Genomic DNA, 140,752 nt, shown 5'->3' with positions numbered 1-140,752 from the left:
CAAGAGACCTGGAGAGGGACACTTCTAAACATTCTATTGGTGGCTGTTTGTGGGATGTTTTTAGATGCTTTCAGACTGTGAAAGTACAATTAATGATGCACTAGAATCACGATAAGTTAAACTAACTTAATGGACTTGCTCGAATAGTCCCAGCTGTGATGTTATAACACCACCAAGATACTATATGTGCAATATGTAGTTATAATAGGTTATGACACCACCAAGGTACTGTACTTGCAATATTTAGTTTATAATAGGTTATATCACCACCAAAATTCTGTACTTGCAATATGTAGTTATAATAGGTTATAACATCACCAAGATACAGTACTTGAAATATGTAGTTATAATATGTTATAACAACACCAAGATACTTTACTTATATGTCTGCATCTTGCCTATCTGCTGGTCCGCGTGATCCTCTCCATTCCACTTAGTGGGCAACTGGTAGCAGGGGCACGGGAAGAGGCTTAGCCAGGGGAGGAGGCAGGGGCTGGAGCCTGGTCTGGTCTGCTCCCCCAGGGGGAGGTGCTTTGCCAGGTATGGTCTGAGCATCGCTCTAGGCAGCAGAGAAACCACCCAGTAGATTGGCTCCTCATTCACCACATCATGGAAACTTTGCAGGTACTGACGAATGGCTGGAGAGGTCTGGATGGAGGACAGGTTCTGTAGGGAGAAGATTTATTAGTGGCTTGCTTTTAAAATGCTATAGGATTGTATTGGATTCATGCTAATGCTAACTAACCTCATCATCACACTGGTCTAGCGACGTGCTAATAAAATGCCATAGATTTGTATTGGATGGATGCTAATGCTAACAAATCTTAATTCTAATAAAAATTTTGTTTAATTTAACTATTTAAATTATTTAATATTTGTTAGTTTTCTTATTGCTATTTGTTGTTTTAAAGGTAAATACAAATATATTGTGTTCTGGTGCCTCAAGACAGTTTTTTACCAGGTGTTGTGACTGTCTTACCAGGCGCTGTGGAACTTGGTTCTGGTACTCCTTTAGGGAATCTTGGTAGAGCTGATGTGTTCCCTGAAGAAACAGCTTGATGTCTTCCGGGCCCTGCATTGTTCTGATCAGATCCTGGCTCACACACACACACACAGATCTAACCATCTATACATGTAGAGACAACCAACACAGTGAGTTTGAGAACCCCCATCAGATCCTGTAGCAGGTTGGACAGCAGAGCTGAAGGCAGGAGATGGAAGTAAGTGGAAACAATGAAAGCCAACACACCGGCAGACTGAAAAGAGTAAAATAATTAGAAAGAATATTTTAGGTGTTTCCTTCCTGAACTTCAGCTAAATAAATAAACCTGAACTATGTCAGAATATTTGTGAAGAAACAAACTGACTCAGTGCCCTTCGCCCCTCAGCTGTTCAAATTTAACACATTTTAGAGCAGCGAGGGAAACTGTGCACCTTCTCCAGAGTCTTGGCAAATGTGTTGCTAAAACCGCTGCAGTGTCGCTGAAGGCCACTAGGTGCCATAAAAAACTCTAGCAAACATAAATTTACGTGGAAAATGGGTCCAACGAATGTGACTGATTAAAACAGCATGCCAACAGGACGTCTATTTCTTTTGTAGTATACCCATTAACCTTTGATGCAGTAGCCAATATAAAATAAGTAACTCAATTAATTTGTATGTTTTTTTACAAATATACAAAAGAAAAAATACAACTACAGAAATGCAGCCGAACAAACCAAACAATCCCTACAACTCATGTGTGGGTGTGTAGTTAAACTGTACCTCCAGCATGGAAATGACTCTGGTCAGATATAGCGCCTCCTGGTGGCAGAAATCAATGTAGCTCTTCGGAGGCAGACGTCTGGAATACATTCCCCTGAGGAAGGCAGAGTAGAGGGTCTCCTGTGCTACTCTCTCACCGCTTTCCCAGAGGAGGTCATACACACTCAAACCTGCAGCCAACTCTGGGGAGGTGGAACAGAGATGGCAGGTTTAGAGAGGAAATCGGGTGAAAAGATCAGAGATGCGTTCCCATTATGATATCTGTTGAATGATAAGTGGCAGTTGTCTTTTCAACACGCTGACAGACCGCAGAAGTAGGGAATTCTTTTGTCTTCAATAAATGTTGTCAAGGCCCATTGTCGCAAATATTTCTTCACTTGCCACTAGTGTTTATATTGGACCAATTACTATCATCTGTTTCTTTAAGCAGCACATAACTGACATTAATGCAGCATTTTAAGTAACATAAGAATGAATGTGAATGTGACAATACAACAGTGTGTGCTCAATCGATGTGTGTTTGTTTGCTTTGAAGTATGCCACTAAAATTCAACACTGTTGTTGTCTGCTCCTTGGAGTTTCAGGCTGGGTGTTTTGTAAAAGCACTTTGTGGCAACTGCTGATGTAAAAATGACTTCATAAATACATTTGATTGATTGATCTAGAAATAGTATCAGAATGTTTTGTGTTCAAGTGTGCCTCAGAGTAGAAGGAAATCTAATCTAGTTTCACTAATGACAATAACAACAGTCACATGTTTTGAAATCCCTGTCATCCTCTGACTGTCATGTAGCCACTTACCAATCTGGGGTTTTCTCTTCTGACTGGACTGTGCCCTTACATCAGATCTAACCAGACAGAGACAGAGGTCACAGAGGTCAATAACTAGACGAAGAGTTATGACCTCTGGGGAGTGATTATAATATTCCTATAAAAAACTTTTGATATTTTCAGAAAATATATACAGTACCAGGTTAGAATCCTGGTCTGGACACAAGTCACTGTTAGAATGCTCACCTAGTCTTCATCGAACACACATAGAATCTCAGCTTTTCACAAGACGCGTCATTCCAGCCCCGCCCACCTGATGCAAAGGAAACAACCAATCACACTCTAGTCGTCTAAAAAACATCTCTGGGAGAATGTTTGTGCATGTGTGTACCTCCAGTGTGTAGTTCCATACAGTTCTTGTGTCCAGAGTAACGGGGCTCCTCCTCCCTGGGGAAATCCTCAAATGCTGAACCATCACTCCAGAGCCACACCCCCTCCTGCTCACAGAGAAATTGTGATTAACCACACCCCCTCCAGATCACAGAGAACCTCTAAACAAAACACACCCCTCCTGATCACAGAGAAACATTAACTAATCACACCCCCTCCTGATCACAGAGAAACTCTAAACAAAACACACCCCTCCTGATCACAGAGAAACATTAACTAATCACACCCCCTCCTGATCACAGAAAAACATTGATTCATTGACAGATTCAAAATTGACTCATTGACTGATTAAAACCACTTATTTGGGGTTCTTAGACATTACATAATATTTAATTAACTGAATGACTGAATATTTGTCTGAATATCCCTTTCAATCACAGGCCGACAGAACAGCATGTACTGTACCTGAGCCACGTTATAGCCTCCAATCCAGACGGGTTGGTCTGTGTGTTTCCTGACGAGGTCCTGGATGAACACCTGTTGATCTGGACTGTGAACTGATGCCAGGTTCCCTCCACGCTGGGAGCAGTAGGACTGGAGAGACGGAGAACGCTGTGTTAGCCGAGGCTCGGGCATGAAGAGACAGAGAACGCTGTGTTAGGCCATTTAAGCTGAGGTTAACAGAAACATGAAGAGGACATTTCCTGGAGGGAAACACGCTGTGCTCGCTGGTCTTGAGAGACTAGTCTGACACTGAATGACAAATCTATGCAAAAGTTTAAAAGGGGCCAACAGGAGTTGCTACATATGTTTTTAGGATTTATAAATGAATGATATTCATCCACTGAGTATAATTTCTAAATGTCTCATGAGCTTAGTTAAATTGCTGGGCCCAGTAAATTAAATCTTAACATTTGTTTCAGAATAAACTATGCAAATGTTCAGTTTCATAGCTCCAGACAAGAACCCATTCAGTTCCAGGTATTTACACATTCAACACACCTGAATACGTTTTTTAGATTTTAGTGCTACAGATGATAGCAGGCAGCAGAAAGAGAAATATAAATACAGAGGTTGGATTTCTAGGTGTTGTATTTTTCTTTCACCAAGCACCCCTTAAATGGCACACATCATCCATTTACATAAACTTAACCACATAATCAAACAGAAGGAGCTGTGCTGTGGTTTCTCTCTCTATGACCAGTGTTACCTCAGCTGAGACCCAGGTGGCCCAGACGGGGTAGAAGGAGAAGCATCGATGCCCGTTCTGATGCCACCCGGCTGGGCACGATGGCTGGGGCTCCACCCCTGCCTCCATATCTGTGGGGTTCTCAGCACCTGCTACAGCATCCAATAATGGACACACGGAGATACACAAGCACACAACTGTTTTGATCTGTTGTTTACTTGAAGGTCTGTACAGTGGGGAGAACAAGTATTTGATACTCTGCCGATTTTGCAGGTTTTCCCACTTACAAAGCATGTAGAAGTTTGTAATTTTTATCATAGGTACATTTCAACTGTGAGAGACGCAATCTAAAACAAAAATCCAGAAAATCACATTGTATGAATTAATTTGCATTTTATTGCATGACATAAGTATTTGATACATCAGAAAAGCAGAACTTAATATTTGGTACAGAAACCTTTGTTTGCAATTACAGAGATCATGCTTTTCCTGTAGTTCTTGACCAGGTTTGCACACACTGCAGCAGGGATTTTGGCCCACTCATCCATAGAGACCTTCTCCAGATCCTTCAGGTTTCAGGGCTGTCGCTGGGCAATACAGACTTTTCTATTGGGTTCAGGTCTGGAGACTGGCTAGGCCACTCGAGGACCTTGAGATATTTCTTACAGAGCCACTCCTTAGTTGCCCTGGCTGTGTGTTTCGGGTCGTTGTCATGCTGGGAGACCCAGCCACGACCCACCTTCAATGCTCTTACTGAGGGAAGGATGTTGTTGGCCAAGATCTCGCGATACATGGCCCCATCCATCCTCCCCTCAATACGGTGCAGTCGTCCTGTCCCCTTTGCAGAAAAGCATCCCCAAAGAATGATGTTTCCACTTCCATGCTTGACAGTTGGGATGGTGTTCTTTGGGTTGTACTCATCCTTCTTCTTCCTCCAAACAAAGCTCTATTTTTGTCTCATCAGACCACATGACCTTCTCCCATTCCTCCTCTGGATCATCCAGATGGTCATTGGCAAACTTCAGATGGGCCTGGACATGCGCTGGCTTGAGCTGGCGGACCTTGCGTGCGCTGCAGGATTTTAATTCATGACTACGTAATGTGTTACTAATGGTTTTCTTTGAGACTATGGTCCCAGCTCTATTCAGGTCATTGACCAGGTCCTGCCGTGTAGTTCTGGGCTGATCCCTCACCTTCCTCATGATCATTGATGCCTCATGAGGTGAGATCTTGCATGGAGCCCCAGACCGAGGGAGATTGACCGGCATCTTGAACTTCTTCCATTTTCTAATAATTGCACCAACTGTTGTTGCCTCCTCACCAAGCTGCTTGCCTATTGTCCTGTAGCCCATCCCAGCCTTGTGCAGGTCTACAATTTATCCCTGATGTCCATACACAGCTCTCTGGTCTTGGCCATTGTGGAGAGGTAGGAGTCTGGTTGATTGTGTGGACAGGTGTCTTTTATACAGGTAACAAGTTCAAACAGGTGCATTTAATACAGGTAATGAGTGGAGAACAGGAGGGCTTCTTAAAGAAATACTAACAGGTCTGTGAGAGCCGGAATTCCTACTGGTTGGTAGGTGATCAAATACTTATGTCATGCAATAAAATGCTAATTAATTATTTAAAAATCATACAACAATCATCAGGATTTTAGTAGGAAAACCTGCAAAATTGTCCGTATATCAAATACTTGTTCTCTCCACAGTACAGCTGCCGTGAAACTAGACAACAGAGATGTAAAGTTTGTGTTCTGTTCCTGAACCTTCATCTGCTGCTTCTGTAACATGGAAACATTGGATTTCATTCTCAGTCACACTGCAGTATTGATTTTCAGAGATACAAATTCAATAAAGCCTTCAGTTTCCAGGTAATGAGAAGTGAAAGCAATTACTTGATCGAATAGCTCTTCAAATATATTTTGGTTTGACAAATCATTAATTCAAAATCGGTTAAACAGTTTACTGACATAGATTGTTTGGTTTAAAGGGATGTTGGGCCTGTACCTGCAGCAAGCTGTAGGGCCATCACTGTAGAGAATAGCCACGACATGCTGCAAATGGACATATAGAGGTTGATATGACATTAGATGACATAACAGTTAGCTTAATTAGCCTAATACCCCAGATATGTGTCTGGTATGTGTTCATTTAGCTTAAACCTAATACTACATTGTCTTTTTTCCTGTGTATTTGAGTTGTCATCATTGGTTGTACTTTTAAAATGTCAGATCTGTTGTCATGTGTTTAATTAATTATTAGGGTTTTTATAAAGTTGGCAGCACCATCTACTGTTGTGAATGGGCGGAGTGGCAGACCATTTAAAAAGTGAAGTCATCCTGAAACATATCGTGACAAGTTATATAATTGTTCCAAAACCTCACCCCGAAACCTCTCCCAACCCCGTGTTTCTTTTATAGAAACATCCACTGTCACGCCAGCATAGCAATTATTTTGTCTCTGTCAGATCACGGTGATGTGCATTACATGAATGCCTCAGCTTCTGTACTGAAATATCTACGTCTATGCAGCTTTGGGTTATATCACTTTTAAATGTCTTCTATATACTGCTAGTAGGCTTTAAGTCACTGACATCTAGAAGGGTCAGACATTGGTGGGTGTTTTTGTATGAGACAGTCATGGAAAAACTTCCTGACTATTTAACTAAGAAAATGAGTTGGAAGAACAAACCTTCTGTAGACTGGATAGTGCTGAAGATACTGTGGGCCTATTCAGAACTTGATAAAACGGCTTTTGAATATGTTCCCCTCACTCACTGAATATCATTCGCAGTGATTTTAAGATAAACTTTTTAGTAAGAGATTTAAATAATATATTATATTTTCTTTCATATGTTTTATTTCCATTTTGCATGTTTTTCATTTTTTTAATAGAAATAATAATGTATTTATTTTAATTAGTTACACTAACTAAAGCTTGTATATCTGTATTTTGGTCAAAGTGACGAAATAGAATGTTATTGCTGGATAAGCTCTGTGTTTTATTCACTTACTCAGGATAAGATCATCTTAACCTAACAGATAGCATGGTATAGAGTTGTTATAGAGCTCACCAAATTACCAATCCAACTTTCTGGAAAACACTTCTGGAAGGGTAATAATAATAAATAAGTATGCTAATAGTCATAATAACAAAACATCCAGTCACAGTAATATTTACCCTAAAAGTACAATAGACAATTGCTATACTTAAAATAATGCATGAGAGCAGTGCATCAATGAATTATTCTGTTTTGGCCACAATATCCTTATATTTCAGTAACTACACCTTGAGTTTTTAGACATGTGTAGTCTCAATGGATAAAGTACTGAATGCATATAAAGTGTTGTTAAGAATGTGTACAAGTGGTGAGGTTATTAACAGTAACAATAAAGGTGAGTAATCCTTACCTGTGTGGTTTTCACCCTAATATTCAGCGAATTAGCTCTGGGGTCCTTACCATCGAACCTGGAATATGAGTTGAGTGGTTGTGCAGCGTGTGTTTATAAATGTATGTTGTGAGAATTAGTTTAAGTTGTTGCCTCATTCCGAACCACACCTTGAGTTTGAGGCATATGACACCCAGTAATCATATGTATATTTATGATTGTCATTATAGAACACCTGAACTCTAAGCATGGGAATCGCTTTTATTATTCTAGTGTTATATAAAGTGTTGCAGGACACATTTCCAACAGTCTAGTCACAAAGGGCTTTGTAGATTTGTACAGTGAATTTGTCTACAAAGTCATCTTTTGGCACTAATGAAAATTTACTATAGCAGTTGTTTTATTCATCAATGTTAGATGGGGAAAAAACTATTTATGACAGTACGCTACAAACCAGTCAAAAAGAAACTATTATTAAAATAGTTATTAAAAGGCATGTAATGGGTGTAAAGACAATAGACTAGTATTATAACAATAGTATATTCTTATGACATTAGACTAGTATTATAACTATAGTATATTCTTATGACAGTAGACTAGTATTATAACTATAGTATATTCTTATGACAGTAGTCCAGTATTATGGCAATAGACTAGTATTATGGCAATAGACTAGTATAATGGCAATAGACTAGTATAATGGCAATAGACTAGTATAATGGTACAGTATGGCACTGTCATTGTGCTGATGTCCTTTGTGCACGGTTGTGGTGTGGCTGATTCGTGGCTGTTGGCATAGACCTTCGGTAGGTCTACAGTAGACCGACCTTTGGTAGGTCTACACCAACACTACAGTTGGTTTTTCAATTGTTGTGCCAGCCATAAAACATGATAACCAGAAATACGTCTTGCTTTCTTGACCCAAATAACTTGATCTTTCTATCTGAAGGGAATGATACACCAAACACCTGACCCCTAAGCCAGGACGCGCACACGCTATTGTTGTTCGTAAATCTTAACATTAACCTAATACTTATACCTAAAATGAGGCAAACCCTATTGCCTAACACTAAACTCAAATTCATAAACCTAAAATTAACCCAAATTCTAACACTAACACAAATGACATATAGCCTTATTAATGGATGTATTACAAGGACTTGACATATCAAAATATATATATATTTCTTCACATAGACAAGCTACAAATATGTGTAATATAATTCAACTGTCTTAACCATTTACAAGTTAGTGAACTTTGCATTTAATTGCCAGTCCAACTAAGGGGACTCATGACTGTTAACCCTGTCACAAATAAACATTTTACCCCAGTTTCTCTTTTGAATTTCTCTTTAACTCTACATTGGGGGAAAGGGTTAAACTGAATGTTAAGATTAGGTGAAATGAATAAAAGTGTTACAGAATACATCTAATCATCCTTTTGTTTCACACTGATGACAATTCCTGTGAATTAATATTGAACTGATTAGAGGTGGCTCACCTGACAGGGAACTAGTGACACAGTACCACTACTGCAGAAGTAGAAGTTGTAATAGTAGTTTATGAGTCTTGGTGCAATGTCAGCAGCTATTGAATGTTGGTCCCATCAGCTCTTTTCTGCTCAGCTCCTGGCTTGGATTTACTGGAGCTGTTTAAGGCTGTCTGCTTCCAAGTCATTTTAAGTGGATGGACGGACTTGAACATTTCTTTAAAATCCCACTCCTTAAATGAAATCTCCTCCCGAGGCTTCGGCGAAAAAAGAAACCAGGTGACTTTTAACCCTGACTAAACCAGTTTAGGTCAGTTGACATTGTATGGCCCAAATGTCAATGTTTGTTGTTATTTGAGAGCAGTGTGTTTATCAATGGGTGAATTCAAATGAAAGTTCCTAAGGATTTTATTCTTCCAGAATGGGGAAACACAGCACCCAGAACTGCACAGAAGCTCAGTTGGCAGAGAAGAAGTAGATCTGTAGATGGGGATGGTTGTCTGATCAGAACTGCATAGAATTTAAAAGTTTTGTGTCAACATCATAATATTGCTTCAGACATTATTAAAAGATCTGAATGCTCATACTCTTTACCAAACAGAGATTTAATTGCACAGAGTTAAATTCTTATTATTCTTATTGAATTAGAATTCCAGATTTTGTCAATCATAATGGTCAAATTTCATAATTTACTTCACAGACTGAACAAATTGTCAACCAAGGGGAGAAAGAGAGACAATAAGGGAAGAGAGAGATTGAGAGAAAATGATAGAGAGAACAGAGAAGTCAAAAGAAAGAGAAAAAGGGATGGAAGGATCGATGGAGAGTGAGAGAGGGAGATCCTGGAGCATGTAGCTACAGCTGCTACACATCCTTGAGAAGGGGGGTTTCAACCCATGAAACAATCCCATAGATAAACATTCAGTAGACGTGTTTACACTCCTTCCTATTGCAAGTACATGGAACTAAGAAGACACCGCTAGCCATTCTAGCACCAACAAAGCCAATTCTACAATGTATTTATATGATCAATAATGCTCAGAGGAGCCTTTTACTGCTTTGCCACCATAGATGTAGATGACCCCGATATTACATGGATATCCTGTAGATGCTTGTATTTGCATGGGGGGGTTCTAGCAGCAGTATTTCTATGTGGTCCAGTTCCAAGGGGTGGGGCCAATGCCAACTGGTCCTCCTGAGATCCACATGCATCCATCACCGGTCAGTTGAACAGCAGCGCCCCAAAACTAAGGTAAGACACAGTTATAGATGCGTGCACACACACACACACACACACACACACCCTGACATTTTCACACAAATGCCGACACAGACCTAAACACCTGACCACATGCACACACACACACACACACACACACACAGTGACACACTTTTGAATGCATGTACAGAAAAGGACGTTGAGAAGATATTCCTGTTGACTCGCGCCATGTATGTTTCTCTGGATGTGTGTGTGTGTGTGTGTGTGTGCGTGTGTGTGTGTTTTCCCTCGTCCTGAAGGTAACAATGTGCATCTCAGCGGCGGTCCCTCTTTGGGTGGGTGTGGCCTTCTCCCTGATCCTGCCCACTCTGGGTTTCTCCCGTGGTGCAAGCCCCGCCTCCTGCCTGGAAATGAGTCCCGGTCACGTCCGCACTCACCCACAGAATCCTCATCGCAGCCACGTCACACTGTATACATCCGCCTCCTCGTACCTGCCCGGAGACCTGGTGACAGGTAAGGAACTAACCAACGTTAACCAGAGTAACCAACTGTTGAAGGGACGTGTTTATGTATGTATTTAAATGCAATTTGTATGCTTTCGAGTTAAGTTAGTCAATAGATACTATGACAAAGCAGCCAACTGTATTTTGGTGAAAATCGGAGGGATGGATCAAGAAAACAAATGGGTATAAAAGGAAGGCCGACAATCCACAATATCAAAATAGTAGTTTCAATCATGTTTTGAATTCTTTAACAGGAACTTTATTTCCAAACACTAGAGAGGTAAATTGGTGAAATGCCGTGAGAGGTTTACACCCATATACAGCCTGGATCCCAGAGTTTTCATCTGTTCCCACAAAGATCTTGGCTGGTTGAACTACACCTGCTGCCACTGATAGCAGCAAATGCAGCCACTGACTCTCTGATAGCAGCAAATGAGAGCAGGGTGAAACCCAGCTAAAGGACTTCCATATCAGACCTATGTGTGGATGTACTTTTTGTGCCTTGCTCCAGAGCAAAATAGGGACTCAAGCCAGTGGTCTTCCAGCCACTGGCCCTCAGGGTAGTCTATGAGTGCACAGAATCAGACCAGTAGCAAGATAGATTCCTAGAACTGGCAAGGTGAAAGATCTGTCCTGAATCAATGCAATTTGTATAAAACAGTGCTCACAGTAAAAGAATAAGACATTTATAACAGTCTCTGAAGAGGCATGAGGATTGCAGTCTGTTCAGGAGTGCAGACCTCCTTCTAACCATTTTAACATGTCCGTATGTGTGGGTTCATAGATGTCTATAAACACTTATGCATTTGAAATATTTATATTTTTTTGTCTCTGTAGTGACGGTACGAAGCACCCGAGACTTCATGGGGTTCCTCCTCCAGGCTCGGTCGCTAGGCGTGGCCGGGGGTCGCGGCAGGGGTGCTGGCGGCCGAGTGGCCGGGGCGTGGACACTGACCCCCCCCGGGACACACACGCTGGATTGCTTCGGCAACCACGACTCCCTCACACACTCCGACAAACAGCTGAAGAGGAACCTGTCGTTCGTCTGGAGGGCTCCGGACACAACCGTCGGAGACATACGCTTCTAGTGAGTAGAAGAGGGGAGCAGAGAAGAGGAGGAGAGGAGGAGCAGAGAAGAGGAGGAGAGGATAAGCATGAGAATGTGTAAAAGTAACTTCTAAAAACTCTTCTTGCTTCTTCACCCTCCCCCGTCTCCATCTCTCTCTCCTCTCTCCATCCCTCTCCTCCCGTCTCCATCTCTCTCTCCTCTCTCCATCTCTCCCTCCCATCTCCATCTCTCTCTCCTTTCTCCCTCCCATCTCCATCTCTCCCTCCCGTCTCCATCTCTCTCTCCTCTCTCCATCTCCATCTCTCTCTCCTCTCTCCATCTCCATCTCTCTCTCCTCTCATTACTGTCTCTCAGTATCACAGTGGTGCAGTCCTATTTTGTGTACTGGGCCCGTGTCGAGTCAGCAGTGTTGCATGATGGTAGTCGTAGTCTCCCAGGCTGGGGGAATGCCTCTGAAGTGGTAGGAGGGAGTGGCAGTTCTAAGCTACAGAAAAAAGAAACCATACTGACCAGTCCTGCAGCCCCCGGTCTGCATCCCAGGCTGTTACTGGGGGGAGAGGTGGGTGGAGGGAGGAGGGATGAAGGGATGGATGGAGGGAGGAAGGATGAAGAGACGACCAGGGCCCAGATCCAGACCCAGACCACCTCAGGACATGAGCCCAGATTCCTCAACCCAGTAGAGGCTCCAGAGCCCCAGTCCCAGTCCCTAATGAAACCACAGTTTCTACCTCCAGACCCCACCCAAGCTGTAATGAACCACTATCCTAAACCTCCAGACCCCACCCAAGCTGTAATGAACCACTATCCTAAACCTCCAGACCCCACCCAAGCTGTAATTAACCACTATCCTAAACCTCCAGACCCCACCCAAGCTGTAATGAACCACTATCCTAAACCTCCAGACCCCACCCAAGATGTAATGAACCACTATCCTAAACCTCCAGACCCCACCCAAGCTGTAATGAACCACTATCCTAAACCTCCAGACCCCACCCAAGCTGTAATGAACCACTATCCTAAACCTCCAGACCCCACCCAAGCTGTAATGAACCACTATCCTAAACCTCCAGACCCCACCCTAGTTACCAATAACCTGGCTATGGAACCTCCAGACCCCACCCTAGTTACCAATAACCTGGCTATGGAACCTCCAGACCCCACCCTAGTTACCAATAACCTGGCTATGGAACCTCCAGACCCCACCCTAGTTACCAATAACCTGGCTATGGAACCTCCAGACCCCACCCTAGTTACCAATAACCTGGCTATGGAACCTCCAGACCCCACCCTAGTTACCAATAACCTGGCTATGGAACCTCCAGACCCCACCCTAGCTGTAATTAATCTACATCCTCAACATACAGACACCACCCTAGCTATAACTATCCCCACCTCCTCTCTTCAGCTCAATCCAACCACATCCACCCACACCTCCTCTCTTCAGCTCAATCCCACCACCTCCACCCACACCTCCTCTCACACCAAGCCCCATTCCCATATAATTAACATAGGTATTTTGCCTGTAGACTCCAGAGATGTAACCAAAACCAAACACCCAAACTCCTTCCCTGACCCCATGAACCCCCCTACCCTCACTGACCCCATGAACCCCCCTACCCTCCCTGACCCCATGAACCCCCCTACCCTCCCTGACCCCATGAACACCCCTACCCTCCCTGACCCCATGAACCCCCCTACCCTCCCTGACCCCATGAACCCCCCTACCCTCCCTGACCCCATGAACCCCCCTACCCTCCCTGACCCCATGAACCCCCCTACCCTCCCTGACCCCATGAACACCCCTACCCTCACTGACCCGATGAAAACCCCTACCCTCACTGACCCGATGAAAACCCCCACTTTCACTGTATCCTCCATCCTATCGCACATGCACTCCTTGACCTCAACTCTTGGCTCAGTCTCTACCCCATCCAAAAACCCCTACCTCCATCCTAAAACCTCCAACTCAACCCACACTAAACCATCTAACTACCCCCACACTGAACCATCCAACTCCCCCCACACTAAAGCATTTAACTCCCCCCACACTAAACAATCCAACTCAACCCACACTAAACCATCTAACTCCCCCCACACTAAACCATCCAACTCCCCCTACATTATAACCTCCAACTCCCTCCACACTGAACCATCCAACTCCCTGCACACTAAGCCATCTAACCCAACCCACCCTAAACCATCCAACCCAACCGACACTAAACCATCCAACTCAACCCACACTGAACCATCCAACTCCCCCCACAATAAACCATCTAACTCCCCACACACTAAACCATCCAACCCAACCCACCCTAAACCATCCAACTCTCCCTGCACTAAACCATTCAACTCAACCCACACTAAACCATCCAACTCAACCCACACTAAACCATCCAACTCCCTCCACACTGAACCATCCAACTCTCCCCGCACTAAACCATCCAACTCTCCCCACACTAAACCATCCAACTCAACCTACCTCAAACTCTCTCCCCACGCTAAGCCCCCCAATTACCCTCACCCTGAACCCTCCCCTGTCCCCCGTCGCTCTCACTCCGACCCCCTTACTCCTCATTCACCTTCAGGTTCCCCCCCACCCATGTTCAATCCAGTCCCCCAGAACCACTCCCTGGGTCCTCAACCTAACCTCAAAACCAAGAGGCAACCTCGAACCCCAGAGAGAGAGGCGAAGATCCCGAACACAGTCCCCACCCAGAGTGCCTGGGAGCTGGGCGTTCTGCTGGTCTGTGCCGCCTGCCTGGGGACGGTCCTAGCAGGAGGCTTCAGATTCGTCTGTGGTCAGTACTGTAAGAAACACACCGGTGTGACCCTGAACGACCGCGAACGTGATTATGACCGTGACCGCGACCATGGCGAAGGGATGATCCACGTCCAGGAGTGCGGGGATCTGGTCAGGGTGCGGAGGATCAGGGAGAACAGCTTCCTCCTGCTGGCAGAGTACAACCTCCTCCCACCTCCTGGCAACTAAGTCGGTGTCTGATGGTACCTGTTCACTCAAAGGCTAAAAACTAAAAACTAATCTGATTGATTTATGTTTGTGTTATATTACATATTTAGTTGGATAGATGTTCACATGTACATGTCATCAGTAAATGTAAAATAAATGTCAGTAAGTGTAAAAATATAATATCGATAAAATGTGTCAAAGTTATGTCCAAGTAATATTTGAGATCACAGTGAAATGGGTCTTTTATCTTGTATTGTTGTGGAAGGAATAGGCTTCCATGTTCATTTTGACTAATCCATTTTGACCACCGCTCAGCTTTAGTTTAGATGAATAAATAGCCTTCTGGTGTTGCTGAGCAAAACTATAACCGTCCCTGTGTTCCAGGGACAAAAATGAGTTTAAATAGTTTATTCATGAGTAGTATGAAAATGACACGCCAGTGTCTACACGCATCTGCACAATAAAATCTCTTATTACAAGGCATACATCATCATGTTTGTCCCAATCAAACTTGTCAAGGGTCAAAGCCAGGCTATAATGCCACTGGGCTGCCAAGCTACAAGGCCACAGGGCTCCAAGGCCAAAGGGCTACCAGGCTACAAGGCCACCAGGCTATCGGACTACCAGGCTATAAGGCCACCGGGCTACCAAGCTATCGGGCTAGAAGGCTAGGGAGATTAGGAGCTGTGAGATTTGAGACAATAAGACAGTTACAGAAACGTCCTCCTCCCAAATCATTAATGACATCATTCACCTTTCAATCAGACCCTTTCCTTGAGCATTCTATTAGACATTTCTCACCAAGTAAACACACACAAACACACAAACAAACAAACAAACAAGCAAACACACACACAGAGAGACACACAGACACACGCACACAAACACACACACACAATATATTTAGTTCAGCTACACACTTAGAGGAAATATTATTAGCTTTCCAAAATGGATAGTCCTTTCTCATTTGTATGCCAAACCTATTTAACCCAACATACACTCACCTAAAGGATTATTAGGAACACCATACTAATACTGTGTTTGACCCCCTTTCGCCTTCAAAACTGCCTTAATTCTACGTGGCATTGATTCAACAAGGTGCTGAAAGCATTCTTTAGAAATGTTGGCCCATATTGATAGGATAGCATTTTGCAGTTGATGGAGATTTGTGGGATGCACATCCAGGGCACGAAGCTCCCGTTCCACCACATCCCAAAGATGCTCTATTGGGTTGAGATCTGGTGACTGTGGGGGCCATTTCAGTACAGTGAACTCATTGTCATGTTCAAGAAACCAATTTGAAATGATTCGAGCTTTGTGACATGGTGCATTATCCTGCTGGAAGTAGCCATCAGAGGATGGGTAAATGGTGATCATAAAGGGATGGACATGGTCAGAAACAATGCTCAGGTAGGCTGTGGCATTTAAACGATGCCCAATTGGCACTAAGGGGCCTAAAGTGTGCCAAGAAAACATCCCCCACACCATTACACCACCACCACCAGCCTGCACAGTGGTAACAAGGCATGATGGATCCATGTTCTCTTTCTGTTTTATGCCAAATTCTGACTCCACCATCTGAATGTTTCAACAGAAATCGAGACTCATCAGACCAGGCAACGGTTGTAACGAGTGGTTATTTCAGTCAAAGTTGCTCTTCTATCAGCTTGAATCATTCGGCCCATTCTCCTCTGACCTCTAGCATCAACAAGGCATTTTTGCCCACAGGACTGCCGCATACTGGATGTTTTTCCCTTTTCACACCATTCTTTGTAAACCCTAGAAATGGTTGTGCGTGAAAATCCCAGTAACTGAGCAGATAGTGAAATACTCAGACCGGACTGTCTGGCACCAACAACCATGCCATGCTCAAAATTGCTTAAATCACCTTTCCCATTCTGACATTCAGTTTGGAGTTCAGGAGATTGTCTTGACCAGGACCACACCCCTAAATGCATTGAAGCAACTGCCATGTGATTGGTTGATTAGATAATTGCATTAATGAGAAATTGAACAGGTGTTCCTAATAATCCTTTAGGTGAGTGTATATTAAGCTTTGTAAAACAAGGATTGTGGTGTAGCCTATAATTGTGTGAAATGTATGATGCAAATCGGCTAGCAATTTCGCCAAACAAATATCAAGAAATTTTGCAGCAGTTTGTCTTTCGAATACACTTGAGAAATCCGCGATGGGACTGAGCACGAAGTAGCTTCAGTGACTTCTAATAGGACAGACCGCTGTCAGTCAAAAGGAGATGCAGTTTGACAGATCGTCAGATCCTCCAATCATCACATGGAAGCCCGGAGTCCGGGCCAGCCCACTCCTCCCATACGGAAAAGAAATGTGTTTTAAATATATTTTTGCAATGCAGAATGTATGTAGAATGTATGTAGAATATCTGTTGAATACATTTAACTTAATTCAAAATACATTTCAGGTATCAAAATGTATTTCACCTTTTATTCTGAAATGTATTTAAAAATGTATACATACATTTATCTTTATTCAAAATACATTTCAGGTATCAAAATGTAATTCACCTTTCACTCTGAAATGTATTTAGAAATGTATAAATACATTTAACCATATTTAAAATAACAGTATCCCATGTGAATGGGCTATATTATGGAAAATACGTCTTAACACATTTTCAACATGTAATATTTATTTCTGACCAGCAGGTAGTACTAGTGTGCAGTGAGTTCAAAAGCCTCGAGAACATGAACCGTATTTTGGCCCAATTTGACGAAAGCCTCGAATGCCTCAAAAAGCCATGATTTCCCATCACTAATTATACAGGGTTGTCGTTGCTGAGGCTGAAACCACTGAAGGGCCAAACCTGCCATGTTGACAAATTGTCCAAAGAATGAGCAAAGGGTCGTCGCTTCGGAGTGGACTGTAGTGTGGGAGCACATGCACCTCAAATGAATCTGGACTTTTGTGACTCTCCAATCTCAGAAGATTTCTAACAAAATCGCATGGGTTACACGTGCTTTGTGGTCATGGATTTTTTGTGGCTTCAATCCCCCTCGACGTTTGGTATGGGTTATCCTGCATTGGATTCGCCTGCATTGGATTATCCTGCGTTGGGTATGGGTTATCATGCATTGGACTATCCTGCGTTGGCTATGAGTTATCCTGCATTGGATTATCCTGCGTTTGGTATGGGTTATCGTTGTTTGGGTTATCTTGCATTGGGTTATCCTGCTTTGGGTATGGGTTATCCTGGTTATCATGGGTCATCCTGGTTATTCTGGGTTATCCTGCATTGAGTTATCCTAAAAATTTGACATTTACTCTGACGTAGCGACCCACCATTAACGCGTCCGTGAGCCACTTTGGGCCAGGACCTATGGGTTAATGGATATGGATATTGTTGCAAATGTTAAATATTTTCTGTTATCTCCCCCATCTCACCCGTCCGTCCTGCTGAACATCCCTCTCAACATCACTCAGCACTTGTACATCCTGTTCAACATACGAGGGCTACCCCTAGCAATGACATCCAGTAGACAGTACCTGACCCCTACATTGTTTCTGTGATTCGTACTTTTATGTTCACTGATCCGAATCAGTTGATTGAAGTTTGACGATTTAGAAGTGTTGTTACATTGTGCGCAATTATCTGTACATTTCAAAATACAGGAATCAATGTCTTTAGTTTTAGATGGGTGTGAACCAAGCAGTCTCTCAAGATGCTAGAGCAGTTAAAGACGACCAACAGAGGTTCATTAAATAGGCTATGCCTAGAGATCTTTATTCAGTATAAGGAAACAAAATGTGACAATTTTTCCACATAATTGCATTATCCAAACTGGATTTCAGAGAATACATGGCTGTAAATTCCACGTATGTTTGGTTCATAAAGTATTCTAATTAAGAAGGATGACTGATTATCATTCCCACATTAATCTTATACTTATGCCTAAAATTAGACAAACTTTGTTGCCAAACCTACCTATAATTCTCACACCTAAACAGAAAACAAATTCTAACATAAATTGTAAGTTTGACTTAAACTTAAACCCCTAAGTTGAAAGTGAACTTTGTCATCATGGGACCAACATAAGTTCCTGATGGGGGCAGAGGACTTCAGGTCCTAATCTTAACGGTAAAACAAAACTACACACAAATACACACATCAACAGCTCCCTGCATTCCACAGCAGCTCTGCTACAGTCTTTCCTGCAGAGGGAGACAAAAAACTACTGATTTAGGGGATGAGACAACATGACCCATGAAACCCAACAGACATTGGCTGGAATATCAGAAACAGCCCAGTCTTGTCCACCTTCAGCCCAGAGGGGTGGTCAAATTACAATGTAACACTTTTGTTTTTGCCCCCATTTATCATGAGCTGAACTCCAAGATCTAAGACTTTCTCTATGTACACAAAAGGCCTATTTCTCTCAAATATTGTTCCCAAATCTGTCTAAATCTGTGTTAGTGTGTTAGTGAGCACTTCTCTTTTGCCGAGATAATCTATCCCACTCACAGGTGTGGTATATCAAGATGCTGATTAGACAGCATGATAATTGCACAGGTGTGCCTTAGGTTGGCCACAATAAAAGGCCACTCTAAAATGTGCAGTTTCACTGTATTGGGGGGGTCTGAGGGGGTCTGAAAACCAGTCAGTATCTGGTGTGACCACCATTTGCCTCACGCAGTGCAACACATCTCCTTCGCATAGAGTTGATCAGGTTGTTGATTGTGGCCTGTGGAATGTTGGTCCACTCCTCTTCAATGGCTGTGTGAAGTTGCTGGATATTGGCAGAACCTGGAACACGCTGTCGTATACGTCGATCCAGAGCATCCCAAACATGCTCAATGGGTGACATGTCTGGTAAGTATGCTGGCCATGCAAGAACTCGTCGTACTCGTTACACAGTATCTCTGTGCATTCAAAATGCCATCAATAAAATGCACCTGGGTTCGTTGTCCATAACACACACCTACCCATACCATAACCCCACCGCCACCATGGGCCACTCAATCCACAACGTTGACATCAACAAACTGCTCACCCACACAAAGCCATACACGCTGTCTGTCATCTGCCCTGTACAGTGAAAACCGGGATTCATCTGTGAAGAGAAACACCTCTCCAAAGTGCCAGACGCAATCAAATGTGAGCATTTGCCCACTCAAGTCAGTCACGACAACGAACTTCAGTCAGGTTGAGGCCCCGATGAGGACGACAAGCGTGCAGATGAGCTTCCCTTAGATGGTTTCTGACGGTTTGTGCAGAAATTCTTTGGTTCTGCAAACCGATTGTTGCAGCAGCTGTCCGGGTGGCTGGTCTCAGACGATCTTGGAGATTTAGATGCTGGATGTGGAGGTCCTGGTTGGTGTGGTTACATGTGGTCTGCGGTTGTGAGGCCGGTTGGATGTACTGCCAAATTCTCTGAAACGCCTTTGGGGACGGCTTATGGTAGAGAAATTAACATTCAATTCATGGGCAACAGCTCTTGTGGACATTCCTACAGTCAGAATGCCAATTGCACGTTCCATCAAAACTGGCGACATCTGTGGCATTGTGCTGTGTGAAGGAACTGCAAATTTTGGAGTGGCCTTTTATTGTGGCCAGCCTAAGGCACACCTGTGCAATAATCATGCTGTCTAATCAGCATCTTGATATGCCACACCTTCAAAAGTAGAAGTGCTCACTAACACAAATTTGACAGATTTGTGAACAATATTTAAGAGAAATAGGCCTTTTATATACATAGAGAATGTCTTAGACCTTTGAGTTCAGCTCATGATAAATGGGGGGAAAAACAAAAGTGTTGCGTTTATAATTTTGTTCAGTGTAGTTTGTTTTCACACAATGGTTGTTTTTATTACTACAAACGGGGGATTTAGGAGATGAGACAACATGACCCTTGAAACCCAACAGACATTGGCTGGAATATCAGAAACAGCCCAGTCTTGTCCACCTTCAGCCCAGTGGGCTGGTCAGATTAGTTTGTTTTTAATGGTTGTTTTTATTACTACAAATGGGGGACGTGCGTACAATGAATCATCTCACAATCTTCCATTCAAAAATGTCAATTAATGTAAGATAAAGACATATTTTTAGATAGTTATGTCATAAATCAATGTCACTCACTGTTAAGTCCGGACCAGATTCTACAGACAGCAAAAGGCTGTTTTGGTCTTCTACTGCTTCCTCGTCACCAGTGGGAAACCAGCTGAGATGAATGTCACAAGACACAATGAATAGGAATTGATTTATTTATGATGTTTACAAAAGTATATGTGGCCTAAGTTGGTCCAGCGGTTTAATAGTTTTTCTAATTCAGCTTCTGGATAGTTTGTTTCTCCTTAAGGTGACACTTAAGATGCCAGGACCAAATGCTCAACATCCCGATAAATACAGAGGTACATTTTAATTAATGTAGGTATATATCTCAGTGCAATTTGACATTATGTCTGTATAATAAAATATACTTTACAAATTTAAGAAAGAATATCAATATCAGGACCTGTCTGAATGTAGATTTAGTCAAACTACCTGGAGGTGAAGAGCGCCTTTTCATTGATCATGTTGACTCTGAAGATGTTGACAGCCTTGTTGATGTCAATCACAGCCTGGTACTTCTCCACAAGAGACCTGGAGAGGGACACTTCTAAACATTCTATTGGTGGCTGTTTGTGGGATGTTTTTAGATGCTTTCAGACTGTGAAAGTACAATTAATGATGCACTAGAATCACAATAAGTTAAACTAACTTAATGGACTGGCTCGAATAGTCCCAGCTGTGATATGTAATATCACCACCAAAATTCTGTACTTGCAATATGTAGTTATAATAGGTTATAACACCACCAAGATACTGTACTTGCAATATGTAGTTATAATACGTTATAACGTCACCAAGATACTTTAATTATGTCTGCATCTTGCCTATCTGCTGGTCCGCATGGTCCTCTCCACTCCACTTAGTGGGCAACTGGTAGCAGGGGCACGGGAAGAGGCTTAGCCAGGGGAGGAGGCAGGGGCTGGAGCCTGGTCTGGCCTGCTCCCCCAGGGGGAGGTGCTTTGCCAGGTATGGTCTGAGCATCGCTCTAGGCAGTAGAGAAACCACCCAGTAGATTGGCTCCTCATTCACCACATCATGGAAACTTTGCAGGTACTGAAGAATGGCTGGAGAGGGCTGGATAGAGGACAGGTTCTGTAGGGAGAAGATTTATTAGTGGCTTGCTTTTAAAATGCTAAAGGATTGTATTGGATTCATACTAATGCTAACTAACCTCATCATCACACTGGTCTAGCGACGTGCTAATAAAATGCCATAGATTTGTATTGGATGGATGCTAATTCTAACAAATCTTAATTCTAATTAAAAAAAAATATATATATATATTTCATTTAATTGATATTTGTTAGTTTTCTTATTGCTATTTGTTGATTTAAATGTAAATACATATATATTGTGTTCTGGTGCCTCAAGACAGTTTTTTACCAGCTGTTGTGACTGTCTTACCAGGCGCTGTGGAACTTGGTTCTGGTACTCCTTTAGGGAATCTTGGTAGAGCTGATGTGTTCCCTGAAGAAACAGCTTGATGTCTTCCGGGCCCTGCATTGTTCTGATCAGATCCTGGCTCACACACACACACACAGATCTAACCATCTATACATGTAGAGACAACCAACACAGTGAGTTCGAGAACCCCCATCAGATCCTGTAGCAGGTTGGACAGCAGAGCTGAAGGCAGGAGATGGAAGTAAGTGGGAACAATGAAAGCCAACACACCGGTAGACTGAAAAGAGTAAAATAATTAGAAAGAGTGTTTTAGGTGTTTCCTTCCTGAACTTCAGCTAAATAAATAAAGCTGAACTATGTCAGAATATTTATGATGAAACCAACTGAGCCGGTGCCCTTCGCCCCTCAGCTGTTCCAATTTAACACATTTTAGAGCAGCGAGGGAAACTGTCCACCTTCGTCAGAGTCTTGGCAAATGTGTTGCTAAAACCGCTGCAGTGTCGCTGAAGGCCACTAGGTGCCATAAAAAACTCTAGCAAACATAAATTTACGTGGAAAATGGGTCCAACGAATGTGACTGATTAAAACAACATGCCAACAGGACGTCTATTTCTTTTGTAGTATACCCATTAACCTTTGATGCAGTAGCCAATATAAAATAAGTAATTTGTATATTTTTTTACAAATATACAAAAGAAAAAATACAACTACAGAAATGCAGCCCAACAAACCAAACAATCCCTACAACTCATTTGTGGGTGTGTAGTTAAACTGTACCTCCAGCATGGAAATGACTCTGGTTAGATATAGCGCCTCCTGGTGGCAGAAATCAATGTAGCTCTTCGGAGGCAGACGTCTGGAATACATTCCCCTGAGGAAGGCAGAGTAGAGGGTCTCCTGTGCTACTCTCTCACTGGTTTCCCAGAGGAGGTCATACACACTCAAACCTGCAGCCAACTCTGGGGAGGTGGAACAGAGATGGCAGGTTTAGAGAGGAAATTAGGTAAAAAAAAGACCAGAGATGTGTTCCCATTATGATATCTGTTGAATGAGAGGTGGCACTTTTCAACATGTTGACAGACCGCAGAATTTGTCTTTAATCATAAGACCCATAGTCACTAATGTTTTGTTCCTTGCCACAGGAGTTTATCGTTGACCAATCACTGATCGTTTTTAACCAACACATCAATGACATGAATGCAGAATTTTAAGTAACCTAAAACATCATGTGAATGTGACAATATGACAGTCTGTGTGCTCAATTGATGTGTGTTTGGGCCCATCATCAGCAACCATCACTCCTGTGTTCCAATGACACGTTGTGTTTGCCAAGAAGGCCAGCATCCTGGAGTTGCCTTTTCACAGTTGACGTTGAGACTGGTGTGTTATGGGTACTATTTAATGAAGCTGCCAGTTGAGGACCTGTGAGTGTTTCTCAAACTAGACACTCTAATGTATTTGTCCTCTGGCTCAGTTGTGCACCAGGGCCTCCCACTCCTCTTTCTATTCTGGTTAGAGATCGTTGGTGCAGTTCTGTAAATTCTTTAGTTCTTCAAGATTTTTGTTTCTGGTCATTTTGAGTCCGTAACTGAACCCACAAACGCTGATGCTGAAGATACTGAACTAATCTAAAGGTCAGTTTTATTGCTTCTTTAATCAGCACAACCGTTTACAGCAGTGCTAACAACCGCAAAAGGCTTTTCTAATGATAAATTAGCCTTTTAAAATTAGAAAGTGGGATTAGCAAACACAACGTGCCACTGGAACACAGTAGTGATAGTTGTTAATGAGCCTCTGTACGTCTGTGTAAATATTCCATTAAAAAGCAGCCATTTCCAGCTACAACAGTCATTTACAACATTAACAATTTCTACATGGTATTTCTGATCAATTTGATGTTATTTTAATGGACAGAAATGTGCTTTAAAAAAACGTGACCCCAAACCTTTGAATGGTAGTGTATCCTTTATTATCTATTAACTCATAATGACAACAGATTGACCTGTTCCTAATACTTGACGTCATAGTGAATTTGTAATCTCTGTATTATAATTACATTGTCATCTTTGCTTGTTTTTGCTACTGTCCAAATACAGAGTCTTACAACTGTATAGAAATGCAGCAAATGAGCATCAACTTTTAACCCAGTGCTGTGAGAGATTCTGGAGTCTGACAGCGACTTGAAAAGCAAGTGGAGAATATAATAATGAAACAATCAGAGGTTACGAAGCAGAACATAGCATCAGCGTGTAAACTAGCTAGAAAGATGTGTCGGCATCGAGTCATTGTCTCTGGCCCCCTCCCAGCTAGGGGTGGTGACGAGCTCTACAGCAGACTTGCGCAACTCAATCGCTGGCTGAAAACAGAGTTCTGCACGTCGCAGGAGGTAGAGTTTGTAGATAACTGGCCTTCTTTTTGGGACTCTCCCAGAAATAGGGCCAGGCCTGATCTGCTGAGGAGCGACGGACTCCATCCTAGCTGGAGTGGTGCTCTTCTTTTATCTAGGAACATTGACAGGAGTCTCACTCCTATAGCTTTAACATGAGATAGGGTGCAGGTCAGGCTGCACGCTGTTAGCCAGCCTGCTAGCATAGTGGAGTCTGTCAATAGCATAGCCAGAGTAGTTAGTACAGCTTTACCTATTGCCACTGTGAATCGTTCCAGGCTGAGAAAAGTTAAACAAGGTAGTGGTAACAAAACTACCTTATTTAGATAAAGCCTTACTCCACCTTGGTCACAAATAAAAATGAAAATGATTGTATCACTTCGCATCTCAAAATGGGACTAAATGTTAGATCCCTTGCTCCAAAGGGAGTTGCAGTAAATGATTTCATCTCTGATCATAAACTAGATGTTATTGGTTTAAGTGAAACGTGGCTAAAGCCTAATGAATTAACTGCCTTAAATGAGGCCTCTCCTCTTGGCTATACTAGTGATCATATCCCTCGTGCAAAAGGAGGGGGTGTTGCTAATATTTATGACAGTAAATATAAATTAACTCTCAAACACATCACTGATTGTTTTACTCAGGGTTAACCAGGCCGATAAATCGTTTTACATAGCTACCATTTACAGGCCCCCCGGGCCATACACAATGTTCCTCAATGAGTTTCCAGAATTCTTGTCTAACCTTGTAGTCATGGCAGATAGTATTCAAATTTTTTGCGATTTCAATATTCATATGGAAAAGTCCAATGACCCTCTCCAAAAAGCCTTTGAAGCCATAATTGACTCAATGGGTTTTATCCAACATGTCTCAGGTCCAACACATTGCCACAATCACACCTTAGATTTAGTCCTGTCACGATAAATAGATATTGTAGATCTAATAATTTCCAAAATCCTGGATTATCGGATCACTGTCTTATTACATTTACCGTTAAAACAAGAAATCCACTTTCAAAAGCCGTACTATAAATTCTCGGACTACAAATAAATTCCTTGATATTCTTACAAGTGTGCTCATCAACGACAGAGTAAATAAATCTGTCAACGATCAAATCGAGGATCTAAACTCAACACTGCGAAATACATTAGACACAGTTGCACAGCTAAAAACAAAATAAATACGCAACAAGAAACTTGCTCCCTGGTACACAGACAATACTAGAGCACTTAAGCAAGCCTCCAGAAAATTGGAGCGAAAGGGGCGCTCCACCAAGTTGGAAGTTTTCAGACTAACCTGGATAGACAGTACACTACAATACCGAAAATCACTCACGTCTGCTCGATCAGCTTATTTCTCCAACGATTGAGGTGAACAAAAACAATCCAAAATTTATTTTCGATACAGTTGCAAAGTTAACAAAAAAGCAAAGCTCAACAAGATCTGGGTCTTCATTTTAGTTGTAATGAATTCCAAAATAAGCCTCTTCTAAAAAATCGAACCTCCCATTCCTCTCAAAGATCTTAGAAAAATGTGTTCCCCTTCCTGAAGACAAATAACATTCATGAAATGCTCCAGTCCGGTTTCAGATCCCATAGTACTGAGACTGCACTCGTGAAGGTAACCAATGACCTTCTAATGGCCTCAGACAAAGGTTCCGCATCCCTCCTGTTGCTTATTGATCTTAGTGCTGCTTTTGACACTATTGATCACTCCCTTCTCTTAGAGAGACTGGAAACCCATATTGGGCTACATGGACATGTTCTAGCCTGGTTTAATCTATTTATCTGAAAGATATCAGTTTGTTAGTGTGGATGGCATATCCTCTGACAAGTCAAAGGTATGCTATAGTGTTCCTCAAGGCTCGGTTCTGGGCCCATTATTGTTCTCACTATATATGCTCTCTTGGGCGATGTAATCCGAAATCACAATATTAACTTTCACTGTTATGCTGATGACACAGTTATATATTTCAATGAAGCATGGGGAAGCCCCTAAATTACCTACTTTGGAAGCATGCATTTCAGATATTGGGAAGTGGATGACAGAGAACCTCTTGCTCTTAAACTCAAGAAAAACAGAAATGTTTGTTTTAGGACTTAAGAAACAAAGAGCTTTGTAGGCAGATCTCGACGGCTGCATGGTTGTATCCCAAATAACTGTAAGAAGCCTCTGCATTACCCTTGACCCTGACCTCTCCTTTGATGAACATGTAAAATATAATAAATCGTTGTTGATATGAGGAATGCATTTTCTGAATATTCCCAGTCTCCTCCCGTTCTAAACTTTAGGAGGACATGAGGTTCTGGTCCACACCTGCGGAGTACCTGGTTTGGGGGCCCGTTGCTGTGTCTGTCCATCTGGTCATACTTCTGACCTAGTCTAAATTTAAATAGACTCTGGATTTAGCCCACATGCATTTATAAATTATTCCAATTGGGCTCTTAATATGTCACCCGGCACAGCCAGAAGAGGAACTGGTCACCCCTCTGAGCCTGGTCCTCTCTAGGTTTCTTCCTAAATCTTGGCCTTCTTAGGGAGTTTTTCCTAGCCACTGAAATTCAACACTACTGTTGTTTGCTCCTTGGGGTTTAAGGCCGGGTGTTTCTTTAAAAGCACTTTGTGACAACTGCTGTTGTAAAAAGGGCTTTTGATTGATTGGTTGAATAATTTAACTGATATGTCACACGGCAAGTTGTTATGCCCAAAAGGCTTTTGGCCCATGTAGATAATAAGCTGCATAGTTTCACGTATGAATACAACTACAGTCAGATGTTGAAATACATTTTTGAAATCCCTGTCATCCTCTGACTGTCATGTAGCCACTTACCAATCTGGGGTTTTCTCTTCTGACTGGACTGTGCCCTTACATCAGATCTAACCAGACAGAGACAGAGGTCAGAGAGGTCAGTGACAAGACAAAGACACATGACCTCTGCTCCCTGGTTGCCATGGCTGCAAGCTTTGTGTCAGTGCCGGTTCTAGCCTTTTGGAGGCCCTAAGCAACATTGTCTTCCCTCTCAGATCTAACCAGACAGACAGAGGAGGTCAGTGCACAGACATGCATTTCTTAAATCGTCATATGCTTAATGAGATAAAATGAGTTTAGACATTTTAATAATAGATTTGCGGTGAGAGGAGAAATACAACTGAGCCAGAGACAATATCCAAATTCCAGAAGACCCATCCAGAGAGGTGAATCACGACAGAGCCAGAGACAATGACTGATTGATTGCTTCTGTGGACAGGTGTCTTTTATACAGGTAATAAAATAAGATTAGGAGCACTCCTAACCTCAGCTTGTTACCTGTATATAAGATACCTGGATATCCATTTATGTTCAGTGACCAGGTTAAATACTGGTGATTTCTTATTTCACTCACTGATAGTTGAACACTTTCTACTTGAGTGATGATAATGTTCAGACACCAGAAAAGCCAACTTGCCTGATGGCCTTTACACACCTAATTGTGACGATCCATGTAAGAATGCTGGGTTGGACACAAGGCAGTGCTAGCATGCTCACCTCGTCTTCGTCGAGCAAACGTAGAATCTCAGCTCTTCACAAGAGGCCTCATTCCAGCTCCGCCCACCTGTTGCCAAGGTAACAACCACACTCTGGTGATCAAAAAAACAACTCGGTTTAAGTGTGTGTGTGTGTGTGTGTGTGTGTGTACCTCCAGTGTGTAGTTCCATACAGCTCCCACCTCGTCCAGAGTTACTGGGCTCCTTCTCCTCCCAGTGGAAATCATTAAACGCTGAGCCATCACTCCAGAGCCACAAACACTCCTGATCACAGAATTAGAAAAGGAACCATGTAAGCCTAGTACTGGCTCTTTGAAACCGTAAACCCTGAGTTCCTCTCAACTCTGAGTCAACTAACTCTGAGTTTTCACTAAACCCTCTTTCTGAAATACCCCCATTCTGAAACCTTCAACCCAGAGTTGTGTTTTCTAAAATACCCCCTCAGTCTGTTACATAGGAAACCGCAGATCGATTCCAGCCAGGGCTATCAACATTTATCCCTTTCAGTCACGGCCCGACAGAACTAGTCTTGCATGGTTTTGTTTTCAAGACATAACACTCATTGACTGACTGACTGACTGAATATTTGTGTGACAGACTGACTGTCTGTCTAAATGATTGACAGCATGTACTGTACCTGAGCCACGTTATAACCTCCAATCCAGACGGGTTGGTTTGTGTGTTTCCTGACGAGGTCCTGGATGAACACCTGTTGATCTGGACTGTGAACTGATGCCAGGTTCCCTCCACGCTGGGAGCAGTAGGACTGGAGAGACGGAGAACGCTGTGTTAGCCGAGGCTCAATATTCAATATTTTACCGGGGGGTTGCGGTTGGTGGGTGTCCCTTTGGTTGATGCCTGGCAATGTGGTTGGATTGATTTCCTGCCTGTTGGGCCCTGTCCGGGGCCTCCCCCGGGTAGGGCCACAGTGTCACCGGACCCCCCCGTCTCAGTTTCCAAGGTGTTACGCTGCTATATTATTGTGCTGGGGGACATGAGGGATGTACTACTAACTTTTTCTCAGTTTCCTCCAATTTTTAATTTAGAAGGAGATGAGGCTCCTGGTCCACACCTGCGGATTACCTGGTTTGGGGGGACCATTGCTGTTTCCTGTCCTTGTCCCACCTGGTCATACTTCTGACCTAGTCTAAAAATCAAATATACTCTGGATTAGCCAAGAGAAATGTATTTATTATTCCAATTGGACTCTTAATATCTCACCCGGCCACAGCCAGAAGAGGACTGGTCACCCCTCGAGCCCTGGGGTCCTCCTCTAGGTTTCTCCTAAAATTCGACCTTCTTAGGGAGTTTTTTCCTAGCCACTGAAATTCAACACTACTGTTGTTTGCCTCCTTGGGGTTTAAGGCCGGGTGTCTCTGTAAAGCCACTTTGTGACAACTGCTGTTGTAAAAAGCGCTTAAAAATAAATTTTGATTGATTGATTGATTGAACAGAGAACGCTGTGTATAATGTAATGAGTCATAGACAATAAACCTGCAGTTTGTCAATGAAGAGTAGTTTGCAGAGTACACGTCAATAATTACCATGATTAATATGAAAATGTTCATATATAAAACAATTGACCTGTTGTCAATGAACCAAATTAATTGTTTAGTTCTTTTGTATTACAAGACAGGGTTGGTCTTTACCATTACAAAACATTTCCAGTGTTGCTGCCATGAAAGTGGGCATGTATTTTTCAAGGAACAAGAATAATGTCTCAGTTTCAACATTTGATATGTTCTCTTTGTACTTTTTTCTATTGAATATTGAAATTATTTGCACATCCTTGCATTCTATTTTTATTTACATTTTACACAGCATCATCACCTTTTTGGAAACTGGGTTGTAAATGCAAATGTATATATTTGTAGTATTAAGGGGATTTTGATTTCAGGTTCATTGAAATATAACAGGATGTATGCAAATGTGGTCATAGTGAGCACAAGGAAGTATCTAAATTATGCACATGTAAAAGTTGTTTTTGTTCAACAGTTTTTGCACTACATGTCAGGCAGCATAAGATGAATAACAATAATAAACCTGTTGGAGAGTTTTTTTTTACTTATTGCCAAGCACACTTAATAATACAGCATCCCCTCACTTATTTAAATGTAACCACATAATCAAACAGAAGGAGCTGTGCTGTGGTTTCTCTCTCTATAACCAGTGTTACCTCAGCTGAGACCCAGGTGGCCCAGTACGGGGGTAGAAGGAGAAGCATCGATGCCCGTTCTGATGCCACCCGGCTGGGCACGATGGCTGGGGCTCCACCCCTGCCTCCATATCTGTGGGGTTCTCAGCACCTGCTACACACACACACACACACACACACACACACACACACACACAGTATTTTATTTTCAGTCATATGCAACACTGTCTTTCAGAGATACATCCTGGAATTTAAATAAAGCTTTCATGTGGGCCTGGTTAAAAATAAGTGAAACACTAACATAAAATTATATTATTTCTCGAAATGGTTTTGACAATTAAATCATAGTTTTTTTTAAAACCTGTTTACAGACATGATTTGTTAGGGCTGTGAAACATTTGAAACAATACCTGTGTTAAGCTGCAGGGCCATCACTGCCCAACAAATCAGCCCCCACATTCTGCCAGCTAGGGTCAATCTGACCTGCATGGCACCGAAACTTAAACCAAACACACCAGACATTTTGCTACTGAACAATTTTACCCATGAAGCTTTTCTGAACTACCATTTTGCTGTGAAGATAAGGTGTTCCCAGCTAAGTTTAATCAGAACAGCAGAGTGTTTGAGAAAGGCAACACTCCCATGTGTTTAGGTTAAAGATTAGGGGTAAGGTTTGTCATGATAATTCCATCGATAAACACTCTTAAAGGAGGAAGTACAGAGACAAAATTCTCTTGGCACAATTAAAGATGGTCTGAGTACCCAATAATCCTCTGACATTATACAGAAATGTGTGTCACAAACAAAGACCAGAGTTAAATACTAGGTAATAGCAAATCTGACATTTCCCAAATATACATTAGTTCAAGAATTTCCATAACAGTTTTGACAACAAAACAGTTAAGGAAAGGTAACACTAATTTGGGGTTGAGGTTTGGTTTAGGGGTAGAGTTAGAAAACAATGCCGTTCATTGTCCTCACTTGGGGTTGAGGTTTGATTTAGGGGTAGGGTTAGAAAACAATGCTGTTCATGGTCCTCACTGGTGAAAATACAGCTCTGGAAAAAATGAAGCGACCACCTTTTCCTTTCCTTTCCAAAAACATGGAAAAGGAAGGTTTTGAGTGAGGAACAGAAGGGTTAAATTTAGAGACCACTGCAAATTGAACACTACTGTTCCTGACTCAAAAGATCCTTTTCAACTTTCCATAACTTGAAGTTTTATTTCTACTCAACTTCCAGTGAACATAAAAAAGGTCTGTTAATTACAATTTTCCATTAAAATGTTAATTATTAATGACGTGTCAACCCTGTTACCCATAGATAAAATACACAGAATATACAGCAATATCTCAATGTTTTAATAAAGCTTGTTTTCAATTGTTTGTCCCAGTTACACACGACGAGCTTCCAACAGTCCTGTCACGAAGGTGTTTGTTGCTGATGTACAGTGAAGTTGTCTAACTCAGTCACCTCTTATGGCACTAATGAACATTTACTACAGCAGTTGTTTGATTCATCAACATTAGATGCAGAAAATAAAAATAATAAGTTACACTACTTAAAAGGCATCAAATTGGTGTAAAGACAAATCTTAACTGATGATTATTCCTATAAATAAATAAAGTTAATTAAAGATGAATTACCTGACAGAAAACTAATGACACTGTAGTATTAGTACTTGATATAGTAGTAATATTAGTAGTATAGGTTTCAGCAGTAGTTAGGAATAAATGGTCTTTATGGTAGTCTATACCTCAGGAAATGAATTGAAAGTTAAATGGTGGCTTCCTGCCATTAGGAAGTTCAAACCGGTTTAGAGAAATGTCTGTTGATTGGACAATACTAGGACATACAACTGTTTATCTGATGAGAATTTCATAACCTGTTTGAGAGAGATCGCTAGAAAGAACACAGAGAGGAGTGACGCAGAGGCATTTCTATGCTTGTGACTCAGATGTGCTGGTCTGTTTCATGTACACTCTTGAAGTCATGTAGGCTACGTTGACCTTAGCTGAGACAAGAGTGGTCTACAGGTCCCTGCATGTTGTTCAGCTGTTCTGTGACTTCATAATAGATATGTAGAAAGTAAAAGAACAGGAATCTGTCCAATCTGTCGAAAGATCACGTTATTAAACGAAACCTTTGTTGTTACGTTACAAACAATTTTCTGTCTCAGGTTTTGAAAACCAGCTGCCACCAACGCTAACAACTTTGAATGAGTGGCTTCACCATAGATATAAAGCTGTTCTATTATCTATGGGCGACACTTTGTTGCAAGTTAGCTTAGTTGGTAGCAACCATATAAATGTTTGATCATCAATGGCAGTAATTATTTCTTTATGCATTGCGACCTCTACGGAGCACCTTATTACCGATGTTGGTGCCAAGCTTACTAGTGACTTTGAGGGGTGTCTCAGTGGGTAGTGTTGTGGACTTTCATGTGAAACTACACAAGTTCAAATCCTGGTTAACGTTTCCCAGTTGAAACACAACCGTTTATTTCTTTTTTAAATTATTTATTTAAATGTACTGCATCTTATTGCTCTGCCTTTATCATCCAAATCATTATAATGGATGCATTGTTTAAAAAAGTATATTGGAAAGTAATGATGGCCTGTTCCAGACTTTTCGGCACATTTTATCGGAAAACAATGACTCACGCATCCAAGGAATTAGTTGTTTTCAGCCTGTTTTTATAGAGGCCCTGTAGTGAAGGAGATTACATTTCTTGCTCAAGGACAGGTGTATAGAAATACAGAACCTAGAAATTAGAACTGGTAGTATTTCTGTTGTGATGGCAATTTCTAAAGTCCAAATAGTTCTATGAAAATGGTAGGTTAGACAGGAGAAATCAATTGCGCAATAAACGGTTTTAATAAAACTTACAAGGAGAAAGTATGCAGGTTACAAAGTAACAGTGGTTAGTCTCTAAATAAAAACATTATTTCGACAGTATTTATTACATAGGAAAAAGGGGTGTGGTAAGATGCTGCCATCTGTCTCATGTCAATCAAACACCTTTCCCTTTGTTCTATCACACAAGTCAAATGCTATCTTCCCTCACCTTATCCTTCCTGCCATAATGTTTACTGTAGTGTTTACCCAAAGGGGCCAACTGACCTTACTCCCCCTGTTGTATCTTCTCCTATCCTGTCCTAAAACCCATTGATCTGCATCTGGACAGACAATAGATGCCCCCTATGCAAATACCAGATCCCCCACATTCCTCTACCTATCTTAACAGTGGGACTCAGTCCTTTACTCAGTGAGAATACATTGTATAAAGAAATTTCCACAACACTGTCTATGCTGCGTGTAGCATTATATATGTTTCTGCATTCACACATGATAGGTAGAATGGATCACAAGATAGACCATTGTGTTATGTTCCTTTGTACCGCCAAAATTGTCATAACTAAGGAGTTTGTGAATAAAAAAAAAAAAACCTGTCTCAGACTCAGGTTTCACTCTTCATAGATTTACATAATTACACAACTCTGATGACGATGATACTTTGTTTTCTGTGTTCAGAGAAACAGTCAACCTTTCTGAGATTCTCACTTTCCCAAGAAATATAGTGGATTCATACACACTTTGTGGAGAGCCAAGGAAGGGCCACAGGTCCTCCTGCCCTCCACATGAGATAAAAACACCAACCACTCATTGTACATAACATGGGAGTAGCAGTGGAGAAGAGGAAAGAATTCAGATAAAGATAAACCTGTTTTCCTACTTAGATATACATTCAGTGTATATCACACCCTCATTGTTCACATGAGTACATTTAGGAGAAAAACAAGATGCACCTGTTGCCCTTCACACAGACACACACACACTCACACACAGATTTAACCTGTTCATCAACCTTTCTTTTTCAGCAATCAGATGTGGAAGAATCAACAACAGACTGCTTCGAAAAAGCATAATGGGCCATTGGTCTCAAGTGACCTGGTTAAATGTCTTATCAATGAACACCCAATAAAATTGCTTATGGGTTAAAAAAAACACTGGTTTAGGTGGATATTGTTGCAAATGGAAATTCTATATTTATATCTCCCCCATCTCACCCGTCCGTCCTGCTGAACATCCCTCTCAACATCACTCAGCACTTGTACATCCTGTTCAACATACGAGGGCTACCCCTAGCGATGACATCCAGTAGACAGTACCTGACCCCTACTTTGTTCCTGTGATTCATACTTTTATGTTTACTGATCCGAATCAGTTGATTGAAGTTTGACGATTTAGAAGTGTTGTTACATTGTGCGCAATTATCTGTACATTTCAAAATACAGGAATCAATGTCTTTAGTTTTAGATGGGTGTGAACCAATCAGTCTCTCAAGATGCTAGAGCAGTTAAAGACGACCAACAGAGGTTCATTAAATAGGCTATGCCTAGAGGTCTTTATTCAGTATTAGGAAACAAAATGTGACAATTTTTCCACATAATTGCATTATCCAAACTGGATTTCAGAGAATACATGGCTGTAAATTCCACATATGTTTCGTTCATAAAGTATTCTAATTAAGAAGGATGACTGATTATCATTCCCACATTAATCTTATACTTAAGCCTAAAATTTGTCAAACTTTGTTGCCAAACCTACCTATAATTCCCACACCTAAACAGAAAACAAATTCTAACATAAAGTTTGACTTAAACTTAAACCCCTAAGTTGAAAGTTAACTTTGTCATCATGGGACCAACATAAGTTCCTGATGGGGGCAGAGGACTTCAGGTCCTAATCTTAACGGTAAAACAAAACTACACACAAATACACACATCAACAGCTCCCAGCATTCCACAGCAGCTCTGCTACAGTCTTACCTGCAGAGGGAGACAAAAAACATCTTATTATGGGGATGAGACAACATGACCCATGAAACCCAACAGACATTGGCTGGAATATCAGAAACAGCCCAGTCTTGTCCACCATCAGCCCAGAGGGGTGGTCAAATTACAATGTAACACTTTTGTTTTTGCCCCCATTTATCATGAGCTGAACTCCAAGATCTAAGACTTTCTCTATGTACACAAAAGGCCTATTTCTCTCAAATATTGTTCACAAATCTGTCTAAATCTGTGTTAGTGTGTTAGTGAGCACTTCTCTTTTGCCGAGATAATCTATCCCCCTCACAGGTGTGGTATATCAAGATGCTGATTAGAAAGCATGATTATTGCACAGGTGTGCCTTAGGTTGGCCACAATAAAAGGCCACTCTAAAATGTGCAGTTTCACTGTATTGGGGGGGTCTGAGGGGGTCTGAAAACCAGTCAGTATCTGGTGTGACCACCATTTGCCTCACGCAGTGCAACACATCTCCTTCGCATAGAGTTGATCAGGTTGTTGATTGTGGCCTGTGGATTGTTGGTCCACTCCTCTTCAATGGCTGTGCGAAGTTGCTGGATATTGGCAGAACCTTGAACACGCTGTCGTATACGCCGATCCAGAGCATCCCAAACATGCTCAATAGGTGACATGTCCGGTAAGTATGCTGGCCATGCTAGAACTGGGATGTTTTCAGCTTCCAGGAATTGTGTACAGATCCTTGCAACATGGGGCTTTGCATTATCTTGAGGTGATGGTCATGGATGAATGGCACAACAATGGGCCACAGGATCTCGTCACGGTATCTCTGTGCATTCAAAATGCAGATGATCTTGGAGGTGAAGATGCTGGATGTGGAGGTCCTGGGCTGGTGTGGTTACACATGGTCTGCGGTTGTGAGGCCGGTTGGATGTACTGCCAAATTCTCTGAAACACCTTTGGGGACGGCTTATGGTAGATAATTGAACATTCAATTCATGGGCAACAGCTCTGGTGGACATTCCTACAGTCAGAATGCCAATTGCACGTTCCATCAAAACTGGCGACATCTGTGGCATTGTGCTGTGTGAAGGAACTGCAAATTTTGGAGTGGCCTTTTATTGTGGCCAGCCTAAGGCACACCTGTGCAATAATCATGCTGTCTAATCAGCATCTTGATATGCCACACCTTCAAAAGTAGAAGTGCTCACTAACACAAATTTGACAGATTTGTGAACAATATTTGAGAGAAATAGGCCTTTTATATACATAGAGAATGTCTTAGACCTTTGAGTTCAGCTCATGATAAATGGGGGGAAAAAGAAAAGTGTTGCGTTTATAATTTTGTTCAGTGTAGTTTGTTTTTGGTTGTTTTTATTACTACAAACGGGGAATTTAGGAGATGAGACAACATGACCCTTGAAACCCAACAGACATTGGCTGGAGTATCAGAAACAGACCAGTCTTGTCCACCTTCAGCCCAGTGGGCTGGTCAGATTAGTTTGTTTTTAATGGTTGTTTTTATTACTACAAATGGGGGACGTGCGTACAATGAATCATCTCACAATCTTCCATTCAAAAATATCAATTAATATAAGATGAAGACATATTTTTAGATAGTTATGTCATAAATCAATGTCACTCACTGTTAAGTCCGGACCAGATTCTACAGACAGCAAAAGGCTGTTTTGGTCTTCTACTGCTTCCTCGTCACCAGTAGGAAACCAGCTGAGATGAATGTCACAAGACACAATGAATAGGAATTGATTTATTTATGATGTTTACAAAAGTATATGTGGCCTAAGTTGGTCCAGCGGTTTAATAGTTTTTCTAATTCAGCTTCTGGATAGTTTGTTTCTCATTAAGGTGACACTTAAGATGCCAGGACCAAATGCTCAACATCCCGATAAATACAGAGGTACATTTTAATTAATGTAGGTATATATCTCAGTGCAATTTGACATTATGTCTGTATAATAAAATCTACTTTACAAATTTAAGAAAGAATATCAATATCAGGACCTGTCTGAATGTAGATTTAGTCAAACTACCTGGAGGTGAAGAGCGTCTTCTCATTGATCATGTTGACTCTGAAGATGTTGACAGCCTTGTAGATGTCAATCACAGCCTGGTACTTCTCCACAAGAGACCTGGAGAGGGACACTTCTAAACATTCTATTGGTGGCTGTTTGTGGGATGTTTTTAGATGTGTTCAGACTGTGAAAGTACAATTAATGATGCACTAGAATCACAATTTAAACTAACAAGTTAAACTAATTTAATGGACTTGCTCGAATAGCCCCAGCTGTGATGTTATAACACCACCAAGATACTATATGTGCAATATGTAGTTATAATAAGTTATATCACCACCAAAATTCTGTACTTGCAATATGTAGTTATAATAGGTTATAACACCACCAAGATACTGTACTTGCAATATGTAGTTATAATACGTTATAACATCACCAAGATACAGTACTTGAAATATGTAGTTATAATATGTTATAACAACACCAAGATACTTTACTTATATGTCTGCATCTTGCCTATCTGCTGGTCCACGTGGTCCTCACCATTCCACTTAGTGGGCAACTGGTAGCAGGGGCACGGGAAGAGGCTTAGCCAGGGGAGGAGGCAGGGGCTGGAGCCTGGTCTGGTCTGCTCCCCCAGGGGGTGGTGCTTTGCCAGGTATGGTCTGAGCATCGCTCTAGGCAGCAGAGAAACCACCCAGTAGATCGGCTCCTCATTCACCACATCATGGAAACTTTGCAGGTACTGACGAATGGCTGGAGAGGGCTGGATAGAGGACAGGTTCTGTAGGGAGAAGATTTATTAGTGGCTTGCTATTAAAATGCTATAGGATTGTATTGGATTCATGCTAATGCTAACTAACCTCATCATCACACTGGTCTAGCGACGTGCTATAAAAATGCCATAGATTTGTATTGGATGGATGCTAATGCTAACAAATCTTAATTCTAATAAAAAAATACAAATAAGAAAAAATCATTTATTTGATATTTGTTAGTTTTCTTATTGCTATTTGTTGATTTAAAGGTAAATACATATATATTGTGTTCTGGTGCCTCAAGACAGATTTTTACCAGGTGTTACTACTGTCTTACCAGGCGCTGTGGAACTTGGTTCTGGTACTCCTTTAGGGAATCGTGGTAGAGCTGATGTGTTCCCTGTAGAAACAGCTTGATATCTTCCGGGCCCTGCACTGTTTTGATCAGATCCTGACTCACACACACACACACACACAGATCTAACCATCTATACATGTAGAGACAACCAACACAGTGACTTTGAGAACCCCCATCAGATCCTGTAGCAGGTTGGACAGCAGAGCTGAAGGCAGGAGATGGAAGTAAGTGTGAACAAAAAAAGCCAACACACCGGCAGACTGAAAAGAGTTAAATAATTAGAAAGAGGGGATAGGGAATATTTTAGGTGTTTCCTTCCTGAACTTCAGCTAAATAAATAAACCTGAACTATGTCAGAATATTTGTGAAGAAACAAACTGAGTCGGTGCCCTTCGCCCCTCAGCTGTTCAAATTTAACACATTTTAGAGCAGCGAGGGAAACTGTCCACCTTCTCCAGAGTCTTGGCAAATTTGTTACTAAAACCGCTGCAGTGTTGCTGAAGGCCACTAGGTGCCGCTCCAAAGCCAAGAGTTTTCCCAGATGATCAAGGGAAGCTCCGGACAGGAGTGAGAGCAGCCACCATCATTCTCTCAACACCACTTAACAGTGTACAGTACATTCTGTTCTCTGTCACCCAATGGAGGGTATGTCACGTTACTTCTCTTGGAGTCTATTTGGTTTTATGATTCTTTTGTGAAAATGAATGCAGCAATTTCAAACTGTGGCAAACAGTTACGATGAAAATGGCTCCAATGAATGTGACTGATTAAAACAGCAGGCCAAAAGGAAATCTATTTCTTTGGTAGGATACCCATTAACACTTGATTAAGCAGTGGCTTTTTCTTCCAGCTGTCCACATAAAATAAGTTACAATATTATTTATATATATATATATATATATATATAAACACATTTACAATAAAGACAATACAACTACAGAAATGCAACCGAACAAACCAAACAATCCCTACAACTCATTTGTGGGTGTGTAGTTAAACTGTACCTCCAGCATGGAAATGACTCTGGTCAGATATAGCGCCTCCTGGTGGCAGAAATCAATGTAGCTCTTTGGAGGCAGACGTCTGGAATACATTCCCCTGAGGAAGGCAGAGTAGAGGGTCTCCTGTGCTACTCTCTCACTGGTTTCCCAGAGGAGGTCATACACACTCAAACCTGCAGCCAACTCTGGGGAGGTGAAACAGAGATGGCAGGTTTAGAGAGGAAATCGGGTGAAAAGATCAGAGATGCGTTCCCATTATGATATCTGTTGAATGAGAAGTGGCAGTTGTCTTTTCAACACGCTGACAGACCGCCGAAGTAGGGAATTCTTTTGTCTTCAATTAATGTTGTCAAGGCCCATTGTCGCAAATATTTCTTCACTTGCCACTAGTGTTTATATTGGACCAATTACTATCATCTGTTTCTTTAAGCAGCACATAACTGACATTAATGCAGCATTTTAAGTAACATAAGAATGAATGTGAATGTGACAATACAACAGTGTGTGCTCAATCGATGTGTGTTTGTTTGCTTTGAAGTATGCCACTAAAATTCAACACTGTTGTTGTCTGCTCCTTGGAGTTTCAGGCTGGGTGTTTTGTAAAAGCACTTTGTGGCAACTGCTGATGTAAAAATGACTTCATAAATACATTTGATTGATTGATCTAGAAATAGTATCAGAATGTTTTGTGTTCAAGTGTGCCTCAGAGTAGAAGGAAATGTAATCTAGTTTCACTAATGACAATAACAACAGTCACATGTTTTGAAATCCCTGTCATCCTCTGACTGTCATGTAGCCACTTACCAATCTGGGGTTTTCTCTTCTGACTGGACTGTGCCCTTACATCAGATCTAACCAGACAGAGACAGAGGTCACAGAGGTCAATAACTAGACGAAGAGTTATGACCTCTGGGGAGTGATTATAATATTCCTATAAAAAACTTTTGATATTTTCAGAAAATATATACAGTACCAGGTTAGAATCCTGGTCTGGACACAAGTCACTGTTAGAATGCTCACCTAGTCTTCATCGAACACACATAGAATCTCAGCTTTTCACAAGACGCGTCATTCCAGCCCCGCCCACCTGATGCAAAGGAAACAACCAATCACACTCTAGTCGTCTAAAAAACATCTCTGGGAGAATGTTTGTGCATGTGTGTACCTCCAGTGTGTAGTTCCATACAGTTCTTGTGTCCAGAGTAACGGGGCTCCTCCTCCCTGGGGAAATCCTCAAATGCTGAGCCATCACTCCAGAGCCACACCCCCTCCTGCTCACAGAAAAATTGTGATTAACCACACCCCCTCCAGATCACAGAGAACCTCTAAACAAAACACACCCCTCCTGATCACAGAGAAACATTAACTAATCACACCCCCTCCTGATCACAGAGAAACTCTAAACAAAACACACCCCTCCTGATCACAGAGAAACACTCAACACACCCCTTCTGATCACAGAATAATAGTGACTAATCACACCCCCTCCTGATCACAGAAAAACATTGATTCATTGACAGATTCAAAATTGACTCATTGACTGATTAAAACCACTTATTTGGGGTTCTTAGACATTACATAATATTGAATTAACTGAATGACTGAATATTTGTCTGAATATCCCTTTCAATCACAGGCCGACAGAACTAGGCTTGCATGGTTTTGTTTTCAAGACATAACACTCACTGACTGACTGACTGACTGACTGAATATTTGTGTGACAGACTGACTGTCTGTCTAAATGATTGACAGCATGTACTGTACCTGAGCCACGTTATAACCTCCAATCCAGACGGGTTGGTCTGTGTGTTTCCTGACGAGGTCCTGGATGAACACCTGTTGATCTGGACTGTGAACTGATGCCAGGTTCCCTCCACGCTGGGAGCAGTAGGACTGGAGAGACGGAGAACGCTGTGTTAGCCGAGGCTCGGGCATGAAGAGACGGAGAACGCTGTGTTAGCCGAGGCTCGGGCATGAAGAGACAGAGATAGCTGTGTTAGGCCATTTAAGCTGAGGTTAACAGAAACATGAAGAGGACATTTCCTGGAGGGAAACACGCTGTGCTCGCTGGTCTTGAGAGACTAGTCTGACACTGAATGACAAATCTATGCAAAAGTTTAAAAGGGGCCAACAGGAGTTGCTACATATGTTTTTAGGATTTATAAATGAATGATATTCAACCATATAATAATTTCTAAATGTCTCATGAGCTTAGTTAAATTGCTGGGCCCAGTAAATTAAATCTTAACATTTGTTTCAGAAAAAACTATGCAAATGTTCAGTTTCATAGCTCCAGACAAGAACCCATTCAGTTCCAGGTATTTACACATTCAACACACCTGAATACGTTTTTTAGATTTTAGTGCTACAGATGACAGCAGGCAGCAGAAAGAGAAATATAAATACAGAGGTTGGATTTCTAGGTGTTGTATTTTTCTTTCACCAAGCACCCCTTAAATGGCACACATCACCCATTTAAATAAACTTAACCACATAATCAAACAGAAGGAGCTGTGCTGTGGTTTCTCTCTCTATGACCAGTGTTACCTCAGCTGAGACCCAGGTGGCCCAGACGGGGTAGAAGGAGAAGCATCGATGCCCGTTCTGATGCCACCCGGCTGGGCACGATGGCTGGGGCTCCACCCCTGCCTCCATATCTGTGGGGTTCTCAGCACCTGCTACAGCATCCAATAATGGACACACGGACACACACAAGCACACAACTGTTTTTGATCTGTTGTTTACTTGAAGGTCTGTAAAGTGGGGAGAAGTATTAGATACTCTGCCGAGTTTTCCCACTTACAAAGCATGTAGAAGTTTGTAATTTTTATCATAGGTTCTCTTCAACTGTGAGAGACGGAATCTAAAACAAAAATCCAGAAAATCACATTGTATGAATTTTAAGTAATTCATTTGCATTTTATTGCATGACATAAGTATTTGATACATCAGAAAAGCAGAACTTAATATTTGGTACAGAAACCTTTGTTTGCAATAACAGAGATCATACGTTTCCTGTAGCAGGGATTTTGGCCCACTCCTCCATACAGACCTTCTCCAGATCCTTCAGGTTTCAGGGCTGTCACTGGGCAATACAGACTTTTCTATTGGGTTCAGGTCAGGAGACTGGCTAGGCCACTCGAGGACCTTGAGATACTTCTTAAAGAGGCACTCCTTAGTTGCCCTGGCTGTGTGTTTCGGATCGTTGTCATGCTGGAAGACCCAGCCACGACCCACCATCAATGCTCTTACTGAGGGAAGGAGGTTGTTGGCCAAGATCTCGCGATACATGGCCCCGTCCATCCTCCCCTCAATACGGTGCAGTCGTCCTGTCCCCTTTGCAGAAAAGCATCCCCAAAGAATGATGTTTCCACCTACATGCTTGATGGTTGGGATGGTGTTCTTTGGGTTTTACTCATCCTTCTTCTTCCTCCAAACAAAGCTCTATTTTTGTCTCATCAGACCACATGACCTTCTTCCATTCCTCCTCTGGATCATTCAGATGGTCATTGGCAAAGTTCAGACGGTTCTGGACATGCGCTGGCTTGAGCTGGGGGACCTTGCGTGCGCTGCAGGATTTTAATTCATGACTACGTATTGTGTTACTAATGGTTTTCTTTGAGACTGTGGTCCCAGCTCTATTCAGGTCATTGACCAGGTCCTGCCGTGTAGTTCTGGGCTGATCCCTCACCTTCCTTATGATCATTGATGCCCCACGAGGTGAGATCTTGCATGGAGCCCCAGACCGAGGGAGATTGACCGGCATCTTGAACTTCTTCCATTTTCTAATAATTGCACCAACTGTTGTTGCCTTCTCACTAAGCTGCTTGCCTATTGTCCTGTAGCCCATCCCAGCCTTTTGTAGGTCTACAATTTTATCCCTGATGTCCTTACACAGCTCTCTGGTCTTGGCCATTGTGGAGAGGTAGGAGTCTGGTTGATTGTGTGGACAGGTGTCTTTTATACAGGTAACAAGTTCAAACAGGTGCATTTAATACAGGTAATGAGTGGAGAACAGGAGGGCTTCTTAAAGAAAAACGAACAGGTCTGTGAGAGCCGGAATTCCTATTGGTTGGTAGTTGATCAAATACTTATGTCATGCAATAACATGCAAATTAATTATTTAAAAATCATACAATGTGATTTTCAGGATTTTTGTTTTGTAAGTAGGAAAACCTGCAAAATCGTCCGTGTATCAAATACTTGTTCTCTCCACAGTACAGCTGCCGTGAAACTAGACAACAGAGATGTAAAGTTTGTGTTCTGTTCCTGAACCTTCATCTGCTGCTTCTGTAACATGGAAACATTGGATTTCATTCTCAGTTACACTGCAGTATTGATTTTCAGAGATACAAATTCAATAAAGCCTTCAGTTTCCAGGTAATGAGAAGTGAAAGCAATTACTTGATCGAATAGCACTTCAAATATATTTTGGTTTGACAAATCATTAATTCAAAATCGGTTAAACAGTTTACTGACATAGATTGTTAGGTTTAAAAGGATGTTGGGCCTGTACCTGCAGCAAGCTGTAGGGCCATCACTGTAGCGAACAGCCACGACATGCTGCAAAAGGACATATGGAGGTTGATATGACATTAGATGACATAACAGTTAGCTTAATTAGCCTAATACCCCAGATATGTGTCAGATATGTGTTCATTTAGCTTAAACCTAATACTACATTGTCTTTTTTCCTGTGTATTTGAGTTGTCATCATTGGTTGTACTTTTAAAATGTCAGATCTGTTGTCATGTGTTTAATTAATTATTAGGGTTTTTATAAAGTTGGCAGCACCATCTACTGTTGTGAATGGGCGGAGTGGCAGACTTATTAAAATGTGAAGTCATCCTGAAACATATCGTGACAAGTTATATAATTGTTCCGAAACCTCACCCCGAAACCTCTCCCAACCCCGTGTTTCTTTTATAGAAACATCCACTGTCACGCCAGCATAGCAATTATTTTGTCTCTGTCAGATTACGGTGATGTGCATTACATGCATGCCTCAGCTTCTGTACTGAAATATCTACGTCTATGCAGCTTTGCGTTATATCACTTTTAAATGTTTTCTATATACTGCCAGTAGGCTGTAAGTCACTGACATCTAGAAGGGTCAGACATTGGTGGGTGTTTTTGTATGAGACAGTCATGGAAAAACTTCCTGACTATTTAACTAAGAAAATGAGTTGGAAGAACAAACCTTCTGTAGACTGGATAGTGCTGAAGATACTGTGGGCCTATTCAGAACTTGATAAAACGGCTTTTGAATATGTTCCCCTCACTCACTGAATATCATTCGCAGTGATTTTAAGATAAACTTTTTACCTCTCCTTGAACTGCCACCTTAACGTGGTGGAGGGGTTTGAGTACCCGAGTGACCCTAGGAGCTATGTTGTCTGGGGCTATATGCCCCTGGTAGGGTCTCCCAAGGCAAACAGGTCCTAGGCGATGGGTCAGACTAAGAGCGGTTCAAAAACCCCTTAATGAAGAAGAAAATTGTGTGTCCTGTGACGTCGCCCGGCATGGCGCAGCCGGGGCCCCACCCTGGAGCCAGGCCCGGGGTTGGGGCTCGTTCGCGAGCGCCTGGTGGCCGGGCCTTTCCCCATGGGGCCCGGCCGGGCCAAGCCCGAACGAGCGACATGGGGCCGCCCTCCCGTGGGCTCACCACCCACAGGAGGGACCATAAGGGGCCGGTGCAGAGAGGATCGGGCGGCAGTCGAAGGCGGGGGCCTAGACAACCCGATCCCCGGACACGGAAACTAGCTCTAGGGACGTGGAATGTCACCTCGCTGGCGGGGAAGGAGCCTGAGATGGTGCGTGAGGTTGAGAGGTTCCGACTAGAGGTAGTCGGGATCACCTCTACGCACGGCTTGGGCTCTGGAACCACACTCCTTGAGAGAGGATGGACTCTTCACCACTCTGGAGTTGCCCATGGTGAGAGGCGGCGGGCTGGTGTGGGTTTGCTTATAGCTCCCCAGCTCTGCCGCCATGTGTTGGAGTTTACCCCGGTGAACGAGAGGGTCGTTTCCCTGCGCCTACGGGTCGGGGATAGGTCTCTCACTGTTGTTTGTGCCTACGGGCCGAACGGCAGTGCAGAGTACCCGACCTTCTTGGAGTCTCTGGGAGGGGTGCTGGAAAGTGCTCCGACTGGGGACTCTATCGTTCTACTGGGGGACTTCAACGCCCACGTGGGCAACGACAGTGACACCTGGAGGGGCGTGATTGGGAGGAACGGCCCCCCTGATCTGAACCCGAGCGGTGTTCAGTTATTGGACTTCTGTGCTAGTCACAGTTTGTCCATAACGAACACCATGTTCAAGCATAAGGGTGTCCATCAGTGCACGTGGCACCAGGACACCCTAGGCCGCAGGTCGATGATCGACTTTGTTGTCGTTTCATCTGACCTGCGGCCATATGTCTTGGACACTCGGGTGAAGAGAGGGGCGGAGCTGTCAACTGATCACCACCTGGTTGTGAGTTGGATCCGATGGGGGGGGAGGAAGCTGGACAGACTCGGCAGGCCCAAGCGTACTGTAAGGGTCTGCTGGGAACGTCTGGCCGAGTCTCCTGTCAGAGAGATCTTTAACTCCCACCTCCGGCAGAGCTTTGACTGGATCCCGAGGGAGGTTGGAGATATTGAGTCCGAGTGGACCATGTTCTCCACCGCCATTGTTGAAGCGGCCGCTCGGAGCTGTGGCCGTAAGGTCTCCGGTGCCTGTCGAGGCGGCAATCCCCGAACCCGGTGGTGGACACCGGAAGTAAGGGATGCTGTCAAGCTGAAGAAGGAGTCCTATCAGGCCTGGTTGGCTTGTGGGACTCCAGAGGCAGCTGACGGGTACCGACAGGCCAAGCGGACTGCAGCCCGGGTGGTTGTGGAGGCAAAAACTCGGGCCTGGGAGGAGTTCGGTGAGGCCATGGAGAAGGACTATCGGCTGGCCTCCAAGAGATTCTGGCAAACCATCCGGCGCCTCAGGAGAGGGAAACAGTGCCCTACCAACGCTGTTTACAGTAGAGGTGGGCAGCTGTTGACCTCAACTGGGGATGTCGTCGGGCGGTGGAAGGAGTACTTCGAGGATCTCCTCAATCCCGCCGTCACGTCTTCCATTGAGGAAGCAGAGGATGAGGGCTCAGAGGTGGACTCGTCCATCACCCGGGCTGAAGTCACCGAGGTGGTTAAGAAACTCCTCGGTGGCAAGGCACCGGGGGTGGATGAGATCCGCCCTGAGTACCTCAAGTCTCTGGATGTTGTGGGGCTGTCTTGGCTGACACGCCTGTGCAACATCGCGTGGCAGTCGGGGACAGTGCCTCTGGGATGGCAGACCGGGGTGGTGGTCCCTCTTTATAAGAAGGGGGACCGGAGGGTGTGTTCCAACTATAGGGGGATCACACTTCTCAGCCTCCCCGGGAAAGTCTATGCCAGGGTTCTGGAGAGGAGAATACGGCCGATAGTAGAACCTCGGATTCAGGAGGAACAGTGTGGTTTTCGTCCAGGCCGTGGAACACTGGACCAGCTCTATACCCTCTACAGGGTGATGGAGGGTTCATGGGAGTTTGCCCAACCAGTCCACATGTGTTTTGTGGATTTGGAGAAGGCATTCGACTGTGTCCCTCGCGGCATCCTGTGGAGAGTGCTTCGGGAATATGGGGTCCTGGGTCCTTTGCTAAGGGCTGTTAGGTCCCTGTACGACCGAAGCAGGAGCTTGGTCCGCATTGCCGGCAGTAAGTCAGACTTGTTCCCTGTGCATGTTGGACTCCGGCAGGGCTGCCCTTTGTCACCGGTTCTGTTCGTAATTTTTATGGACAGAATTTCTAGGCGCAGCCAGGGGCCGGAGGGTGTCAGGTTTGGGGACCACACGATTTCGTCTCTGCTCTTTGCGGATGATGTTGTCGTGTTGGCCCCTTCAAGCCAGGACCTTCAGGATGCACTTGGACGGTTTGCAGCCGAGTGTGAAGCGGTGGGGATGAAAATCAGTACCTCCAAATCCGAGGCCATGGTCCTCAGTCGGAAAAGGGTGGCTTGCCCACTTCAGGTTGGTGGAGAGTGCCTGCCTCAAGTGGAGGAGTTTAAGTATCTAGGGGCCTTGTTCACGAGTGAGGGAAGGATGGAACGGGAGATTGACAGACGGATCGGTGCAGCTTCTGCAGTAATGCGGTCGATGTATCGGTCTGTCGTGGTGAAGAAAGAGCTGAGCCGCAAGGCGAAGCTCTCGATTTACCGGTCAATCTACGTTCCTACTCTCACCTATGGTCATGAGCTTTGGGTCATGACCGAAAGGACAAGATCCCGGATACAGGTGGCCGAAATGAGCTTTCTCCGCAGGGTGGCTGGGCGATCCCTTAGAGATAGGGTGAGAAGCTCGGTCACCCGGGAGGAGCTCAGAGTAGAGCCGCTGCTCCTCCACATCGAGAGGGGTCAGCTGAGGTGGCTTGGGCATCTGTTTCGGATGCCTCCGGAACGCCTTCCTGGGAAGGTGTTCCGGTCCCGTCCCACCGGGAAGAGACCCCGGGGAAGACCTAGGACACGCTGGAGGGACTATGTCTCCCGGCTGGCCTGGGAACGTCTCGGTGTCCCCCCGGAAGAGCTGGAGGAAGTGTCTGGGGAGAGGGAAGTCTGGGCATCCCTGCTTAGACTGCTGCCCCCGCGACCCGGCCCCGGATAAGCGGAAGATGATGCAATGCAATGCAATATTATATTTTCTTTCATATGTTTTATTTCCATTTTGTATGTTTTTCATTTTTTTAATAGAAATAATAATTTATTTAATTAGTTACACTAACTAAAGCTTGTATATCTGTATTTTGGTCAAAGTGACGAAATAGAATGTTATTGCTGGATAAGCTCTGTGTTTTATTCACTTACTCAGGATAAGATCATCTTAACCTAACAGATAGCATGGTATAGAGTTGTTATAGAGCTCACCAAATTACCAATCCAACTTTCTGGAAAACACTTCTGGAAGGGTAATAATAATAAATAAGTATGCTAATAGTCATAATAACAAAACATCCAATCACATTAATATTTACCCTAAAAGTACAATAGACAATTGCTATACTTAAAATAATGCATGAGAGCAGTGCATCAATGAATTATTCTGTTTTGGTCACAATATCCTTATATTTCAGTAACTACACCTAGAGTTTGAGACATGTGTAGCCTCAATGTATAAAGTACTGAATGCATATAAAGTGTTGTTAAGAATGTGTACAAGTGGTGAGGTTATTAACAGTAACAATAAAAGTGAGTAATCCTTACCTGTGTGGTTTTCACCGTAATATTCAGCGAATTAGCTCTGGGGACCTTACCATCGAACCTGGAATATGAGTTGAGTGGTTGTGCAGCGTGTGTTTATAAATGTATGTCGTGAGAATTAGTTTAAGGTGTTGCCTCATTCCGAACCACACTTTGGGTTTCAGGCATATGACACCCAGTAATCATATGTATATTTGTGATTGTCATTATAGAACACCTGAACTCTAAGCATGGGAATCACTGTCATTATTCTAGTGTGATATAAAGTGTTGCAGGACACGCTTCCAACAGTCTTGTCACAAAGGGCTTTGTAGATTTGTACAGTGAATTTGTCTACACAGTCATCTTTTGGCACTAATGAAAATTTACTGTAGCAGTTGTTTTATTCATCAATGTTAGATGGGGAAAAAACTATTTATGACAGTACGCAACAAACCAGTCAAAAAGAAACATTATTAAAAGGCATGTAATGGGTGTAAAGACAATAGACTAGTATTATAACAATAGTATATTCTTATGACAGTAGACTAGTATTATAACTATAGTATATTCTTATGACAAGAGACTAGTATTATGACAATAGTATATTCTTATGACAAGAGACTAGTATTATGACAATAGTATATTCTTATGACAGTAGACTAGTATTATAACTATAGTATATTCTTATGACAAGAGACTAGTATTATGACAATAGACTAGTATTATGGCAATAGACTAGTATTAGGACAATATACTAGTATTATGGCAATAGACTAGTATTATGGCAATAGACTAGTATTATGGCAATAGACTAGTATTATGACAATAGACTAGTATTATGGCAATAGACTAGTATTATGGCAATAGACTAGTATAATGGCAATAGACTAGTATAATGGTACAGTATGGCACTGTCATTGTGCTGATGTCCTTTGTGCACGGTTGTGGTGTGGCTGATTCGTGGCTGTTGGCATAGACCTTCGGTAGGTCTACAGTAGACCGACCTTTGGTAGGTCTACACCAACACTACAGTTGGTTTTTCAATTGTTGTGCCAGCCATAAAACATGATAACCAGAAATACGTCTTGCTTTCTTGACCCAAATAACTTGATCTTTCTATCTGAAGTGAATGATACACCAAACACCTGACCCCTAAGCCAGGACGCGCACACGCTATTGTTGTTCGTAAATCTTAACATTAACCTAATACTTATGCCTAAAATGAGGCTAACCCTATTGCCTAACACTAAACTCAAATTCATAAACCTAAAATTAACCCAAATTCTAACACTAACACAAATTACATATAGCCTTATTAATGGATGTATAACAAGGACTTGACTTTTCAAAATATATATATATTTCTTCACATAGACAAGCTACAAATATGTGTAATATAATTCAACTGTCTTAACCATTTACAAGTTAGTGAACTTTGCATTTAATTGCCAGTCCAACTTAGGGGACTCATGACTGTCAACCCTGTTACTTTTCTTGTCACAAATAAAAAATTTACCCCAGTTTCTCTTTTGAATTTCTCTTTAACTCTACATTGGGGGAAAGGGTTAAACTGAATGTTATGATTAGGAGAAATGAATAAAAGTGTTACAGAATACATCTAATCATCCTTTTGTTTCACACTGATGACAATTCCTGTGAATTAATATTGAACTGATTAGAGGTGGCTCACCTGACAGGGAACTAGTGACACAGTACCACTACTGCAGAAGTAGAAGTTGTAATAGTAGTTTATGAGTCTTGGTGCAATGTCAGCAGCTATTGAATGTTGGTCCCATCAGCTCTTCTCTGCTCCTTGTAGTTAACGTGTACTTTCCTCCAGGCCAGTGGGGTTAAAAAGCGTATTTCCAAACTGAGAGAGGTCATTGTTAAATATTCCAAACACCCTCCCCTCCAATCCTATCAGTGGAAATATTAGTACCATTGTTGAACGAGACAGACACCTTAGTAAGTACACCCAGTCAAACTTTTTAATCAAGATAAATTAATCTGACTGAAAGCTTTGATTGAAATGAGGGCATGATTAAAATCACAACCCGAAGCCTTTATGTGAGTCCAATTCTAAACAGAACATAATTAAACAAACCTGGCATTCTGTTCCTGTGTTCAGAACCTGTGTCCCCGGGAAACTGAATGGTCAAAACACGAAATCTGTTCTTCTTCCAAAATGTGCTCATCTTGTAATCAGAATGTTATTGGACCTCGGATCCTGGTGTAATCAGAATGTTATTGGACCTTGGATCCTGGTGTAATCAGAATGTTATTGGACCTCGGATCCTGGTGTAATCAGAATGTTATTGGGCCTTGGATCCTGGTGTAATCAGTACACAGGGTGAAAGACAGCAAGACAATCCGCTGCCTCTCAGCTAAAAGAACTAAATCCAAATGAGTCAAAAGCCATGTTGCATTAGTCCTCCTGACTTCCACAGTCTAACACAAATAGATGCCGCGGATAACCGAACAGAAAATGCCTCAGGTTATTCAGGTCCTGTTTAGCTAGATACATTTACCTGTATGTCTGGGAACTCAACACTACGGAGGCCATCATTAACATCACCCATCTGGTGTCCCAGGTATAAATGAGTCCCTGATTAGAGGGTTGAGATGAGAAAACGGAGCGGATCTGGGGGTCAATAACCCTGTTGTAGACATCACAAAATTTCATTGCCCTCACGTATGAAACACGTAGACAAAATTAAATAATAATGTCATTAAAAGCAGCCCACATCCATGCATGTTGTCTTCCATTAAGAAGGCTCGTTTACACGATGTAATGCAAAACAAGCTTTTATTCTGAGCAGTCTGCCGAAGATCAAATTCCCTTCTCAGCCTTTGACAGTGATTAAATAATGTCTCCTTCAGCCACAACACAGGAGAGAATGAACAATGGCACTTAAGAAATTATTTTTAAAAGCCTGTGTTGGGACTGCTGCTGTTATAATGCAATGAACAATGTTTACTCTGAACCGGAATAACGTTTGCAAACATACAACAATACACACAAATGCATACGGCCCTAGTAAGAGGTATTTAGTAAGTAAAGTTTTTGAGCTGTGTACTACAACCTCATCCCTTCAGTTTAACGGACTCCTCCAAGGTCCAGGCTGTTTCCTGTAGAGAGTAGGGTTTAGGATGTAGGAGTATGGGGCTAGGGTTCATATCCTTCTAAGTGACATCCTTACTGGTCCACATTTTCACACATTCTTTGGTAACAGCAGAAGAACAAAAAATCTGAAAACAACAAAATCGTCAGAATATTGACCTTGGTTATAAGATAACAATGATAAATATTTTAATATCAACAACTGGCCACTCCATACTTTTTAACGAGGGCCGACAGGAGACGCAAGTTTTGAGCCTTGCTCAGGGGCAGAACAGTCTTTGTCACCTTTCTTGCAACCATTGGGTTACGGGTCAGTTGCTCTAAACGCTATAACTACCTGTCCCACTGGTCACTGATCATAGACACACATGGGGGGGGGTAAAGGTCACTGATCATAGACACACATGGGGTGGGGGGTAAAGGTCACTGATCATAGACACACATTTTCCCACCGAAAATGTCCAGAAAAGGGCACATCAACAGGCCATGGTCCTTTGACTATGCTAACAAAAATAAAAGTCTTACATAAAATCTATTTCATATTCTCTTAACTTAGAATCAAATTATGTTATTGACTCATACATATATTTGTGGCAAACGCGTTAATTGCAAAATAAAAAGCATTTCAAAACCCAACTCAAAAAACACCTGTATCTCAAAGAAACTCCTTACAAATGGAGAATCAAGTAAAACTCCAGAGAAGGGTGAGCTGGCCAATCAGAGGTCAAGAAAAGGAAGAGCTGGCCATTTAACTCACATTCACGTTTAATAATCACTTATGAACCTAAACCCCTCCAACACCTAAAGCAGACTATCAACATAATAATATTTCATTTTCCACTCATATGTTAGGAAAGTATTGGTCTCATTTCATAAAAATCTGAAAACACTGTGCTTTTAAAGGTGCTGTAGAAATCCCCCAGAGAACCCAAATAACAGACAGCAGGTTGGCCATCAGTCAACACCACAGCCAGAGAGAGAAAGGTCCAAAAAGCACCCTAATCACTATTTAATAGTGCACTAGTGTAGACCAAGTCCCATAGACATTTGGTCAAAAGTAGTGCACTATGCAGACAGTAGGGCTGCATTTTGGATCCAGGGCAGTCTGATAACAGGACAAAGACACACCAACAGATCATTGGTCCATCTGTGCCAGGCGTTGTACCAAAACCCTGCCGCTGTGACCATCAGTGCCACTTCCTGTTTCCTGTCCCGCAGGGAGTTGACATCATCTCCATGTGGATACAAAAATAGAGGTTGCGACTTTTATGTTTCGTAAAAAAAATGAAACCGTGGAATGATCTCATGTTGTCATAGAAACAATGGCAACAGTTATAAGCAGGACTTCCTGTTGCAAGTCTTCAATGACGTGTCAGTTGTCTTTTGACCAGAGCGAGGCCACTGGTCTGCGTATCGCTCCTGTCCCAATCCAGAACGGTCTAGCCAATGAGACGGCTCACCGAGGGGCGGGGTCAAAAACAGACCAGTGTGGTCCAGAATGGTTTAAATGGATATGAAGGTATGTCCTAGAGTGTCTTGAGTCAGAGTGGTCCCTGGTGAGGTTGGCGGTTGTGATCAGGCACTTGTGCTTCAGTGTCCCTCCCCCAGAGAGAAAAGACGTTCCGTCTGTCACAGTTTAAAGCCTCCCCCCATAAGGAGGAGGGAACAAATGCAGGAAGAGTCCACTTCAGATTGCCTGTAGGTTGGTCAGTTTCATCCCCTGTGGGAACACACACACACACACACAATTAGTAAGAGTGTTGACTGACATTTATGATACATTTGCAGAAAAGGAGAAAATGAAGTGACCAAAGCAACCAGCAGAAGCAAAGTTCAGTGCGCACTCATGAAAAGCAAAGCACATCATGAAAGCCTTTAAACGCGCTTCTCTGTTGGATTAGTGATCTTTATAATGCTACACATGCACTGTCTGAACTAATCAGAGACCAATAAATGTGATTGAGACCAAACGTGGCCAATTAAGTCCAGGTGAGGAAGTGGATTAGACAAATACATACACCTTGTCACCTCTCGCTCCTCCACTTCTCCTCCTCAAAACCTGTTGGCTGAGAAAGCCAGAGGTCCCTCCTCTCTGACCTTCTCGTCCAATGGGTTTAGAGACGGGGAGACGTGAGGAGGATGTTCATTGGCTGGTGTTCCTTCCCTACTCACATACAAACATCCAGGTACTGTAGGGGTCATGCTGCTCTACTTCAATAGCAGGTTAGGCTGTTACAGGAGAGGAAAGGAAAGGGGGTCGGTTAGATACGTGTCTATCTGGGCGTGTCCGTGTGTGTTTTAGGTCCAACTATACTCATGGGGACCAAATGTCCCCATGGGCTTAGTAAAACCAGAACGAATTTGACTCATGGGGACCTTTTGCCAGTCCCCATGAGGCAAACCAAATGTCCAGGTCAGGGTTTAGGGTCAAACTTACCATTCATTTTAGAGTTAGAATTCAGGCTTCTTTAAGGTACAGGCATTGTTGGTTAGGTTTAGGAATAATGTTAGGCATTACATCTAGGAAAAGTCTAGGCATAAATTTTACTTTATTGAGGTTAAGGTTAGGGTTAGATTAGGGTTAGGGTAAGGGTTAGGTTTAGGGCAAGGGAGCATGCAATTTCTATTTTCTGGTCCCCATGAGGATGGCCATACAAACTTGTGTGTGTGTGTGTGTGTATGTATGTATGTGTGTCTAAGTACCTTGTGTCTCCTGTTCATCCAGGTCTGGATGGTCGGTACCAGAATGGAGCCCAGCAAGATCTGAGCTGGGTGATAGATGAGTAGGGGGACTGAGATGAGAGAAAGGTGATCGTAACCCTCAAAGACTATCTTTAACATCGGAATACCTGGGGGGGGTTCAGGCAGAAGGAAACAAATGAGGAACAAATGCTCAGTTAAACAATCTGATCCATTTCAGTGTCATTTTCACATTCAGGAATTGAAGGGATGTAATACATGATACTTGATGTCCAAGTCCTTACCCAGCGTCAGGGATTTGTGTGTAGCACAGAACATGATGGCTACGGTATCTGCTGAAGTAAAACCTGATTGTTTCCTAGAAGACAGAGACAGAGACATGATGACTACGTATCTGCTGAAGTAAAACCTGATGGTTTCCTAGAAGACAGAGACAGAGACATGATGGCTACGGTATCTGCTGAAGTAAAACCTGATTGTTTCCTAGAAGACAGAGACAGAGACATTATGGCTACGGTATCTGATGAAGTAAAACCTGATTGTTTCCTAGAAGACAGAGACAGAGACATGATGACTACGTATCTGCCGAAGTAAAACCTGATTGTTTCCTAGAAGACAGAGACAGAGACATGATGACTACGGTATCTGCCCTGATTGTTTCCTAGAAGACAGAGACAGAGACATGATGACTACGGTATCTGCCGAAGTAAAACCTGATTGTTTCCTAGAAGACAGAGACAGAGACATGATGACTACGGTATCTGCCGAAGTAAAACCTGATTGTTTCCTAGAAGACAGAGACAGAGACATTATGGCTACGGTATCTGCCGAAGTAAAACCTGATTGTTTCCTAGAAGACAGAGACATGATGACTATGGTATCTGCCGAAGTAAAACCTGATTGTTTCCTAGAAGACCGAGACATGATGGTTCTGTAGACTACAGGTGGACATCTAGACTAACTTTGATGACCGGGAGAACTAGGCAGTACTGGGTTATATCTGGTATAGACTAACTATGATGACCAGGGGAACTAGGCAGTACTGGGTTATATCTGGTATAGACTAACTATGATGACCAGGGGAACTAGGCAGTACTGGGTTATATCTGGTATAGACTAACTATGATGACCAGGGGAACTAGGCAGTACTGGGTTATATCTGGTATAGATTAACTATGATGACCGGGGGAACTAGGCAGTACTGGGTTATATCTGGTATAGATTAACTATGATGACCGGGGGAACTAGGCAGTACTGGGTTATATCTGGTATAGATTAACTATGATGACCGGGGGAACTAGGCAGTACTGGGTTATATCTGGTATAGACTAACTATGATGACCAGGGGAACTAGGCAGTACTGGGTTATATCTGGTATAGATTAACTATGATGACCGGGGGAACTAGGCAGTACTGGGTTATATCTGGTATAGACTAACTATGATGACCAGGGGAACTAGGCAGTACTGGGTTATATCTGGTATAGATTAACTATGATGACCGGGGGAACTAGGCAGTACTGGGTTATATCTGGTATAGACTAACTATGATGACCAGGGGAACTAGGCAGTACTGGGTTATATCTGGTATAGATTAACTATGATGACCAGGGGAACTAGGCAGTACTGGGTTATATCTGGTATAGACTAACTATGATGACCAGGGGAACTAGGCAGTACTGGGTTATATCTGGTATAGATTAACTATGATGACCGGGGGAACTAGGCAGTACTGGGTTATATCTGGTATAGATTAACTATGATGACCGGGGGAACTAGGCAGTACTGGGTTATATCTGGTATAGATTAACTATGATGACCGGGGGAACTAGGCAGTACTGGGTTATATCTGGTATAGATTAACTATGATGACCGGGGGAACTAGGCAGTACTGGGTTATATCTGGTATAGATTAACTATGATGACCGGGGGAACTAGGCAGTACTGGGTTATATCTGGTATAGACTAACTATGATGACCGGGGGAACTAGGCAGTACTGGGTTTTATTTGGTAAAGACAGACTTTGATGACCAGGGGAATTACTGCATGATTTTGAAATGTGTTGAACTAATGTATTATACTTCTACAGATGTATAGGGGAGTATAGACTACTGTGTTAAGCAGTACTGGGTTATATTTGGTATAGATTAACTATGATGACCGGGGGAACTAGGCAGTACTGGGTTATATCTGGTATAGACTAACTATGATGACCGGGGGAACTAGGCAGTACTGGGTTTTATTTGGTAAAGACAGACTTTGATGACCAGGGGAATTACTGCATGATTTTGAAATGTGTTGAACTAATGTATTATACTTCTACAGATGTATAGGGGAGTATAGACTACTGTGTTAAGCAGTACTGGGTTATATTTGGTATAGACTACTGGGTTAAGCAGTACTGGGTTATATTTGGTATAGACTACTGGGTTAAGCAGTACTGGGTTATATTTGGTATAGACTACTGGGTTAAGCAGTACTGGGTTATATTTGGTATAGACTACTGGGTTAAGCAGTACTGGGTTATATTTGGTATAGACTACTGGGTTAAGCAGTACTGGGTTATATTTGGTATAGACTACTGGGTTAAGCAGTACTGGGTTATACTCACTGTGTTGACAAGACAAATGTCAGCAGCATGAAGCTCAGCTGGATGGAGAAGACTGGGGAGACAACAGAGAGCTCACGTAACATTACCACACACAAACCCCATCACCACACACAAACCCCATCACCACACACAAACACACACCATCACCACACGCAAACACACACCATCACCACACGCAAACACACACCATCACCACACACACACACACACCATCACCACACGCGCACACACACCATCACCACACACACACACACACACACCATCACCACACGCAAACACACACCATCACCACACAAACACACACCATCACCACACAAACACACACCATCACAATGCACACAGACACACACAAACACACACCATCACCACACACAAACACAAACCATCACCACAGACACTATCACTACAAACACATACACACGCCATCACCACACACACACACAGACACACACACGCCATCACCACACACACACGCCATCACCACACACACACGCCATCACCACACACACACGCCATCACCACACACACAGCCCCTCCCACAGAGACTCACTGATTAAGGTGATGAGCAGCAGGCTGAGATGGTCCAGGTCTATGCTGGGGTTGGAGAAAGTGTCGCAGAAGGTGGTGTAGATGATCATGAGAAGCACCACAGAGCTGATGACTCCAAACGGAGGTTTCCTCCTTTCCAGCCAGTCCTTCAGAAACCGCCGGACCACCTTATGAAGGTGTTCATAACGGGGTCATAACATGTTAATACAGGTGATATAGGGCAGAGGTCCATTCTACACCTTAAAACACATGAGGTAGCAGGTTTCATATAGGCTTTTGACATGGAATGCAGGGGTTATAAACAGCTCACAAGACACATTCATTTATAAAGGCTTTGTAAATGCTCTATAAAACAACTAACACTGTTTTGTAATAGCTCTATAAAGGTTTGTGTGTAGTCACGGACCGGTGAAGAAGTCATGGGGGCTTTATAACTGACGAAGGTAACAGACTGACCTGTCCAAGGATGAGAGGAACGACCACAGTCATGAAGAGCTGAGAGAATATGGAGGAGAACGACACAGAGGAGGAGGAGCCAAGCTGGAGGTGGGCGGAGCAAGATATCAACACAACCATTAGACCAAGGATATCACAGAGAGAAAAAACTCAATATACCTTTATACAGGGTCACCTGACTCAGCTTTCCATCAAGCTCTCCAATGAGGTGAGACAAATATGGACGGAGAGAAAACCAAGAGGACGGAAGATCTCTGGGAAAATTTTTTGGCAGCCCTTCTTTTAAGCAGGCTTACGTGCACACAGAGAAAATACGAGTCAAATACACTGTCATGAAATGTTTGGGCACTGCATGCTTTAATAAAAATATTATCTTATCTATACCACTGCTGTGTGTGTTCAGGGCAGGTTTAGTCCCTACTCTGTCAACACACCAATGATTGAGATTAAACATTGTTACGAGATCGTATATTCTCTGTTTGCTAACTTCAAGAGGTCCTCCTTCTGACCTTCAGTGGAGGCGCAAATGGGAGGATGAGGACTTCCAGATGAGACTAAGACATACTTACAAATAAAAGTAACAGCAGAGGTGTCACTACGATCCCCTACACAGCAAAAAGAAGAGACACTTGTTAAGGACCGGACCATTACAGCAACTTCCCATTAATTCCCTAGTTTTCGCAAAATCTCTGTTGGAGTATTCCCGGGATTGGAAGTGAATAAACAGGATGCCCAACCAGGATTTCTGGATCCTTCAGTCAGTCAGTCTGATTGGTTGTATGTTTGTACTGTTTCTGTCACTGTTATTGTGTTTAACTGAAAATAATGTGCAGTCGGACAATTCCATGCAAACACTGAATCACAGATCTACAAGCTTCAACACCGTTGTCCTAAACATCCAATCCACTTCCTCACATCCACGTCCAAAATAAAACCCAGATCTGCAGGGACCGCAGACACACAGACCACATCCGTCACTCAGACACACAGACCACATCCGTCAGACACACAGACCACATCCGTCACTCAGACACACAGACCACATCCGTCACTCAGACACACAGACCACATCCGTCACTCAGACACACAGACCACATCCATCAGACATTCAGACCACATCCATCACTCAGACACACAGACCACATCCGTCACTCAGACACACAGACCACATCCGTCACTCAGACACACAGACCACATCCGTCACTCAGACACACAGACCACATCCGTCACTCAGACACACAGACCACATCCATCAGACATTCAGACCACATCCATCAGTCAGACACACAGACCACATCCATCAGACACACAGACCACATCCATCAGACATTCAGACCACATCCATCAGTCAGACACACAGACCACATCAGTCAGACACACAGACCACATCCATCAGACATTCAGACCACATCCGTCACTCAGACACACAGACCACATCCGTCACTCAGACACACAGACCACATCCGTCACTCAGACACACAGACCACATCCATCAGACACACAGACCACATCCGTCACTCAGACACACAGACCACATCCGTCACTCAGACACACAGACCACATCCGTCACTCAGACACACAGACCACATCTGTCGCACAGACACACAGACAACATCTGTCGCACAGACACACAGACAACATCCATCAGACATTCAGACCACATCCGTCAGACATTCAAAACACAAAACACATACAAGAAATTGGACTTGGACTTACCAGGAAGCTTCCAAAGGCTGAGTTGAAGATAGCAGCAGCCTAAGAGCAAAAAGAACAGAAGGTTACTAACAAACGTGACCTCTGCCCAATGTACTGTCCTGTCTGGAGAATAGGGCTTCAAAAACAGGGTGTGTGTGAGTGTACCTCATTCCCCCCCACAGCTTTGGTGAGAATGACAGCAGAGGAGACGGGAGGAGGCATGCATCCCACTGTCTGCAGCCTACACACACACACACACACACACACACACACAAACAGGTTGAGGACCAGCAATACAAAATTAAACTTTTGCCTAACACTAACGTAAACCCTAACCAAAGTCGAAACCTAATTTAAACCCCACGTAAGATAAAGCTTAAAGTGATAGTGGTCAAATGCACTCAATTTACAGGATTTTCCTTGTTTTACTCTCTGAAATAGTAAAACAGTAATACACACATACACATGCATGCACGCACGCAGACACACACACACACACACACACACACGGGTCTCTGTCAAGGGCATGTCTCCCATGGCAACCATACGGTAAAACCCTCTCCTGAATGAGACTCTTTCACATCCCTCATCCTCCCTCCCTCCCTCCCCTCTCACTCCCTTTCTCCCCCGTTGCTCCACTCCCTCCCTCCACTCCCTCCCTCCACTCCCTCCACTCCCTCCCTCCACTCCCTCCCTCCCTCCACTCCCTCCCTCCACTCCCTCCCTCCCTCCCTCCCTCCCTCCCTCCACTCCCTCCCTCCCTCCCTCCCTCACGTTTGCTACTCGGTCTCCCTGCCTCTCTGTGTCACTGCCCTTAATATCCACCACGCTTTCCTTCGTCGCTCCCCGTCGGACTCCCTCCCTCCTTCACACAGTAGGAACACGCCACTGACGCCAACATCTTTTAAAGCAGTAATCCAGCTCACATGGGATGAGATTCATGAGACTCATAATGTCTTGGTACAGTGACTTTATAATTCAACTGAATGGGAAGAGACTCTTGGCTGTCTAATATGGGACAGTTATTTCTGAAGCGCTACAATTTAACCACCCCCCCCCCCCCCCCCCCCAATTTCCCTCCGTCTCCTCTCCTCCCCCCTTTACTCACCCACTGAGAAGCCATGTGTTGATGCTGGTGAGGGCCAGGACTTTGATAAGGAGCCACATAGCAAGAGGGAAGAAGACCAGGGTGAAGGACTGTACAAACAGATGTAACTTCACATGGAGGACAGCACTGGTCAACTCCTAAAGGGAGGAGGGAGCGGTAATGGGGAGGGATGGTGAGGTAGGAGATGAGGGAGCGGTAATGGGGAGGGATGGGGAGGTAGGAGATGAGGGAGCAGTTAAGGGGAGGGATGGGGAAGTAGGAGATGAGGGAGCGGTAATGGGGAGGGATGGGGAGGTAGGGGAGGAGGGAGCGGTAATGGGGAGGGATGGTGAGGTAGGAGATGAGGGAGCAGTTAAGGGGAGGGATGGGGAAGTAGGGGATGAGGGAGCGGTAATGGGGAGGGATGGGGAGGTAGGGGAGGAGGGAGCGGTTAAGGTGAGGGATGGGAGGTAGGAGATGAGGGAGCGGTAATGGGGAGGGATGGGGAGGTAGGAGATGAGGGAGCGGTAATGGGGAGGGATGGGGAGGTAGGGGAGGAGGGAGCGGTTAAGGGGAGGGATGGGGAGGTAGGAGATGAGGGAGCGGTTAAGGGGAGGGATGGGGAGGTAGGAGATGAGGGAGCGGTAATGGGGAGGGATGGGGAGGTAGGAGATGAGGGAGCGGTAATGGGGAGGGATGGGGAGGTAGGGGAGGAGGGAGCGGTTAAGGGGAGGGATGGGGAGGTAGGGGAGGAGGGAGCGGTAAGGGGGAGGGATGGGGAGGTAGGGGAGGAGGGAGCGGTTAAGGGGAGGGATGGGGAGGTAGGGGAGGAGGGAGCAGTTAAGGGGAGGGATGGGGAGGTAGGGGAGGAGGGAGCGGTAATGGGGGAGGGATGGGGAGGTAGGGGAGGAGGGAGCGGTAATGGGGGAGGGATGGGGAGGTAGGGGAGGAGGGAGCAGTAATGGGGGAGGGATGGGGAGGTAAGGAGAGAGAGTGAGAGAATATAAAAAGTGTCAGTGAACCACGGAAACAAGAAGCCATATGTATTTACTATTATGTAATTACGCAATATTCTAGCCAATAGTCAGTCTTTAGATAGTCTAGAGTTAAATCACTAGTTTCTACAGGTATGGTTTTCTTTACCTCTGTTTTCAATGAAAGGCCACTGTTGAAAAAAATGGCAGACACCGCCACAAAGGTGATGGTGATCTCTGGTCTTAAAGGACCTGGGAGACGGAAAGAGATCCACAGACTCCGTGAACATACAAACTAACTGGACCTACTGCATTAGTAACTTTATCTTTCTGTAGATACACAGTGAATGACTGCGGAGTGTAATCTATAAACAATACGCCCAAAGAGCTAGTAAAGGAATGGTTTGATCCCGGATATAAAGTAGGGTATATTGGATCTGTTGTGTCTGAGCGTTGGGTGTCCGTCGGTCTCGCAAGTGCCAACAAAAACCTTGATAGGACGTGTGTTCACTGTAAGCTGCGAAATGCAACGTGTCACTTGAGCCTGAACAGGTAGCTAGCTATACCTACATGAAATACTGACCACATTCATCTGCCTTCAGAATAGGCGACTTTAACTACAACTAATACACCTAGGGGTTGAACCGCGACTCTACGCTACAAACCGTGGCAACCGCCGTCTCTTTCAGGGCACCGTAAACTTTGAATAGGATGTCATTTAAACAGCTATAAAACGGTTGCTGAAATAGTTTTGAAATCGGCAGCAACTGCGATATAACTTCGCTAGCTAGCTAAGGTAGCTAATGTTACTACAGTACTAGGACAAAAAGTTGACTTCCAATCGGTCCTGAAAACACGACCTTAGGCAACAATGAGATGCCAGTAGTAGCCTAGTACTGTACGATCGGGGTATCAATCCAGGAAAACTATGTGGCGATGGTTGTGAGTTTGACAGCTAGGAAATTATATTAATGTTCAACTTCTCAACTTGACAAAATAAATGCAAACGTTTTTCCAGCATTTTGATTGCAAGCAACACATAATTATGGTTCGAAACCTTTCGCAACACTTTAATTTTTAATTATAACAAGTTTAAATGAATGACGATGACCAGTAAAACGTGTCAGCCGAACTCACCTCCTTTCGCTCCAATTGAAGGCTGTATTTTGGCTAACATGATAACGGTTACTATGCCGATAATAAACCATTCTTTCCGTACTCTAGCCAACAGGCCCATATTACCGAATCCTTCTCGGCTCCCCGGCCGAACCTAACACCCCTATCCTGCCCGGACAAGCCTGGTACCAGTAGAAACTATGAGATGTAGTCCTAAAGGATATCACCGAGACACATACAATGTAAATGTGTTTTACTTCCTGACTCCTTCATGTAAATATTCTAATATAGGCGCACAACTTTAATCTGCGCAGAGTTTTCACGGCATCATTGCAGCAATGCATCTGATTTTTGAAAGTCCTCATAATTTGAATACCGATTTGATCATCAAAGGAAACATATTATTGATATTATTACCAAGCTACGCTATTCGCCAATACAATTCAGGTCTACTTGGAGTATTACGGTTTAGCAATCAAGTTATTTCGCTCTTGAATTTGAATTACAACTTTGACGTTACGAGAGCTACCTATAAAGCCACTATAGCGCCCTGTTCTACCGCCCAGACAGGTTACACTTCGCACTAATTTCAGTTGTAATACTGGTTTAATCAATGTTTTCTTATACTCAGTACGAATAAAAAGATTACACTAACTCCAGAGTTTACAAATGTTTTATTATTAACATGGTGATAAAAGTATGGCACTTCTCTGGTCCCCCGGTCCTGTCCCTAATCCGCTTCCTCTTCTTACCAACATCCCTCTGTTTGAAACACAACACACTCGTGTTCACAAGCAGCGAAATGAACAGTATAACTTCAGTGCTTAACTGGTTACCCACCTATTAAAATTAAGTTATTCTCTTTAACAAAATATATGATCATATCAACGACTAAATAAACTATTTTTTATTCATGTGTGGTTTTGGATGTACAGTATCTCACAAAAGTGAGTACACCCCTCACATTTTTGCAAATATTTGATTATATCTTTTCATGTGACAACACTGAAGAAATGACACTTTGCTACAATATAAAGTAGTGAGTGTACAGCTTGTATAACAGTGTAAATATGCTGTCCCCTCAAAATTACACAACACACAGCCATTAATGTCTAAACCGCTGGCAACAAAAGTGAGTACACCCCTAAGTGAAAATGTCCAAATTGGACCTCCCGGTGTCATGTGACTCGTTAGTGTTACAAGGTCTCAGGTGTGAATGGGGAGCAGGTGTGTTAAATATGTTGTTATCGCTCTCGCTCTCCCTCATACTGGTCACTGGAAGTTCAACATGGCACCTCATGGCAAATAACTCTCTGAGGTTCTGAAAAAAATAATTGTTGCTCTACATAAAGATGGCCTAGGCTATTAGAAGATTGCCAAGACCCTGAAACTGAGCTGCAGCACGGTGGCCAAGACCATACAGCGGTTTAACAGGACAGGTTCCATTCAGAACAGGCCTCGCCATGGTCGACCAAAGAAGTTGAGTGCACATGCTCAGCGTCATATCCAGAGGTTGTCTTTGGGAAATAGAGGTATGAGTGCTGCCAGCATTGCTGCAGAGGTTGAAGGGGTGGGGGGTCAGCCTGTCAATGCTCAGACCATACGCCGCACACTGCATCAAATTGGTCTGCATGGCTGTCATCCTAGAAGGAAGCCTCTTCTAAATATTATGCACAAGAATGACAAGCAGACTAAGGACATGGATTACTGGAACCATGTCCTGTGGTCTGATGAGACGAAAATAAACGTATTTGGATCAGATGGTGTCAAGCGTGTGTGGAGGCAACCAGGTGAGGAGTACAAAGACAAGTGTGTCTTGCCTACAATCAAGCATGGTGGTGGGAGTGTCATGGTCTGGGGCTGCATGAGTGCTGTCAGCACTGGAGAGCTACAGTTCATTGAGGAAACCATGAATGCCAACATGTACTGTGAGATACTGAAGCAGAGCATGATCCCCTTCCTTTGGAGACTGGGCTGCAGGGCAGTATTCCAACATGATAACGACCCCAAACACACCTCCAAGACGACTGGCCAAGCATGTCACCAGATCCTATTGAGCATCTGTGGGGCATCCTCAAACGGAAGGTGGAGGAGCGCAAAGTCTCTAACACCCACCAGCTCCGTGATGTCGTCATGGAGGACTCCAGTGGCAACCTGTGACGCTCTGGTGAACTCCATGCCCAACAGGGTTAAGGCAGTGCTAGAAAATAATGGTGGTCTGGGATGTCTCACATGTCTGCTGTGTGGATGTGTTCTGGGATGTCTCACGTCTGCTGTGTGGATGAGTTCTGGGATGTCTCACATGTCTGCTGTGTGGATGTGTTCTGAGATGTCTCACAAGTCTGCTGTGTGGATGAGTTCTGGGATGTCTCACATGTCTGCTGTGTGGATGAGTTCTGGGATGTCTCACATGTCTGCTGTGTGGATGAGTTCTGGGATGTCTCACATGTCTGCTGTGTGGATGAGTTCTGGGATGTCTCACATGTCTGCTGTGTGGATGAGTTCTGGGATGTCTCACATGTCTGCTGTGTGGATGTGTTCTGGGATGTTGTGTCGGAGAAGACATCCTCCCTCCTGTCTTTCCAGGCAGTGAGGAGTCTCAGGTTGCTATGGGATGCTGTTTCTATGTGGTGACTGAACTTCCTGATCAGACTGTGGGCCTTGGCACTACCCACACACACCTGAAAATCAATGAATCAATCAATCTGTCAATCACAATCGATAAATCACAATCAATTAATAATCTTCAAATCAATCTGTCAATCACAATCAACCATTCTGTCAATTTCTTTTACCCCAGCAGTTGTGCTTTATAGCACAACACCAAAATGAAAGCAAGGCCGAAGAGAAGTGGCTGGGAAAACTCCAGACAACAGAGTGGAGCCAGGCTTTCAGAGACTGTCCAATAATATTCGCCAAGTACAGGTACTTAAACAAGTAGTCTGAACTGTTGTGAGGCTGTATAGACAACATGAACAGTCTCCTGTAGATGAACACTACCCTGTCCCAGACTGCAGTCTGTTCCCTACAAAGTGCTGTACCTTTGACAGAAGCCCTAAGCACTAGGCTTTAGTACACAGTTCGAGACTCATCCATAGTCCACAGACCTGAGCCCTCTGCACCAGAGGGACCTCGTCCAGGTCCCGCGCGATCTCATACGCCCGCTCGAAATACGCACAGCCTCTGTCGTACTGACCCTGAGGAGACAGACAGGGGAGGAGGGGGAAATGAGAGTGAAGGGGGAGAGGTCTCTGTTAGACAGTGGGATAAATGCATGTCATGAAACTGCAGAACGTCAACATCACACCATCTCCCTGAACCACCCCCTTTCCTCTACCCGGGAGGTGAAGATGACTCCTAAACACATGCAGGCCTCCTCCAGGTGGTGGTGCTGGTTGTTGCTCTGGGAGACCTCTGCAAACTTCTCCAGATACTGGAGTGTCTCATTCAGCTTTCCTTCGCTGCAACACACACACACAGTTACTTAGACATACACAAATATGATATATTTTGTATATGTGTGTGTAGGTGTGTGTAAGAGTGTGTGTATGTGTGTGGGTGTGTGTAGCCTACCACTCCAGGGACTTTGCTATAGCTTTGTAAGCCTTCCCCAGTCTGTCAGCATCCCCCAGGAGGGTGGAGATCTCCAGGTACATGTTCAGGAAGCACTTGGCTGTCACCTGAATTCAAACAATTGTTTTTAAAGACAGTAGCGCTGTTGGTCCCAGAGGCCCTAAAGCAGTAATTAAAACACTACGTTGTGAAAGTGGTCCGTAAAGTTGAAACGAATAACACTGAATGATTAAAGGTTTATTCGCCCACTGTTTTAGCACTAATTTAAGAGACCAGATCAAGTCACAAAGCAATCAACACCATGTCTATATACCTGGTCTCCTACGCACTGATAGGCCAAACCCAAACGGTAGGCCACCTCCCCCTCAACTCTACGGTCACCAGCTAATGAAGACAAACAGGAAGACAGACAGACAGGTAGACAGACAGACAGATAGACAGACAGACAGGTAGACAGACAGACAGACAGGTAGACAGACAGGCAAGGTTAAGTATATACGGTAGTCTGATTGCTTTCAAATATTTGTTAAGGTACTCAAAAACCACACGTACGCGCGCGCACACACACACATACACCCATCCACACCCACACACACATACACCAACACGTACACACACATACACACACACACACACACCCACCCACACACACACATACACACACACACACACACACATACACCCATCCACACACACATACACACACACACACACACATACACCCATCCACACCCACACACACCCACCCACACACACATACACCAACACGTACACACACACACACACACACACATACACCAACACGTACACACACATACACCCACACACACACACACACACACACACATACACCCACACACACACACACACACACACACATACACCAACACACACCCACACACACACACACACACACACACATACATACACCCACACACACACACACACACACATACACCCACACACACACACACACACACACCCACACACACACACACACACACCCACACCCACACCCCCAGTCAGACACAGGCAGACAGTGTTCCCACCCTCCTTCGCCCTCTGGAAGGCCTTGTTGAGTGTCTGTATGGCTGGTCTGTGGTCGTCGGCCTGCAGCAGGAGGTTGGCCAGCTGGGTGTACACACCACAGAGAGACTGACACGCCTGCGTGTGAAGACACACACCCCCATCGTCTCTCCAGGACTGCCCAGCCGTCAGCTTGTAGAACCGCTCATAGATCTCCCTGGCACTGTCCAACTGACCTGCACACACACATACACACACACACACACACACACACATACATACACACACCAATGGTAATTTCGTTTAAGATGATTAAGTCCATGTTAGTCAGTGATGTGATTAATACAATTAATGATCCAGTTCTCTTCTGTTCAAGGCCGTTGGACTCCACAGTTCTAGACAGCTCCTGGACCTGATGATGGAGTCTCTCCTACCTTCCTCCATGTATCTCCTACCTTCCTCCATGTATCTCCTACCTTCCTCCATGTATCTCCTACCTTCCTCTGTGTCTCTCCTACCTTCCTCTGTGTCTCTCCTACCTTCCTCTGTGTCTCTCCTACCTTCCTCTGTGTCTCTCCTACCATCCTCTGTGTCTCTCCTACCTTCCTCTGTGTCTCTCCTACCATCCTCTGTGTCTCTCCTACCTTCCTCCATGTATCTCCTACCTTACTCCGTGTCTCTCCTACCTTCCTCTGTGTCTCTCCTACCTTCCTCTGTGTCTCTCCTACCTTCCTCTGTGTCTCTCCTACCTTCCTCTGTGTTTCTCCTACCTTCCTCTGTGTCTCTCCTACCATCCTCTGTGTCTCTCCTACCATCCTCTGTGTCTCTCCTACCTTCCTCTGTGTCTCTCCTACCATCCTCTGTGTCTCTCCTACCTTCCTCTGTGTCTCTCCTACCTTCCTCTGTGTCTCTCCTACCTTCCTCTGTGTCTCTCCTACATTCCTCTGTGTCTCTCCTACCGTTCTGTGTCTCTCCTACCTTCCTCTGTGTCTCTCCTACCATCCTCTGTGTCTCTCCTACCGTTCTGTGTCTCTCCTACCTTCCTCTGTGTCTCTCCTACCATCCTCTGTGTCTCTCCTACCATCCTCTGGGTCTCTCCTACCATCCTCTGTGTCTCTCCTACCTTCCTCTGTGTCTCTCCTACCATCCTCTGTGTCTCTCCTACCGTTCTCTGTGTCTCTCCTACCCTCCTCTGTGTCTCTCCTACCCTCCTCTGTGTCTCTCCTACCATCCTCTGTGTCTCTCCTACCTTCCTCTGTGTCTCTCCTACCTTCCTCTGTGTCTCTCCTACCATCCTCTGTGTCTCTCCTACATTCCTCTGTGTCTCTCCTACCTTCCTCCATGTATCTCCTACCTTCCTCCATGTAGACTCGTCCCATGTTGGATGAGGCCTCAGCCTCTTTCCGTCCTCCGTCCATTTTGACTCGTTGTGCTGACGCCAAACTGGCCTTGTGGAGACAAAACCACTTTACCGTCCACCAGAACCATACTAAATATACACAGGATTAATACACCGTCCACCAGAACCATACTAAATATACACAGGATCAATACACCACCCACCAGAACCATACTAAATATACACAGGATTAATACACCGTCCACCAGAACCATACTAAATATACACAGGATTAATACACCGTCCACCAGAACCATACTAAATATACACAGGATTAATACACCGTCCACCAGAACCATACTAAATATACACAGGATCAATACACCACCCACCAGAACCATACTAAATATACACAGGATTAATACACCGTCCACCAGAACCATAATAAATATACACAGGATTAATACACCGTCCACCAGAACCATACTAAATATACACAGGATTAATACACCGTCCACCAGAACCATACTAAATATACACAGGATCAATACACCACCCACCAGAACCATACTAAATATACACAGGATTAATACATCACCCACCAGAACCATACTAAATATACTTGATTATTTGATGGATGAATGTTGGGTTGTGAACGGGTCTTTATGAGGAGGTATTGGTACTGGATGGGTGTGAAAGGGTCTTCATGAGGAGGTATTGGTACCTGGTAGAAGTGGGAGCTCAGCCACATGTCGTCTGTGTCTCTGAAGTACTGAGCCAAACACAGCTGGTTGTCATATACCTCACTCCACACACCTGGCAGAGACACACACACACCACAGCAAACAGGTTACACCAGGGGTTTAACACCAGGGGTTTAACACCAGGGGTTTAACACCAGGGGTTTTACACCAGGGGTTTAACCTGGTCCTTGAGAGATTTGACTCTGATTTGCTATTCCCCTGGAAACAGAAAAGGCTTGGAACCACTGAGTTAGATGTAAACAGTACTGTGTGTGTGTCAGTGTGTGTGTGTGTGTGTGTGTGTGTGTGTCGGTCTACCAGCCCTCTGTGCTGTCTCTGCTCTGGTCAGGTAGTGTTGGAGTGTATGAAGTTTGGTGGGTTGCTCTTCCAACGATATCTGCTGCCAGATGACTGATCCTGGACCAGCTGCTTCCCGGACCTCCTTCCAGTGCCGCAGCAGAGAGGACAGCTCGGAGAAAGACCTGAAGGGGCAAACAGAGTTGGGCTGCCTTCAGTTCAGTCCCTCCCTCAGCTCAGAGATCTGCCCTGGGATGATGTTCTCCTTCTGTGGTGAATGGAAACAGTACAGCCCCCCCTTATGGCTGACTGACACACTACAGTCACTCACTCCTGTTGCCACAAAAAATTGCCCAAAGTCAGGGATGAATGTTGGCAAGTTCCAATTCATAAGACACCAAAAAATACCACTATAAAAAAATCACTGTAGACAAAATCTAGTTAGTTTCATAGCTGAACCACCAATCCATTCTAATTTTACAGCCTTTCTAATTTTACAGCAGTTTGCAGCCCTGAACGGCAGTCCTAGTGTCAGAGTTCGGTTTACTGAAGCCCAAATGACCTTGAGCTGGGAACGTGTGTAAAGTGTCTCTGACCTGTGGAACCCTCCACGCAGCAGCTCCACACACGTGTTCTTCCACACACTGCTCCGGAACCTGGGGACAGACAGAGCGGAGGAGGGGAGAACTCTGACAGAGATCTTTAACCAGGGGATTTCGTTCCAGACCTTGCTATGAGACAGTCCAGTCTACCAGCCTCTTCTGGTACAAAGAAACAGTTGGTCATTGAAGGAGAATAAGTGGCGGGACACCCATCATTGGGTTATCTGACCTCTACAGGTGAACAGGTGAACTGCATTGTATTGAGCTGAGCAAAGTCCAATGCTGACTAAGCTCATGATTTTACAATGCCACGGAATTTACTTACATGGCGACTTCATCTTTGGAGATTGTTGGCGTCTGGATTATTCCTGTTGACTTTGGTTCATTTTCTTTCTTCTTGTTCTGTATCCTAAACATATGGCACTGGTCAAACCGGTTGTCTTGTTTCATTGTAGGATTATATTTGTAATTGTAAATAATAATATAACAGTCAAACCCAAAGGTCACTCCTACTATACGTCCGCGTATAATGGGCAACATGGATTACAGCAGACATCTAGCATCTAGTATTTAGTGTTACGTAGGCACAAGTGCAACACAAATGAAGATATTTTTATGGACTATATCGACCCACCTGGACCGTGGTCGTGGACTAGTCCGCTCGTGCGCAGGTGAACGTTTCTCCGGTTTGTTGATGTCCGGAAGAAAGTTAACTTTTTGCCTCCGCGCCACTGACGCGCTCATCCTAAGGTATCGTTGCCAAACTTTTGCCAACTGGATATTTCAAAGTAATAGGGTATAACAAACGTTATAAGTCACATCTGAAACACAAGGCCGTTTTGAAATCCTATCAAACCAAGTCCGGCGTGGTGTTAGACAACGCAGTCGCTATAGCAACACTTCCGTGTGCGCTCAGAAAGTTCTTAGCTTTGGGCCTCGTTCCAACACTTTCAGACGACCCTACCCCTTAGCAAAAAGAAATGTTCAGAATCACGTATGAAAGCTCAAAATAACAACACTGAGTAGAAAACAGGAAGGACAAAAGGACGCGGGAGCTATGTTAAATATCGACTGCCAAATGTATCAAAGCCTTTTCTATTTTGGACGGGTTAAAGGTGTTAGTCTCTTTCTCTCTGTTTCTCAGTGGTTTTCTCATAATTCCATTAAATTCAAAGGATATATTTGCATGGGGAACATTTTTTTACATTTCCATAGAAATTGGAAAACAACCCAGCTAGAATAAATGATGGTTAAAACCAAAAAAAATTAAGTGACAAATCTGAAATTATATGTAAACACACTATCTTTTCAAAATGACAAAGGCATTTCAAATGTCATAAGAGTATGCTTGTGGTGATGCACAATATGCAAATATTTACAAAAATTACGTTTACAGTGTTGTTTCGGCTCTGATGGTTGCTCATGGCAACAGGCCACCAGTCTAGCCGCTGTGATTGCACATATCAGGATTTTGCCTAACAAGTACAATGTTCATAACATTTTACAGTATTTGATTTATTTTCAAATGATGTGTAGGTAATAACAATTATGAGGAAATATGTGTCTCTAATGGGGTCATACATTTGACAGGAGGTCAGGAAGAGCATTTCCATTTCCATCTAATTTTGCCTTCTCATGACAGCCAAGTCTGCCCATAGCAACTTCTCTTGATGGCGAGGCCATGCTCAGTCTGTGAATAGTCCATGTGAATAGTCCATGTGAATAATCAAGGTTTAGGACAAGGTAGAATTCCAATTTTGTTTTTTGTTGACTTTTCTTTCAATCTCTCTCTCTCTCTGTCTCTCTCTCTCTGTGCCAGTTGTGCTAAATTAAATTACATGTGTCAAATATTTCACCATTTCAAATAATACCAATATAAACACAAATGTCAATGAGACTTCCAAAGGTAAAGCAATGTAAACAACAAAAGCAGTATTTAATGAATTGGTATTCATTTCAATGTTCCAATGGTTTTAATGCTTTTTCAAGTGTTTGAAACACGTGGAGTGAACTCGTTTTTTGGTCTATCGGAGAACCGGCAGACAAATCAAGGATCCAGCCTAAATGTGACATGGAACCCATTTATCCATCTAGGGCCCTTCTATTTCCCAGGGTCCAAGGGAATTAGAGTTCCATTTACTAAATCACCATTTCAAGAACCCCAACAGAGGATAAGAAAAAGAGGCTCCAATATAAAGAAAAAGAAGCCCCAATATAAAGCTCTTTGGTTTATGATGCAACAAACACAGTAAGAACAAACGTTTGAATTCCAAACTTTACTGCAGCATGGAAGAAGATATTTGTTTTATTACTGTGGGAATGGGAGCCGCTACCACACGATTCTTTCCTTGTGTGTATGTAACACAACACACACACACACACACACATACGCAGATACATGACGTCTAATAAAACCTTTGTAGTGGATTAGTTGCCAGTTCAAAGACGCGATTCCCCATTGAAGTGGTGTGGTGGGATACGCCTGCTCTTTATTTGCCTGCTCTTTATTAGCAGTGGAATGACACCGCTCTGGTTAATTTCCTACACAATCTAATTTGTTCCTTTTCAAGGAAGGCTGCATGAGTATCATGAAAAGAAACTGTGGCGGTTGATGTAAAATTTGAGTAAGACTTTCGTCATAACAAATGTCTTCTAAACAGGAAGAGAGCATCAAATAACGGAGTCTAACAGAATCGAATGGAACTCCTCATTGCCAGTCAACAACAACTACAACCAGTTCAAAGGTCATGTCCCCCACGACCCCTCTTCAATCGGCGACCACAGACGGGAGGGGGTCAACAACCAATGGTTGAGAAGTACTGGAAGTTTAAAGGTGAAAGGTGTTGGCCTGGGTTCATCCAGTGGTCTAATTGACTGCTTCAGGAGCACAGGTTCTCCACAGCATGGGTCTATTTCAGCAGTGAGCCGTGACCCCAGGGCTGGAAAGGGGAATATTCTGCCGTTCTGTCCTCCTGCAGGTCGACACAGCTGTGAGTGTCCCTGTAATCTTTGTAAGTCTGCATGGATGAAATCAGAGAGGAAAAAGGTCTTGATGTTTAACTGAATTAATTTTGACTATGATGACTGTTAACTAACCATGCGTTTTGCCTTCTAAACAACCCCCCACCCCCCCACCCACACACACACACACACACACACACTCTGACATAACCCATGTAGATAGCACACTGGTGGGCCCACTGGTTTATGTTTACAGTAGAGACAGTCTGAACGGGGAATTAAAAGCAGAGATTGTTTTCTATGAGGGAAAAAGGACATCTCACGCTCTCCCCTCTTGTCTCTCTCCTCCTGTCTCTCTTTCTCTGTCTCTGATCTTCTAATATTTCCACAGCCATAAGGTCAGTAACATGGTCTGTAAGTTTAGTAACATGATCCGTAAGGTCACTTTCTGTCTGAAGATCGTCCCCTGAGACTCAGTGTTCCAGGGTCAACATAAATGTATTTGGACAAAGCCGTTGAGTTACTGGTAGCTTCTTGATTTTTAGCCCAGTAATCCAGCACAGACAGAAATAAAGACGTGTTTTGTTTGTGAAACAAATAAAATGAACACACACAATTCTGCTGATGTAAAAAAAACTCCCATACTCAGTAAACCAGTTGAAGTGTGTATGAGTGGTGTGATGCAATACACACTCAATGTCCAGTTTATTGTGCACAACTCTGTTTGCGATCATGGATCGCTCCTGCAGACAGTCAGTTCGGTGGCTCAGGCCATATAAAGACGACTGACAGGCCTGGAGGAATTCAGGAACTGTTCAGCTGAATGTTACTGTTGACTGTTGTAGACAGGAGTGCCCTGGAACAGCCGCCTTCTCTGCTTTTTCACAGCCAGCAGTGTTTACACTTTACCCTTGGACAGGATGTAGGCCCCAGAGGAGAACTGACAGGGTGTGAGTCAGCAGCCCTGGAAGACATGGCAGAGAGCACGTCCCCCTCAGTCTTCAGGTCACCACCAAGGTTACCTTAGTGACGGGACAGATGTTTGACTACTGCCGTGACAACCTGATCTGGCCTAACACTAATACAAGAGGAGAGAGAGACAGGTGATCTGGCCTAAAACTAATACAAGAGGAAAGAGAGAGACAGGTGATCTGGCCTAACACTAATACAAGAGGAAAGAGAGAGACAGGTGATCTGGCCTAACACTAATACAAGAGGAAAGAGAGAGACAGGTGATCTGGCCTAACACTAATACAAGAGGAGAGAAAGACAGGTGATCTGGCCTAACACTAATACAAGAGGAGAGAGAGACAGGTGATCTGGCCTAACACTAATACAAGAGGAGAGAGAGACAGGTGATCTGGCCTAACACTAATACAAGAGGAGAGAGAGACAGGTGATCTGGCCTAACACTAATACAAGAGGAGAGAGAGGCAGGTGATCTGGCCTAACACTAATACAAGAGGAGAGAGAGACAGGTGATCTGGCCGAACACTAATACAAGAGGAAAGAGCGACAGGTGATCTGGCCTAACACTAATACAAGAGGAAAGAGAGAGACAGGTGATCTGGCCTAACACTAATACATGAGGAAAGAGAGAGACAGGTGATCTGGCCTAACACTAATACAAGAGGAAAGAGAGAGACAGGTGTTCTGGCCTAACACTAATACATGAGGAAAGAGAGAGGCAGGTGATCTGGCTTAACACTAATAGTAGAGGAAAGAGAAAGAAAGGTGATGTGGCTTAACACTAATAGTAGAGGAAAGAGAAAGACAGGTGATCTGGCTTAACACTAATACGAGAGGAGAGAGAGACAGGTGATCTGGCCTAACATTAATACATTAATACAAAACTTAACCTAGCCCTAAGCCCCTAACCTAATCTAGTTTTCCCCAGTGGGGGCGTCCCAACATGCTACATATGTAGTTTATTGGTTGTGTCCGAAATCACCCTCCACTGCTTACAGAGTGCCCTTTGGGAGTATCCAGAACACCAGGGAACAAGGGGCCCTTTGGGAGTATTCAGAACACCAGGGAATAAGGGGCCCTTTGGGAGTATTCAGAACACCAGGGAACAAGGGGCCCTTTGGGAGTATCCAGAACCCCAGGGAATAAGGGGCCCTTTGGGAGTATTCAAAACACCAGGAAATAAGGGGCCCTTTGGGAGTTTTCAGAACCCCAGGGAATAAGGGGCCCTTTGGGAGTTTTCAGAACCCCAGGGAATAAGGGGCCCTTTGGGAGTTTTCAGAACCCCAGGGAATAAGGGGCCCTTTGGGAGTATTCAGAACACCAAATTATAAGGGGCCCTTTGCACCATGACTACTAGGAGGGAGTTATCAAAACAAGTCCCACGTCCTCTCAGTTCGACAAAGTTTACTGGTTTTCATTTAAACCAGCATTTTATCTTGTTGCACTGGGGTGAGAAGGGGGAGAGTGTGGGTGAGAAGGGGGAGAGGGTCCCAGAAAAGCACTATATAAGTTAAATGTATTATTATTATTAGAGAAGGGGGAGAGGTTGGGAGAGAAGGGGGAGAGAAGGGGGGAGAGAAGGGGGAGAAGGTGGGAGAGAAGGGGAGAAGGGGAGAGAGAAGGGGGAGAAGGGGGGAGAGAAGGGGGAGAAGGTGGGAGAGAAGGGGAGAAGGGGAGAGAGAAGGGGGAGAAGGTGGGAGAGAAGGGGGAGAAGATGGGAGAGAAGGGGGAGGAGGTGGGGGAGAAGGGGGAGGAGGTGGGAGAGAAGGGGGAGAAGGTGGGAGAGAAGGGGGAGGAGGTGGGAGAGAAGGGGGAGAAGGTGGGAGAGAAGGGGAGAAGGTGTGCTATATACTTTTGTAACTGTGTGAAATGAGATGTGGGAAAGGGGGGAAAGAGGGAGTGAGAGCAGGGGGAGAGAATGACAGGGGGAGAGAAGGGGGAGAGAATGACAGCGGGAGTGAGAGCAGGGGGAGAGAATGACAGGGGGAGTGAGAGTAGGGGGAGTGAGAGCAGGGGGAGTGAGAGCAGGGGGAGTGAGAGCAAGGGGAGTGAGAGTAGGGGGAGTGGGAGTAGGGGGAGTGAGAGCAGGGGGAGTGAGAGCAGGGGGAGAGAATGACAGGGGGAAAGGGCAGACATTTGGCAGGAGGGGGTTTGGTGAATTTTTGTTATCAGTACTCTGAGAGGGAGGCGAGAGAGGGAGGAGTGGAGAGAGAGTTCCTACATACAGGAGAAAACGCTGGTTCACAGCAAACTCTCTTCATAACCGAGGAAGACTTTTACTCCCTCTTTTGCTCCTCCTCTGAAGTTAAAGCTCTTGATCATTTACATTAAACTCCTAATAGTCTAGAAGAAGCTCTTTATTGTCCGGTAAATTCAGAACATTCAAGCAGATTAGAAGATTGTAAGATAACTGGCATCTTTACCGGACAACTACGGCGCCAGCCAAACTGACCTCTAATAAACAAGGTAGGTAGCAGTCTGAATTCATTGTTCTATTATATTATTATGTCATTTGACAAACAAACATAAATATGTTATACACCTAATTACTTATCTTAGGACATTGCACACTGCATCAAAACTAAATCAAAACTGGTAAAAACTATTATAAACAGTTATGACTCGTTGTCAGCAGTTGTGAATGACTATTTCCTGTTATGTAACTCAAAGGCTGTGCTAAAATTGAGGTTCTAAGAGCTGTGGGAGTGTTGCTAAATGTGTTATAACTGCCAGATGGTAGCTAACCATACGATAGAAAAACTATAGGAAAGACAGAGAACCGGGCAACTTTTCCAGGACCATGGGTCAGGGCTAAGAGAGACAAGGAGGCAGAGGGATGGAGAGATGGACAGAGAGAGAGAGAGAGAGAGAGTGAAAGAAAGGACAGACAGACTGAAGGGAGAGATGGAGGAGCGATAGGTAGAGAAGTGAGGGAGAGAAATAAAGAGGGGAGAAAGACGGGGAGATGAGTTAAACAGAGGGGTTGGAAGAAGATGGAGAAATGGGAGTAAAAACATATTCTGTCACTGTAGATTAGAGGGCTAACAAAAATATTTCATTGTAATGTAAATGTTCTGCCACTGTTGATAGGTCAGTGTTTCTGCAGATTATAATCTCCATTTCAGTTTAAGCCTAGCCTTCACCCCTAATCCTGGTTTACACAGAATTCCAAAATACACGGAAACACAAAACTAGGAACTACTGATGCCTATAATGATTTAATTCTAACCAGGCCAATTTAAAAGAAAACATATTTTCAACATGTGTCCTATTTATAGTACGACAATATAAAATAGTTTATAAAAGTTTATAAAACCATTTAACAATTTAATTTGGACCTTTATGACCCCTGTAGTTAAAATAAAAAATAGAATGTCTTTTAGAATTAAAAGACAATTGCCTTTTAATTCTATTCTATTTAAACACATTTTGATAAACCAGTTGTACATGGCAAATAGATATAAAAATTATAAATTAACAAAGTGTATATCTAAGAGTTAAAAAAAAAATAGAACATAAATTAAAAGTTAATCTCCAAACCCTTATTTGACAATGTCCCTATTTTTGTGCTTTTATCAGGAATTGTACACTTCATTGAAAAAAACACAGGACATGTCTATCTTCAAACAGCACCTCTAAAGCTTGCGTTAATCACCAAGAAGACATTTCCACACTGAGCTGGTTATCTATGTGTAACTGAAACAGTTCAGTCATGACGTGAACATTTCTGAGAACCAGAATGGAGGGGGTCAGTTTGTCTCGTTGACTTTAAAGGGTTAATCTGTCCACAGGAATATGTCCAGAAGAATCTGACTGTCCACCAATCATTAAAGAAGCATTTATTGAATAATAAGATTAACTTTATCCACCACATAGAATCTTTTTATAGACAATAAAAAAGCACAATCCATTTAAATCAATTTCAGTCACGATATTGGTGGCAGAATTCCTATTCAATCACACGTTGGATGCTGCATTCCTATTCGATCCACATACGTAATAAAGTATTTTTTTTCATTCATTCATTCTGCAGGAGACCTCCCTAATATTGTATCACGCTGTGTTTTAGAACGGCCGTGCCTGGAATCTCCAGAACTTTTCCTTGGACTGTTGAATACGTTCTAGAGTGGGTTCTGGAACTAGAATGAGCTCCAGAGTTCCCGTTGGGACAATGTTGTTGGTGATGATGACCATGTTCTCCATGTCCTCACCGGGACAATGTCAGAGCCACCCCAACCTCACGGTCGCGGACCTCCACCCTGCCCTCCACAGCACAGACACCCCCCTCATAGAGTTCCAGGATGCCCAGGGACACTCCTCATCTGGGGGCCTGGATGGCGACAAGACACCCCTGAGATCTAGAACCAGCATATACTCCCCCACGCAGTTCCCTGACCCGGGACACAGACAACTCCAACAAAGACCCCATCAGCCCTCCTTCACCTCCTCCCACTCCTCCAACAGCTCCTCCCAGGAGGTCCGTGTCCAGACGACACCCCCTGTCTGTCTGCAGGTGACCTCCATTAAGAAGGCCTTTAAGTACATCAACACGATAATAAGCTGTGTGATCTTCGCTGTGGGGATGGTGGGTAACGCCACCTTGCTGAGGATAATCTACCTGAACAAAACCATGAGGAATGGACCCAACGCCCTGATAGCCAGCCTCGCCCTGGGGGATTTGATCTACATCTCTGTAGACATACCCATCCATGTGTATAAGGTAGAAGACAGACTGCTGACCATCTCTATGTATAGAATATAATATAATACTGATCATCTCTATGTATAGAATATAATATAATACTGATCATCTCTATGTATAGAATATAATATAATACTGATCATCTCTATGTATAGAATATAATATAATACTGATCATCTCTCTGTATAGAATATAATATAATAATGATCATCTCTATGTATAGAACATAATATAATACTGATCATCTCTATGTATAGAATATAATATAATACTGATCATCTCTATGTATAGAATATAATATAATACGGATCATCTCTATGTATAGAATATAATATAATACTGATCATCTCTATGTATAGAATAGAATATAATACTGATCATCTCTATGTATAGAATATAATATAATACTGATCATCTCTATGTATAGAATATAATATAATACTGATCATCTCTATGTATAGAATATAATATAATACTGATCATCTCTATGTATAGAATATAATATAATAATGATCATCTCTATGTATAGAACATAATATAATACTGATCATCTCTATGTATAGAATATAATATAATACTGATCATCTCTATGTATAGAATATAATATAATACGGATCATCTCTATGTATAGAATATAATATAATACGGATCATCTCTATGTATAGAATATAATATAATACTGATCATCTCTATGTATAGAATAGAATATAATACTGATCATCTCTATGTATAGAATATAATATAATACTGATCATCTCTATGTATAGAATATAATATAATAATGATCATCTCTATGTATAGAACATAATATAATACTGATCATCTCTATGTATAGAACATAATATAATACTGATCATCTCTATGTATAGAATATAATATAATACGGATCATCTCTATGTATAGAATATAATATAATACTGATCATCTCTATGTATAGAATATAATATAATACTGATCATCTCTATGTATAGAATATAATATAATAATGATCATCTCTATGTATAGAACATAATATAATACTGATCATCTCTATGTATAGAACATAATATAATACTGATCATCTCTATGTATAGAATATAATATAATACTGATCATCTCTATGTATAGAATATAATATAATACGGATCATCTCTATGTATAGAATATAATATAATACTGATCATCTCTATGTATAGAATATAATATAATACTGATCATCTCTATGTATAAAATACAATACTGACCATCTCTATGTAGAATATAATATAATACTGATCATCTCTATGTATAGTATATAAGTTTGACTAGTCATCTTTTGAGCAAAATCTGTTTATCTCATAAAAAATAAGCACTTTGCCCTAATTGATAATACGTTGCTCTTGATATCTAAATGTGATTTCTACTGTCAAACTCATAGTCATAAGGCTGTCTGTCTGCCTCTCTGTGTGTCTGTCTGTCTGTCTGTGTGTGTCTCTATGTCTGTCTGCCTCTCTGTGTGTCTGACTGTCTCTCTGTGTGTCTGACTGTCTCTCTGTGTGTCTGACTGTCTCTCTGTGTGCATGTCTCTGTGTCTGTGTGTGTCTCTATGTCTGACTGTCTCTCTGTGTGTCTGACTGTCTCTCTGTATGTCTGACTGTCTCTCTGTGTGTCTGACTGTCTCTCTGTGTGTCTGACTGTCTCTCTGTATGTCTGACTGTCTCTCTGTGTGTCTGACTGTCTCTCTGTGTGTGTCTCTGTGTGTCTGTGTGTGTCTGTGTGTGTCTGACTGTCTCTCTGTGTGCATGTCTCTGTGTCTGTGTGTGTCTCTGTGTGTCTGACTGTCTCTCTGTGTGCATGTCTCTCTGTGTGTCTGACTGTCTCTCTGTGTGCATGTCTCTGTGTCTGTGTGTCTCTGTGTCTGTGCATGTCTCTGTGTCTGTGTGTCTCTGTGTCTGTGCATGTCTCTGTGTCTGTGTGTGTCTCTGTGTGTCTGAATGTGTACCCTCTCCCCACTAGCTATTTCTGGTCTTAAGAGGGGTTACGATAACACACCCCTAAAATATCACAGCGACTCAAAGACACACATTAACACACATTAACACACACGTCTGACCTGTGTCTTTCTGTCACTCCTAATGTTGATGTTTCCCTGCAGTGTTTAAATATAGCTGATCCCTCTGCTTGGAGGAAAGCCTCTGACAGAGCTCCTAACTAGCAGGCAGTCCAAGGGAAGAACCAAAAGGGGGAGGGGAGGGGAGGGGGAGAAGACAATAGAAGAGGATGAGGGAAGAGGTGAGATGAGGGAGAGAGTAGAGAAAGAATAAAGGGAGGAGAAAATGTAAAGAGGGAGGAAGGGAGAGAGTTAGTGGGGAAGAGAAGACAAGGTAGATATTCTGTATAAAAGACAGATTGAACACTAAAGATCAATTTTATCCAAATCCATAACATCCCTCTTTTCATCTGTTCTGTGATACTTTTTATTACTGTCTATTATATCATTTTCTATATCATTTTATTTTCTTCTACAGTATTCTGATAGATTGAAACTAACCTCGATCCCAGATGTTCCCCACCGCTGGAGATCTGGAGTAACATAATTGTCATGTTTCATCGATGATATTCCCACACTCTAACTTTAAAATAACATTAACATTGGTGATAATGATAACATGCTAAGCCGGCCCTGTCCTCTGTTAATAATGATAACATGCTTATCTGGTCCTGTCCTCTGGTAATAATGATAACATGCTAACCTGGTCCTCTCCTCTAGTATTAATGATAACATGCTAACCTGGTCCTCTCCTCTAGTATTAATGATAACATGCTAACCTGGTCCTCTCCTCTAGTATTAATGATAACACGCTAACCTGGTCCTCTCCTCTAGTATTAATGTTAACATGCTTATCTGGTCCTCTCCTCTAGTATTAATGATAACATGCTAACCTGGTCCTCTCCTCTAGTATTAATGTTAACATGCTAACCTGGTCCTCTCCTCTAGTATTAATGATAACATGCTAACCTGGTCCTCTCCTCTAGTATTAATGAGAACATGCTAACCTGGTCCTCTCCTCTAGTAATAATGAGAACATGCTAACCTGGTCCTCTCCTCTAGTATTAATGATAACACGCTAACCTGGTCCTCTCCTCTAGTATTAATGATAACATGCTAACCTGGTCCTCTCCTCTAGTATTAATGAGAACATGCTAACGCGGTCCTGTCCTGTTCCAGCTGCTGGTTGGCTCCTGGCCTTTTGATGACAGCTCCATGGGTCTGTTCCTCTGCAAGCTGGTCCCGTTCCTCCAGAAAGCTTCGGTTGGCATCACCGTGCTCAACCTGTGTGCCCTCAGTGTGGACAGGTGGGCCTGACGGAGCCACACCCACGCAGGGTTCAACACCTTTACCTCCGTCTGTATCTCACCCACAACACAAGCAGAGGGCAGCGTGTGGGTATCACCATGGAAACAGCTCTGTCTGTCTGTCTGTCTGTCTGTAGGTATCGTGCAGTGGCGTCGTGGAACAGGGTACAGGGTGTAGGTGTCCCCATGGTAACGGCACTAGAGATCATTTCTATATGGTTGTTATCCATCCTGCTGGCCGTGCCGGAGGCAGTGGGATTCAACATGATCACCTTTGATTACAGGTAAATTCTACACACGCGCACGCACGCACGCATACACACACACGCACGCATACACACACACACACGCACGTGCAAGATTTCACAAGTGTCCAGTTTTGCACTGTCCTTCCTCCAGAGTGAACACATACACAAACAGTGTAATTGATTACATTCCCTCTGTCACCTTTAACCCCAGAAACACAACGATCAGGACCTGCATGCTCCGCCCACAGACACGGTTCATGAAGGTAAGAGGACCGGGGGGGGGGGGGGGCAAGTGTGTTTGTGAAATGTTCATGCATGTGTGTGTGTATGTGTGTGCGTGTACGCATGTATATGTGTGGGCATGAGTGTGTGTGTGTGTGTGTGTATATGTGTGTGCGTGTACACGTGTACACGTGTGCGTGTGTTTGTGTTGATCAGAGCTTCTACAGCGGTAGATCTGGATCTGGTCAGCCACTAGACTCTAAACACACATTAACTACCGAGGGACTCCTAATTGCTCAGAGGCACGCAGTTGTTGTTTTTTATGCACAGCGGGAAGAAAACTAACCCTCCTCACGGGCCTCCTCAGGCCTCCTCAGCCCTCCTCACGGGCCTCCTCAGGCCTCCTCATGGGCCACCTCAGGCCTTAGGTTCACCCTGCTAACGCATTTCCCAACACACATAATCTTCCTCCTGTTTGTAGACTAATCTGCCCTCTGAAGATGTGCCTAACTTCTGACATGTGATTTCCCTGCTTCAGCACGTGAGACGCGCCGCCTCCCCACCACTCAGATTCTGAAGCCGACCGTCCTGTGGGCTGTTCTATTTGCGGAAGAGATTTTGGAGGGATTGTGTTTCCTTAGTGAACCCAGTATGGATCTGTAGGGGATCTGGGTGGTGTTCTGAATCTGTGTGCCGGAATGTTCTTGTTCTGCAGTTCTACCAGGATGTCAAGGACTGGTGGATGTTCGGGTTCTATTTCTGTGTTCCGCTGGCGTGTACCGGAGTGTTCTACACGCTCATGACCTGTGAGATGTTGCGCCACAGAAAAGGATCCCTTCGCATAGCGCTCAGTGAACACCTCAAGCAGGTACACACGTTATACACACACACACACCTTGTACACAAACACCCGTACACACACGTGGCTCGCACACTCACCTCCTGTCTCCATGTCTGTGGTTAGCGCAGGGAGGTAGCCAAGGCCGTGTTCTGCCTGGTCCTGATCTTCGCTTTGTGCTGGTTCCCGCTTCATTTCAGCCGCATCCTGAAGAAGATGATTTATATGCCACTCGACGCTGGGCGCTGTGAACTATTGAAGTACGCCCCTCTCTCTCTGACACACACACAGGCACGCACACACACACACTCACACACGCACACACCCAAGCAAACACACGCACACACACACTCACACACACACACACACACATGCACACACACACGCACGTACACACGCACGCACACACGCACACTCACACACACTCACACACACACACCCACGCAAACACACGCACACACACACAATAAAGGCTGCAAAGTGTGAAAACAGTGAAACAAGCACAAGACAAAATGTACAATCAAATATTCAATGATTGTATTTTTTTATCCTGTTCTACATATTCTATTGTATTTAGTATTCTATTCTCCACGATTCTATTGTATTTAACATTCCATTCTCATCGATTCTATTGTATTTAGCATTATATTCTCATATATTCTATTGTACTTAGCATTCTATTCTCCTCTATTCTATTGTATTTAGCATTCTATTCTCCTCTATTCTATTGTATTTAGCATTCTATTCTCCTCTAATCTGTTGTATTCTTGTGTAGCTTCCTGCTGGTCCTGGATTACTTTAGTATCAACCTGGCAACAATAAACTCCTGCATCAACCCCATTATCCTCTACTTTGTCAGCAAGAAGTTCAAAAACTGCTTCAAGGTAGGACAGCGTGTTTGTGTGTGTGTTGTTTCAATGTCAAGCCAACCCTCACTTAGCATGGAGGTCCAAGTGGCTGTTATGTCATTGTGGGGCCATGGGTTCAGAGGTCAGGTGCCTCTGAACCCATGAGATACGGCGAGAGAGGGAGATAAATATAGAAAGGTTACGACCCCTCCAGGTTACATTCTCTGTGTTTGTTATCTAACTCAGTACTCTGCAATCGCTCTCTCTCTCCCCACCTCTCCCCCCTGTCTCTCTCTTCCCACCTCTCCCCCCGTCTCTCTCTCCCCACCTCTCCCCCCTGTCTCTCTCTCTCCCTCTCTCCCTGTCACTCTCCCCCCGTCTCTCCCCCATTCTCTCTCCCCCCTCTCTCCCTCTTTCCGTCTCTCTCCCCCGTCTCTCTCCCTCTCTCCTTGTCTGTCTCCCCCGTTCTCTCTCCCCCCTCTCTCCCTCTTTCCCTGTCTCTCTCCCCACGTCTCTCCCCTGTTCTCTCTCCCCCATTTTCTCTCCCCCTCTCTCCCTGTCTCTCTCACCCTGTCTCTCCCGCTGTCTCTATCTCCCCATCTCACTCACCTGTCTCTCTCCCACTCCCCCCCGTCTCTCTCCCCTGTCTTTCTCTCCCGTCTCTCTCCCCTGTCTTTCTCTCCCGTCTCTCTCCCCTGTCTTTCTCTCTCGTCTCTCTCCCCTGTCTTTCTCTCCCGTCTCTCTCCCCTGTCTCTTCTCATTGCCCCCCCCCCCCCGTCCTAGTCCTGTCTATGCTGTTGGTGTGGCTCCGGTTCATTGGTAAACAGTCTGACGCCTTTGAATGTCAATGGGACCAGTCTGCAGTACAAGAACCCTGATCAACAAATCAACAACAACAACAACCAGGACCATAAAGACTCTGACTGAACATGGAGTGTGCTTCATGTGTGTGTGTATGTGTGTGTGTGTGTGTGTGTGTTTGTTTACAACAATAGATTGGATGCCCTTTGGCCGTTATTCACCAACTGTTTTCATCTGCAAAATGTGGCCATTTATATCATATAATATTATATTGTCCAAACATTTCATTCACTGACATGGTTAGAGAACCTGTCTGTTTCCCACTATGAAGTATATTGTAGTGTAAATGAATGCATTGAATTGCATTGAATGCTCCCTCCTGATGGTCGCTTGGTCATCGGGAAGACAATGAAGGTGGAGGTCCGACCAGTGATTACATTGAAATGGTGCAAGCTACTCGGTAGCGATTTCCTGCTAAATCCACCTCTTGGACCCTACAGTCCTCTATCCTTCTCTATGGTCTCAACACTTGGTCTATGGTCTCAACAGACTCCGAGGGGTGAAAGATCTCTTTTGTGACATTTAGGTGAAAGGTCATCATGAAGACCAACGATTCAAAGCTTGCTAACGAGACACTTGGTACATCAAGTCAAAGATCATAAATGTGTGTGTGTTGGCACACTGCAATCTTTATGATAAATAATGTACTGGGGGCGGGGGGGGTGGGGGTGGGGGGGGGTGGGTTGCGAGAGTTAGGTGAGGCGATTTGCAGTCAGGGCTTCGTGAGTAATAATGTAAGGAAATTCTGCCTGAACTGGGAGGTTCTCCAGTTTTTAACGAGACCTTATATTCCTAGTAAACTCCAGCCACAGATGTATATCTGTCAGGCACACTTCCTCCTGCCTACGACTGGAGACTCCATCTCCCAGGTGCCCCAGGGGAACCCCAGGGTCCCATCACTTATATGGTGATTTTCACTGGGGACCCTGGAGCAACATGTCTCATTGTGTCGTGTTGCTAAGGTCTTCCCTGGGTCTGTGCTTTGAGTCCAGCTCTCTGGATGCTCCAGCCTGGCAACAGGTTGGGTCAGGAGGAGCAACACGCGACTATTCACACGCATCTGAAGACAGTGTTGTGTATCTAACATATATAATCTGCAATAAATGTTGTGCATTGGAATTGTTTTATTGTTTTTATGTAAGATTGGAGAGACAGGTTTATAGTGTTGGTGATGTCTTTCTATGTGTATGCCAGAAACAAAATAAAATCATATTTTTAAACGTTTATTGAAGGTGCACAGTGTCCAGTCTGTGAATGTTCAGACAAATGTGTTTGGTCCAAACCTTCATTGCCTGTGATAAAATCAGATCACACATATTGTCATTGTTACCGCCCAGTCTACATTTTCCTCTCCTTTTCTTGTTCCACATCTCCTCTGTATCTCTCTCTCTGACTCTATGAATTCAACTGAATATGGGCCGAACTGGCATGAAAGGATGGGTGCTACTCATTCTCTAATGACCTCTGATGTGTGTTGTGGTGTAGTTCAATCTGACTCATATATATTTAAACACACTGTTAAATGGTAGACGTTAGATTTCCATATTAGTTTAACAACCTCCTTTTTACTGCCTAAAACTGCCTAAATTAAACTTGTAAAACCCAGCTAACACCAGACTATTGGCTAGTAGGCTGTTAAAATGACAGAAGTAGAACTCAACTCTTGGAAAAACGTTTCTGGATAATGGGCTCATTTTGAAATGTCTGGAAGCTCAATGGCGACAACCAGTGGTCAAGAATAAACAGTAAAGCATTTTATTCCGGTAATCCTAATAGAGGATGCCAGTGACAAGACAAGACAGCCTGGCATTTCAATCCACCGATCTAAAATGCTTCAGGTATTTAAGAATCTGGTGAAAACACAGTGGTTTCGTTTATGTTTTAAATGTAGTGGCACAGACATACCAAGAGTCCACTAGTCCATCGGTTTTCTTGCCCTTCCTTAATTGTTCCACATAACTGACCATCTGACTTAATGATGGTGAAGCCGTGGTTCTGCGGCTGTGCTTCTGTGGAACCACGTATTTTTCCAGTAAAGTGGGACCGTCACTAACGGACCTGTCCCAGAAGAGTGGACTCAACGGTTACGACGTGAGCGTCAACATGGAACCGCACGCGCGTGATTTGACGCGGGCGTCTGTCTCGAATCCCCGTTTCGACCGAACCAACTCGGGGGGCGGTACACCTTAAGGATTTTCATCGGTCAATTCTTGGTGATTTTGGAATACAGGACATAACCCTCGATATCTTAATGGACAAAACGCAACGTTGTCAGGCTACGCGCGCATTTAGCCTAGAGAATGTGTGCTATAAAAGCGTATCAGGCTGCGCATGATTAGGTAAAGACAACATTACTACAATAAGTGATGGATTCTTGTCTAGCCCTAATGTTTATCATTATAACGAGGGAAATATAAAGACTATTGACGTTTATAATTTTGTAAACAAACTGTATCCATCTTCGTGATTGTATATAGGCTGTTGTCAAGGTGTTGTGTACAGGGAACAGCTAGAGTACCGATTAGCCAACACCCACCCGTTCCATTTCCACCTCATCCATCACTTCTAACCAACCCCTTAGAAAACCAACCAGACGACGCGAACCGAACGGATAAGATCCAACCGAGCACAACAGAACCAAACGAAGTGAACAGAACCGAACCAAACTAACGGAACCATGCCGTGTACGTGCAGGAACTGGCGGCGGTGGATCCGGCCTCTGGTTCTGTGTCTGTACGTCGCGTGCGTGCTCGTTGCGCTGCCGCTGTGCGTGTGGCAACTACAGAAGGCTGAGGTGAGACCAAATCTGTTGTTTGTAAATTTAACTGTTGCTCATATAGTAGTTACCTGTTGTCCAGGACAAACCTGACGCGAGCGGAGTTTACTGGTCTCCACCAATTAAATGAAGGGGGTGATTTGTGTGGGAAGACTGGAGCTCCAATGTTACAGTAGATTTGAGTATTTGTCCCAAACCATCCATTGATAAATCTCAAATTCCATCTGATGTGACTTCAGAACCCCAGTCCGCTTATACCCAGCAGCTCCGTTTAAATTGGACTTCAGTAGTTAGCTAACCGGACCCAGCACCCTCACCTATGATGAGACCCACATGTAAACTTAAACCAGAGTAGACCATTGTGCTGTTGTGTGCTCTGTAATAGTTTACCACATTCTTCTTCTGTTATCAGGTGGGGGCCCATAGTAAAGCCTGGTTCATAGCGGGAGTGTTTGTCTTTATGACCATTCCCATCTCCCTCTGGGGCATCCTGCAACACCTGGTACACTACACCCAGCCTGAGCTACAGAAACCTATCATCAGGTAGGAACTCTACACATCTGGTATACAACACACATGGTACACACTCAATGTAAACAACACAAAGGGCGGTATACACAACACACCTAGTATACAAAAAATTAGTATACACAACACACCTTGTATACAATCAATCAATTCAATTTATTTTATAAAGCCCTTTTTTCTTCAGCACTTTTACAATTGAGTTGACACAAACATGATATACAACACAACAGGCACACAACACACCTGGATTAAAACACACCTGGTATAGAAATTACCTGACATATACCCAACACATATTGAAGCTTTTCCCGACCCAACTGAGACTGATCTAGGTTCAACTATTTATGAATGCAGAAGAAGAGGTCCCATTCTGAATGAGTTGTTTCTCTGTGTTTCACAGAATCTTATGGATGGTTCCCATCTACAGTCTGGACAGTGTGAGTTACAACTGGTTGTGTTTTTGTAATGATTACGTCTGGCAGGATTAGTTATCTCGAGTTAACGTTCTGTGAGTTTGGAGCACACGTCAGGTTTACTGTGATTCTTCATCAGAAACCAAAATGAAATAAAAAAGAATACAATGCAGTTGTTTGCAACAATGGTTAAGTAAAATATTTTACCAACGTTACTTTAGACAAAGCAAGAATTCAGAGTCCTTATGGTGTACGTTGTATGCCTCAATAAGCAAATTCTGAATTAACAGTAAATCACAATAAAATCATGCAAGTTATTATAATAGTTATTTTGCTCTATCATTTGATAGGCCTGGTATTTTTTATACTGTAGAATAGAACCTCAGAACCTTACACCAGAACACTGAGTCATCAGTCATAAGGTTCTGGAATGGCTGGACAGTTTAAGTTCTATTCAGACCTACACATCGCCATAGAAACGGCCCTAATTGAAGACAGCTTGCTAATGTCACAAGACGAGATGGCTTGAATAGCACACAAATTACACGTGCATGCGCACAAATGCACGGACACACTCACACGCACGACAATACAAACCCGTTCCCACGCGTACACAAATAGATAAGCCAAACAGTGACCTGCAATAAAACAGTAGTCAGATCCCACAGTAAAGCCAGGTCATTAATCCTTGTGCACAGTTACATTTCAAACAAGCCCATATCCTAACTGTGATTGCCCCCACAACCTCCTCCGCTCCACAGTGGATCGCTCTGCGCTACCCCAGCATAGCCATCTATGTGGACACGTGCCGGGAGTGTTACGAGGCCTACGTCATCTACAACTTCCTGGTCTTCCTGCTCAACTACCTGTCCAACCAATACCCCAGCTTGGTGCTGATGTTGGAGGTCCAGGAGCAGCAGAAACACCTGCCGCCTCTCTGCTGCTGCCCCCCCTGGGCCATGGGAGAGTGAGTGAAGGAGGGCTGTACTGACAGGCTGCTGGGTGGCTGTTTGTGACTGGAGTCTCTGCTCCGTCAGGGTGTAGTTGTTGTTGGGTGGCTGGTTTTGACTGGAGTCTCTGCTCCGTCTGGGTGTAGTTGTTGGGTGGCTGGTTGTGACTGGTGTCTCTGCTCCGTCAGGGTGTAGTTGTTGTTGGGTGGCTGGTTGTGACTGGAGTCTCTGCTCCGTCAGGGTGTAGTTGTTGGGTGGCTGGTTGTGACTGGAGTCTCTGCTCCGTCTGGGTGTAGTTGTTGGGTGGCTGGTTGTGACTGGAGTCTCTGCTCCGTCAGGGTGTAGTTGTTGGGTGGCTGGTTGTGACTGGAGTCTCTGCTCCGTCTGGGTGTAGTTGTTGGGTGGCTGGTTGTGACTGGAGTCTCTGCTCCGTCAGGGTGTAGTTGTTGTTGGGTGGCTGGTTGTGACTGGTGTCTCTGCTCCGTCAGGGTGTTGCTGTTCCGCTGTAAGCTGGGCGTGCTGCAGTACACCGTGGTACGCCCCCTGACCACGGTGGTGGCGCTGTGAGTACAACACGCCTGCAACACAGGTGTCCCACCAAACACAGGGGTCCCACCTAACACAGGGATCCCACCAAACACGAGCGTCCCACCAAACACGGCCGTCCCACCAAACACAGGGGTCCCACCAAACACAGGGGTCCCACCAAACACAGGGGTCCCACCAAACACAAGCGTTCCACCTAACACAGGGGTCCCACCTAACACGGGTCCCACCAAACACGAGCGTCCCACCAAACACAGGGGTCCCCCAAACACGGGGGTCCAGGTCACAAGTGTACTCTACATTATGACAGATCCTATCGAGACACACAGACTGACCTCCATGTGTCCAAATGATGCAAGAAATACCATGTGTTTACAGGAAACTTTCACTACCTCTCTCTCCCTCTCTCTACCTCCCTCTCCCTCCCTCTCTCTCTCTCTCTCTCTCTCTCCCCATCTCCCCATCTCCCTCTTTCTCCCCCCTCTCTCTCCCTCCATCTCCCTCTCTCTTCCCCATCTCCCTATCTCCCTCTCCCCCCTCTATCCCTCTCTCTCCCCCGTCTCTCTCTCTCCCCCTGTCTCCCTCTCTCCCTCTCCCCCCTCTCTCCCTCTCCTCCCTCTCTCTCCCCATCTCCCTCTCCCCCATCTCTCCTTCCCTCTCCCTCCCTCTCTCCCTCCCTACCTCCCTCCCTCTCTCCCTCTCTCCCTCTCCCCCCTCTCTCCCCTCCCTCTCCCCCCTCTCCCCCCTCTCTCTCCCCCTGTCTCCCTCTCTCCCTCTCTCTCTCTCCCTCTCTCTCCCCCTCTCTCCCTCACCTTCCCTCACACGCAGGATGTGTCAGCTGTTCAGAGTGTATGATGAAGGAAACTTCAGCACCAGGAATGCCTGGACATACCTGGTTATAATCAACAACATTTCCCAGCTGGTGAGAACCCACACACACACTCCATACTCACAAACACACACAAATTACACTTCGCTATTCTTTTGGGGACATCATTCCCATTCAAAATCCCATTGTCCTTTAACCCTGCCTGGATAAAAACCTTGTGGGGAACAGTAATCAGGTTTTACTATCATTGTGACTTGGAACACACACACACATACATACACACACACTGAACAAGAGTTATTTGTGTGTAGAATTCAAGTGTTTTTATTAACCTCCTGTCTCTGTATCTCTCCCCCTCTACTCTACTCTACACCCCCCCACCCAGTTTGCCATGTACTGTTTGGTCCTGCTCTATAAAGCCTTAAAGGAGGAGCTGAGTCAGATTAGACCTGTCGGGAAGTTCCTCTGCGTCAAGATGGTCGTCTTCGTCTCCTTCTGGTGAGGGGGCGGGATGGAGGAGAACCAGAACATCAGTCACTCTCCCTCCACCCAGATCTCTGGCTCCACTGAATGTGAAGGGCTCATACTGAAGGGGCTCTATTGGTTTGGTGAACATTGTGGAGTACAGGGTGACATGGGTTGATTCCCTGCAGGCAGGCGGTGCTGATCGCTATCCTGGTCAAGGTGGGGGCCATCTCAGACAAGCACACCTGGGACTGGGTTGGGGTGGAGTCTGTTTCCACTGGCCTGCAGGTATACACACACACACACACACACACACACGTTTAAATATACTTGTCAGAATTTGTCGGGATCCCAATTGATTTCCATACAAATAATAATCACCTCTCAAGTGTAGTAGTACACGCAAACACTTACACACACACACACAACTCCTAACACTCTGTCTCTCTTCCCTGTAGGACTTCATAATCTGTGTGGAGATGTTTCTGGCTGCTATAGCTCACCACTACAGCTTCAGCTACAAGCCCTACATACTGGAGGCGGAGGAGGGTAGCTGCTTCGACTCCTTCATGGCCATGTGGGACCTGTCGGACATCACCGCTGACGTCACTGAGCAGGTCCGACACGTCGGTGAGTGGACCCGGGACACATGGTTATCAGGTCTTCACCGTGTTTACCATCTGGCCGTATGTTATCAGGTCTTCACCGTGTTTACCATCAAGCAGTATGTTATCAGGTCTTCACCGTGTTTACCGTCTGACAGTATGTTATTAGGTCTTCACCGTGTTTACCATCAAGCAGTATGTTATCAGGTCTTCACCGTGTTTACAGTCTGGCAGTATGTTATCAGGTCTTCACCGTGTTTACAGTCTGGCAGTGTGTTATCAGGTGTTCACCGTGTTTACCTTCTGGCAGTATGTTATCAGGTGTTTACCGTCTGGCAGTATGTTATCAGGTCTTTACAGTGTTTACAGTCTGGCAGTATGTTATCAGGTGTTTACCGTCTGGCAGTATGTTATCTGGTCTTCACCGTGTTTACGGTCTGGCAGTATGTTATCAGGTCTTCACCGTGCTTAGGTCTTCTGGGGAGGGACGTCTCTGTGTCAGAGGTCATGGTCAACTGGGGAGGGACGTCTCTGTGTCAGAGGTCATGGTCTTCTGGGGAGGTACATCTCTGTGTCAGAGGTCATGGTCTTCTGGGGAGGTATGTCTCTGTGTCAGAGGTCAAAGTCAGCTTTGCTGTTTGAAGAAGGAGAATCGGTTTCCATAGGTATGCAGGTTTACACGTCCTAAAATGTTGGATACTTTTGTGTAGTTAATCAGATTTTTAGAAACAAATGAAATATAGAAAATGTTTATTTGTTAGTGTGCATGTCGACAGCCCATCTATTCGTGGACAGCCATTCAGTTTTCCCAGCGCTAATGCTTGTTAGGCATTATCTCCATGTAATGCAATGACTTGCTAGATGCTGGCTACACGTTAGCTCCATGTAATACAATAGATATATAGATGATAGCTACACATTAGCTCCATGTAATACAGTAGATACTTAAATGCTGGCTACACATTAGCTCTATGTAATACAATAGATAGATAGATGCTAGCTACACGTTAGCTCCATGTAATACAGTAGATAGTTAAATGCTGGCTACACGTAATCTCTATGTAATACAATAGATAGATAGATGCTAGCTACACGTTAGCTCCATGTAATACAGTAGATAGTTAAATGCTGGCTACACGTTAGCTCTATGTATTACAATAGATAGATACCATCTACACGTTAGCTCCATGTAATACAGTAGATATACAGATACTAGCTACACGTTAGCTCCATGTAATACAGTAGATATACAGATGCTAGCTACACGTTAGCTCCATGTAATACAATAGATAGATGCTAGCTACACGTTAGCTCCATGTAATACAGTAGATATATAGATGCTAGCTACACGTTAGCTCCATGTAATACAATAGATAGATGCTAGCTACACGTTAGCTCCATGTAATACAGTAGATATATAGATGCTATGTAGACATTACCTCCATGTAATAGGTAGACATTAGCTCTGTGTTTGCTCAAATGTTTTATAGCCCTACTTTCTGTGTATGTTGCATTTGTATGTCCGTGTATGTTTGTGTGTGTGTGTGTGTGTGTGTGTCTGTGTGTGTGTCTGTGTGTGTGTGTGTGTGTGTGTCTGTGTGTGTGTGTGTGTGTGTGTGTGTAGCTACCCCTAACCTGGTCTTGTCTCTACGTAGTAACACAACCCCCTCCCCACCCTCCCCTTCCTCAGGTCGGACAGTCCTGGGGCGACCTAACAAGATGTACTTCAGCTCCACTAGCCGTCCGGAACACACAGAACATACAGGTCAGGTCCTTAACACACCAAACACCTTAACACACAGAACACACAGGTCAGGTCCTTAACACACCAAACACTTTAACACTCCAAACATACAGGACAGGTCCTTAACACACCAAACATTTTAACACATCAAACACACAGGTCAGGTCCTAAACACACCAAACACCTTAACACTCCAAACATACAGGATAGGTCCTTAACACACCAAACATTTTAACACATCAAACACACAGGTCAGGTCCTAAACACACCAAACACCTTAACACTCCAAACATACAGGTCAGGTCCTTAACACACCAAACACACAGGTCAGGTCCTTAACACACCAAACACCTTAACAAACCAAACACACAGGTCAGGTCCTTAACACACCAAACACTTTAACACATCAAACACAAAGGTCAGGTCCTTAACACACCAAACATACAGGACAGGTCCTTAACACACCAAACACTTTAACACATCAAACACACAGGTCAGGTCCTTAACACACCAAACATACAGGTCAGGTCCTAAACACACCAAACACAAAGGTCAGGTCCTTAACACACCAAACACCTTAACACACCAAACACACAGGTCAGGTCCTTAACACACCAAACACCTTAACACACCAAACACACAGGTCAGCTCCTTAACACACCAAAAACCTTAACACTCCAAACATACAGGTCAGGTCCTTAACACACCAAACACTTTAACACATCAAACACAAAGGTCAGGTCCTTAACACACCAAACACCTTAACAAACCAAACACACAGGTCAGGTCCTTAACACACCAAACACCTTAACAAACCAAACACACAGGTCAGGTGCTTAACACACCAAACAAAAAGGTCAGGTCCTAAACGCACCAAACACACAGGTCAGGTCCTTAACACACTGAACAAACAATTCAGGTCCTTTCAACACCAAACATATCTCAAACCTGTAGTACTTCACAGATCTCAATAATTTTTATTATTATCTTTGTTACTGTATTAGGTCTCCTGTCTGCTCCATCTCAGCGTGGGTCACAACAGGATGTCATCGCTACGGAAACCGCCTCCGTCCCTGCATCCCCTCTGTCCGGTCACTACCAGGGTTTAGGTCACACCCCCATCTCACAAGGACACACCCCAACGCCACACTCTTTTTCCGCCCCCGCAGGGTTCACCTCCTCTGATTGGGACGAGGAGAGCGATGAGACCCAATCAGAGACCGCCGCAAGGGTGTCACCTATTCCTCCTGGTGTCGGCCCAACTGGTGACATCACCGCCGACAACAGCAGTGCTCTCATTGACATCACTGTGAGCAGTGACGTCTCTGACGGGGACTTCACTGGCCACGCCCCCAGTGACATAATCTCTGATGCCTTTGTTGACATCAGCGCTGACCGTACTGGGGAAATGAGCGGCGACTTTCCTGGGGACATCAGTAGTTACATTACTTCTACATAGGAGGAGGATGATAGGCCCAAAATGTATTCCTTCCTGGCTAATGTCCCTTCTGTTTTCTGATTGGCTGAGACAACCCTGTAGTGCTGTCTCTAAATTCTAGACCGTTTTATGGCCACAGATGTAATATCAATGTTATATATTTTGTTTATAGAAAAAAGTGTCACGTTTTGACAAACTAATGTTGAGGACTAATTTACATGCTATTTAATGTTTGCTTTCATATTTTGTGGCCTTTTGATGTTAAAAAGTATTTTGTTTTTATCTCTTTCATTCATTTAATATGTATGCATAGTTCTGTATTCATATTTATTTTACAGCAAATGTCCTTAATAAGAAAGTGCTTTTTTATGTTAACCACCAGTGAAATGTTTATCGATATGAAACTGAAAGCTACATGGATTACAAATATTTACCAGTGAGAGGGCACTTATATATATTAATACAAATATTTCATAGACAATATATCATTAATATTTAATACATAATACTTCAGATTGCTAAAATTGAATACATAATATAGAATGAATATGCAGTATATACCTAATATATATTTTCATACAAAATATAAAGACGTCTTTCGGAATAATCTTAGGGAAGCATATCTAATAATCTGTTCAGCTGTTTGTATTACGACATTATTACCATATTATTACTACATATCACTACATTATTACCATATTAATACTACATATCACTACATTATTACCATATTACTACTACATATCACTACATTATTACCATATTACTACTACATATCACTACATTATTACCAAATTATTACTACATATCACTTATATTATTAACATTATTATGTATCACAGCATTATTATACATAAAAGTACATATCACTACATTATTAATGACTATAACTAAATTAGTACTACATTATTACTACAGTGTTTCGAACTACAAACCTTTTTATAATAGAAGCAAGTTGGTCTTGATCATAGGTCAGTGTTGATCCTATCTCCTAACGTCCTGGGGACCTGCACAAATTGAGAGTGTTAGGCTCTTGGATGATCAAATATAATTAATTATTCTTGATTATTTTGAATCATAATTTTGAAGATACATATTGTGTGTGCCCCTAGCATAAGCTGGAAGAACAGGACATAAGGCTGTTAGCATCGTACGTGCCCATTGCATTAGCTGGAAGAACAGTAACGTCAGGTTGTTAGCATCGTACGTGCCCATAGCAATAGCTGGAAGAACAGTAACGTCAGGTTGTTAGCATCGTACGTGCCCATAGCAATAGCTGGAAGAACAGTAACGTCAGGTTGTTAGCATCGTACGTGCCCATAGCAATAGCTGGAAGAACAGGACATAAGGCTGTTAGCATCGTACGTGCCCATTGCATTAGCTGGAAGAACAGTAACGTCAGGTTGTTAGCATCGTACGTGCCCATAGCAATAGCTGGAAGATACTGAAGAACACTTATGAATACAGTGCTACAGACAATCCAAAGCTCCACACTCATACATACACACAGTGTAATTACTTCCAAAACCCCAGGTCTTAGTCACCCTGTGGATGACCATGGTCCTATTGAGTGAGAGGATTCCATTCACGTCTGCTGATCCCATCTACAGGCCTTCTGTTGTGTTGCCTATTAAACTACTACAAAACCATGGCTGTGTTAAATGGAACTACATTCATTTTATAAATTGCCAGGGAGCCCTTAAACATACAGCTAGACTGCAAAACTCAAGGCTACATATTTTTTTAATTAGAAGTGTCTGGACACAGGATATATATCATTATAAAAAAGTGGGTTTGGTTGCATCTAAAGGGAGTGTCCGTGAAGAGGTAACTCAAGGAGCCACCTGACATCTCCAACTAAGCTCCAACTAACACAGTGGGAAAAATATTGCCTATAACAGATGTCAACCAGCAGGCCATCCAGTTTAATCAGGACTGTTTGTAACTGTGGTGCTTCAATATGTCTTGTTTTCAGGGATAAGGTGGAGGAAACCTCCCATTGGAGAAGGTCAGAGAGGAAGAGCCTCTGGCTTTGAGAAGGAGAAAAAGGTGAGGAAAATACAAATGTATTTGAACAGATATAGTGTTCAGAAACAGGGGGCAGTAAACAGTCATACTGTGTTCAGCAAACAGATACAATTCAGTTTTAGTGTGGAAAGACAACACCTGGGGGCAGAAAGTGCGAATGCACAAAAATATTCTGTTTTATGAAACAGTGCGCACGCACATCCCACGGCGGTTTTCTTTTATAAATCACAACCTACTCCAAATTAAGCGCACGTGTGCAAGCGTCTTGCCCCACCCAATTAACCAGATTTGCGGATAAATGGTCACTGAAACGCTCTGAATTAATATTAATCGATACTGACTCCATTACTGCAGTGACGGCAAATCCCAACAGAAAACCAGGAAAATAATATATTTCACAGTGTGAACTTGAGGTTCTTGTAGGGGTGGTTGAACAAGGAACAAATCTACTGTTTGGTGGACAGTGTGGGCATTACAAATGCCTAAAAGGCGTTAGAGTGGCAGCATGTGGCAAACGGCAGTGAATGCGACAGGCTCATGTCGAACCATCCCAGAAATGAAAACGAAGTGGTGTGACATTAAAGTGGAGGGTTAAGCCCATCGCCTTACACAGACAGTTTTGGGCCACAGGTGTGGGAAAAGGGACACCGGAGCTCAACGACTTGCTGGTATTGTAGGGGAATCCCTCCTCCTCATGGAGGACTCATGGAGGAGTCATGGGTTGACCCGAGCCACTACACCAGTTAATACCATGTCTGCATCACATATCACTTGACATTAATGGGAGGATGATGCTTTCGGTTAAAGACAGCATATTCATTTCCACGCTGTGCCCTTATAGAATGAGTGCAGTCATGAGCTCGGATTACATTTGGGAAACCGGACATTGCTTTTTTATTTGCCTGTTCACCCACCGTGTAAGGTAACTTGATGTAAAGGGGCGTCAATCCAATTACACCTCCTAACACATCTGGCTAAACACAGCTTAAGGCTGGCTGAGATCCAATCAGCAACCCTGTAGGTGGTTTACTGGGGGGGTCAGGGTCAATCTATCCCAGGATTTTCACTCTTTTCCAGGGCATTCACATTGACTTGTCTGTAATATGGGGGGGGGGGGGGGGGGGGGTCAATATTCTGCGCCCCAGCCTGTCAGACAATTCCCTTTGAAAAGTGCCAGTTGCAAGAAATCAGAGGGTTGTCAGGACTTGTAGTATGGAACCAGCTTGGTTTCTGCGGGTGCTTCTCTGTAAACCTGAGCCCATTACAGCACAGAGATCCAAGATAATAGCTCTTGGTAATCGGAAATGGCTCATAAGCCACTCGTCATCATTTGCCAGTAAATCTTGCTGGTCTCTGAAAATTCAATCTCCAAATTCTTCCATTCGCCAAATCTTCCAAAAGTGCCAAAGCAGCCACTGTGCGTCATTACGTATTGCAATTGCATGCCTTTTCATACCCACCCATGTTATTGTAAAAGCCATCCAATTCCATAACACTTTCAGGCGTGGTAATTGCACTGATTGTCATTGACAATGCAGGGCCATTATCACATTGACAGTTATGCGCAACGAACATGTGATGACATATATGACATCACATGGCATTCATATCTGCCCGATCAGTTTAAAGGTAATTTGTCCTCGTGTTCACCTTATTATTTATGAAAATCCATTTCATAACATGCAAGAAGTGTTGAATGATTACAGATCCAATCAAATATGATTCCCGATTCAACTGTACAAATATTTGAGGGGATCATTTGCATGAACAGATATCTCCCTTTGTATTTATTGTAAACATGTTTTGTGTGCACTCCAGGGACTATTTAATAAGTGACAGGTTATATATCGATACATTTTTCACAATCTTTTCAATTTGAACGATTTTTTCAAATTTCATCGTTCTGCCATCAGAGTCACACTTTCCCTTTTGTCTAATGTACAGGTGCTGGTCATATAATTAGAATATCATCAAAAAGTAGATTTATTTCAGTAATTCCATTGAAAAAGTGAAACTTGTATATTATATTCATTCATTACACACAGACTGATGTAATTCAAATGTTTATTTCTTTTAATTGTTATGATTATAACTGACAACTAATGAAAATCCCAAATTCAGTATCTCTGAAAATTTGAATATTACTTAAGACCAATACAAAAAAATATTTTTAGAAATGTTGGCCAACTGAAAAGTATGAACATGAAAAGTATGAGCATGTACAGCACTCAATACTTAGTTGGGGCTCCTTTTGCCTGAATTACTGCAGCAATGCAGCGTGGCATGGAGTCGATCATTCTGTGGCACTGCTCAGGTGTTATGAGAGCCCAGGTTGCTCTAATAGTGGCTTTTAGCTCTTCTGCATTGTTGGGTCTGGCGTATCGCATCTTCCTCTTCACAATACCCCATAGATTTTCTATAGGGTTAAGGTCAGGCGAGTTTGCTGGCCAATTAAGAACAGGAATACCATGGTCCTTAAACCAGGTACTGGTATCTTTGGCACTGTGTGCAGGTGCCAAGTCCTGTTGGAAAATGAAATCTGCATCTCCATAAAGTTGGTCAGCAGCAGGAAGCATGAAGTGCTCTAAAACTTCCTGGTAGACGGCTGTGTTGACCTTGGACCTCAGAAAACACAGTGGAAGAACACCAGCAGATGACATGGCACCCCAAACCATCACTGACTGTGGAAACTGTACACTGGACTTCAAGCAACGTGGATTCTGTGCCTCTTCCTCCAGACTCTGGGACCTTGATTTCCAAAGGAAATGCAAATGTTACTTTAATCAGAGAACATAACTTTGGACCACTCAGCAGCAGTCCAGTCCTTTTTGTCTTTAGCCCTGGCGAGACGCTTCTGACGCTGTCTTGTTCAAGAGTGGCTTGACACAAGGAATGCGAAAGCTGAAACCCATGTCTTGCATATGTCTGTGCGTGGTGGTTCTTGAAGCACTGACTTCAGCTGCGGTCCACTCTTCGTGAATCTCCCCCACATTTTTTAATGGGTTTTGTTTCACAATCCTCTCCAGGGTGCGGTTATCCCTATTGCTTGTACACTTTTTCTACCACATCTTTTCCTTCCCTTCGCCTCTCTATTAATGTGCTTGGACACAGAGCTCTGTGAACAGCCAGCCTCTTTAGCAATGACCTTTTGTGTCTTGCCCCTTGACAGCTGTCAAGTCAGCAGTCTTCCCCATGATTGTGTTGCCTACAGAACTAGACTGAGAGACCATTTAAAGGCCTTTGCAGGTGTTTTGAATTAATTAGCTGATTAGAGTGTGACACCAGGTGTCTTCAATATTGAACCTTTTCACAATATTCAAATTTTCTGAGATACTGAATTTGGGGTTTTCATTAGTTGTCAGTTATAATCATCAAAATTAAAAGTAATAAACACCCGAAATATATCACTGTGTGTAATGAATGTATACATTATACAAGTTTCACTTTTTGAATGGAATTACTGAAATAAATCAACTTTTGGATGATATTCTAATTATATGACCAGCACCTGTATGTTCGTATGCATGGGTCAAAGTGTGCGTAGAGAACTCCACATTCTCACCTGAAGATTTTTTGTTTAAGTCACCTGACCGGGGTTGCGGTGAAGTTCTCATTGACTTACTTTTGAGCGCCCGCCGCTCATGTCGACCTATGAACAGTGTGCATCTTGTCAACCAATCAGTCAATCATTAATTGACAACACGGATGTATGAGAGGAAAAAATAGGACACATATATCATTGTCGGATGTCCCGTAATTATACTATTTAACTTTACTCACTGCAGACCTACAGGGACATAAACCAACAAAAACGCTGATGCAGTTGTGTGGTTATCAGGGGGGTTTTAGCCTATATATTATGGACGCAAATGAGGAGAGTGGGTTTATAATACCGTTTATACTCGTTTGACTGGGTAGAATTCGCACGTGCACAACTAGTGAAGTTGTTAATTCAATATCAATCGTCATGTGTAATTTTGTTTTTATAATATTATAAGAATATAGCCTAATAATTATAACAAGAATAATATTGCACACAGATGAATAGCACACAGAGAATTGCAAACAATCTGCTTACCTAATTAGCCCACATTACCTATTCAAAATTAACGCAGAAAAAATTCAATTTGCTTGGCGTTCATTTTTATTAAATTTACAAAAACATACAACATCTGTGAAGTAGGCTAACTTGAAGACGACATACTGTACCAAAACCATAACTTCACCAGAGCATAGTTTTTACTATGGTAACCAGCGCAAACTCAGCCACTATAGCTGTCATGTGCAGATCCCCACATGGGTGTACACACGGTTGGTGGATCTTTCTTGTGCAGTTATGGATTACGAGGCACATTTTGTGTAACCGACGCTTAACGAGAAGCCTTGTGGAGATGACTCATCTACAACATGCCTCGTGAAATGTTTGTTCTCGTGTAGTTGACCGAAAGGAAACAAAGGTAAGCCATTGTTTTCAGTTGAGCATGATTTACATTTTAATGTTTTAGCATATAGGGAATTGAAGCAACTATTTTAGAGGCTTTTTTCTAAATACAACGTTCTAGATTTGTTTTCATTTCCCCCTTCACATTCTCTTAGCGCTGACTTCGCTGACAGTACACAAATTATGCGGGAATTATGCGAGATGTCCGTTTGTCGGTCGGCGAGACACGCGTTTTGGTAAACGTTTTAATTTTACCACGGGCCCGGACTTCGCTATACTGACTTAATCCATTAATTTGTCAAAAATAATTTCGTGGAGCTAGCCTATATGAAATAGCCTAATATGTTATTTTGGAGTATATTCATGTTAAGCATACAATGTTGAGTAACTATTATTATCCTACTTATTAACCGTTTCAAAGGAAACGAAACAGTGCAGTGATAAATTCATTAGCAGTAAAGCTAACCTCAAGCCGCATGGATAAAGATGAATATATAACTTCGGAATTAAGAGGGTAGCGCAAAAGATAAAAACCACTAACAGGCTTTGCGAATGTGACTAGGATCAAATCAATCATGCATTTGACTACCAGACAAATTCGTTTTAAAAACGAACAATGCATTCATACATGTGACAAATAATTGATTCCACTCAGTATTCATATGGGATTTTAGCTTGACACCTTTGAAGACAAATGCATTTTACAAAGTATGAGATAAGAAAACGTTAGACTGGAACAAAGGGAAAAAAATAAAAACTTCAGTTGGTGCCACCTAGGGGCATCACTAGAAATGAATGGATAGGTGGGGCTAAGCCTCGTTTTGGGGGGTGTGTGTGTGTCAGGGCCTGGGCGGAACCCAAAAGCAGACACGTAGTGACAGTGAAGGGTGATTAAATCGACAGCAAGATGTAGGTGAGTATGGATGGAGTGCTGGCAGGGAGGATGGCGTGCAGACGGTTGCAGGTGTCCAGGTAGACAGGAAGATGAATGCAGATTAGGGCGTGGTAGCTGATCTGGTCCTGGAGGCAGAATCCAGGTAATCCTGTGACGGAACGGAAAACAGGTTGGAACAAAGCATATAACGAACAGGTAAGTGAGACTAAGCATACAAAGTACGACTAACGATCCGGCAGGGACGAGACGTCAGGGCTCGGCTTTAAGTGCTGCCGGTAAGTGGTGGGATCGGGAACAGGTGCCTGATCATCAAGGGGAAACAGCTGGCACCGGCATCACCCCGGAGTTGACGCCACGCCCCCTAACAGGTTGCCAGGACACACACTCAATCACGGGGGCGTGGCGTCAACTCATATTTTCATCATGTATTTTGAGAGTAGCAACGGTTGTAAAATGTATTAAAATAAAGTTATATTTTGTGAAGGTTGGCTAAAACTACACAGGTCTCATAGTTTGTGTAAGACACTGTTCTCATGATTTAAATTATATCCAAATAAAGAAACTAAAGTCCACTACATCCAACAGCAACTAAAGGCACATAAAAACTGCCAAAATACTTTTGTCAACAAGGCCTATAATTAGTAGTAAATGAACATCTACATATATATTCTATATAGGCTATTCATCTCGGGAAGGAGGTCATTAAAAAAAGAAACATTTAACAACCTGATCTCGCTTTCTCTGAACAGAATACGTTGAAATACCTTAACTTCAAACCCAAACAAACATACATCTGTGAAATACGGATAGTTTTGCAACGGTGTTCAGTTGAAATTGAAGAATTGGATTTAACTAATCTATTATTGGCATATCCAACCACAAATTTGAAAAACGTCTTGTACCGAGTAAGCATTTTATCAAGTCATAAATTAAGTGTCGCTAGCTTTCTTGCCTTCCGGTAAAGAAAAAAAGACTGATCACTTTAATATTCCATGACATCTGGTCTGTCGTGCAAGTTGAATTTCACGAATTGCAAATTACATTTTAAAAATCTCCAATTTTTTTTTAACTTCCATACATTTCTATAAAAAATGGTGGTGGGCTTATCTGACCACTAGAAATGGCCGATAATGAAGGTGGCCAATGGTAGGGTGACATTAGCTACTATTTACAGAAGAAAGGGCGCTTAGATGAGCAATTTACGTTCAAAGCATCACACTTCTGAACATGCTGTCAAATGAACACGCTTCTATACAGTTTCTATACAATTTGTTTTAGATGCGATGGAACATGTGATGAAAAAAAGAAATCACTGAGAAAATATATTGACTGATATATTGATTTATTTAGGGGGGGGCTAATTAATATATAAATATTATAATTTATGCAGAAAGCTGTCAATTCATAGGTTGATGATCGCCACCCCCGCATAAATTAGAGGTGTCAAATGTAAATAAGGACAGATGCGGCGCGTTCTCGCGTCCACGGCTTCATCTGATCTACGCTCATTTTGAAGAGGTGCGACAGTGCCGTAAAGCAAACTTGGAGATGATCGTACGTCTCTTCTCACTCTTGAATCTGAGATATTTTCTGAGGTTTCATGAAAAGGGGCCAATGTGTGAGAAACTAAAATGCAAAGCAGCAAGACTGAATCCAAAGGTTTCAGTATTGAAGCTGAAAGCAGGCATCTCATCACCACTCAGTTGATTAATGTTCACCATTCATTTTATTTATTTTTTATATCACCATTCATTTTATTTCTGAGATGACTTCGATTTGAGTTACATTTATGATGTATTTTGAGTTGATTCATGATTCACTTCTGCAATTCTTCTGCTAAAAGGTAAAAAAAAAAAAAATTGACTTTCCCCCAAAGTTATTGTAGGCAATGAAGGAATCTATATTTATAAAATATCTGTTTCTATGTACAACAATAAATATGCCAGAACAATTACAGATTTCAAGCCTGGAAATGAGTCTCTCCAGTCGTGGGAATGAGGGGGTCCCTGCAGAGCAGAAAAACCGACCCGAGTCTCCAGGACCCAGCTGTCTGTGTATGAAGTCTGACAAGTCAATGGGTCTCCCTGTCACCTTTGGAAATGAAGAAAGGATGTCCCCTGACCAGAGGTAAGAAACAGCCACTCTGATATGTACAATGGGAATTTATTATTGCTTTTACTATTAGTAGTAGGTTACTTATCAGTTTTGGGATGTATTCCGAAAATTATTGAATTCAACCATAACTTGTAAATTAAAAGTATATAAACCTCGAAATATCTTAGAATGTTTTGTTGTAAAGTCATTATGAATTCTAAATATTTCCACCATATATCTTATTTCCAACTATGAGTGTTTTGACTTTGTGTTTTAGACTACCAATATGATTTCAGTTTCAGTGCTATATTATTCACTTTTGCCTGTCAACTGTCCTGCTGCTTATGACCCTGGACAGGGCGATGTTTCAGTATTGTTTCATTAGTTTCAGTGTTGGTTACCACACATTATGCAGGTAAATTCTAAAACATAATTGTAGATGAAGGGAAAATTGCCACTCAGATTAGAATTGACCCCAACGCTGCTTTGATTCCTCTGTTTTTAACAGAGAAGAGAGATCAGATTCTCCAGGACCCAGCTGTTTGTCTATGAAGACTGACAAGTCAATGGGTCTCCCTGTCACCTTTAGAAGTGGCAAGAGAATGATCTCTGACCAGAGGTAAGAATTGTCTGGGACCTGGGCAAATTATCTTCAAAGGAAGAGGGTGGGGCCTATTATTTTAAAGGGAAGGGGGGTGGGATTTAATTCCATGGAGAGAGAATGATCTCTGACCAGAGGTAAGAATTGTCTGGGACCTGGGCAGGTGGAACCGGTCCTTAAATGAGAGCAGGAGACAGTGTGTTCTCCCATCTCATCAAACATTATAGTAAACCAAGTGCTGTACTGTCAAGTAGTAAATGCGTGGGTGTCAATTATTAAGATTTTTGTATTTTTACACAAATTGGGTAGAGGAGGCCATGTTTTGCAAGACATTTATCCAAAACGACTGTGGATTGATGCTGTTTGTTTTTGGATCACATGAAAAGGGAACCAGAGGAGGAGTCCAGGTGTTCAGTATGTGAGGAGGTGCTGAGGGCCCCGGTCTCCATCCCTTGTGGACACAGTTACTGCAAACAGTGCATCACCAAAAGCAGGGAGCACCTGGTTTCTTCAGGAGAGTTTGGCTGTCCTCAGTGTACAAAGAGATTCAGGCATCTGGAGAATGAATATGGAGGTAAGCCTTTCCTGTCACTTACTTGGAGTTCCTTTTATACAACAATAGTCTGGCCCTGAATACAGGTTAAAATAGGTTTTCTTTTGCAGAGGATGTGATCCAAATGGTGAAAAATAAACATAAAGCTACCCTAAAGAAAACCTGTGATAACATCTATGAAGGTATCTCAAAGTCTGACAGTCTACAACTAAACCAAATATATACTGAGCTCTACATCACAGAGGGAGAGAGTGAAGGTGTTGATACTGAACATGAGGTTTGGCAAATTGAGAATGCATCCAAGACACACACATCCCAAGACAATGCAATCAACTACAAGGACATTTTTAAACCCTTACCTAAACAAAGAAAATCCATCAGAACAGTGCTAATGAAAGGCATTGCTGGAATTGGGAAAACCGTCTCTGTGCAGAAGTTCATCCTTGACTGGGCAGAAAAAAAAACTAATCAGGAAATTGATTTCCTCTTAGTACTTCCTTTCAAAACACTGAATTTGATTCAAGATCATCACAGTCTTTATGGCCTCCTGAATATCTTCCACCCTCATCTGTCAGAGTTGTCTGGAAATTACATCTCTAACTGTAAAGTGATGTTTATCCTTGATGGTCTGGATGAAAGTCGGTTACCATTAGATTTCCATTCAAATAAAAAGTTGTCTGACATAAAAGAGGAATCATCAGTGGATGTATTGGTGGCAAACCTCATCAAGCGTAACCTGCTTCCCTCTGCTCTCCTCTGGATAACCTCCCGACCAGCAGCAGCCAATCAGATTCCTCCTGAGTGTATTGACAGAGTGATAGAAACACAGGGGTTTAATGACCCACAGAAGGAGGAGTACTTCAAGAAGAGATTCAGTGATAAAAACATGGCAAAAAGAATCATCACACACATGAAGTCATCAAGAAGCCTCCACATCTTGTGTCACATCCCAGTCTTCTGCTGGATCTCTGCAACAGTGCTTGAGCAAGCAATAAAGGAAAATGAAAGTGTGAAAGTCCCTCAGACTTTGACTGAAATTATTACACACTTTTTGCTCATTCTGACAAACCAAAAGAACCAGAAATACTCAGAAAAAGATTGGACAGACCCACAAAATCTTTTGAAATCAGACCGAGAATTTCTTTTGAAACTTGGAAAATTGGCATTTGAAAATCTACAAATAGGCAATCTCATGTTTTATGAAGAAGATTTGAGACATTGTGGCATTAATGTCACAGAAGCCTCTGTATACTCTGGGATTTGCACAGAAATCCTGAAAGTCGAGTCTGTGCTTCATCAGAAGAAAGTGTACTGCTTTGTGCATCTGCTCATTCAGGAGTTCTTTGCTGCTCTCTACGCATTCCAGTCCTACACAGTCAAGAACATGGAAGCACTACGGTATGTTCTTGAGGAAGGGTCTAAATCATCTAGAAGTTTTCCTAGGGCATCCACAACATCTCTTGGAGATATGTCCCTGCATGAGTTTTTGAAGAGGGCAGTGGACAAAGCCTTCGAGAACAAGAATGGACATCTGGACCTTTTCATCCGCTTCCTCCTGGGAATCTCTCTGGAATCCAATCAGAGACTCCTGAGTGGTCTGTTGACACAGACAGAGAGCAGCGCCGAGATCTCAAAGAAAGTACTGACCTATCTGAAAGCAATCAAGAGGCAAAACCTCTCTCCTGAGAGGTGCCTAAACCTGTTTCACTGTATGATTGAAATGAGAGACAATTCGGTGCATAAAGACATTGAAGAGTACCTGAAGTCAAAGGAAGAAGCAGTAACTAAACTTAGTCCTGCACACTGCTCAGTGCTGGCTTACATGCTTCTGATGTCTGAAGAGGTGCTGGAAGAGTTTGATCTGAAGAAGTATAACACATCAATGGCAGGATGGGCAAGACTACTCCCGGTTGTGAGGTGCTGCAGAAAAGCCCTGTAAGTGATATAGTTTCTTAAACAAATGATGCATTTACTCTAAAGATATGCCAGTTAATTACTGTGCATACAACCCCATTCTTACCATATTTTTACTTCCCCTGAAGACTTTCGGACAGTAAACTCACAGAAAGCTCCTGTGAAACTCTGGCCTTCGCACTCCAGATGCCCAACTCACCTGTGAGAGAGCTGGATCTGAGTAACAACGACTTGAAGGATTCAGGAGTGAAGCTGCTCTCTGCTGGACTGGGGAGTCCTCACTGTAAACTGGAGATCCTGAGGTTAGTGTTAGGTATCTTGGACTGAATAAATGTATGATCACATTGGGTTCTAAACACTTTAGATCTTTAACAGCGCTCTCTGGTCACATGATGATCATCCATCTTAAATCCTGTTCCACCTGAAAAGTCCTACACTGCAAATATTCTAAAAACCTTGTGAAAAAAACGTAATTTTTTTTCCACCAGTGGAAAACAGGCCTTTTCAGGTTAAATGCAGTTTGTGATAAAGAAGTGCTCAGTGTACTATTAAACTGCCCTGCCCTACACACTGTCCGCTCGCTAGAGCGACAAAGAGGCATGCTCTCATTCACTTCCAATGGGAGCCAGCTAATCACGGCAACAGCGGGCGGAGCTACTCTGAGACAAAATCTCCCAGCGACAGTTGAGAGATGAGATGTTCAACTTTATGCTAATTTCCAGCAAGCGGGAGGTGATGGAGTTTGGCTACTACCAATGGCAGGACAGATTTTCTCTGCATCTTGAAGTCCCTTCTCTTTACTACTCGCTAGCAAAAACTCACTTGCTAATTTTAATAAGTGTCTGGTTTCCCCATTATTTATGATGCTTCTCTGGCTTCATGCAGAGATATAATTAAAAGAAAATGATGCATGGATGTTTTTAGAGATACTTGGGATCACAGGTGCGTGATACATGCATAACATACAATAAAGTAAATTGCTATTTTAACATTGACAAATCATTGACATGGCATCGTCGTAATACTTCACGCAAATACTAAATACTTATTCATATTTGCAGAGACGGATGTTTCCCCTATACTGGTTGACTGGCTCTCGCTGGCATAGATTAGGAAGACACGCCCTGCCCCAGCAGGCAGTGTGCACGCTAGGTTGGGCTCAGTGACAGCTCGCCAGAGATTGAGCGATTTGCATGTTGAACGAGCAGGCAGTGTGCAGGCTAGGGTTAGGATACATAAAGTTATGTATGAAAGTGGGTAAGAGGAAATGTTTTGTGGTCAGAATTGTACTCTAAACCAATCTGAGCTGAAAATATTATTTTTCAAGGGGGCTGGTAACAGGTGAGATACCTTTCCATAATCTTTCTGCAGGCTGTCAGGCTGTCAGGTCACAGGGGAAGGCTGTTCTTCTCTGGCATCAGCCCTGGAGTCAAACCCCTCTCACCTGAGAGACCTGGATCTGAGCTACAATCATCCAGGAGATTCAGGAGTGAAGCTGCTCTCTGCTGGACTGGAGGACCCTAACTGGAGACTAAAGGCTCTAAAGTATGTGAAGTATTGACCTGCGTGAAGTTGGCCCCCCACCCAACACAAGACTTTGGCAAAATAAGTTAACATTTTCTTTTGTTCTATCATTTTATAGATATTAAATCATATTTTATAGGTCATTCTGAGGTCACTCAGCCCCCCAACATTCTCCAAAATCAACCAAAATGGTCTCATTTGTTTGTGCTTCATTTGTGTAGTTAAAAGTTTTTTATTGCTTCAGTATTTTATATATTAGACATTTAATTATTGGTGATGATGTCACTCAGTCCCCCACCATGCTCTATATTGAGTCAAAATAGGCTCATCGTTTGCGCTTCGTTTGTGCTGTTAAACGTTTTGTTTTTGGTTGATTTAAAGCATGTTGGGTCCTCAGAATGACCTGGAAAATATTCTTGAATCTCTATTAATGTTAACAGCACAAACGATTTAGACTATTTTGCTGAAATGTTGCGTTGGGTAGGGGATCAACTTCGCACAGGGAAAGTATTGTGGTAATTTAATTGTCAGTTCCACTTATTTTTATTCTGTTAATTTCTCTTAATTAATTCATTAATATTTCTGTTTTTCCAGTGTAAAATATGGAGGATGTAGCCGGCTGAAGTTAGGCTTGAATAAATGTAAGTATATTTGTTACGTAAATACTAAAATTATTAATGATTATATCAGGGGTTGAAAGTAAGTGAATATAAAAGTATAAATAATAGTGGTATACAGTACTGGTAAAACATGAGCCTGTAACAATTAAAATGATACTAAACCTTCAGCACTACAGCCAACTAATCCATTACTCACCATGACTGTATGTCAGCTGCATTAAGAAGTGAAAATAATGTCAACATGCATTGTGGTTTGCTGTGAACAATAGAAGTGTGGGATAGTTAGATGAGAAGATAATGAGTGATGATGACCTAAAAGGTGAGGGTAACTAATCATCTTCTGTTCAAGTTTTCCCTTGCAATTACTAAAATAAACCCTGCTTAGGTTTTACACCAATGCCTTCCAGTGGCAAGTTTTCCAGTGCAGTTACTAAAAAACCCTGCTTAGGTTTTACACCAATGCCTTCTAGTGGCAAGTTTTCCAGTGCAGTTACTAAAAAACCCTGCTTAGGTTTTACACCAATGCCTTCTAGTGGCAAGTTTTCCAGTGCAGTTACTAAAAAACCCTGCTTAGGTTTTACACCAATGCCTTCCAGTGGCAAGTTTTCCAGTGCAGTTACTAAAAAACCCTGCTTAGGTTTTACACCAATACCTTCCAGTGGCAAGTTTACTATTCAGCCGGTGGTGGTGGCACGTACTGTAAGACATTGTTGCATCAGAAGGCAGGTTTTAACTGTTTAACAATAAATCCTTATTTTGGGGTTATGTTTATTACAGAATAGAAACCAGGTTTCCTTTTATACTAATTATTTGTATCTTGATGAGATCCAGAAAATCACTAACTTCCTGTTTGCCCACCTGTCCGCCACCACCAGGATGCACAAAACTTCGTCCGAGGGCACATTTTGTTTGATATTTGTTCAACCATCATCAGCTTCCCTTGATCAAAACAAGTTCCCATGGATATGCAGTTATTGTTTATGATAAAATTATTATGCAGTAATTAGTATGATGTAATTATGCAGTCAGTAGTTATTATGCAGTTATTACATTTACTATGCTTTTAGTAGTTTAAGTTTGGATTACAATTTCTGTTTTCTGTAATAATGTTATTTGTAATTATACAGCCTCAGACACCCCATATAAATCTTAGATCAGGTACCAACACATTGTTCAATGTTTTAAAAAATCTGTTTCAGTCAAACATTATTTTTAATTTGTTTTTGCTTTGGTACTGTTTAAGAGTTTAGTATTTTTATACAAAACCTGGTATTGGTATCAAAGTCGAAATTATTGTGTCGTGACCACACAATGACAGGAGTTTGTCACAGTTCACACTAATAATTTGTTTTTAGATCAGAGACTACTACATTAACAGGAATTATAGGCTTATATATACATATCTACAAAACCAATGTAATAAACATGTCAACATGGTCCCTACTTTCACCTTGGATCATATTGATTCTTCTGTATCTACGCTGAACCAGTCTTTTCACCTGCAGATGCCTGTGATCTCACACTGGACCCGGACACAGCTCACAGCGAACTGTCCCTGTCTGAGGAGAACCGGAAGGTGACCGGGGTCGGCGATCACGGCGAACTGTCCCTGTCTGAGGAGAACCGGAAGGTGACGGGGGTCAGAGCTCACAGCGAACTGTCCCTGTCTGAGGAGAACCGGAAGGTGACCGGGGTCGGAGCTCACAGCGAACTGTCCCAGTCTGAGGTGAACCGGAAGGTGACCGGGGTCGGAGCCCAAAGCGAACTGTCCCAGTCTGAGGAGAACCGGAAGGTGACCGGGGTCGGAGAAGAGCAGCTGTATCCTGGCCGCCCAGAGAGATTTGAGTCAGTGAAACAGGTGTTGTGTAGAGAGGGTCTATCTGGGCGCTGTTACTGGGAGGTTGAGGCAGTTGGATCAGCTGACATCGGGGTGACCTATGGAGACATTGTCAGGAGGGGGACCGGCGACAGATGTAAACTTGGGCGCAACGAGAGGTCGTGGAGTCTGACCTGCTCCAATAAGGGTTACTCTGTCCAACATGGTCACTCCAGAATGTCAATACCTGCCGCTCCCTCTCGTTCCCACAGACTGGGAGTGTACCTGGACTGGGAGGCGGGGACTCTGTCCTTCTACAGGGTGAGCGGTACGCAGCACCGGGCTCTCCTTCACACATTTCACTGCAGATTCACTGAGCCCCTCTATCCAGGGTTTGAGGTGCCTTGTCCATCCTGCGTGTCTCTGTGCCAGATAGGATAGGTTCCCTTGTGGAGTGTAAGCCACCCGAGCCTTTGTCACTATCGTTAAAAAATATACACAGAGATCGATATTATTAGGATTATTTCTTTTTTCGGACCATGTGAGTGGAGCCGGCCAAGAAGAGCAAATTTCTCTTACGGAGTGAGTTAGTGATTGATTGACTGACTGACCTACCATTGTTAAACAGCGTAGTTATTAGAGACACGGAAAACCATGTAGTCACCCGGGATTCGATCCTCGCCACTGACCAAACAAATGATGCATTAGGAATTGTTCAGGATAGACCTAAACTTCAGTGGCCACAAGCTTGAGTAGCTACATTGTAGTAAGACTAAAGTAAAACTGTTTATGGTTATATTGCTATGGACAAACTACTTCGACAACGAACATATTGTGCTCAATTTTAATTTACATAGTGTTTTCACTTATGCCTCATTTCCTCTGGTACTTTGCCCTGGTACCAGGGCTACACCTGTGATTTATGCAAATGTTGGCTCCATTCTTTCCTGTTTCCACTATACACTTGGCACCAAGGACTTAAGGAGGGGCCCAGGTGGGGAGGGAGGAGTAAACTATCAACGAAAATGAGTTTTCCAGTTAGAAAAAATAAAAGGTAAAATCACAAAACAACATAATACGGCGTTTGAACTTGAGTAATAAAACTAATTTCTTCCTCGAACTCCTACGACCGACTCCTCCACCTACACTCGTGACACTGCAACTGTAAGCCAGTCAGTTCATTATTTAGTTTAATTTGTTTAATAAGTATTTTGTCAAAACTATCTACCTTTAATAGAAGGATTTGGGAGAATTCTGAGATATTTGTATGTTGTTATAGGTTCTGTAGGAGACATCTCTGTCTCAACACTCCGTTTGTGAGTCAATGGCATCGTAAGTTTTTACTTATTGGTTTTTACTGCATTAAACAACATTTTAAGTCTGAGTTAGAGATCAGGTTGAGGCTGACTTTATACACTGGTTTTGGTATAAAATAAACATTCCAAATCTAAATTTTCTACACAACATGTTTATACCTTAAAGAACATCACTGCTGCAAATTCCAACTTTATGTTATTATGCCTTATGAGGAATTTTGCCATTTTCGGGGGGGGGGGGGGGGGGTTAAAAATTACATTTGAGGTCATTTGTGATGACATCAGAAGTCTAGCAAGCCACGGTTTGCTTATTAATGAAGGGGGCCTGGGGGGGGGGGGTCCTTTGTGATTGGAGCAGTGATTGGTCTGTATTGTATTTTTTTTATTAAACGTGTGTTTTATGAGATTAGTGTGATTGTCTGATTTTGATATTCTAACTTTAAAGATTAGAAGTGTGATGTTTTAAGTTGATCTTCAGCAAGAATGACTAGGATCTTTTATGGGTAAGCGTTCCTATTAAATCCAGAAAAATATTGGTGTTTAGAAGACCCCCAAAAATAATTTGTTTTTTGGACTGCTAATTAAATATAATTTGTCACTGACTGAAAAGATGGGTTATGAGCTAGCGCTCATATAACATACCACGACCAATACAGTAGACATGTTAGAGGTCAAGCAATGATAACTCACATTTTCCAATACATACTTGATCTTATTTTACTACTAAATTAAATTCAGGTGTTATACATTTATCATTTATTTGGAAATGGCACTTAGTTCAGGTTGGTTTAAAAAAAGAGCAAATGAAAATAAATGTCAATGATCAATAATAATTTCTTACACAGTGGAGAGTTGAGTAAAAACCAATTTGTTTGAAATGTTTTTTTGAAGATGAACTAAATCGCGTGGCGGTCGGGGACAGTGCCTCTGGGATGGCAGACCGGGGTGGTGGTCCCTCTTTAAGAAGGGGGACCGGAGGGTGTGTTCCAACTACAGGGGGATCACACTTCTCACGATTTCGTCTCTGCTCTTTGCGGATGATGTTGTCGTGTTGGCACCTTCTAACCAGGACCTTCAACATGCACTGGGACGGTTTGCAGCTGAGTGTGAAGCGGTGGGGATGAGAATCAGTACCTCCAAATCCGAGGCCATGGTCCTCAGTCAGAAAAGGGTGGCTTGCCCACTTCAGGTTGGTGGAGAGTGCCTGCCTCAAGTGGAGGAGTTTAAGTATCTAGGGGTCTTGTTTACGATTGAGGGAAGGATGGAACGGGAGATTGACAGACGGATCGGTGCAGCTTCTGCAGTAATGCGGTCGATGTATCGGTCTGTTGTGGTGAAGAAAGAGCTGAGCCGCAAGGCAAAGCTTTCGATTTACCGGTGAATTTATGTTCCTACTCTCACCTATGGTCAAGAGCTTTGGGACAATATCCCGGATACAGGCGGCCGAAATGAGCTTTCTCCACAGGGTGGCTGGGCGATCCCTTAGAGATAGGGTGAAAAGCTTGGTCACCCTGGAGGAGCTCAGAGTAGAGCCGCTGCTCCTCCACATCAAGAGGGGTCAGCTGAGGTGGCTTGGGCATCTGTTTCGGATGCCTCCTGAACGCCTTCCTGGGAAGGTGTTCTGGTCCCGTCCCACCGGGAGGAGACCCCGGGGAAGACCTAGGACACACTGGAGGGACTATGTCTCCCGGCTGGCCTGGGAACGCCTCGGTGTCCCCCCGGAAGAACTGGAGGAAGTGTCTGGGGAGAGGGAAGTCTGGGCATCTCTGCTTAGACTGCTGCCCCCGCGACCCGGCCCCGGATAAGCGGAAGATGATGGATGGATGGATAAATACTCATCAAGAAATTATTGTAAGCTTTTTTGGCACCCATAAAAAAGAATATGAACAAAATCTAAATGCTATACAGTATATTGCAATTAATATTGTACTTTTTAAAGTTTTTCCAAGTCTTTGGGAAACTTAAGTGGTCATCCATGACATCCTTTTTCAATGGGGCATAAATATGAGGAGTCACACAGGTTACAATCCCTCAGTCATCCATCAACATGGGAAAGGCCAAAGAACACACAAATTATATTAAACAAAAAAGGTTGTTGATCTTCACAAATCATCAAAAGGCAATAAAAGTATAAAAATGCACATCTCCACTATTAGGGAAACTATTAAGAAATGTTAAACAACTGGAGCTGTGATGAACCTGCCTGGAAGAAGACTTAACCCATGAACACACAAAGTCAGGGCAACTGTTCAAGTGTAAAGATTTTTTCCAAGGATCACAGTTGGTGAATTGCAGAAGTTGTTTATATTTTGGGTTCACAGGCTCCTAAATTACGATTAGAAGTCACCTCAGTGCCATTTTGTCAACCGTGGTTTGCCGGTGTTCAGGTTAGCCACTCGGCTTCCTTCGGTCGTATAATCAAGACAATTCTTCGGCTATATTGTCATGAAAACGTGGAACTGTTCCTGACGCCACCACTAGAGAGTGCTTTAGGTCGACCACACAAAAGTTAGTAAACATACGAACAAATAATCTGCGTCATAACAACTGTATAGAACTGGAAGCCACGGTGAGTAAATTTACTACCTACATGTATTGAGAATGTTGGCTAAACTTGAATTTTGTACAAAAAACGCCTTTATCCTGACTACTATCAACTTAGTATGCTTTCTTAATTATAGACTGAAATGATAATTCGGAGAGCTAGACTGTAAAGTGCAAGCATGGTCTACATCTAACCAGACCTTTGCCGGTAGCTAACTAGCTACAGTAACGTTAGAAAACCTCTTGTGGTTGGAGGCACATGGTCTGAATCTGGTGAATTCATGTATCTTATATAACCGAAGTGTATTGTAATATTTTTTCATTTGAGAAAAATCTCCCACAAATTCCCCTCATAGAAATCTTCCATCTCTATGTGGAGATACATTTTTTTTTAAATTACCCAAAATATTCTCCATACATTGTACAGGCTAATGTTTTTAGAAAAAATGACAACATAATATTTTCTGTCTTTCTCGCAGATGGATCTGGCACTTTTACGAAGAACGGCACAGAAGAAAGGGACAACTAGACTATTGTTAAGAGGTTATCATACGTATTCATCTCTTCAGAGAGTATGAGTACGCAGTAGTATAATACAGTAGCCTACTAATCTGGAATAATAAATATAACCTATTACTTCCAATTTAACAAATGTAAATATATGTTGTCTATGTACGTTTCTAATTATTCATGTCTAGATGGTGTACAATATTATTAATAGTAAACGCCTTGCATGTAAAATACATCTGAATTTAAATTGTTCACATTCTTCAAGTTACATGCACATAACTCAATGATAGGAACATCGGCTTATTTATGTCGTTAGGTGTTCACCGTTACAGGCCGCTTTTAAGAGGATGGAGTCACAACTCGCCAGCACAGCAATTATTGTATTAATCAGGTCTTTTTTCTGTCACTCATTTGAATGGAAATGTTTTTGTGTAATAAAGAGTTCGAAGTGTTTTGTATTATTTATGAAATGTTAGCATAACTGCTATTTACACTCTTGACGCTGTTGAGAACCCACATGGGTCATCTAAAACTCCTCCCCGGGTGAAACGCCGCATTCTTTGGAGTCTAGACCCATTTGGAGTGGACGTCACTGAAGTTTGGTGGTGGCAGAAAACTGCAGGAACGAATGTAGGGAAACGGGCAAGATCCACAGACTAAAGGATAAAAATGTCTGGTTCCTTTGGATGTCAGAATAGGAATGCAAAAAAAAGATGGCCTTCAGTTTTATAAAGAGGTAACTGTCACTTTCGGACACCAGTTCGGCTCCGCCCACGAAATACGTCATCGTTGTTTACTAACACAGAAACGGTCCATTAACAACTGCGTGTCACCTGAGAGCCTGAATACAGTAAGTGTAAAGCGTACTTTCTCTATCAACTAAATCGTCAATGCGTCAAATTGGAATGAGGAAAAGTGTTATTATTTGGAAATACAAGGGCTATATATTCATTTTGCTAATATGGCGGACGACAGTTTTTTTCCAAAAGAAAAAACGGGAAGTAGCCTTACTGCGTAACGCCAGTCTGCAATGGTTTAGGATACGTGGTTGTGTGAAAATTATATATTAAAAAAAATATATATTATAGTGCAAAGGCTATTGTTTCCTAGGGATTATAAGGACGTCAGGTGACGGGTCGCTCTTGCATATCACATTTTAGCTTGCAAAACGCATATTCTGGTCTGGGAAAGCTACACGAAATTTGTTCCACAAGCGAAACTTAATTTTTATTGCACCCTTTTTTAACCATGGCATTGGAGGCCAATTGAGAACCAGTACTCATAAACAACGACGAAGATTTCAGAGACATAACCAGAATTAATTACTCGTAAATACATTCAAAACACTATACAACAAAACACCATACAAGTGAATAAATGCAAGAAATCAGTCAATCACACCATATGTGATATAAATAGATGTATAGATGGATAAGGTTGTCTTAGCAGGTGCAGTTATTAGCAGCTCATGACAATTCATCTAGGTGTCAAGTTCCAGTCTTTGGAAGTGAAAGCAACAACGGACAAAAATTGCGTTGACTAGAATGACCACTGTGACAAATGGCGTTTTGAATTTTGAATACGGCCCCCCAAACAAATTTAGCAATTTATTTTGTGACAAACTATAAAGGAAAATAAATAGCTAAATTTGTTTGTTTTTGAACAACATTTATTATTATTTTAGGAATGGTTTTTTGACCCCAAAATAACTACATTGTACTGATGAAACATCAAAAATGTTCTTTCGAAATTGGATGAACTATCTTAATAAATAACAAAAATGTAGTAAATGCTGACCGGAGAATACGATAGAAATATCTGTGCAGGCCTACCTAAGATTGGTAAAAACCTTTTAAAACAATAAGAAAGATAGGACACTTCGAAACGTTTTCTGAATATAAATCTTGCTATAATGAGGAAATTGACAGTGTATTCAAGACTAATGATATTCAAGGAACACTATTAACAACGTACCGTTCACTCCACAGCTGTCTTGAAATGTCGATGATGGGGCTCGACAATTAGTAGGCTACCTGTAGTATAGCTCGAACTGTTGGGATGTCGCGGAATCTGTGAACTAGAGGAGCGATCGTTTGCTGCGGGGGTGGGGCCAAGTGAACCGAGGAGGAACCTGAACTGTTGGCAACATGAACCTGATCATAAAAGGTGGTGCACAGCTCAGTGGTCGGGGTAGCTTGCTGCGTGGAGAAATTCTAAGGGGTGGGCATAACACAAACTGTCAGTTGGGAGAAAGCAACTGACACCGGTTTTATTCATATAAAAAAAGTCCCACAATAGAAAAACCGGGTTTTATTGCGCACTATTGACAACTCAAAGAAATCCGTAGCAATATAATGACCGTAGAGTGTAGTAGGCTTTATAATTGGACATGTGATGTTTCTCTGAAACTCTACCAGGAGTTGAAACTAATGAATACGTTAGCTGCTGTAGCTTTATGTAAACACAGGCGGTAACGTATAAAATCTTGCCCAGCGCAGAAATTCTACATTTCAATTCCAAGTCAAATCAGTCACCAGTCGCCATATACCCCGTCTATACTGTTTTGAAGTGAAAATGTAGCCAGTTACACACCTCTACCATTATATCCACCACCTCTAAATTATAATGGCAAATATTGAAGTCCACGTAGTAAATTACTTTGACAAATCAAGTTTACACACAAGAAGTTTTGTGCAATATATTAATGTTCTCCTAAATTCTTATTTATTTATTTTTTACAAAAATTATGTTACTGAAACAACAGGTATGCTGTATTAATAAGTTACAGATCTGAAGCCTGGAAATGAGTCTCTCCAGTGGTGCAAATGAGGGGGTCCCTGCAGAGCAGAAAGGCGGACCAGAGTCTCCAGCACCCAGCTGTCTGTCTATGAAGTCTGACAAGTCAATAGGTCTCCCTGTCAACTTCAGAAATGAAGAAAGTATGTCCCCTGACCAGAGGTAAGATATAAGGCAATTCTGGTGTTTGATATTATTTTAGTTTTTACTTTGGTTTAATTGGAGCTCACTTTCTTCCAGGTCTGGGGTCAATTATGACATTTGGAATGTAATTGAATTCAACGCAAGTTTTGAAATTCTAATTTCAATCCCATCGGAAGCAGAATTTGAAAGTTAATTATAAAGTATAAATAAAGTAGAACATAAAGTAGAACTGTAAAGATGGCTCATTTCAAACATACAATACACTACACAGTTATTTCCCCTGTTGATGAAGGTTTGACAAAACAGTGTTGTTGTTCATCAGCTTGATCAAACACTAAACACATTCTAGAAATCTCACCTTTAATTCAAGTAAAATGTTCAAAGAGAAAAATAATAATGGAATAAATGTTTTTCTTGAAAACATCTGTTCCACAATTATTGACACCTCTGAACATCTGAACTAAATCTGATATCTAATACAAGTATCCAGGAGTTGGGAATGACATTGTACTGTATGTTATATTATCAGCCGTGTGTTTCAGTGTTGGTTGCCATACATCATCACTGTAGTCAATTCTAAAATTGAATTGGAGTTGAAAGGAAATTTGCAACTCAATTCGGAATTCATCCCATCCCTGCTTTGTACTTATCTCTGTTTTTACAGTGAATCAGCAGGACTCAGCTGTCTGTCTATGAAGACTGACATGTCAATGGGTCTCCCTGTCACCTTTGGAAAAGAAAAGAAACAGCCTGATCAAAGGTAAGAAAGAAATAACATCTAGCATTTTCTTTAAGCATATTTAAAAAAAAAATGTTTTTGGATTAATTAGAGCTTTGTTCTAAATTTGGTTAGTTTTACTTTCAGTTTCTTATTGACCTTGTGGGTTTAAGGCTTACAATGTACTGCACTTTACCAGAGTGAAGAGAAAGAGATCAGAGTCTCCAGCACCCAGCTGTCTGTCTATGAAGACTGACATGTCAATAGGCCTCCCTGTCACCTTTGGAAATGAAGAAAGGATGTCCCCTGACCAGAGGTAAGAAACAATGGCAAAACACATTTCACCTAGAAATCATCAATAAAACCATTGTTGTCAATTTAAAAAAAAATATTTGACTTCGTAGCAACGGAAGTCAAGAATGAAAATAAAATATTGGAAGATGGGAGCGGTACAGTCCAAATGCTAACCTAGCGATATCACGCCCTTCACCCTGTGTGAACTTAAGTCATAAAATGTATAACATAAGATGTATAACATAAGATGTATAACATAAGCAAATTGGTAACTATCCTGCAGAGAATCTACAGAGAATTATATATATTATATATATTCTGATTAACATTTCTGGGACACAGTTTACTTAAACAGCTCACAGAACAGTCTGGCTCTTCAATGAGTAGAAAGAGAAGTCTTCTGAGGATTGAAAGTGGAGGTAAGCCTTTTTTTTATAAACAATATGCTTAAAATTAATTACAATGTTCTCCCAGCAAAATGTTCAAAAAAAAATGCCCAAGTCCTTCTTTTTTACTTATTAAAAGTCAAACAGTTGGTATGTGTTAAAGTATACAGGTAAAATACCATGGAAAAGAATCCCGTAATTCTAATAAAATAGTTGCACCTTCAAACAGTTGGGTCCGGACATATTTGGACCCCTACACAATTTTCATAATTCTGTCTCTGTACGCCACCACAATGGATTTGAAATGAAACAACTGAGATGCAACTGAAATGCAGACTTCCAGCCTTAATTCAAGAGGATGAACAATAATATCGTATGAAACTTGTAGAAATTGCAACCATTTTCATACACAGTCCCCTTATTTCAGGGGCTCAAATGTAATAGGACAAATGAACACAATCATAAATAACATTTTCTTTGTTGAGAATCCTTTGCAGGCAATGACTGCTTGAGGGTCTGGAACGCATGGACATCACCAAAAGCTGGGTTTCCAGATATGTGATGCTTTGCTAGGCCTTTACTGCAGCTGTCTTTATTTGTTTGTGTGTGGGTCTTTCTGCCTGAAATGTTGTCTTAAGCATGTGAAATGCATGCTAGATCGGGTTGAGATCAGGTGATGGACTTGGAATATTCCACTTCTTTGCCATAAAAAAACCCATGGTTGCTTTCACGGTATGTTTTGGGTAATTGTCCATACATGAAGTGAAGTGCCTGCCATCTCTCTAATGCTCCTGCCATCTCTCTAATGCTCCTGCCATCTCTCTAATGGATTTTTTTTGCAGCCTAAGGATGGGCTGTTTCACTTGCATTGAGAGCTCTTTTGACCACATGTTGTTGGTTCCCAGCAACAGCTTCCAAAGCGAAGGCCACACCTGGAATCAACTCCTGGTCTTTTACCTGCTTAATTGATGAAGAAATGACAAAGGAATAGCCAATACCTGTCTATGAAACAGCTTTTGAGTTAATTGTCCAATTACTTTTGGTTCCTTGAAATATAGGGGGCTACATATTAAAGAGCTGTAATTCTGAAACCCTTATTCCAATTTGAATGTGAATACCCTCCAATTAAAGCTGAGAGATTGTACTTTAGGCCCATATTTATTATTTAACTGTAACATGGAAAAGTTTGGTAAACAGCCAAAATAACAAAACTTTTGTCAGTGTCCAAATATTTCCTGACCTAACTGTATATTCTGGATTCATTACACATAAATTGAAACATTTCAAGCCTTTTTTATTTCAGTCTTTATGATTACGGCTTAAAGCTCATGGAAATCCAAAATACAGTATCTCAAAATATTAGAGTTACATTTACAATACAGAAATGTCGACCTGAGAGGAGCTATAATGAGCTAATTTACTCCCTGAGCCTTCAGCACTCACAACCACAATCATGGGGAGGACTGCCTACTTGACAGGTGTCCAGAAGACACTCATTGACACCTTCAGTGAGTAAGCCCCAGAAGGTATGCCACTGAAGGTCACTGCTGAAAGGGATGGCTGTTCGCAGAGTGCTGTATCAAAGCATATTCATGAAAAGTTGACTGCAAAGGAAAAGTGTGGTATGAAAAAGTGCCCAAGCAACAGGGATGACCGCAGCCTTGAGAGGATTGTCAAGCAAAGCTGCTTTAAAAACTTGGGGGAGCTTCACAAGGAGTGGACTCAGTGAAGCTGGAGTCCACTCCTGGAGTCAACAGCCACCACCCACAGACGTGTCCAGGAAATGGGCTACAAGTCTCGCATTCCTAGTGTCAGGGCACTCCAGAACTAGAGACAACGTCAGAAGCGTCTGACCTGGGCAAAAAAGTAAAAGAACTGGATCATTGCTCAGAGGTCTAAAGTCCTCTCTTCAGATGAAAGTACATTTTCACTTAATTTGTAAATCCAGGTCCCAGAGTCTGGAGGAAGAGTGGAGAGGCACAGAATCCATGTTGCTTGAAGTCCAGTGTGATTTGGGGTACCCTGTCATCTGCTGGTGTTGATCCACTGTGTTTGATCAAGTCCAGAGTTAATCCAGCTGTCTGCCAGGGGATTTTAGAGCACTTCATGCTCTGACAACCTTCATGGGGATGCTGATTTCCTATTCCAGTAGGACTTGGCACCTGCCCACAGGGCCAAATCAACTGGTAACTGGTTTGCTGCCCACACCTGACCTGAATCCCACATAGAATCCATGGGGTATTTTCAAGACGAAAATGAGACACCAGACCCAACAACACCAACAAGCTGATGGCCGCTATCAAATAAACCTGTGCTTCCATTACACCTCAGCAGTGCCACAGACTGATTGATGCCATGCCACACCGCATTGATGAAGTAATTCATGCAAAAGGACCCCCAACCTTTTTTTATGAGTGCATAAATTCTATATTTAGGAAACATATGTGTTAATTAGCTTATTAGAGCTCTTCTCAGGTAGACATTTTTGTATTAAATGTTTTTAACTGTAATATATTATGATACCGAATTTTACATTTCCATGAGTTGTAAGCTGTGATCATCAAGATTGAAACAAAAAATGTCCCAGTCCCAATAGTTACAAATGCATTGCAGGCTGGTAACATCACCTTTTGTTTTTGCAGAAGATGTGCAGATAGTGAAAGAGATGCACAAAGATACCCTAAAGAACACGTACAGCAACATCTCTGAAGGTATCTCAAAGTCTGACAGTCTACAACTCAACCAAATATACACTGAACTTTACATCACAGAGGGAGAGAGTGAAGGTATTGATACTGAACATGAGGTTTGGCAAATTGAGAATGCATCCAGGACACACACATCCCAAGACAATGCAATCAACTACAAGGACATTTTCAAACCCTTACCTAAACAAAGAAAATCCATCAGAACAGTGCTAATGAAAGGCATTGCTGGAATTGGGAAAACCGTCTCTGTGCAGAAATTCATCCTTGACTGGGCAGAAAGTAAAGCAAATCAGGAAGTAGATTTCCTCTTTGTACTTCCTTTCAAAACACTGAATTTTATTCAAGATCATCACAGTCTTTATGGCCTCCTGAATATCTTCCACCCTCATCTGTCAGAGTTGTCTGGAAATTACATCTCTAACTGTAAAGTGATGTTTATCCTTGATGGTCTGGATGAAAGTCGGTTACCATTAGATTTCCATTCAAATAAAAAGTTGTCTGACATAAAAGAGGAATCATCAGTGGATGTATTGGTGACAAACCTCATCAAGCGTAACCTGCTTCCCTCTGCTCTCCTCTGGATAACCTCCCGACCAGCAGCAGCCAATCAGATTCCTCCTGAGTGTATTGACAGAGTGATAGAAACACAGGGGTTCAATGACCCACAGAAGGAGGAGTACTTCAAGAAGAGGTTCAGTGATAAAAACATGGCAAAAAGAATCATCACACACATGAAGTCATCAAGAAGCCTCCACATCTTGTGTCGCATCCCAGTCTTCTGCTGGATCTCTGCAACAGTGCTTGAGCAAGCAATAAAGGAAAATGAAAGTGTGAAAGACATTCAGACTTTGACTGATATGATAATTCACTTTTTGCTCATTGTGACCAACCTGAAGAATCAGAAATATCTTGGAAGAGATGAGGCCAATCCGCAGATGATTTTGGAATCAAACAGGGAATTTCTTTTGAAACTTGGAAAACTGGCATTTGAAAATCTACAAATAGGCAATCTCATGTTTTATGAAGAAGATTTGAGACATTGTGGCATTAATGTCACAGAAGCCTCTGTATACTCTGGGATTTGCACAGAAATCCTGAAAGTCGAGTCTGTGCTTTATCAGAAGAAAGTGTACTGCTTTGTGCATCTGCTCATTCAGGAGTTCTTCGCTGCTCTCTATGTATTCCAGTCCTACACAGTCAAGAACATGGAAGCACTAAATTATTTTTTGGAGGCTGGGTCTAAGTCATCCACAGCATCTCCTGGTGAGTGGTCCCTGCATGAGTTTTTGAAGAGGGCAGTGGACAAAGCCTTCGAGAACAAGAATGGACATCTGGACCTTTTCCTCCGCTTCCTCCTGGGAATCTCTCTGGAATCCAATCAGAGACTCCTGAGTGGTCTGTTGACACAGACAGAGAGCAGTGCCGAAATCTCAAAGAAAGTACTGACCTATCTGAAAGCAATCAAGAGGCAAAACCTCTCTCCTGAGAGGTGCCTAAACCTGTTTCACTGTATGATTGAAATGAGAGACAATTCGGTGCATAAAGACATTGAAGAGTACCTGAAGTCAAAGGAAGAAGCAGTAACTAAACTTAGTCCTGCACACTGCTCAGTGCTGGCTTACATGCTTCTGATGTCTGAAGAGGTGCTGGAAGAGTTTGATCTGAAGAAGTACAACACATCAGTGGCAGGATGGGCAAGACTACTCCCAGTTGTGAGGTGCTGCAGAAAAGCCCTGTAAGTGATATAGTTTCTTAAACAAATTATGCATTTACTCTAAAGATATGCCAGTTAATTACTGGAAACCACCCCATTTTTACCATATTTTTACTTCCCCTGAAGACTTTCATACAGTAAACTCACAGAAAGCTCCTGTGAAACTCTGGCCTTCGCACTCCAGATGCCCAACTCACCTGTGAGAGAGCTGGATCTGAGTAACAACTACTTGAAGGATTCAGGAGTGAAGCTACTCTCTGCTGGACTGGGGAGTCCTCACTGTAAACTGGAGATCCTAAGGTTAGTGTTAGGTATCTTGGACTGAATAAATGAATGATCACATTGTGTTGTAAAAACTTTGTTTATCTTTAATTTTCCCCTCCAGTTACATGATGCTCATCCATCTGACAATCTTGTTACACCTCAAAAGTCCCACTTTTTCACAAATTAGGCATTAGCCCACAATCTACCTACTACACACTGTGTGACATCGGATTTAGACAGTAGATCTCAGTAGATCTCAGTAGATCTCAGTCCAGTCGGCTACAGGTTTTCTACTAAATGCCGAAAGACAAGTTACTAATTTTCCCTCAAGTACTGTGCTCACTGAACTGACTTGTTCCAATGTGTGATGACAAAGTGATCATAAAATGGACTATTTTTGCTTTCTTTTTCAGGTACAGTGTAGTAATGTATTCCTGCCTTAGGCTGCATTGAGTAATGGATAAAATCAAACATTAAACATCCTGTCCCTAGAAGAGGACTGTCAATATTTATTGGAAAGATAATCAAATTAATGTCTCTGCACTTAAAGGCTGAAATCGTTCATGGCTGTGGGTTGGAGCCCTGGTCATGCCTCTGATGATTGTGGCGGGGGGGTCCAGTAGGTGGTGTTTATTGGGGTGGGCATCTTTCTTGAATCAACTGCAGAATTTCTACCTCTATTACTTGTATTGCTGATTTGACCAACACTGTTACTAAATGTATAATATAATATTTGACTGATGCGTCGATGTAAACATTTGTTATAGGATTATGTTTTGAGAAAAGTTTGGAAATTTGAATAAAACAATCATCTTTTTCAGGCTGTCAGGCTGTCAGGTCACAGAGGAAGGCTGTTCTTCTCTGGCGTCAGCCCTGAAGTCAAACCACTCCCACCTGATAGAGCTAGATCTGAGGGACAATAGTCCTGGAGGGTTAGGTCTGGAGCAGCTCTCTGCTGGAGAGAAGGATCCAAACTGGAGACTGGAGAGACTGTTGATATAGCTAATATGAAACATTGGCAAGCAGACCTAAATATACTTTCATTTATCAGTATAAATCATCTGTATTTTTAAATCTTATGAAAGATGTTTTTACTGAATTGTGCTGAGCTGAATTCTGTCATCTGGAGATAACATTTACATACCATGTTGCTGTATATAAATGTATGTGTATGTAGCCAGTGTCACGTTTTGGGCGCAGGGAGACTGACAACACTTCTTGCCTGGGGTTACATAAGCAGCCTTTAGCGATGTCAGGAAGAGAAAGCTGTTCCAGTCTGTAGCACCAGGTAGGTGCAGTCTTGTTCCCAGTGATGTAGTGGGGGAATATGCAGGTACAGGGTGTGGAGAAAATAACGGAAACCCACGGAAAAGGACTGTTACTTTTTAATTTTAAAGTAGCTAAATCACAATTACAAACGTCACTGCAGAGATCACATACGCTTGATAAGAGGTTATCAGAACAGCTATAAGAGGTCTGACAGTACATATGTGTCAGCTATAAGAGGTCTGACAGTTCATATGTCCGCTATAAGAGGTCTGACAGTTCATATGTCAGCCATAAGAGGTCTGACAGTTCATATGTGTCAGCTATAAGAGGTCTGACAATTAGCACTTTAATATTTGGATTAAAGTAACCCGCAGAGTTCCAGGGAGGCCAAATAGTTGGTTCCTGAATTGCAGATGCATCAGTCACAAAAAACTGCTAAAATATTAAATGTGTCAAGGGGAACAGTCTCAGAAATCACGTCAGCATTTACCAAACATGGAGAAACCGCATCGGCAAAGAGGAAGAAGTCAAAGCCGACCCTGAGTGATAGACGGACCCCACAGAACAGAATCAGCAACTCTGTGACCCACTATCAAAAACTGTATATTGTGAGCTTCACAAAGCTGGTAGCGTAGTATAGAAAGAAAATGAATATTGCTTGGTAGGCGCTGAGAAAATGAATATTGCTTGGTAGGCCCTTAGAAAATGAATATTGCTTGGTAGGCCCTTAGAAAATGTATATTGCTTGGTAGGTGCTGAGAAAATGAATATTGCTTGGTAGGCGCTGAGAAAATGAATATTGCTTGGTAGGCGCTGAGAAAATGAATATTGCTTGGTAGGTGCTGAGAAAATGAATATTGCTTGGTAGGCGCTGAGAAAATGAATATTGCTTGGTAGGTGCTGAGAAAATGAATATTGCTTGGTAGGTGCTGAGAAAATGAATATTGCTTGGTAGGTGCTGAGAAAATGAATATTGCTTGGTAGGTGCTGAGAAGTTGGGTGAGAGAAAGAGAGAGTGAGTCAAAGACCTGGAGGGGCTGTGCAGTGAGTCAATGGAAAAAGACACTGTAGAACATTACATTGAGTGACATAGGGACAATCATTACAACAGAATAGCATTTCATTCTAAATCAAAACACATTTGGTTTCTTTTCATTGTGTTTTGAATGGATTACATTAATTGGTAACGCTTTATTAGACTAATATAACATTTCGGTTGCTGAAACAAAAACCTGAAATTCGCTTTAACAGAGGGGGTCTACAAATAGGAAAAGGTGCTGAACTTAGCAGTTAGTTTTAGTGTATCTCTGCTATTACTGTGCAGTTTCCGTGTGTCTTCATTCTGTGTTGTCTCTTTATTTAATCCCAGTAACCATTCCCTACAGCAGAACTTTTGCCTCTGGCCATGCTATAATTATAAATAAACTTTACAATTATAAAGTACCTAATAAAACACATACACAGAATGTATTTACTATATAATAAAGCTGACATTTTTGTAAAGTTTTGTAAAGTTTTGTAAGCCGACATTAATGCAGCTGGTATGGTGGTAAGAAACGTTCAACGAGAGCCGTCGGGTGGTATGTTGTCTTGATGCGCGGAGGGTGTGCCTCAGCCCACGGTTTGTGACGTCCCTGGTCAGTTCATTAACATTGCTGTGGTCTACATTATACTCCCAAGAAGGCTTTGTAAAATGTAATGGTGTTTTGGTTGTAAGATATAGCAATAAAGATTAAATAAACAAAATAAATGTTTGCATGTCTTTATCAGGATGCCCGGCCGACTCAAGTCATTATTAGTTTACACAGGAAAACGTGTGGCGATTTATGCATTTATCACATGACTATTAAATAAGTTGGCAATGGTAAATCACTCTACAGTTGTTTAGTTTAAAAAATGGCAACAAACAGTTTTTAAAATGCCTTGTGATTTGGAATGAAACAGGGCAGATGATACACATTTTGGGGCTGCAAAGTGGCCCATTGGTTAGGAAATCTGACCAGTGGACTATGTTGTTCTGACCCAGAGGAAGTTGACTACAATACTCCTGTAACAGCCCCCTGTGACCTCAATACTCCTGTAACAGCCCCCTGTGACTACAATACTCCTGTAACTGCCCCCTGTGACTACAATACTCCTGTAACAGCCCCCTGTGACTACAATACTCCTGTAACAGCCCCCTGTGACTACAATACTCCTGTAACAGCCCCCTGTGACTACAATACTCCTGTAATAGCCCCCTGTGACTACAATACTCCTGTAACAGCCCCCTGTGACTACAATACTCCTGCAACTGCCCCCTGTGACTACAATACTCCTGTAATAGCCCCGTGTGACAACAGTACTCCTGTAATAGCCCCGTGACTACAATACTCCTGTAACTGCCCCCTCTGACTACAATACTCCTGTAACTGCCCCCTCTGATTACAATACTTGTTTTATGTATTATTATAATACAAATCTGCAACCATTTTCTACTTATGAATAAAAACGTAAATGCCTACATGAAAAATCTGTTATTTTTCGCTATTTTATTTACTTGTTGTGTCAAAACGAAAATTAAATCTTGATTGATTTAATTGATTAATAATTGATTAAATTTTTTTTTTCATGTTGTATGTTGTTTAAACTTCAAATGCAAAATGCAAATCTTTATTTTACTATTGCATTTCCCTATTCAGCCAACCCACCTTACATTAGACAAACCATGGAAATTACATTTTAAACAAACCATTTATTTTTGATCAGTAATCCCCTTACCGACAAGATTATGCAATATATTACTTTGAATTCCCCTTTTGTCACCAAAAATGCATAACCACGTAGGAAATGGAAGTACAAAGTCTACTTGCATTTTCAAATGAGTTGTGTCAGTCATAGACTCCCATTGTTAATGAACACCTCCATTCTGAAAGACTGAAGAAGGTCAGTGAAACAGATTTCTTACCATACAGCCTTCAAAATTCACACAGGAAGTAGACATTTTTAAAACCCAGCCTCAACTTAAACATGACATCTTTCCAGGCTGATGATTATCAGGCTGCATTGTTCGAAACCCCCCCCCCCCCCCCCCTCCACAGCTGATTGGAAATTTCTACTTCTCTGTTATTGTTCCCGTTAGCATTGGATATTTTCGAAGGGCACTGTTGGAGTTGTTTCCCTTGTCTTTCTTCTAGACTGGACACAGCAATGATTTAAGGTAGGTCTACAATTATAATTCATTTCATAGCTGTACAATATACACAAAATAAACCGGAAAATATTCTGGGCAAGTTCATCTAGTAGTATTTCATGAGGTGCAGTACTTTCTCAAATCTAATTTCAGCCATACACATATAGCTCTGGAAAGAATTAAGAGACCACTGCACCTTTTTCTTTACTTTCCACAAAAGTCAAAAAGTAAGGTTTTGAGTGAGGAACAGAAGGGTTCAAATTAAGAAATCACTGCAAATTGAATGCTTCTGTTCTTCACTCAAAACTTCCCTTTTCAACTTTTTGGGAAAGGGAAATAAAAGAAAGAAAAAGGTGTAGTGGTCTCTTAATTTCTTCCGGAGATGTATGTTCAAAATGAAATCACGAATTTCATCAGATTATAATCATTATGTAGGTTTAATGAGCTGATATGTCCAAAACAAAAATTCTAAAACTATTTCACTTCAAGTTTATTAGTCGTACAAACAGAAGTTAAACCAGAAAATACAATTCTTAGTAAACAAGTACATTTGTGAATTAAATCTATACTAGCTGAAATTAAATTATAATTTTCATATCTATCAATTATAATCAATGAATAATTGTCACATAGGTGTATCCTTCCTAACTAAAATGGAGGATGGTCAGATGACACTGGTGGTCTGGATGTTCTTGGCTCTTCTTAGACCAGCTGATGCAGGTAGGACCATAAGCAGTGCATGTCACATGATTTAATGGAAAAGAAAATGTTTTGAACCTTTGTGAGCTACACACTGAGCAGACCAGAGTCCCCTCCCACTGAGCAGATCAGAGCAGCCCATTGGCTAGGCTCAAATAGAAACGAGCCAGCGCTCTGCCTCCTTGAAGTCTTATCTAATCTTGCTGCCTATATTTACTAACCTTTGAGTCCTGTTATTGGCAATCAGGTTGCCCTATCATATGGCCACTTTGAAGCAAAGAACACCTTCTAACAAGTCCTTTCATAAAGCTGCCGGCTCACACTAAAAGACATAGCTTTCTGAGCACTTAATAGAGCTGTAAAGAAGCCTTTCAAATGTAGCAAGGTTTCATACACATGATCTGAGTTATACAAATATGTGCCCAAGTATTTAAAAATCAAGAAAATATGCTAAAATAAACAAATATTATACAGAAATTTGACAATACTGCTGTCTATTTACACTGATCAGCCTAACATTATGATCACTGACAGGTGAAGTGAATAACACTGATAATCTCGTTATCATGGAAAATGTCAGTGGGTGGGAAATATTAGGCAGCAAGTGAACATTCGTTCCTCAAATTTGATGTGTTAGAAGCAGGAAAAATGGGTAAGTGTTAGGATCTGAGCAACTTCGGGCCAAATTGTGATGGCTAGATGAATGGGTCAGAGCATCTCCAAAACTGCAGCCCTTGTGGGGTGTTCCTGGTCTGCAGTGGTCAGTACCTATCAGAAGTGGTCCAAGGAAGGAAAAGCAGTGAACCTGTGACAGGGTCATGGGCGGCCAAGCCTCAATGGGGAGTGAAGGCTGGCCTGGGTGGTCCGATCCAACAGACGAGCTACTGTAGCTCAAACTGCTGAAAAGGTTAATGCTGGTACTGATAGAAAGGTGTCAGAACACACAGTGCATCACAGTTTGTTGTGTATGGGGCCGCAGACCAGTCAGGGTGCCCATGCTGACCCCTGTGCATCCTTTCATGGCAACGGTATTCCCTGATGGCATTGGCCTCTTTCATTTGGATAATGCCCCCTGACACACAGCAAAAATGGTTCAGGAATGGTTTGAGGAACACCACAACGAGTTTTTGTATCTCAGTGATCTCTATTGTATCTGTAGGTGTTGTATCTCAGTGATCTCTATTGTATCTGTAGGTGTTGTATCTCAGTGATCTCTATTGTATCTGTAGGTGTTGTATCTCAGTGTTCTCTATTGTATCTGTTGGTGTTGTATCTCAGTGATCTCTATTGTATCTGCAGGTGTTAATATCTCAGTGATCTCTATTGTATCTGTAGGTGTTGTATCTCAGTGATCTCTATTGTATCTCTAGGTGTTAATATCTCAATGATCTCTATTGTATCTGCATGTGTTAATATCTCAGTGATCTCTATTGTATCTGTAGGTGTTGTATCTCAGTGATCTCTATTGTATCTGCAGGTGTTGTATCTCAGTGATCTCTATTGTATCTGTGTAGGTGTTGTATCTCATTGAGCTCTATTGTATCTGTAGGTGTTGTATCTCAGTGATCTCTATTGTATCTGTAGGTGTTGTATCTCAGTGATCTCTATTGTATCTGTAGGTGTTGTATCTCAGTGTTCTCTATTGTATCTGTTGGTGTTAATATCTCAGTGATCTCTATTGTATCTGCAGGTGTTAATATCTCAGTGATCTCTATTGTATCTGAAGGTGTTGTATCTCAGTGATCTCTATTGTATCTCTAGGTGTTAATATCTCAATGATCTCTATTGTATCTGCATGTGTTAATATCTCAGTGATCTCTATTGTATCTGTAGGTGTTGTATCTCATTGAGCTCAATTGTATCTGTAGGTGTTGTATCTCAGTGATCTCTATTGTATCTGTAGGTGTTGTATCTCATTGAGCTCTATTGTATCTGTAGGTGTTGTATCTCAGTGATCTCTATTGTATCTGTAGGTGTTGTATCTCAGTGAGCTCTATTGTATCTGTAGGTGTTGTATCTCAGTGATCTCTATTGTATCTGTAGGTGTTGTATCTCAGTGTCAGAGGTACATAAACGATCTAGAGCTGAAGGCGATACTGTTGGTGCTACACCACTACACCATTGGGATTCAGGTTCGAGACATTCTGGTTTGGTCAGACAACAGAAACACAGCTGCCTACATCCAACACCAATAGGGGTGTCAGTTCTCCTGTGTTTCATTGGTTGGCGGAGAACCTACGGAGATGGGCTCATTCCGGGGCATCTCAATGTGGGGGCAGACCTCATGTCCCGAGGGGGTCCTAAGAGGGACGAGTGGATGCACCTAAACACTGTTTGAGTTCTGGAACCAGTATGGCCGAGGTGGTGTGGCAGCCTTCCTTCCGGCCCGGTTTCCAATCTGACTGGGCAGTCATTTGAGAATTTGTCCCAGAGGTAGCATATAAAGATTGAATGGAAGCGGTCAGAGAACTGATCCCTGGGGAACTCCTCATGTCATAGCCACCCTATCAGATTCATGACTACCAATGGTGACAAAGTAACTCCAGCCATCTAGATAAGATCTGAACCAATCAAGGACTGTCCCAGAGAGTCCTACTGAATTTACCAGCCTGTCCAGGAGTGTTCTATGATCTACAGTGTCAAATGCTGCACTGAGATCTAATATAATCAGAACTGTTATTTTATCTGAATCAGTATTCAGCCTTATATAATTTAAAACAGCCATTTCAGTAAATTTTATACAGGTCTATAGTTGGTCAATATAGATACATCCAGTTTTCCCTTTTTTTTAAGAGTCTTCAATGTTTTAATGTGTCTGATCGCAGAGATCCATTAACTACACTCACCTATAGGATTATTAGGAACACCTGTTCAATTTCTCATTAATGCAATTATCTAATCAACCAATCACATGGCAATTGCTTCAATGCATTTAGGGGTGTGGTCCTGGTCAAGACAATCTCCTGAACTCCAAACTGAATGTCAGAATGGGAAAGAAAGGTGATTTAAGCAATTTTGAGAGTGGCATGGTTGTTGGTGCCAGACAGGCCGGTCTGAGTATTTCACAATCTGCTCAGTTACTGGGATTTTCACGCACAACCATTTCTAGGGTTTACAAAAAATGGTGTGAAAAGGGAAAAACATCCAGTATGCGGCAGTCCTGTGGGCGAAAATGCCTTGTTGATGCTAGAGGTCAGAGGAGAATGGGCCGACTGATTCAAGCTGATAGAAGAGCAACTTTGACTGAAATAACCACTCATTACAACCGAGGTATGCAGCAAAGCATTTGTGAAGCCACAACACGCACAACCTTGAGGCGGTGGGCTACAACAGCAGAAGACCCCACCGGGTACCACTCATCTCCACTACAAATAGGAAAAAGAGGCTACAATTTGCACGAGCTCACCAAAATTGGACAGTTGAAGACTGGAAGAATGTTGCCTGGTCTGATGAGTCTCGATTTCTGTTGAGACATTCAGATGGTACAGTCAGAATTTGGCGTAAACAGAATGAGAACATGGATCCATCATGCCTTGTTACCACTGTGCAGGCTGGTGGTGGTGGTGTAATGGTGTGGGGGATGTTTTCTTGGCACACTTTAGGCTCCTTAGTGCCAATTGGGCATCGTTTAAATGCCACGGCCTACCTGAGCATTGTTTCTGACCATGTCCATCCCTTTATGACCACCATGTACCCATCCTCTGATGGCTACTTCCAGCAGGATAATGCACCATGTCACAAAGCTCAAATCATTTCAAATTGGTTTCTTGAACATGACAATGAGTTCACTGTACTGAAATGGCCCCCACAGTCACCAGATCTCAACCCAATAGAGCATCTTTGGGATGTGGTGGAACGGGAGCTTTGTGCCCTGGATGTTCATCCCACAAATCTCCATCAACTGCAATATGCTATCCTATCAATATGGGCCAACATTTCTAAAGAATGCTTTCAGCACCTTGTTGAATCAATGCCACATAGAATTAAGTTTGTTCTGAAGGCGAAAGGGGGTCAAACACAGTATTAGTATGGTGTTCCTAATAATCCTTTAGGTGAGTGTATTTGCTGCAGATCCATTGTTATAGAGTTAAAAAAAAGTAAAAGATGGCAGATGGCAGTGTGTCGAGACAAAATGTGAAAGCTTTAAAATGTTGAAATGTTTCTTCTAGGGCTTTCCGATCAATTGTATTAAATTGTGACGTAATAACCAAGTCCTGTCTTGGTGGTCATAGTAATGGTACAGTGTCATTATTAGACTGTGTAGTTCTGATAGTGTGTCTAATACTTTAGATTTTTTCACAAAAGAAACACACAAGTCCATTACATTTCTCAGTGGACTAGAGTTCTGATGGTATCTACTTTAGGGGTTTTGTAAGCTTGTGAACGTGGCAAGTAGAGTGCGGGTATTGTAGATGTTTTGTTATGGTGTGTGTGCGATGTGTGCCTAAAATATGGCAAATAGGGGAAAAACAAAACAAAACCCAGCAATAGCGATTATTCTCTTTATTGTATTAGTAGGTCAAAAAAGCAGCACCTCTCATGTACACAACAGGAAACAATCATCTGTGCTGAACTGTGCCTAACAGAACCAGTACATACGAACTAACGACAAAGTGAAAACAGGTGCGTCCTCGTGGTGCTCTGGCTGCCATCAGTCTCCAGCCAGTAGTTAGTACACCGACGAGGGGGAACACTGGAGAAGAGGAGGTGGTTCTCCTCTGTGTTTTCTGTTTGCTCATAGTTTTCTTTACCTTTACCGGTGCAACACGATCCATGACATTCAATATTTTGGCATTAAAATTATCCAGGAGTACATCAACTGACTCTGCATGTATTGTTGGAGAGATAGCTATGGCTTCCATAAACTGAGCATTGGCACTCTCATTTACAGTGGGTAGAACAAGTATTTGATACACTGCCAATTTTACAGGTTGTCCTACTTACTGAGCATGTAGAGGTCTGTAATTTTTATCATAGGTACATTTCAACCGTGAGAGACAGAATCTAAAACAAGGACATCAGGGATAAAATTGTAGTACTGCACAAGGCTGGGATGGGCTACAGGACAATAGGCAAGCAGCTTGGTGAGAAGCTGCTGGCGCAATTATTAGAAAATTGAAGAAATTCAAGATGACGGTCAATCTCCCTCGGTCTGGGGCTCCATGCAAGATCTCACCTCGTGGGGCATCAATGATCATGAGGAAGGTGAGGGATCAGCCCAGAACTACAGTCCCTGACAAAAGTCTTGTCGCTTATCTATTTTGTAGAAACACCTGCTATTAACCTGACTTTTAATTAATCAGTTGGTGTTAGAAATAGCTCATATGAAAAGCTAAAACCCTCCCAAATGATGTTTAATGCACTGAAATAAATTAGTTTCACAGAAAAAATATTTATCATTTAATCAAGACAGAAAGGTCACATTTTGGCAAGACAAAAGTTTTGTCGCCTATACAGAAATTGAACAAATTTACTGCAAATACAAAAATATGTCAGCAAATTAAGTAGTGGTGCTGTGAGATCCAAATTTTATATCTTGTATGACTTCCATGAGCTTGAAGGACTGCATCCATGCGGTTTGGCAAGGATTCATACAATTTATTGATGAAGTCATCAGGAATAGCAAAGAAAGCAGTCTTGCATGCCTCCCAGAGTTCATCAATATTCTTTGGTTTCGTCTTCCATGCTTCCTCTATCATCCTACCCCACATATGCTCAATGATGTTCATGTCTGGTGACTGGGCTGGCCAATCCGACAAACTGTTCTGGTTGACACAGAGACTTCAGGTGACCAGGTCTCGTGGAGCTCTGCTGCAGGGGAAAAGGGGCTGGCCTTGGATTTTCAAGCCAACAAACGGTCCTCTCGAGCAGTTGTCTTGCGGGGTCTGCCTGACCTGGGCTTGTCAAAAACGTCTCCAGTGTCTTCAAATGTTTTTTTAATCCTCTGTACTTGACGCTGAGACACATTGAAGGTGTCTGCCACATCAGCAGTGGATCTGATCTGTAGCCCTTTGATAATCAAAACTTTGGTCTCAGGGTGAATCTTAGGCATGTTTGCAGAGGTCTAGTTGCAGTTGATGTGAAGGTCTGGTGTACTGGGGTTGTTTTTATACACACCTGAGACCTAATTGATCCATTATTAGTCACAGGTGAAGCTCATATGACAAGGCGACAACACTTATGTCTTTGCAAAAATTGACTCAATGGGCTTTACCAAGCTGTGAATATTAGAATACTTTTTGACAGTTTCGTTTTGCACTGAAACATTATTACCAAAGCTGTTGGGATTAAAATGAGCCATTTCTTGTAAAAACATCTTGATTAGAAATATATTTCAGCGGCACTTCAGGTCAATTTGGACACAAGCGACAAGACTTTGGTCAGGGACTGTACATGGCAGGACCTGATCAATGACCTGAAGACAGCTGGGATCACAGTCTCAAAGAAAACCATTAGTAACACACTACGCCGTCATGGATTAAAATCCTGCAGCACACGCAAAGTCCCCCTGCTCAAGCCAGAGCCTGTCCAGGCCCTTCTGAAGTTTGCCAATCACCATCTGGATGATCCAGAGGAGAAATGGGAGAAGGTCATGTGGTCTGATGAGACAAAAATAGAGCTTTTTGGTCTAAACTCCACTCGCTGTGTTTGGAGGAAGAAGAAGGATGAGTACAACCCCAAGAACACCATCCCAACCGTCAAGCATGGAGGTGGAAACATCATTCTTTGGGGATGCTTTTCTGCAAACGGGACAGGACGACTGCACTGTATTGAAGGGAGGATGGATGGGGCCATGTATCGCAAGATCTTGGCCAACAACCTCCTTCCTTCAGTAAGAGCATTGAAGATGGGTCGTGGCTGGGTCTTCCAGCATGACAACAACCCGAAACACACAGCCAGGGCAACTAAGGAGTGGCTCCGTAAAAAGCGTCTCAAGGTCCTGGAGTGGCCTAGCCAGTCTCCAGACCTGAACCCAGTAGAAAATCTTTGGAGGGAGCTGAAGGTCTGTATTGCCCCAAAACCAAAAGGATCTGTAGAAGGTCTGTAAGGAGTGGGCCAAAATCCCTGTTGCAGTGTTTGCAAACCTGGTCAAGAACTACAGGAAACCTATGATCTCTGTAATTGCAAGCAAAGGTTTCTGTACCAAATATTAAGTTCTTCTTTTCTGATATCAAATACTTATGTCATGCAATAAAATGAATTACTTAAAAATCATATAATGTGATTTTCATATAACCAAATTTTTCGACTGATGTCTCTCTGAGAACAGTAGCACTTCAGTCTTCTGTTAGTCACAGAATTTGGAAGTAAAATGAAACAAGACCATTCTAGGTCCTGTGGCATGTTATGGTTAAAACATCTGTTTTGGGGAATCCCATATAATTACAATTCCCCTCATGCTGTGTGTATTGTTTAATCACATGAACATGAAATATTTTCTAGATTTTCAATAAAATAGCACAAAACGTGTCATTGTGCGGTGTCATTATGGGGTGTCGTGTGGAGCTTGTTGGCAGAAAGTGTATGTATCTAAACAATTCTAAATGAAGTCTATAACACAACAACATTATTTGAGGCACTGTGTATATTCTCTTGTATCTCTGTAGCTGCAGCTTCTTCTCCAGAGATCTCTGTTGTGGGAGTTGATGACATGGGTGTCATCCTGAAGTGTGAGGCTGGAGGGTTGATGTACAGACCTGAGATGACCTGGTTGAATAGTGATGGAAACATCCTCCCTGGTGGACCTACAGAGACAGGGACAGACTCAGATGGTCGCTACACTGTGAGAGGACATGTGACCATCCAGAAGACTTACAACAACATGTTCATCTGTAGAGTTCTACAGCAGCAGATCAACCACAAGATGGAGACAGAGATTCATGTCCCAGGTGAGGTCTTCATTAGTTAACCTGAATACCAGACACCTTGTTAGACCAGACTAGTGGACAGAGATTCATGTCCCAGGTGAGGTCTTCATTAGTTAACCTGAATACCAGACACCTTGTTAGACCAGACTAGTGGACAGAGATTCATGTCCCAGGTGAGGTCTTCATTAGTTAACCTGAATACCAGACACCTTGTTAGACCAGACTAGTGGACAGAGATTCATGTCCCAGGAGAGGTCTTCATTAGTTAATTTAAAAACCTGAGACAGCTTAGGCTAGACTGTTATTAGGTGTTGATGGATATTTTACTTGAGAAATGCAAGTATAGTAATTTTTTTAATGGATTTACCGTAAGTGGGTTCTCTGTTAGTAGATATGTAGGTGTTGTCATGGTTCTATGTGTGTTCTCGGACATACAGCAGACATGTAGGTGTTCTCATGGTTCTATGTGTGTTCTCGGACATACAGCAGACATGTAGGTGTTCTCATGGTTCTATGTGTATTCTCTTTCATACAGTAGACCTGTAAGTATTGAAAAGTGTTGTAATGTGTGTGGGTTTTCTCTTTCAGATGGTGTGTTTCCAAGACCTAAATTGGACAAAGATGTAATTATTGGTGTATTAACGCTAATAGGAGCTGTTTTGGGTATTGCAGCTACAGTTGTAATTATCAAAAGAAAACTAGCTCAATATGCAATTTGTAGGGTGCTTTTCTGTTGTTAGAGTGGGACCATCTTAGTCGCAGTGTAGGTGTCAATTCAAATGGAAGGCAGTCAATTTATAAATCCACGCTGATTGATGGATTTATTCAGGATAGGTCATACGAAAATACAGCTCCGGGAACAATAAAGAGACCACTGCACCTTTTTATTTCCTTTCCAAAAAAGTCAAAAAGGAAGGTTTTGAGGGAGGAACAGAAGGATTAAAATTAAGAGACCACTGCAAATTGAACGCTTCTGTTCCTCACTCAAAACTTTCCTTTTCAACTCTTTTGGAAAGGAAAGAAAAAGGTTCAGTGGTCTCTTAATTTTTTCCGGAGCTGTATATTCAAACCAGCATAGATCAGCATTGAGGTCACATGATAACATGCATATAGATGGTGATCAATCAGTCATGTTTATTTTATAAAGCCCTTTTCACATCAACAGTTGTCAAAAAGTACTTGTACAGACACCCAGCTTTAAACCCCAGAAGAGCAAGCAACAACAAGAACTGGATGCACAGTAATAGAGTCGGAATCAAGGAAGAAACCTATAGAGGAACCAGGCTCTGAGGGGTAGACAGTCCTCTTTTGGCTGTCCCTGGTGAACATTATTAAGAATACATTACCTTTATTACATTACCTTTTACATGTTTGGATTACAAGATGGTCAGGCGAAAACTACATCCACAGTCTAAACAGGAAAACTAAGGACCGGGACACCTGAGAGCTATGCCGCACGGAATACTTTACTAATCTCTTTGCTTCTTTATATAATATACTGAAACTGTAAATGTGTAAATCAACATTAAATATGTAACATACATGTATATTGTATACACACCACTTGAGTATACACCCCTTGTCTTATAAGCTAACCACATTAACCACATAATTGTATTAAGTCCATGTTAACTTCATGTAGATTGTGTGTATTCTGTGCTTATATGTTGCCTACTATTTGCAGCACTGTTGCATCAAGTAACATTCAGAGATATTTGTACATTTACTAAGTGATTAAATGTCATTCTGATTGTGACATGAACTAATAGCTTGGCTTGTTTCATTTCGCATTAACAGTCTTACAACTTGGGCTTTATTCTATAGCCCAGTCTCAGAGCACAGACCATTAGATAGAGATTCTCTGTTTAAACCAGACTGCCCAGTTGAGATGTGTGGGGTTTTAATTATGATTTTTTTTTTTGTCAACTTGTACATTACATCTGCGGATATGAACATCACTGAAAGACATCCAATGTCTCTACCAAATACGCACAAAAGTGACTACACACTTAGTGTAACTAACATGGTGGCTTTGCCAAATTAAACAAAATATTTACATTTACTTTTCAGATCTCACTCCTCTGACTAAAATACTCGTGTAATACTGCTGTAACTGTAACATCTCAGAGCCCTAAGAACCCGGGGTCCTATTGAACCTGTTGTAGTCGGGATTCGGAAAGATTCTTTTAGATTTGTTCTGTCCCATTCGCGCTACCAAT

General features: G+C 42.6%; 11 protein-coding genes and 1 long non-coding RNA gene across 35 annotated transcripts in view; 7 read left to right on the top strand and 5 right to left on the bottom strand.

The window, feature by feature from the left end:
- Positions 1–9,221, bottom strand: part of LOC109615082 — an 11,045-nt gene extending 1,824 nt beyond the window's left edge. The window contains exons 1-13 of one of the 9 annotated variants that reach the window (XM_034290360.1): positions 9,005–9,221; positions 7,525–7,582; positions 6,122–6,168; positions 5,881–5,895; positions 4,137–4,267; positions 3,392–3,520; positions 2,928–3,033; positions 2,783–2,849; positions 2,567–2,613; positions 1,766–1,947; positions 980–1,126; positions 380–666; positions 1–8 (exon numbers count right to left, since the gene is read on the bottom strand). The exon at positions 1–8 is cut by the window's left edge and continues 91 nt beyond it. In XM_034290360.1, coding sequence (XP_034146251.1) covers positions 1–8; positions 380–666; positions 980–1,126; positions 1,766–1,947; positions 2,567–2,613; positions 2,783–2,849; positions 2,928–3,033; positions 3,392–3,520; positions 4,137–4,267; positions 5,881–5,895; positions 6,122–6,167 — 1,165 coding nt within the window. In that variant the 5' untranslated portion in view covers position 6,168; positions 7,525–7,582; positions 9,005–9,221. Of the gene's footprint in view, positions 9–379; positions 667–979; positions 1,127–1,765; positions 1,948–2,566; positions 2,614–2,782; positions 2,850–2,927; positions 3,034–3,391; positions 3,521–4,136; positions 4,268–5,880; positions 5,896–6,121; positions 6,169–7,524; positions 7,630–9,004 lie in introns of those variants that run through there. The other 8 variants (XM_034290361.1, XM_034290359.1, XM_034290362.1 and 5 more) reach the window with 8 other exon arrangements.
- A 581-nt stretch (positions 9,222–9,802) lies between these two features.
- LOC106024200 (proline-rich extensin-like protein EPR1) lies at positions 9,803–14,803 on the top strand. Its single transcript, XM_034290779.1, has 6 exons — positions 9,803–10,244; positions 10,511–10,724; positions 11,552–11,801; positions 12,138–12,342; positions 12,505–13,119; positions 13,228–14,803. The coding sequence occupies exons 1-6, from the start codon at positions 10,101–10,103 to the stop codon at positions 14,770–14,772; spliced, it is 2,973 nt and encodes a 990-aa protein (XP_034146670.1). The 5' UTR covers positions 9,803–10,100; the 3' UTR covers positions 14,773–14,803.
- Positions 14,804–18,479: 3,676 nt separating this feature from the next.
- Positions 18,480–30,344, bottom strand: LOC114830344. Its single transcript, XM_034290369.1, has 11 exons — positions 30,326–30,344; positions 28,787–28,915; positions 28,332–28,413; positions 28,151–28,242; positions 27,455–27,501; positions 23,016–23,197; positions 22,239–22,385; positions 21,659–21,926; positions 21,267–21,381; positions 20,862–20,943; positions 18,480–18,937 (listed from the first exon to the last, which is right to left on the bottom strand). The coding sequence occupies exons 3-11, from the start codon at positions 28,389–28,391 to the stop codon at positions 18,926–18,928; spliced, it is 1,005 nt and encodes a 334-aa protein (XP_034146260.1). The 5' UTR covers positions 28,392–28,413; positions 28,787–28,915; positions 30,326–30,344; the 3' UTR covers positions 18,480–18,925.
- On the top strand, positions 27,508–28,144 carry LOC117593872. Its single transcript, XR_004575334.1, has 3 exons — positions 27,508–27,671; positions 27,749–27,887; positions 28,014–28,144. It is a non-coding gene; the product is annotated as an uncharacterized LOC117593872 (long non-coding RNA).
- Positions 30,345–34,738: 4,394 nt separating the features above from the next.
- LOC117593870 lies at positions 34,739–50,353 on the bottom strand. Its single transcript, XM_034290368.1, has 15 exons — positions 50,189–50,353; positions 48,520–48,577; positions 43,780–43,826; positions 43,539–43,553; positions 41,811–41,941; positions 41,028–41,156; positions 40,429–40,534; positions 40,284–40,350; positions 40,068–40,114; positions 39,267–39,448; positions 38,242–38,355; positions 37,690–37,930; positions 37,165–37,279; positions 36,760–36,841; positions 34,739–35,134 (listed from the first exon to the last, which is right to left on the bottom strand). The coding sequence occupies exons 3-15, from the start codon at positions 43,823–43,825 to the stop codon at positions 35,123–35,125; spliced, it is 1,287 nt and encodes a 428-aa protein (XP_034146259.1). The 5' UTR covers position 43,826; positions 48,520–48,577; positions 50,189–50,353; the 3' UTR covers positions 34,739–35,122.
- An 898-nt stretch (positions 50,354–51,251) lies between these two features.
- On the bottom strand, positions 51,252–63,052 carry slc10a7 (solute carrier family 10 member 7). 3 transcript variants are annotated; one of them, XM_029117846.2, is made up of 13 exons: positions 62,829–63,052; positions 61,861–61,943; positions 60,739–60,875; positions 59,796–59,871; positions 59,652–59,690; positions 58,505–58,540; positions 57,936–58,019; positions 57,481–57,646; positions 56,931–56,982; positions 54,604–54,677; positions 54,323–54,468; positions 53,792–53,848; positions 51,252–53,339 (listed from the first exon to the last, which is right to left on the bottom strand). In XM_029117846.2, the coding sequence occupies exons 1-12, from the start codon at positions 62,926–62,928 to the stop codon at positions 53,828–53,830; spliced, it is 1,014 nt and encodes a 337-aa protein (XP_028973679.1). In that variant the 5' UTR covers positions 62,929–63,052; the 3' UTR covers positions 51,252–53,339; positions 53,792–53,827. The 3 variants fall into 3 exon arrangements, with proteins under 3 accessions (XP_028973679.1, XP_028973678.1, XP_028973680.1); XM_029117845.2 differs by lacking the exon at positions 53,792–53,848 and having other exon boundaries at positions 51,288–53,339; XM_029117847.2 differs by lacking the exons at positions 51,252–53,339; positions 53,792–53,848; positions 54,323–54,468; positions 54,604–54,677 and adding an exon at positions 54,684–54,802.
- A 412-nt stretch (positions 63,053–63,464) lies between these two features.
- On the bottom strand, positions 63,465–71,615 carry ttc29 (tetratricopeptide repeat domain 29). 5 transcript variants are annotated; one of them, XM_034290399.1, is made up of 14 exons: positions 71,022–71,615; positions 70,713–70,796; positions 70,382–70,441; positions 69,807–69,970; positions 69,470–69,561; positions 68,761–68,854; positions 67,430–67,642; positions 66,694–66,764; positions 66,381–66,487; positions 66,145–66,268; positions 65,915–66,004; positions 65,326–65,488; positions 65,074–65,289; positions 63,465–63,569 (listed from the first exon to the last, which is right to left on the bottom strand). In XM_034290399.1, coding segments are annotated over exons 1-14 (1,590 nt in total). In that variant the 5' UTR covers positions 71,132–71,615; the 3' UTR covers positions 63,465–63,567. The 5 variants fall into 5 exon arrangements, with proteins under 5 accessions (XP_034146290.1, XP_028973645.2, XP_028973646.2 ...); XM_029117812.2 differs by having other exon boundaries at positions 65,146–65,488; XM_029117813.2 differs by having other exon boundaries at positions 65,182–65,488.
- A 4,906-nt stretch (positions 71,616–76,521) lies between these two features.
- LOC105008632 (endothelin-1 receptor) lies at positions 76,522–86,003 on the top strand. 3 transcript variants are annotated; one of them, XM_029117822.2, is made up of 9 exons: positions 76,522–76,783; positions 78,387–79,037; positions 82,207–82,334; positions 82,472–82,618; positions 82,794–82,845; positions 83,520–83,672; positions 83,769–83,902; positions 84,418–84,526; positions 85,274–86,003. In XM_029117822.2, exons 2-9 carry the CDS (start codon positions 78,462–78,464, stop codon positions 85,415–85,417), a joined length of 1,443 nt encoding a protein of 480 aa, XP_028973655.1. In that variant the 5' UTR covers positions 76,522–76,783; positions 78,387–78,461; the 3' UTR covers positions 85,418–86,003. The 3 variants fall into 3 exon arrangements, with proteins under 3 accessions (XP_028973655.1, XP_028973654.1, XP_028973656.1); XM_029117821.2 differs by having other exon boundaries at positions 78,351–79,037; XM_029117823.2 differs by having other exon boundaries at positions 76,523–76,783; positions 78,351–79,037; positions 85,318–86,003.
- Positions 86,004–87,283: 1,280 nt separating this feature from the next.
- Positions 87,284–96,358, top strand: LOC105008637 (transmembrane protein 184C). Its single transcript, XM_034290355.1, has 12 exons — positions 87,284–87,690; positions 87,933–88,145; positions 88,540–88,670; positions 89,056–89,092; positions 89,830–90,035; positions 90,507–90,581; positions 91,393–91,486; positions 91,779–91,891; positions 92,047–92,146; positions 92,317–92,488; positions 94,154–94,228; positions 95,212–96,358. The coding sequence occupies exons 2-12, from the start codon at positions 88,029–88,031 to the stop codon at positions 95,664–95,666; spliced, it is 1,575 nt and encodes a 524-aa protein (XP_034146246.1). The 5' UTR covers positions 87,284–87,690; positions 87,933–88,028; the 3' UTR covers positions 95,667–96,358.
- Positions 96,359–101,806: 5,448 nt separating this feature from the next.
- On the top strand, positions 101,807–129,287 carry LOC105008630 (NACHT, LRR and PYD domains-containing protein 3-like). 6 transcript variants are annotated; one of them, XM_034290356.1, is made up of 10 exons: positions 101,807–103,204; positions 104,967–105,136; positions 105,612–105,722; positions 106,091–106,278; positions 106,368–108,192; positions 108,300–108,473; positions 109,543–109,716; positions 110,290–110,336; positions 111,821–112,041; positions 112,096–113,149. In XM_034290356.1, the coding sequence occupies exons 2-10, from the start codon at positions 104,982–104,984 to the stop codon at positions 112,570–112,572; spliced, it is 3,372 nt and encodes a 1,123-aa protein (XP_034146247.1). In that variant the 5' UTR covers positions 101,807–103,204; positions 104,967–104,981; the 3' UTR covers positions 112,573–113,149. The 6 variants fall into 6 exon arrangements, 5 of the variants coding, with proteins under 5 accessions (XP_034146247.1, XP_028973607.2, XP_028973606.2 ...); XM_029117774.2 differs by having other exon boundaries at positions 101,807–102,130; positions 111,821–113,149; XM_029117773.2 differs by having other exon boundaries at positions 111,821–113,149.
- Positions 117,245–125,286, top strand: LOC105006509 (NLR family CARD domain-containing protein 3-like). Of its 2 annotated transcripts, none has more exons than XM_020043453.3 (6): positions 117,245–117,351; positions 119,284–119,459; positions 120,106–120,201; positions 120,359–120,475; positions 120,796–120,872; positions 123,482–125,286. In XM_020043453.3, exons 2-6 carry the CDS (start codon positions 119,305–119,307, stop codon positions 125,284–125,286), a joined length of 2,250 nt encoding a protein of 749 aa, XP_019899012.2. In that variant the 5' UTR covers positions 117,245–117,351; positions 119,284–119,304. The 2 variants fall into 2 exon arrangements, with proteins under 2 accessions (XP_019899012.2, XP_019899013.1); XM_020043454.3 differs by lacking the exon at positions 123,482–125,286 and adding an exon at positions 121,682–121,725.
- A 413-nt stretch (positions 129,288–129,700) lies between the features above and the next one.
- LOC105006503 (selection and upkeep of intraepithelial T-cells protein 9-like) lies at positions 129,701–139,420 on the top strand. 2 transcript variants are annotated; one of them, XM_029117888.2, is made up of 5 exons: positions 129,701–129,719; positions 129,916–129,993; positions 130,600–130,686; positions 138,273–138,554; positions 139,122–139,420. In XM_029117888.2, the coding sequence occupies exons 3-5, from the start codon at positions 130,620–130,622 to the stop codon at positions 139,271–139,273; spliced, it is 501 nt and encodes a 166-aa protein (XP_028973721.1). In that variant the 5' UTR covers positions 129,701–129,719; positions 129,916–129,993; positions 130,600–130,619; the 3' UTR covers positions 139,274–139,420. The 2 variants fall into 2 exon arrangements, with proteins under 2 accessions (XP_028973721.1, XP_034146565.1); XM_034290674.1 differs by lacking the exon at positions 129,701–129,719 and having other exon boundaries at positions 129,767–129,993.
- The last annotated feature ends 1,332 nt before the right edge of the window (positions 139,421–140,752 follow it).

Source organism: Esox lucius, chromosome 24 (assembly GCF_011004845.1).
Source record: "Esox lucius isolate fEsoLuc1 chromosome 24, fEsoLuc1.pri, whole genome shotgun sequence".
NCBI classification, from domain to species: domain Eukaryota; kingdom Metazoa; phylum Chordata; class Actinopteri; order Esociformes; family Esocidae; genus Esox; species Esox lucius.
This window is presented reverse-complemented; position numbering and strand designations above follow the sequence as displayed.

What these genes read in the sequence shown, in the direction of transcription:
- LOC106024200 (XM_034290779.1), top strand. Translation starts at nt 10,101, where the DNA reads ATGCTTGTATTTGCATGGGGGGGTTCTAGCAGCAGTATTTCTATGTGG. An exon ending in AGCAGCGCCCCAAAACTAAG is followed by an intron (nt 10,245 to 10,510) that starts GTAAGACACAGT and finishes CTCGTCCTGAAG; the next exon opens with GTAACAATGTGCATCTCAGC. An exon ending in CTCCAGACCCCACCCTAGCT is followed by an intron (nt 13,120 to 13,227) that starts GTAATTAATCTA and finishes TCCTCTCTTCAG; the next exon opens with CTCAATCCCACCACCTCCAC.
- slc10a7 (XM_029117845.2), bottom strand. Translation starts at nt 62,928, where the DNA reads ATGGGCCTGTTGGCTAGAGTACGGAAAGAATGGTTTATTATCGGCATA. An exon ending in CTCTGCTGTTACTTTTATTT is followed by an intron (nt 58,020 to 58,504) that starts GTAAGTATGTCT and finishes GCCCACCTCCAG; the next exon opens with CTTGGCTCCTCCTCCTCTGT. An exon ending in GGATGAACAGGAGACACAAG is followed by an intron (nt 53,340 to 54,322) that starts GTACTTAGACAC and finishes GTGTTCCCACAG; the next exon opens with GGGATGAAACTGACCAACCT.
- LOC117593870 (XM_034290368.1), bottom strand. Translation starts at nt 43,825, where the DNA reads ATGTCGTGGCTGTTCGCTACAGTGATGGCCCTACAGCTTGCTGCAG. An exon ending in TATGGAACTACACACTGGAG is followed by an intron (nt 40,351 to 40,428) that starts GTACACACATGC and finishes CCTTTGCATCAG; the next exon opens with GTGGGCGGGGCTGGAATGAC. An exon ending in GAAGAGAAAACCCCAGATTG is followed by an intron (nt 39,449 to 40,067) that starts GTAAGTGGCTAC and finishes TCACCTCCCCAG; the next exon opens with AGTTGGCTGCAGGTTTGAGT.
- LOC105006503 (XM_029117888.2), top strand. Translation starts at nt 130,620, where the DNA reads ATGGAGGATGGTCAGATGACACTGGTGGTCTGGATGTTCTTGGCTCTT. An exon ending in TCTTAGACCAGCTGATGCAG is followed by an intron (nt 130,687 to 138,272) that starts GTAGGACCATAA and finishes GTATCTCTGTAG; the next exon opens with CTGCAGCTTCTTCTCCAGAG. An exon ending in GACAGAGATTCATGTCCCAG is followed by an intron (nt 138,555 to 139,121) that starts GTGAGGTCTTCA and finishes TTTCTCTTTCAG; the next exon opens with ATGGTGTGTTTCCAAGACCT.
- LOC105008630 (XM_029117774.2), top strand. Translation starts at nt 104,982, where the DNA reads ATGAGTCTCTCCAGTCGTGGGAATGAGGGGGTCCCTGCAGAGCAGAAA. An exon ending in TCTGGAGAATGAATATGGAG is followed by an intron (nt 106,279 to 106,367) that starts GTAAGCCTTTCC and finishes TTTCTTTTGCAG; the next exon opens with AGGATGTGATCCAAATGGTG. An exon ending in TGGAGACTAAAGGCTCTAAA is followed by an intron (nt 109,717 to 110,289) that starts GTATGTGAAGTA and finishes CTGTTTTTCCAG; the next exon opens with TGTAAAATATGGAGGATGTA.
- LOC114830344 (XM_034290369.1), bottom strand. Translation starts at nt 28,391, where the DNA reads ATGGCTCAGCGTTTAATGATTTCCACTGGGAGGAGAAGGAGCCCAGTA. An exon ending in GTTTGCTCGACGAAGACGAG is followed by an intron (nt 27,502 to 28,150) that starts GTGAGCATGCTA and finishes CTGTCTGGTTAG; the next exon opens with ATCTGATGTAAGGGCACAGT. An exon ending in CCATGCGGACCAGCAGATAG is followed by an intron (nt 21,382 to 21,658) that starts GCAAGATGCAGA and finishes TAGAATGTTTAG; the next exon opens with AAGTGTCCCTCTCCAGGTCT.
- LOC105008632 (XM_029117822.2), top strand. Translation starts at nt 78,462, where the DNA reads ATGAGCTCCAGAGTTCCCGTTGGGACAATGTTGTTGGTGATGATGACC. An exon ending in ATGATCACCTTTGATTACAG is followed by an intron (nt 82,619 to 82,793) that starts GTAAATTCTACA and finishes CTTTAACCCCAG; the next exon opens with AAACACAACGATCAGGACCT. An exon ending in TCAGTGAACACCTCAAGCAG is followed by an intron (nt 83,673 to 83,768) that starts GTACACACGTTA and finishes GTCTGTGGTTAG; the next exon opens with CGCAGGGAGGTAGCCAAGGC.
- LOC105008637 (XM_034290355.1), top strand. Translation starts at nt 88,029, where the DNA reads ATGCCGTGTACGTGCAGGAACTGGCGGCGGTGGATCCGGCCTCTGGTT. An exon ending in CTACAGAAACCTATCATCAG is followed by an intron (nt 88,671 to 89,055) that starts GTAGGAACTCTA and finishes TGTGTTTCACAG; the next exon opens with AATCTTATGGATGGTTCCCA. An exon ending in CCCCCCTGGGCCATGGGAGA is followed by an intron (nt 90,036 to 90,506) that starts GTGAGTGAAGGA and finishes CTGCTCCGTCAG; the next exon opens with GGTGTTGCTGTTCCGCTGTA.
- ttc29 (XM_034290399.1), bottom strand. Translation starts at nt 71,131, where the DNA reads ATGAGCGCGTCAGTGGCGCGGAGGCAAAAAGTTAACTTTCTTCCGGAC. An exon ending in ACGAGTCTACATGGAGGAAG is followed by an intron (nt 67,643 to 68,760) that starts GTAGGAGATACA and finishes GTGTGTGTGCAG; the next exon opens with GTCAGTTGGACAGTGCCAGG. An exon ending in ATCAGTGCGTAGGAGACCAG is followed by an intron (nt 66,488 to 66,693) that starts GTATATAGACAT and finishes GTTTGAATTCAG; the next exon opens with GTGACAGCCAAGTGCTTCCT.
- LOC105006509 (XM_020043453.3), top strand. Translation starts at nt 119,305, where the DNA reads ATGAGTCTCTCCAGTGGTGCAAATGAGGGGGTCCCTGCAGAGCAGAAA. An exon ending in AGTATGTCCCCTGACCAGAG is followed by an intron (nt 119,460 to 120,105) that starts GTAAGATATAAG and finishes CTGTTTTTACAG; the next exon opens with TGAATCAGCAGGACTCAGCT. An exon ending in TCTGAGGATTGAAAGTGGAG is followed by an intron (nt 120,873 to 123,481) that starts GTAAGCCTTTTT and finishes TTGTTTTTGCAG; the next exon opens with AAGATGTGCAGATAGTGAAA.